Source organism: Dermochelys coriacea, chromosome 5 (assembly GCF_009764565.3).
Source record: "Dermochelys coriacea isolate rDerCor1 chromosome 5, rDerCor1.pri.v4, whole genome shotgun sequence".
Lineage (NCBI taxonomy): Eukaryota > Metazoa > Chordata > Testudines > Dermochelyidae > Dermochelys > Dermochelys coriacea.
In genome coordinates, this window is record NC_050072.1 from 23,998,832 (window position 1) to 24,124,729 (window position 125,898).

The window sequence follows — 125,898 nt, forward strand, 5'->3', positions numbered from 1 at the left end:
CCGGGGATGTCAGTTGGCGGCTCCTTCACGGAGCCGTGAGCACGGGCATGTACTTGGCGCGGTTCACTTCAATCCCAGACACCTGCCCCTTTTGCGGCGTGAGGGATACCCTGGCACATGTCTACCTGGAGTGTGCCAGGCTGCAGCCCCTTTTCCGGCTCCTCACCAATATTTTATTACGTTTTTGGTTGCACTTCTCCCCTCACCTTCTCATTTATGCACTCCCTATCTGTGGCTCCACAAAGTCACGGGATCTCCTGGTCAACCTCCTCCTGGCCCTAGCTAAAATGGCCATCTACAAAACCAGAGTGAGGAGGTTGGCCGATGGAGTCTCCTGTGACTGTAGGGCCTATTTCCGATCCTCGGTCCGTTCACGTATCCGGGCAGAGTTCTTCTGGGTGGCGTCCTCTGACTTCCTTGACGCCTTTGAGGAGCAGTGGGCGCTGTCCGGGGTTCTCTGCTCGGTGTCCCCATCCGGTTCCCTTCTTTTGACCCTTTGACCGCACTCCTGTCCCTGTTATTTTATTAGTTGTCCCCTGGAATTTTTTGGGTATCTAGGTCCTGTGGATCCCCCTTTTAGGCTGGGGGGGATCCTTTAGCAGTGGACGGGCTTCGCCCGCCCACTTCCCGGATCCCAATAAGACTACTTTTCCATAGCCCTCTGGCCTTGCCCCGTCACAGCACCCAGAGTTTCAGAAGGGATCAGCATCCACAATTAGCCTCACATTTTCAAAAGATCTCCATTCTCATTTTTGCACCTAAACAAATGCCCAGATTTTCAAAACAGCTTAGCATACTGGGTGATCTTTGAAAATCTGGCCAAAGTTGTCACAGTGGAAGTGGCTGGGTGTCAAGTTCTTTTGAGCACTTAAAAATCTGACAACGTGCTCTTTTGAAAATCGTATTTAGAGTGGTTGAGTGGAACATAAGTGGTTGCATAGGTCCTGTGCAGACCCTCTGCACAGGGGTAAATTTCACCCAGAAAGCTTAATTGAAATGCAGGTAAAAGTGAACTTCTGATAGATGATTATTTATGATCTGAGTACACACACTGGCAGCAACATCTCCTTCAGGTTTCCCATGCCAGTTCTGACAAAATGACCTTCCCATGACAGTTCTTGTGAAGATATGTCAGCACAGTACCACTGAGGTCACTCTTTTCCTTTGTTGTTCTTCTTTTTGGCCCTCTTTTAAATTAAAAATTGTTTCAGAGCTAACAGGATTTTCAATTATGTAAATAGGGATATTATATTTGCATACATATCAGATGTGCTTGTTTGTTCTATCAAAGGAAGAGCTAGTAATAGCATTTTCACTACATCAAAGTTGAAGCAGAGGAAGCCATTTCAACTAATTAATCACAGTCCAGTCCTACTCGGCACTGTTTATAAAGAAACAGACAATTTATTTGTGTAATTGTTCTAAGGAGTCACAGTTTGCACAGTTAAAATAATCTGACCATTAAAGAAAGCATTGAGAATGGAGGTTTAATACAAGAAAAATAACCAAGAATAAGTTACTAACTTAATTTATCAATGTGAGGGACCTTTCCATATTGATCAGAGGCTTATGGGTGGATTGCACCAGCTTGCTTGAGATACCAAAAACATTCTGTTTGGTAAGTGGTCTGTATTTAATAGCCTGCTTGGTCAGAAGCACTAGTAACCAATCCAAGTTGATCTGTTAATTTATGAACCATACAGAAAACAGCTAATATATACCATGGAAAAACATGAAATTCCAGCTTCCAAGTGATGAATGGCATTTTTTTTAGTCCTGTTTGTACAAGAGATATTAGATATTAAAAGAATCCTGAGTTATACTTTTGTTTTTCCTACCTAATTCTGACCTAGCTTATAATGGCCATTATCCAAGGACCGGTAAGAGCTAGATTCAATTCTGTTACAGAGGTGCTGGTAATGACTACATGCTTGAAGAAGTTGTTTGTTTTTGTTTTCATTTAAAGCAGGGATTACAATAAATCTTTAAAAAGAAAAGGAGTACTTGTGGCACCTTAGAGACTAACAAATTTATTAGAGCATAAGCTTTCGTGAGCTACAGCTCACTTCATCGGATGAAAGCTTATGCTCTAATAAATTTGTTAGTCTCTAAGGTGCCACAAGTACTCCTTTTCTTTTTGCGAATACAGACTAACACGGCTGCTACTCTGAAACCTGTCATTAAATCTTTGTTTCATAAGAAGAATGCAGTGCATCTTTCCCAAATTTACACCTATTCTGTGAATAAACATTGAACTTTGAGGATTTAAGTACATCTGTTCATTTAGTTTGCATTAAAATAAATTAGAAATAGACCTTTCTAAAGAATTTAAGAAATTACATTTGAGTTTCATTTTTGTTTGAGCTCTTCTAGCTAACAAATGCTTTTTATTAACTCTGCAAATTTTCCCTATGAGTGAAAACTCTGCGGCAAGATATGTGAAGAAATCCAGGTTACAATTAAGCAAAGCCATTCACAGGTGGTGTTCATGACCATTATAATTACAGTCAGTATCAGTTCAGCTCAGGTCATTCTTAAATAGTGTGATTGTGACAAAGATAACTCAAAAATTATTGCTCTCTCTCCATTCTATTGATTCACATGAGTCGGTGGCCCCGAGGTGGACTGTGCAAGTGTTAAGTATTCTCATTGGTAGAAGTAAAGCAGGATATTGTATTGGCTCCATACCTCTGTGTCTGAGCCTGTACCAGGCCTCCCCTCACTCCCAAGTGCAGCCATCTCTCAATGTGGTCCCCTCAAGTGGTGTAGGGCATGGATGCTGAGGTATGTCTCCAGCGTCAGTCTTCAGCCCTCAATGGGGCAGGTGGTGGTATCAAGCCTATCCCTATAGGTAGGCAGTGGAGGCATGGCCTCTCCTACACCCTCTTACTGCCTCACTTGTCAACTGGCTGAGCTGACAATACCTCTTGGCAACAAGTGCTGCACTAATGCTTCAAGCCTCTACCATTCAGTCTCCGGCTCTTCCCCCAGACGCTTCCCGCTTCACCCCCTTTTTGTCTTCTTCCTTCCTTCCCCCAGCTCAACCCCTTCCCTCCCACCAGTAGCTCCTAACTCCATTCCCCTCATTCCCTTTCCTGCCCCCAGTCACACTTCCAAGCCACTCCTCCACCCCAGTAATGCCAGTCTCTCCTCAGGAGCCACACACCAGGAATATGAATCCCTCTCTTCACCTGTCTCCCCTTCATCCCCCCCTCAGGGCCCTCCAACTTTCCTGAGAGACCTGCATTCACCTGCTTTTCCCCTCCCCCAGTCTCTTCCCTAAACCCCACCCAGTAGCCCTGACAGTGTCCTGAGCCAGATGAGCCCCTTCACCAAGATGCTGCTATTTGTTGGAGATGGGGGGGCGAGATTCCTGACACCTGTTCACTGTCACAAGGAACAAGATCTTTACAGTGGGTAGCCGTGTTAGTCTGTATCCACAAAAACAACAAGGAGTCCGGTGGCACCTTAAAGACTAACAGATTTATTTGGGCATAAGCTTTTGTGGGTAAAAAGCTCACTTCTTCAGATGCATCTGAGGAAGTGAGGTTTTTACCCACAAAAGATCTTTACAGTTCATTGTAAAGCTATTTGAATTTTTTCATACTCTGTCACTTTAGAATATTAATTATTGGAAAGCCCTCTTAACCAATCTGGTGATGCCTATGGTATACAGCGCAATGTTTTGTTCCTTGCCAAAGCAAAGAAACACCCTGGCAGCTCAGCATTAGTGCTTACAGGAGCAACTCACTTTTCTGAGCTCTGGTATCAGTGCTAATGATCAAACGTTCAGTTCTTGGGTCCATGCGCCAGCACTGTTCCTCTGCACTCAGAAGTCACATCTTCCAGCACTATTATTCACATGCAACCAGCCCTAAAGGGGAGAATCTACCTGGACCAGGACAAAGAAGAAGAAATAAGTTGCCTGCCTGAATCACTTGAGAGGCCAGTTATTTTTCTTATTTGCATTCCAGTCATTCCTAGGAGTCCTAGTCAGGAACTAGGTGCTTTACAAACACAGACCAAAAAGACTGTCCTTCCCCCAAAGAGCCGACAATCTAAGTGTCAGACAAGAGAGGTCAGGTGGGTAAAGTCAGACAGTCGCGAACAAGGAAACAATGAGACTGTATCGGTCACCATGATGGGCAGTGGCGTGAGCACACTAGCAGCCTGGCTGTTATCAAGTCTGCTGTGACCTGCACTCGTAGCATAGCTTCCGGGTCTTTTACCCAGCCAGCCTGCCCTTGTAGAGCCTACTGAGAATAAGAAGTTAAGTCCAGAGTGGAATTCCTGTGTTTATGTGAGAGGAATTTATTGAAAGAAAGTTTTGCTGCCATACCTTCCTGTTTTCAGAAATTATCCAGCTTTTAGCTTCCTAATCAAAAGAAACATGGCAGCGTGCCACGGAAATTAGACTTCGCTTCCAGCATATAGCCCCAACTCATGTTCAAAACCTGTTTTGTCTCTAGAGGTGCATTTTTCACAAGGGAAAATAACTTTGAAAATAGGGCTGAACAGGAATTTAAAATATATATAATTAGAGATATCCCTGGCACTGTTCTTCAGAATGCTGTGGGTGAAATCTTGGTTCCATTAAAATCAATGACAAAACTCCCAGGGGGCCAGGAATGTCACACTTTGTGTTCAATAAATGGGTGCATTCACATGGAGGGAATATTTCACAAAATTCTACTTTACTATAGACATGTATTTAAATCAACATAGGAATACATGTGTGTGTGTATATAGCATACTGTTTTTAATTCAGCAAAATACCAGAGGCAGTACCAGAGATTAAATGAAAGGGAGTCCCCTTCCTCTTCAGCTGGGGGAGTGAGCACTCACCCTCCTCTTTTATTTTAGATAAGGCCAATGAGAAGTAAAGGCAAGTTACCTGGTTCATTGGAAAGCAGGCTGCCTGGCTTTTCTTCCTGAGAGAGAACAATATTCTTTTTTGTTCTTAGATAGTGTATTAGTTTTTTGCTTATTAAACTAAATTAATAGAAGGCACAATGTCTTTTCAAAGTCCTAAGAATGTTTTTCAGAAACACAGAAGAAGAAAGAGTACTATATATCATATGCTTTATCAAAGCCGGACTTCTGTTTATAACCCGTGGAAATAACCTGTTATAACCTGTTTATAACCCGTTCAAGAGCTCATGAACAGATCTTCCTTGATCTAAGAAGATATTTTAAAATTTAAAGACAAAACTCTAGCTAAATGTCACAACTACTAAAAATATAGGCTTTCATAATGGACCCTATTATTATAATTAACGTGTTAATCAGATTGGCCTTGGTTGTGCTGAACATCAGATTAGATGATCACAATGATTCTGACCTTAAAATCTATGAATCTATTACACAGTGACTCAATATTTTATTATAATTAAAGGTTAAATTGGTGTGTATTTGACTTAATCTTGGGGAGCATTTCTAGACAGTAGAGGATTACAAATGCATCCTGGTTTCAGATATATGTGAACTTCAGCCCACACTTTTGAAAGTTCAGGGCAGATGAGATTATCTGTACAGCTCAAACTGGCAAACTCTCCATCCCTCTCTGTTTCTCTCTCCCATATGAAGCCTCTGGAGCCGCTTTGTGAATACATCTATGGTAAACTGAGCTTGAACCCTCAAGCAAATTTTCAGATTTCCATCCCTGGTACCCAGCTACAGGATTCACTTCACAAACCCCTTAATAAACCGCCCTCATTTGTTCATATGCATATTGTGACAAAGCTCTTTGTCCCACATTTCCTGGTGGATTTCACTAGCCTCAGAGGCTCACTGTGATCCTGCACGTAACCCTTCTCTCTCTAGAGGCAAGGGTCACAGTCTACTGAGCCATTTTCATCATAAGCCAGCAAGGGAGGTGAGGAGAAGTTATCCTTCCTTGCACAGTCTCTGTTGTCTCCCAGTCTCAGTGATTAATCAGGGGGCAAAGGTGGTGGGAGGGAAGAGTCCAGGCCCACCCTCTACTCCAGGCTCCAGCCCAGGGACCCTAATAGTATCAGCTGTGGTAGCTGACCTTTTACAAACATGATATGTACAATTCATAGATACTAAGGTCAGAAGGGACCATTCTGATCATCTAGTCCGACCTCCTGCACAGCGCAGGCCACAGAATCTCACCCACCCACTCCTACGAAAAACCTCACCTATGTCTGAGCTATTGAAGTCCTCAAATCATGGTTTAAAGACTTCAAGGAGCAGAGAAGCCTCCCTCAAGTCACCCATGCCCCATGCTACAGAGAAAGGTGAAAAACCTCCAGGGCCTCTCCAATCTGCCCTGGAGGAAAATTCCTTCCCAACCCCAAATATGGCGATCAGCTAAACCCTGAGCATATGGGCAAGATTCACCAGCCAGATACTACAGAAAATTCTTTCCTGGGTAACTCAGATCCCATCCATCTAATATCCCATCTCAGGGGATTAATCCTATTTACCCTGAATATTTAAAGATCAATTACTTACCAAAATCCCATTATCCCATCTCCTCCATAAACTTATCAAGTAGAATCTTAAAACCAGATAGATCTTTTGCCCCCACTGCTTCCCTTGGAAGGCTATTCCAAAACTTCACTCCTATGATGGTTAAAAACCTTCGTCTGATTTCAAGTCTAAACTTCCTGGTGGCCAGTTTATGCCCATTTGTTCTTGTCTCCACATTGGTGCTGAGCTTAAATAATTCCTCTCCCTCTCCAGTATTTATCCCTCTGATATATTTATAGAGAGCAATCATATCTCCCCTCAACCTTCATTTAGTTAGGCTAAACAAGCCAAGCTCCTTAAGTCTCCTTTCATAAGACAAGTTTTCCATTCCTCGGATCATCCTAGTAGCCCTTCTCTATACCTGCTCCAGTTTGAATTCATCCTTTTTAAACATGGGAGACCAGAACTGCACACAGTATTCTAGATGAGGTCTCACCAGTGCCTTGTATAATGGTACTAAAACCTCCTTATCCCTACTGGAAATGCCTCTCCTGATGCATCCCAAAACCGCATTAGCTTTTTTCACAGCCATATCACATTGGCAGCTCATAGTCATCCTATGATCAACCAATACTCCAAGGTCCTTCTCCTCTTCTGTTACTTCTAATTGATGCGTCCCCAACTTATAACTAAAATTCTTGTTATTAATCTCTAAATGCATAACCTTACACTTCACTATTAAATTTCTTCCTATTACTATTACTCCAGTTTACAAGGTCATCCAGATCCTCCTGTATAATATCCTGATCCTTCTCTGAATTGGCAATACCTCCCAGCTTTGTATCATCTGCAAACTTTATTAGCACACTCCCACTTTTTGTGTCAAGGTCAGTAATAAAAAGATTAAATAAGATTGGTCCCAAAACCGATCCCTGAGGAACTCCACTGGTAACCTCCCTCCAACCTGACAGTTCGCCTTTCAGTAGGACCCGCTGCAGTCTCCCCTTTAACCAATTCCTTATCCACCTTTTGATGTTCATATTGATCCCCATCTTCTCCAATTTAACTAATAATTCCCCATGTGGCACAGTATCAAATGCCTAACTGAAATCTAGGTAAAGTAGATCCACTGCATTTCCTTTATCTAAAAAAATGTTACTTTTTCAAAAAAGGAGATTAGGTTGGTTTGGCACGATCTACCTTTTGTAAAACCATGTTGTATTTTGTCCCATTTACCATTGACTTCAATGTCCTTAACTAATTTTTCCATCAAAATTTTTTCCAGGACCGTGCATACTATAGATGTCAAACTAACTGGCCTGTAGTTACCCGGATCACTTTTTTTTTCCTTTCTTAAAAATAGGAACTATATTAGCAATTCTCCAATCATTCGGTACTACTCCTGAGTTTACAGATTCATTAAAAATTCTTGCTAATGGGCTTGCAATTTCAGGTGCCAATTCCTTTAATATTCTTGGATGAAGATTATCTGGGCCCCCCCGATTTAGTCCCATTAAGCTGTTTCAGTTTTGCTTCTACCTCAGATATGGTAATATCTACCTCCATATCCTCATTCCCATTTGTCATGCTACCATTATCCCTAAGATCCTCTTTAGCCTTATTAAAGACTGAGGCAAAGTATTTGTTTAGATATTGGGCCATGTCTAGATTATCTTTAACCTCCACTCCATCCTCAGTGTTTAGCGGCCCCACTTCTTCTTTCTTAGTTTTCTTCTTATTTATATGGCTATAGAACCTTTTACTATTGGTTTTAATTCCCTTTGCAAGGTCCAACTCTACTCGACTTTTAGCCTGTCTCACTTTATCCCTACATGTTCTGACCTCAATTAGGTAGCTTTCCTTGCTGATCCCTCCCATCTTCCATTCCCTGTATGCTTTCTGCTTCTTCTTAATCATCTCTCTAAGATGCTTGCTCATCCAGCTTGGTCTACAACTCCTTCCTATGAATTTTTTCCCCTTTCGTGGGATACAGGCTTCCGCTAGCCTGTATCCCAAGGGCTACAATTCCCAGGGCTACTTCCCCCACAGCAGCCCTCACTTCCTCAAACTCCACTTCGCCCTTACCTCAGGGCCTCCTTCCTTGTGCTTGATATGGTGTGTACTACTCAACCTCACCAATAGCGCAACTTCCTCCAACAGCTCCTGACATGCACACCCACCTGACTGACTGGGAGGCTTTTAACTAGTTTCAGCCAGCCCCTGATTGGCTTCAGGTATCCTAATCAACCTAGCCTTCTCCCTGCCTTCTAGAAAGTTCTCAATTGGTCTCAGGTGTCTTAATTGACCTGGAGCAGCTTCCATTTCGCTTAACCTGGTATCAGGGATTTGTTTAGCCTGGAGCTAATATATCTATCTCCCACTATTTTTCGATAGCCAGCTGGCCTTGCCCCGTCACAATATTGAAAGTGAAGGAAATATTAGAATCACATAAATCAGGGGTGGGCAAACTTTTTGGCCCAAGGGCCACATCGGGGTTGCAAAACTATGGAAGGGTAGGGAAGGCTGTGTCTCCCCAAACAGCCTGGCCCTCCTCCCCATCAGCCCCCCTCCCACTTCCCACACCCTGACTGCCCCCCTCAGAACTCCCAACCCATCCAACCCTCCCTGCTCCTTGTCCCCTGACCACCCCCTCCGGGACTCCCGCCCCTAACAGCCCCCAGAGACCGCACCCCCATCCAACCCCCCCGCCACTCCCTGTCCCCTGACTGCCCCAACCCCCTAACAGCCCCCCTGGAACTCCCACTATCCAGCCCCCCATTCCCTGACAGCGCCCCCCCCCAGAACCTCCGCCCCATCCAACTGCCCCCTGCTTCTTCTCCCCTGACTGCCTCCCGGAACCCCCTGCTTCCCACCCCCTTATCATGCCAGAGTCAGCCACGCTGCCCATGCTTCCAGGAGTTCAGGGGCCGAGCAGGACAATCCCGTGGGCCGGATGTGGCCTGCGGGCCATAGTTTGCCCACCTCTGATATAAATGTAAGATTGGAAGGGACCTTGAGAGGTCATCTAGGCCAGCGATTCTCAACCAGGGGTCCAGGGTCCCCTGGGGGGCTGTAAGCAGGTTTCAAGGGGTCTGCCAAGCAGGGTCAGCGTTAGACTCTCTGGGGCCCAGGGCAGAAAGCCGAAGCCCCATCGTGCAGGGCTGAAGCCCAGGGGCCCTGAACCCAGCCACCCAGAGCTCAAGCCAAAGCCCGGGCAGTTTAGTTTCATATGGCCCCTGTGGTGTGGGGCCCTGGGCAATTGCTATGCTTGCAACCCCCTAATGCTGGCCCTGGTTTTTAAATGCAGAAAAAAACATTGTTGTGGCACTGGTGGGCTGTGGAGTTTTACAGCATGCTCCGGGGGGGGGCCTTGGAAAGAAAAAGGTTGAGAACTCCTGATCTAGGCTATACCCCACATGCCTCCCCCCTCCACATACTTCCCCCCCCCTTGCTGAAGCAGGACCAACTATACCTATACAATCCCTGTCAGGTGTCTTAACCTGTTCTTAAAAGCCGTCAATTTCATAACTTCTCTTAGAAGCCTATTCCAGAGTTTAACTATCCTGATAATTAGAATGTTTTTCCTACTATCTAACCTAAATCTCCCTTGTGGCACATTAAGCCTATTAATTCTTGTCCTATCTTCAGTGGACAAGGAGAACAATTGATCACTGTTCTCTTTATAACAGCCCTTAATATATTGGAAGACTTATCAGATTTCCTTCCCACCTTCCCCCCCTTGCCCCCAGTCTTCTTTTTCTCAAGACTAAGCATGTCCAATATTTTTAAACTTGTCTTACAGGTCAAGTTTTCTAAACCTTATTATTTTGTTGCTGTTCTCTGGACACTCTCTCCAGTTTGTCCACATCTTTCTTAAAGTGGTGTCAGAACTGGACATAATACTCCATCTGAGGCTCTACCATCATTGAGCACAGCAGGGAATTTACCTTCCATATCTTACATAAGACAGTCCTGGTAATACACTGCAGATTATTATCCTGTTTTCCACCTATATCACATTGCTGACTCGTATTCAGTTTGTGAGTTACTATGACCCCCAGATCTTCTTCAGCAGTACTACTACCTAGCCTGTTATTTCCCACAGTATAGTTGTGAATTTGATTTTTCCTTATGTCTAGTACTTGTTTTCGCTGAATTTCATTTTGTTGATTTCAGACCAATAGTCCAATTTGTCATTTTGAATTCTCATGCTCTTCCAAAGCATTATCCAAGTCACTAATGAAAACATTGAATAGTTCTGGACCCAGGACAAAATCCTTCAACACCGCCTCCCCCCATTAGGTACATCTCCCAGTTTGACAGTGAACCATTAATCATTATTCTTTGACTACAGTTTTTCAGCCAGTTAAACACTCCCCAGTTTTTCAGCCTGTTATACACTTCTAGAGCACATTTCTCTAGTTTCCTTATGAGAATGTCAAAAGCCTTGCTGAAAATCAAGATATATCACATCTACAGCCAGTGCTGGGGTTAGTCCATTGGGAGGCCCTCAACAGGAATATTTTTGAGCCTCCCCCCATTCCACACACTACGCATACTAATGATTAATAGTGGCCACCTTGAGCTGCTGGGGGCCCTAAGCTATTGCTTAGTCTGCTTATGCCTAGCACTGGCACTGTCTACAGCTCCCTCCATCCACTAGGCCAGTAACTATCAAAGAACCAAACCTGTAGGTTGGTTTAGTTCTTGACAGATCCATGCTGGTTATTTACAATCCTACTATCCCCTAGGTTCACATGACGCCCTGTGACCCAAAACTGCCCAGTTTTTCCCAGTCTAATGTTAGGTATTGCACTTTTTTCAAGACTAGGAGTATTAACCTTGGAGTCCTGGCCACATCTGAATTTGGACATGACCTACCAACATTTTTCTTTAAGCTGTCAGTTGGACATAGTCAATTTTTCACTTCCTGTCTTAAACAGTAGTGTAATATTATAGTGCACTGCTAGCTGTCTCTCACATTTCAACCTAAATGTGGCTGTACTTCATTGATGAGGGACATGATTTCTGTATATTGTCACCCATCTGCCAAGCAATGGCAAATGTCCAGGTTGCTAGATGGTTTCCTGTTGCAGGAGAAATCAGTGATGAGGAATCTGGGTATGTTCTTAGTGTAACTTCTTGTATTTACACATATGCAACAGTCCTTGACCAGGCATGTAGGCCCTTCTCTTTCAGGGATCTTAGCCCAAACACCAATGTTCCCGGGGAGAAACTCTGACCCAACCTGTTCATGCATTAAAATGAAATGAACATACTTGTAAGACTATGTGTAAAGACACCATCTGATGATCCCTTCCCTAATGATGTTAAGGTCTATGTGGTAAAGTGGTCATCAAGAGGTTAATTGGGTTACTTAGATTATTGCATTGGAGGAATACGCCTCCCCTCGTTACTTCCTGTTCAGTTAGTGAGAGTCTCTGCAGCACCGCGCTTGTGCATGCACACACTCTGTGATGCAGTTAAATAAAACCACAAGTTCCCAGCCTGCAGTTCTGAGAGTAGATTTTTTGTTGCACTAAGCAGTCCCTTTACAAAAGCCTATATCCTGCCCTGTGGTTCACCAATACACCTGGGGATAAAAGCAAGAAGCTGCTTCTCTCCTACAAGTGACAGGGATACATCTCCCCTCAGCATTCAAGAGTACTAGCAGGGTGTACTAAATCCTGCATTGTACTGAGCCCAGGGCCACAAAGAGATGGGGATGCAGCAGATGAGAGCTTTTCTGGATATCTGATGATTGTGCAGGATGCAGTCATTGGCATGTGCTATCCAGGGTTGCACAGTGGTCCTTGTCAAAGTAGCAGTAAAGTTCATTCTATTCCACCATGGAATGCCCCAGTCCACCCCTTGCAGTCCAGCTCTGGTCAACGGGATTCCTATAGCTAAACCAGTACCTGCCAGGATCTCTCTTCCACCTAGCAATGTTGTCCAGAGAAGGATTGGGCCACAATTTGTGAAGAGCTTCATGATTAAATATGCTATTTAATGTGAGATATTTCTGTGATCTGACATGTAAGGCACTATTTGATTACTGAAAACTGAGGTTTTGTAACAAATCTCCTTAAGGTTAGTTAATCATTAGTTACGGATTTAGGGATTGGTTTTCAAAAACTGAGAACCCAGGAATGTTTGTTTCAAGTTACTGTCGTGAATACAGACTGGCATCTACACTTACGAATACGTGGTCCTCAATTTTCAAAAGTAACTATTGATTTTGGGTGCCCTACTTGAGCATTTTAAAGAGACCCGATTTTCAGAAAGTCTCCTCTTGACACATTTAAGGTGCCTCCAGTTGGGCACCCAAAATTGAAGTACCCAAAGTCACTAATAATTTATGAAACTTTAGTCCTTAATTTGTGTAACCAATTTTGATAATTGTATAAAAATTAGCTAAACAATTTTACATACATCTCATGAGATCTTAGGGTTTTCTAATTTTTTTTATTCAAATGTAAACAGACACTTGCAAATATGCAGATTTGGTGGTAAATTCCCAGATTTTGCAAGTGAGGGGTTATATTTGCAGAACAGGACACCATCTGGATAATATCCCATAATTCACTGTCTGAGGAGAGGGATTTGGATTTTCTGCAGGTTTAAACTTGACTCACTGCTAGTCCAGGGTTGATTTATACCAGCACTACCACACACAGGCAGGTTTGCCTAATCCCCACAGAATGTAATTTAAATCCTGATGAATGAGTATGCAAAAGATTTAAGAAATAACCAAACATAAAAGGCCAGCCACCTAAACTGTGTCTGGATGATCTGCATGCACACAGAGTGGGCATGAAAATCCCATATTTTGTGCAAAGCTCTTCCTGAAGAAGACCTCAGTGTAGCTTGAAAGCTGGTCTCTCTCACCAACAGAAGTTGTTCCAATAAAAGGTATTGGAACTCACCCACCAGGTCTCTCGTGCATAGAAATAGGCAGTTGTGTGTGGTAATGTCCATTGGGAGAAACAAAGGTGGGAATTTGCATGTGCAAAAGAGATATGTGCTAATTTTGTAGGCAAAATATAAATATCATCCTCTGATATACTTCTTGATATCCTACTTCAAAAACAGACTCCAACGAGAGACTGCTGAATTGGAATTAATTTGCAAACTGGATACAATTAACTTAAGCTTGAATAGAGACTGGGAATGGATGAGTCATTACACAAAGTAAAACTATTTCCCCATGTTATTTCTCCCCCCCACCCCACCCCCCACTGTTCCTCTGATATTCTTGTTAACTGCTGGAATTAGCCTACCTTGCTTGGTTTCAGAGTAGCAGCCGTGTTAGTCTGTATTCACAAAAAGAAAAGGAGTACTTGTGGCATCTTAGAAATTTGTTAGTCTCTAAGGTGCCACAAGTACTCCTTTTCTTCTTCCTACCTTGCTTGTCACCGTGAATGGTTTTCCTCCTCCCCTCTCCCCCGCTGCTGGTGATGGCTCATCTTAAGTGATCACTCTCCTTACAGTGTGTATGATAAAACCCATAGTTTCATGTTCTCTGTGTGTGTATATAAATCTGCCCACTGTATTTTCCACCAAATACATCCGATGAAGTGAGCTGTAGCTCACGAAAGCTTATGCTCTAATAAATTTGTTAGTCTCTAAGGTGCCACAAGTACTCCTTTTCTTTTTTAGTAATACTTTCAACCTCTATAATGCTACAGCAGAGGTGGGCAAACTACAGCCGGGGGCCACATACGGCCTGCAGGACTGTCCTGCCTGGCCCCTGAGCTCCCGGCCGGGGAGGTAGTCCCCGGTTCTCCCCTGCTGTTCCCCCTTCCCCGCAGCCTCAGCATGCTGCGTCAGGAGCACTCTGGCCCACTGCTCCTGCCGGGCTGCACAGGCAGCATGGCTGGCTCCGGCATGGTAAGGGGGTGGAAAGCTGGGCTCCCAGGGGGCAGTCAGGGGATAGGGAGCAGGGGGCAGTTGGATGGGGGTGGAGGTTCTAGGGGGGGCAATCAGGGAAGGGGGGCTGGATAGGCGTGGGCGTCCTGGGGGGCCTGTTAGGAGGTAAGGGGGTGGATAGGGGTTGGGGCAGTCAGGGAACAGGGAGCAGTGGGGGGTTGGATAGGGGGTGGGGTCCCCAGGGGTGGTTAGGAGCGGGGGTCCCGGGAGGAGGCGGTCAGGGGACAAGGAGCAGGGAGGGTTGGATGGGTTGGAGGTTCTGAGGGGGGCAGTCAGGGGTGGGAAGTGGGAGGGGGCAGATGGGGGTGGGGGCCAGGCTGTTTGGGAAGACACAGCCTTCCCTACCCGGTCTCCATATAGTTTTGCAACACCGATGTGGCCCTTGGGCCAAAAAGTTTGCCCACGCCTGCACTACAGGAATAAGTCCTTTGTATAATTGCTAGCACTTCAGTTTGATTAAGGGTAGGGCAGTCAGGGTCAACTTGCTGTTGCTTGATCTTGTTCTCCTGAAAATCCTTTTCCTTCTACTCACACATAAGTAAGAGGTATTTTCTCCCCGTAAAATATGTGGGAATGAAGTGCCTCCAAAATTCCTCCTGGGAGGGCTACACAAGGCCTATTATTGTTTTAAAAAAATGCAGCTCAAACCTGTCACAGGTGGCGCCTCTCCCATATGCCTCCTTATGGCCTTTCCACTTCCCTCAGGTTCTTTAAGTTACCGGACCTCGGTTGGCTCAAGAACATGCACGTCTGTAGTGGGAGCTGATTTTATTAAGTTTTATACAAAGGTTGATTTGTTTTTTTAGTTGCCAAGTCATCCTGCTCCAAGTCCCTAAAAGAGGCCTGGTCAGCTCTTTGTCCCAGTTCGGTAGGAACACACATACCTCTGGCCCCTCAGAGATGGTGTTGTGCTTCAAACAGTCACTCTGTCGCTAGCCCCAGCCCTCCTCCTTGGGGCCAGGTTATAATTTAGCCACTGTAGTGCCTTAGCCAGCTTCTCCCTCAGCTGGCCCCTTTTCCTCAGCTTAGGTTAGGACAGTGGTTTTCAACCTTTTTTTCATTTGCAAAAATTTCAAATGGAGGTGGAAATCTTTAGGCATAGACTACTGGCACCAGGTTGCAAACCACTGTGTTAGGAGGGTTCAGGAGGTGGCCTTCAGCTGGCATCTTCTCCCTGCTAACTCAGGGATCTGCAGGAGCCTTCTTATTCCCGGCAGTATCAACTACTGCCCTACTGTGAGGGAAGAGGAGCATTTATGCTGGTCTCCTTCTCCCAGCTCATTCCCAGTTGATTGCAGGGAGACCAGCCCCCTCTGCAAGTCTCCTGGCTGCAAGCCCTTGAAGATGCAGTGTCAGGATTTGCTCCCAAGTACCATTCATTCCCAGGATTGCTTCCTGTCTCTCCACATCCCCCTTAGGTCCTTATATTGGAGATTTCAAACTCTTAATCAGCCATGCCACCTGGTGGGGTGGACTGACCACAGGCATGTCATAAACATACAGTTAAGGGTAGCATAAAATCCCTTCTTTACCTGTAAAGGGTTAAGAAGCTCAAATAACCTGGTTGGCACCTAACCAAAAGGACCAATAAGGGAAGAAGATCCTTTCAAATCTGTGGGGGGAGGTTTTGTTTGTGCTTTCTTTGTTGTTCTCTCTCAGTCAGAGAGGGATCAGGACAGGGAAAAAAATCTCCTAAAACCCTACCTGAAATAAGCATCTAAGATTACAAAAATTTTAAGTAGTAGCAAGGAAATGCATTAGATTATCTTTTGTTTTAGCTTGTGAATTGTCCCTGTGCTAAGAGGGAGGTTTATTCCTGCTTTTTGTAACTTTGAAGTTGAGCCTCTTTGCTTTAAATCTTATTACCCTGTAAAATTATGTTCCATCCTGATTTTACAGAGGTGCTTCTTTTACCTTTTTCTTTATAATAAAGTTCTTCTTTTAAGAACTTGATTGGTTTTAGTGTCCTAAATACGCAAGGGTCTGATCTGTGCTTACTTGGTTAACCTATTGGTTGGTATATTATTCTCAAGCCTCCTCAGGAAAGAGGGTGAACAGGTTTGGGGGGATATTTTGGGGAAATAGGAACTTCCAGTGGTCCTTTTCCTGAATCTTTGTCTAAATCACTTGGTGGTGGCAGCAATACCATCCAATGACAAGGAAAGGATTTGTGCCTTGGGGAAGTTTTTAACGTAAACTGGTAGAAATAAGCTTAGGGGGCCTTTCATGCGTGTCCCCACATCTGTACCCCAGAGTTCAGAGTGGGGAAGGAACCCTGACAAGGCGCTACTAACGGGGCAGACTATTCCATCACATTCCCAATGTCTGCACATTCTTGTGATAGACCTTTAAACAGCCTTAGTACAGGTACCCTTATCTGATACATTCCAGTGTTCTGGAGACATCTTTTAGTAATCAGGATTATATCCTTAGCACCTGTGGGAGTATCCTGGCATCGATCCACTTGTGGAACACCAGTAGGTGTTCTGCACAAAAATTGATGCTGAGAGATGTCAGCATGGCTACATGGCAAGGCGTAAGCGGTTATTGTAACCAAACAGATACCGTTCAAACAATGGAATGCGGAACAAGAGAAATCTTCTAGCACTTACTTCCCCAGTTATTAGTGAATGTGATTTCCAGAACTGTGCAGAACCCATAGTAGGGGGGAAGCCTTGGGGAAGAGTGGCTGTTCCTAGTTGTGGGGAGCTTGGGGAAGGGAGCACTGGTAGGCTGGCAACCCTACTGGGAGAGAGCAAGGGTCATGGGTGGTTGTCTGTGTTGTACAGTGGTGGTTGAAGTGATGAGGTGCACATCTCTGCGTGCAGGAGTAAAAGGTGTGTTGTGTTAATTGCCATCACTTTTCATTTCCTTGCTTTTGTGTAATGTATAGAGCAACCTTAACTTACACACAGTGTTGCAGTGTTATTTTGTACTAATGAAATTCCGAAGGCCAGATCCTTGGCTCTGTTACAGCCCCTTTGTATTTGGCCCGGTATTGCAGTTGGCTTAATCAGCCTTCTTAGGCTATGCCAATGTCTGGGAATCCCTGGGTGGCACAAAGGAAAAACTTTTGACACAATCATAATGAATCTGTGGGTTCAAAAAGGGGACTTGATGTTTCTATGGGTAATGCAACAATCCACAGTTAAGTAGGACAGGATTACAAAATGCATGGAGAGTACAAACCCTCTTGCTTCAGGGCAGAAGCCGACCACTAATTGATGGGGATATAGGAATAAACTTCCCTTATGGGTGGGGTATTCTATAATTGTCCAGTATAGATGTTTTTACAGCTTCCCCTGAAATATGTAGCCATTGTGGAACGCAGGATTGTGGGTTAGGTGCACCGTTGGTCTTATTCAGTATGACAATTCCTGTATTCCTAATACGTTTCATGAGCAAAAGTCACAGCAAACAAACTATTCTTCTCTCAGTTTATTGCCTTCTTGATGAGTACATATATTTCTGATTTGACATAATGGAAGCAATACAGCCTTCAATAGCAGAACACACCCTTCTTTGGAATAAGATTCATTGCTAACTAGTCATAGAAAGACTTGCACAACTTCTTTATCCCAGGAGATTAGAGAGAAAAAGGAGTGATTATTTACATGTCGCTTTCAGAAATGTTTTACCTCAACTGCAGCAATTACTGAATTCACCTATTGGTAGAACCAACCACCCATACATAAGATGAACTCACAGTGGATCTTGTCTCGCATCACCAGTGTAACCCCCTGACTTTAATGAAGTTACTCTTGCTTTACACTGTTTTAAGAGACAGGATAAATCAGGCCCCTCAGATATTTATTTAGGTATTTCTTTGACATAGAAGATCAGTGGTCAGACACATCGGTTAGCAGGTTTTCCTCATGATTTTTAAAAATCAAGAGCCAATTAATTTTTAAAGAATTTTAAAAAATCTTTAAAATATCTCCTCAAACTAACCTGTAAAATCAGGTTGCCTCACATGGGAGAGAAAAAAACAAATTAACAAGGGTCCCCCCGTCAGAATGTGCTTTTCCAACAAAGAACATCCACTAGATACCGAAAAAAGCAACAGTCCAGGAGTGCTGCAGAAAACTGAAGGAACAAAATGTTGTGGATCAGATTATGATGTCCATGTCAGTGGTATAAATGCTAAGAAATTGTTGATATTCAGTGGTTTCATGAGTTCTTGTCTCTTCCTGAAGTATCAAGTCCCTTTTGCATTTAGGCCCCATCCAGCAAATATTTTAAGCATGTGCTTATCCCTAATTTTGACTTCATTGGGATTATTCATGTGTTTAAAGTGCTTTGCTGGCATGGTGTCACAGATTTGTGATTGTTAAATCCCTTTATTGTTCTTAGATAGGAGGTGATAAATAAATAAAAATAACGAGCCTGATTATGAGCGCATGCCACCTTTACCGCTGCATGACTCCATTAACTTCATGGACTTACTCCTGATTTACTTCTGGATAAGTGAGCTCAGTATCCAGTTCAGAATTTGTTTTAAAAAAAACTCCACCCTGGAGATCAAATTTAAATGTATTCCTGTGTAAATAGCAATTTGATGGCTTGTGTGAGTTCTTTCTTTGTTTTGTTTACTCTTCTATCTTCTTGAGTATCAAAAGTACCAAATGCTTTGCAAATGCTGTATAGTAGGTTAGCTTTTTTATATCCATTCAGACTTTAAAAAAATCTCCTTGGGAAGCCTTGAAGCTAACTGAGAATGATAGGAAATCATTTATCACAATTACAACATATTCTGGCTTCTGTGTGGTTTAACTGCATCTGGGTTTCATGAGTTCATGCTTGTGTTCTCCTAAGAGTCCTATGGAAAAAACATATTTGGATATAGTTTTCCCCTGGCAGTATAGCTCTTACCACAGGATGATACAATGTGATTGTTTTTTCAAAGCTCAGAAAGGGTGCTTCTACCTTTCTACTCTTGAACTTGCTCGTTTCACTGTGAGCCAGGGGCATTTCTTAGCCTGTAGAGTAGAGGACATCAGAAAAGTTCCCTTTTAAACAAATTGTCGTCAAGAATTCTGCATGAAGATAATTTCCTATGCTATTTAGAAATAATTTTGCTCGAAAACATTTATCAGTTCTTTTTTTCAAACACTCAAGGAGCACTTAACCCAAACTAATATTAACAGATGGTTAACGTAATATTTTTCACAGGTTTCAGAGTAGCAGCCGTGTAGCTCACGAAAGCTTATGCTCAAGTCCACTGAATGCATCCGATGAAGTGAGCTGTAGCTCATGAAAGCTTATGCTCAAATAAATTTGTTAGTCTCTAAGGTGCCACAAGTACTCCTTTTCTTTTTGCATAATATTTTTGGTTCAACTCTAATCAGTTATTACAAAGAGAGGGAAGCAATGTAATTTTAATTGCCGGTCACAATTGCCCAGCATCATATCATGTATTGATAAAACAATGTAATCACACCCTCTATTCTACACACATTTGCACACCATGACAATGGAAGTGGTGTAAGAACCGGAACAGAATAGAAGGAAGATAGTTTACAAAAGCCCTTTAAAATGGTGACATGAAAACAGTATCAAAAGCCTGATTTAACAAAGTACTGTTTGAATTATTTAGGGCCCAATCTTGAAAGGCCTAAATTTCATGCTTAGTCCCATTGGACCAATTTTTCAGGGATGCTAGAGCTCTGATCCGTGTACCTGAAGAGCATATGTGTGTGTGTGTGTGTGTGCAATCATGTTATTAAGACACCTTAATCTTTCCTAATCCTGAGGCTGACTGGGAGGGGACCATCTGCATCCCTTGTGTGATTAGAGCACCTCACAGTTGTTCCAAAAGACTCTAAACTATCACAGACCTCAGGGGTCATTTCTCAGTCTGGGATTGCCAGAGCATGGAAAGGCTTTGGCTGCCTTCCCATGACCCTGATACGTTCCTTAGGCCAGGGCTACAAGCACAGTTTCTGCAAACTTGGAACTAGCTTTATCATTTACCTCCTCATTGTAACTATATCTACAACATTCTTGGATTTTCCAGGAGGCTAATGTTGTGGTGAAAAGCATGGTATGAAGGATGAAATCATTTTCAGTATGCTTCTGATATTCAGAGCGTGGAAGATGTTTCAACAAAGTATTGGCTGTGATTTTAATAACAGAAAGAAAAGATTACTAAGGATGGAGAGAGAAAGAAAGTGAAGGTGAAAGAGAGAAAGGGCTGTAAGGGCAGAATTGGAGCATTGAAGGGGGAGGGATAAAGTTAGTTACATAGCAATCTAGCCCCAAGTAACCCATCCGGGCAAAGAGGCTGTGAAATCACCAAAGGTTTAATGTTTATTTTAACCTGAGACAAAATCTGAAGTTATATACTGAGCTAGGAGATATACATTTTATTATATTGTGGATTCCTATGTAATTTCCTATTAAATAAAATAAGTATTGTTTTCAGAAAAATGGAAACTTTTTTAGACATTTAGGAGTACTTTAATGTGGAAAACAGATAAAGATCTTGCATCCTTAGTTATCAATTATCTCAGTCACTTAAACTGAATTATCTCAGTCACTTAAACCATCCACAGCCTCAGAAACAACTCTGACATCATAATCAAAAAGGTTGACAAAGGAGGTGCTGTCGTCATCATGAATAGGTCGGAATATGAACAAAAGACTGCTAGGCAGCTCCCTAACAATACATTCAACAAGCCATTACCCTCTGATCCCACTGAGGGTTACCAAAAGAAACTACACCATCTGCTCAAGAAACTCCCTGAAAAAGAACAAGAACAAATCCACACAGACACATCTGTAGAACCCCGAACAGGGGTATTCAATCTGCTACCCAAGATCCATAAACCTGGGAATCCTGGACATCCCATCATCTCAGGCATTGGCACCCTGACAGTAGGATTGTCTGGCTATGTAGACTCCCTCCTCAGGCCCTACGCTACCAGCACTCCCAGCTATCTTCGAGACACCACCGACTTCCTGAGGAAACTACAGTCCCTCGGTAATCTTCCTGAAAACACTATCCTAGTGACTATGGATGTAGAAGCCCTCTACACCAACATTTCACACAAAGATGGACTACAAGTCGTCAGGAACAGTATCCCTGATAAAGTTGCGGCAAACCTGGTGGCTGAACTTTGTGACTTTGTCCTCACCCATAACTATTTCACATTTGGGGACAATGTATACCTTCAAGTCAGCGGCACTGCTATGGGTACCAGCATGGCCCCACAGTATGCCAACATTTTTATGGCTGACTTAGAACAACGCTTCCTCAGCTCTTGTCCCCTAATGCCCTTACTCTACTTGCACTACATTGATGACATCTTCATCATCTGGACCCATGGAAAAGAAGCCCTTGAGGAATTCCACCATGATTTCAACAATTTCCGTCCTACCCTCAACTTCAGCCTGGCCAGTCCACACAAGAGATCCATTTCCTGGACACTACGGTGGTCATAAGCAATGGTCACATAAACACCACCCTATAACGGAAACCTACTGACCACTGTGTCTACCCACATGCCTCCAGCTTTCATCCAGACCACACCACACGATCCATTGTCTACAGCCAAGCTCTACGATTCAACCACATTTGCTCCAACCCCTCAGACAGAGACAAACACCTTCAAGATCTCTATCAAGCGTTCTTACAATACCTAACTACAATACCCACCTGCTGAAGTGAAGAAACAGATTGACAGATCCAGAAGAGTACCCAGAAGTCACCTACTACAGGACAGGCCCAACAAAGAAAACAACAAAACGCCACTAGCCATCACCTTAGGTCCCCAACTAAAACCTCTCCAACGCATGATCAAGGATCTACAACCTATCCTGAAGGACGACCCATCACTCTCACAGATCTTGGGAGACAGGCCAGTCCTTGCTTACAGACAGCCCCACAACCTGAAGTAAATACTCACCAGCAACCACACACCACACAACAAAAACACCAACCCAGGAACCTATCCTTGCAACAAAGCCCTTGTGTCCACATATCTATTCAGGGGACACCATCATAGGGCCTAATCACATCAGCCATGCCATCAGAGACTTGTTCACCTGCACCTCTACCAATGTGTTATATGCCACCATGTGCCAGCAATGCCCCTCTGCCATGTACATTGGCCAAACTGGACAGTCTCTACATAAAAGAATAAATGGACACAAATCAGATGTCAAGAATTATAACATTCAAAAATCAGTCGGAGAACACTTCAATCTGTTTGGTCACTAGATTACAGACCTTAAAGTGGTAATTCTTCAACAAAAAAACTTCAGAAACAGACTCCAATGAGAGACTGCTGAATTGGAATTAACTTGCAAACTGGACACAATTAACTTAGGCTTGAATAAAGACTGGGAGTGAATGTGTCATTACACAAAGTAAAACTATTTCCCCATGTTAATCCCCCCCACCCCGGCCACTGTTCCTCACATGTTCTTGTCAACTGCTGGAAATGGCCCACCTTGATTATCACTACAAAAGATCCCCCCCCCCCGCTGGTAATAGCTGGTCTTACCTGATCACTCTCGTTATAGTGTGTATGGTAACACCGATTGTTTCATAATTCTCTATGTATATAAAATCTCCCCACTGTATTTTCCACTGAATGCATCCGATGAAGTGAGCTGTAGCTCATGAAAACTTATGCTCAAATAAATTTGTTAGTCTCTAAGGTGCCACATGTACTCCTTTTCTTTAAACTGCTGACACAAGCTTCTGTGCTACAGAGTGAAAAGTATGTTAAGCAACAAATCTGAGAAAAGAACCTACAGTGTCAAATACTCAGTGGTTTTCTGTGTCTCATTTCTCACGTCAGCTAAGAACACAAAAGTCATGGGAATTCCTCATAGAACCCTGAATGAACATTTTTAATATAACAAAGTAGCTAAAATGGTATCACTCTGAATTTATGAAACTGTGGGAAAAAAAGGATGTAGTTTAAAACACCACCCTTTAAAGAACGTTAGCACAAATCTGCTCTCGTAAGTAAATAAATTAGAACATGGAACTTAGCTGAAAAATTCCTCATGGATTTACAAGTTGCTGTAAATCCCTGGGGAGATGGATTTTGATCTGTAAACCTGTCCTAGGTACATAGATCTGCATAGTATAGTGAACATTTGGGAACTGACATCTTTTCACAACAAAGATACCTCTGATTCTAAAACCCAGACCTATCTGGCTTTTTTTATCCCCTGTGTTAAATCACACTTAGTGTAAACTTAAATACACATTAATAGTTACTGACTTTAGGAAGAGAGAGATTTTAGCATTCAGTGTGAATGTAAAAATTAAATGGAGTAATTCTGAATTAAAGAAACTTGTGACAATTTTCTTTTGTGTCCCTTTTACTGTGCACATTCCTGGACAAATGATTTAATGTTCATTGTTTAGAATGTATTTTGCAAAAATGTTTATTCTCTTGTCTTTATCCTCTGCTTGCTTCAGTGCCAAAGGAAAGAAATTACTCCAGTCTATAATACCATTCAGTATTGTTATTGTGCAATGTATCCAGATCAGCTGATATGAATTTCTGTCAGAGCGTGGTACAATTTAAAAGCAGGGCCTGAATCTGCTGCCATTCCTTACATTGAGAAGTGACATAGGGCTTGATCAAAAGGCCACTGAACTCCATGGGAATCTTCCATTGACTTTGCATGAGGACCGTGTTATGCAAATAATCTCACTGGTTTCAATAGGACTACGGTGGAGTAAATTACTATTCTTCATAAAGTAGGCAGAATTGGGCCCTTAGATATTAGACATTCCCTTTTGAGTTTACCAGGGAAGTAAAATTTACGGCTTAATTTTTCTGCCTTTTCAGTGTCTGCTTGTTGAAGGCAGTACTGTATAGTACACCTAGGTTGTCTTAATTTCCTCATTAGAATTGCATAATTAAAAGTAGAGCAGGTCAGAAAATAAGGGTTTTTCCCTAGGGAAAATGTTGACTTTTCTGAGAAATATTTCAGCAGAAAACTGAAATATTTCAATTCAAAATGGAGCTATGGTGCCTCATGGAAGTTGTAGTTCTAGTATGCTATGCTCCCATTCTCTTTCACTGACTGGATTCTCTGGAAGGACGACCCATCACTTCACAGATCTTGGGAGACAGGCCAGTCTTTGCTTACAGACAGCCCCCCAGTCTGAAGCAAATACTCACCAGCAACCACACACCACACAACAGAACCACTAACCCAGGAACCTATCCTTGCAACAAAGCACGTTGCCAACTCTGTCCACATATCTATTCAGGGGACACCATCATAGGGCCTAATCATATCAGCCACACTATCAGAGGCTCGTTCACCTGCGCATCTACCAATGTGATATATGCCATCATGTGCCAGCAATGCCGCTCTGCCATGTACATTGGTCAAACTGGACAGTCTCTACGTAAAAGAATAAATGGACACAAATCAGACGTCAAGAATTATAACATTCAAAAACCAGTTGGAGAACACTTCAATCTCTCCGGTCACTCTATTACAGACCTGAGAGTGGCTATTCTTCAACAAAAAAACTTCAAAAACAGACTCCAACGAGAGACTGCTCAATTGGAATTAATTTGCAAACTGGATACAATTAACTTAGGCTTGAATAGAGACTGGGAATGGATGAGTCATTACACAAAGTAAAACTATTTCCCCATGTTATTTCTCCCCCCCCACCCCACCCCACCCCACCCCCCACTGTTCCTCAGATATTCTTGTTAACTGCTGGAAATAGCCTACCTTGCTTGTCACCATGAAAGTTTTTCCTTCTTTCCCCCCCTGCTGCTGGTGATAGCTTATCTTAAGTGATCACTCTCCTTACAGTTTTCAGAGTAGCAGCTGTGTTAGTCTGTATTCGCAAAAAGAAAAGCAGTACTTGTGGCACCTTAGAGACTATCACGAAAGCTTATGCTCTAATACATTTGTTAGTCTCTAAGGTGCCACAAGTACTGCTTTTCTTTCTCCTTACAGTGTGTATGATAAACCCATTGTTTCATGTTCTCTGTGTGTGTATATCAATCTCCCCTCTGTTTTTTTCCACCAAATGCATCCGATGAAGTGAGCTGTAGCTCACGAAAGCTTATGCTCAAATAAATTTGTTAGTCTCTAAGGTGCCACAAGTACTCCTTTTCTTTCTGGCCAGACTGGATTTCCCATGATGCACTATTTTTCCCATCTTGGCAAAGGGTGAATCATAGGAGTCCCTGGCTGTGGTGCATAACTGGAGATGTCCTACTGTTATGCTATACAAAACACACAGGATCTTTTATAAGAGAGAAGGCAAATACGCCATATTTATTGAAAATACAATAGTTAGCATACGCGTTTCAGTCACACACACATACACATCATGCATACAGTCCTCCCAATTGATGTTTTATAGTTACCAGTCCAGAGTCTGGATCAATCTAGTGGCCAGCCAGACTGGTCGCAGAAGGGGCGCTGGGCTCAGTTGGTCGCGATCCGATGCTCCTGGAGTAGTGGCAAGACTGAACCCAAAATCCCAGGGCAAAGCACCCTATTCTTGTAGTTCCTTTCCTCTGTTGAAGTCTATGGATTTTGCTGTGTCAGTTTGTGACAGGTTATTTCTTAATTGGTGTTAGCTTCTGATGTAAACATTCTAATATGCCTCCGAGAGGGTTATCCTGTCCTGGTTCCAATTTAATCAATTGTCCTGTCTTTAGGGGTGCCAGCCTTCACCTCAGGGTCACCAACTTGCCCTTCCTCAATCATGGATGCTCATTGATGGTTCTCTGGCAAGGATAAGTCTCCTTAGGCGTCTTTGCCCCTCCTTTCTTGATCATCTGGTCGTCACACCTTATCTTTTCCTCATGCATGCATTCCTCATTCACACAGTCTTTCACAGAAACCTTCAAAGGTAGCAGAATACATTGTAAATTAAGCCTTCCTAAATCTTATAACTAAAAAGATTTACATTGGCTTCAAGCCCTCAACATTTCTCTTATCTATTTATCATAGACACAATACAAAATCCTGTCTTTTACTAACTAAACTTTGTAACAGGTCCTAATTGTAATGCACATGGGAAACAGAATCCCAGTCTCAGACAGTTATTCCTTTCTGTTATTCAAAAAGGGTGGCTGGCAGAATTAATTAAAAGTTTACATCCATTTTTAGAGTACAATTATAAAATCCTGTCCTTACACTACAGGCAGAGACCTACGGTTACCACCTTTGAAATTCAAAACTCTCACACACCGGGAAAGCCCATCACAACCCACCACAAGGCAACTCTACACTCTCCCTTCTTTCAACAGCCACTTATAGTACCTAGAGAGAGCGCACATATAGTGATTGATAACATCACACGTCTCCTCACTCTTGCGTGACTCAAACCCTCCCCCCTACACACTCTTGCATATTGGTGGGAAGACAGCTGCTGTATTTTCAGCAGTTTTGATCTGTTATCACTTAAACTGCAGAAGTGGGAGCACTGGAGCATCTTTAGCCAGACACAGAAACTTTTAACATTAGATATCTCAGTGTGATGATAATGCAAATCTTTAGACCCACGTAAAAAAAAACTTGACATTAAATTATTTTTCTGGCAACTGGCAAGTCCATAAAAAAACCTGGCCAGGCCATTCAAATACTATCCCAGGTGGTAACCCTACAGGGAGCCCAGAGCCTGGAGGAAATGTGAATATGAGGCAAGTGAACTACAACTCCCATAAGGCACTGTGGTGTTAAATTTAAATATTTTGGTTTTCAGCTGAAATAGTTCTGTTTTTCATTTTTTGGTGAAATATCAAAATTTTCCTTGGAAGGCAGCCACTTTTTGTGAAAAATGTAGATTAGTTGAAAACCCAATTTTTGTCAAAAGTAATTTTGATGAAAAATGTTCAACTAGCTCTACATATAGATTTTTCTTTTGTGGTTACCCAATTGGGAAAAAAAGGAGAACCTGATAGACATCCAGATCCTTCAAAACATGGAATATATACTCTAAAAGATATGGGTTTTTTGGGTTTTTTTTTGCCAAATTCTGTATTCTTAAAGTTACAAAAAATGGGGTTTTGGTTTTGATAGTATTACATGACTCTTCTATAACAGTTTATGAGAAATCCCATATGTATGTGTTTTATCTTATGGACCAGATTCACAGCTGGTGTAAGTAGCTGTAACCCCACTGAAGAGCACGTTTGGAACCATTTATGAAGTTCAGACCCTATTTAAAATTATATTTTTGCTGTTTCTGAGTATTAGACTTGATAAAAACAAACAAACAAACAAAGGAACAAAATTTCCATGATAAATGTTGTTTTTCAAGTATTCCTCCAAACAGTGGAAACTGTGCAAATCAGTAAGTCCAGAAAGGGGACACACTTCCAATAGCATTGGATAATATTTTATACCCAGAAGCAGGGTGTAATAATGAAGCACAACTAGGGCATAACAAAGCACTGTGTCCAGCATATAGTTAACATGTAACATTGACATTTGTTCTATGTTGGTCCTTGTATCACACTCATCACCACAGTGTCTGAGCGCCTTCAAGTAGTGCATTAAGCAAAGTGACTCACAGCCAGAGGTGAAAGTAAGCTGGTATGTCTCGGTACAGCATACTGGCAAGAGCCGGTGACCGTACTGGGGCAGCCTGGCTTCCCCAGGGGACAATTTAAAGGGCCTGGGGCTCCCAGCTGTGGCTGGAGCCCCAGTCCCTTGAAATTGCCTCCAGAGCCCTGTTGCTGGAGCCCTGGGGTAGCGGCTGTGGGGCTTTGACGGCTATTTAAAGGGCTCGGGGCTCCCTGCTTCTACCGCCCCAGCCCTTTAAATAGTCGCCGGAGCCCCTCCCGCCACTACTCCAGGGCTCCGGGGGCTATTTAAAGGACCAAGGCGGTAGAAGCAGGGGAGTCGCAGGCCCTTTAAATAGCCCCCAGAGCCCTGGAGTAGCGGGGGCTCTGGGGGCTATTTAAAGGGCCAGGGCTCCAGCTGCCTCTGCTGACCCAGTCCTTTAAATAGCTTTCCCAGGGCTCTGGCTGCTAATTAAAGGACTGGAGCAGTAGAAGCAGAGGAGCCCCGGGCCCTTTAAATAGCCTCCGGAGCCCTGGGCTGCTGCTGCTACCCCGGTGGAGGAGGGGAGGAAGGAGGAGGAGGAGAAGGAGGGGGGGGGCACTTACCTTACAAGATGGGCTGGGGCTGGCTCTGACTCCCTCAGCCCTGCCCCTTCTACCCTAGGCCTTGCCCCTTCCGGGGGCCAGAGCTGGCCCCAGCATACTGGTAAATATTCAACTTACTTTCACCCCTGCTAACATCTGTCATGTACTGTTTGTCCTCTCATCTTCTCCCCAGGGGGAGAAGAGTGTGCAGTGGAGTGTCTTGTTTTGGTATGGTTTTAGATTTGTGCGGGTTATTTATGTATACTTGTGGTGCATTTTTATGTTAGAGAAGGCAAGGTGAAAGGAATGTATGTGCCTTGCACTTTGCGCAGAAAATAGTGGGGTTTGTGATGGTCCTTTAATTCCTGGGGGAGTTCATTCCAGAGTATGGGACTGCCCCTGATACATTTCTGTCTTTTGCACATATTTATTGTAGAGAGTTCCACTGTGCCGTAAGAATGGAATTGTCAGCTTTAGCTCTAGCTGGTCTTTTAGATATCCTGGGCCAAGGCCATGGATTGTCTTGAAGGTAAGGACCAAGACCTTGAATTGGATTCAAAATTCTATGGGAAGCCAGTGTTGGATGGAAGACAGGTGTGATGTGCTCACCTTAGCTGTGTTGCTGAGGAGATGCACTGCAATGTTCTGTACTAGTTGGAGTTTCTGTGCATGGAAGGCTTTGTTCCCAGGACTATTGCATAGCTGTAATCTAGCCGAGAGGTGATGAAAGAGTGAAAAATGAGACCAAGTAATCCTCTGCCAGATATGGAGGGAGTCTCTTAGCAACTGCAGACATAGATGCTGGCACTAGGGATGCTGGGGGTGCTGCCGCACTTCATGGCATGAAGTGGTTTCCATTATATACAGGGTTTACAGTTTGGTTCAATGGCTTTCAGCACTCCCACTATACAAATTGTTCCAGCGCCTGTGATGGGAGTTGATAGAGACTGTTACTCACAGATGCTACTATGCAATAGCATAGCATTAATGAGGAGCCCATGTGTGTTCCTAAACTATGGACTATATTTATTTATTTAGTGTTTGCATATTCGTCAAGCCAAGCAATAGCATTCTTAGTTGCTAAGTGGAGCTCTTGGAGCCCACCACTGGATTTGGCTAGCGGGCACTCCTCGACAATGTGTATCATTGTTTGATCTGTGCCACAGCTGCAGCCTGGATTGTCTCAAAGACCCCTACAGTGCAGGTTGGCTGCACAGAGGCCTTGCCCAGTCCAAAATCGGTTGAGAAGAGTCCACTGACGACATGGCAGATTGAAGCCGGTAGGGTGAGCAGTAGGGTCTGTGATGAGGAACTGGTTGGTGTTAAGCACCAGTTTTCCCAGGACTTTGCTGTCACAGCCTGGCATGGCAGCCTTGACCACAGTGGGTATCTTGATGTAAGACGTGTAGCTGGTGGGCTAAAAAGGTCGTTGAACAAGGGCAAGCTTGGTTTGGCATGTACCTTCTCAAGCAGCTTGCCAACTGCAATCTCTTTCCTGGTGTAAGGGGGAGCAATGTGGTTCAGAACTGGAAGCCATGGAAAATGAGTCGGTTGGAGAGTTCCTGTGATCATGCACATTGTTGAGATGAGTTGCAAGTCAACAAGGTTGATGTCTGACAACTGACTGCATAAAGTACTCTGCTACTGAGTATGAGATGGCAAGGGCTGAGCTCCTTAGAGTTGGAGCACCTGCTCCCCATAAAGAACCTGCCAGTTTTCTGAGAAGGTCATTGCATGTCTTGACCTTCTCTACTATCTTGCTCCCATGACTTTTGTATGTCAGTGTTCAGTCGAGGGTCATGCCTAAGTAAACTGGGTATGCTTCAGTGGCAATGGATCAGCATTTTCATGAACCACCTGTCAGTATCTGGCACAGTCCAGGGAAGGTAATGATCCTCCTACAAAACCGAATTCTGCAAGTTCATACTTGAAGAATCCCAATATTGCCACTTCTGATAACCAGAAAACAATGCAATCACATGGTTTTCATACCATCAGGCCCTCACTCCAAGTCTTACAACTCAATGTTGAGGGTTTATCAACAGCCAAGCAATGTTTAATCAGTGCTCTTGCTCATCAACATGCTATTGATGTGAGCTGCATGGACTATATTGATCAATTGTTGGTTTCCTTTTGCTTTTTTGGTTTAACTCTAGTAAAACTGGATTTGTTTTTTTAAATTATGCATTCAGCTGGCATGACATTGCCTTCTTGGTATAGACATTGTAACTAGAGATGCGGGGAGCTCATCAGCAAGGTCAGATGAACTGGTCCTCAAAACTTACTCGCTTTCCACCATCCTTCTGGGAAGCTTTTCCTTATCAGCAAGCCTGATTCCATCCAGTAAGGTTTGCTAGGAGGAGTGAGGCTGAACAAGGTGTGAAAACTAGAGCCCCAGAGTCAGTGTAAAAATTAAAGATTTTGCATGTGTAGCATCTTACCCACTCTAGCCACAGAATTGAGATGTGATGTTCTGACAGAGCATTGCATTAGGAGCTCTTTCTGAATGTGAGTTCAAGACAGATTATCATGTTGCATTTGTGATGTCCACAAAAGGGTTAATGGGCTTTTGGAAGTTAGTAGGTAACAATATTGGTGCAACAACAGGGTAGGGAGAATAAATTAGTCACTGTTAGCTTATTAACAAAGGGGAGTATGAGGTTTATATGTTACTATTTACTTGAGTTAAAAATCATTTTCTGCTTTTCTTTTCTTTTCTTTTTTTTTAAAAAAGGAGTACTTGTGGCACCTTAGGGACTAACAAATTTATTTGAGCATAAGCTTTCGTGAGCTACAGAGCTGTAGCTCACGAAAGCTTATGCTCAAATAAATTTGTTAATCCCTAAGATGCCACAAGTACTCCTTTTCTTTTTGCGAATACAGACTAACAAGGCTGCTACTCTGAAACCTTTGTTTTTTTTTAAGTTTTACACACAGCTACTTTACTATGGTTCATGCCTCCCAATATGTCACTTTTATGGAAATAGTCTGAGTTAATGAAACTACCAGAGAGAGAGGAGACAAAGATCAAGTTCCTCAAAAGTGAATAGTGATTTTTGGATGCCTGAATCTGAGGCACTTGAGGAACCTGATTTTCAAAGGGTGGGTGCTCAGCCCCTTTTGAAAATCAGGTGCTTTTTAGGTGTGCCAAATTGGGCAATCAGAAACAGAGCCATCCAATGTACATGTAAAAAGTGCACAAACTTTAGCTCATTACTGTTCAAAATCTCCACCAAAGCACCTGAAGATATTTCAGATCAACAAGGGTACTCTGATGTGTGGAAATAGTGGGCCCCACTTCCATCACTTATAGTGATTCAACCTGAATATTTAACTAAATCAAGAATAGAAAAAGAAAGGGCTTTGTCAAATACCTGAACTATCATGGGACATATCTAATTACATTGAGTTTCAGTCAAAGAACTTACTCTGTAAGAAAAATGTAGCTGCCATTCAGTGAGAATGTTGTAACATTCTCTGAGAGGTGGTGCTGTTCATTGTCACTGCAGTGATGTGTGGGTTAGTTAATGTTTTGTGCATCCCATTTTACATTTACAAAGAGGGAACCTTTACCATGCTTTTACAGTTTTTGTCTGCCATGAACCTTTCCTTGTTGGTTGTGCATAGAGGTGCAGTTCTAAAGATAATAAAAGAACATACAGCATATGATTTCACATTTTACAGCCATATGGTAATAAGAAGAATTGCACAGATGTCATGAGAAATGTGAAGGCATGTCTTGGCCTCCTCCCTCTACTGTGTTGTTGATAGTGTAAGGTTGCTAAGTTAGGCACAATATGTTCTAGCTGGACATGAACTCATAACAGCATATGTTTGACAATAAATTTTATTTAAGGTCAAGTTGTAAATGGGTGGGCCTGGGCATGGCTGAAGGTTGCAAAATTGCAGTGTAGAGTTTCATTTTTCCTCACGGGTCGAAGGGACAGAGTTCAGAGAGAAGGCAGCAACGTCTGGAAAAAAAGGTTCAGAATACCCAAATGAGGTTTATTTTACCTTCCTAGTAAGAGTACATGAAAATAATCCATATCATAAGATATTATAGCAGATCACAGATTGAATATGAGTCAACAATGTGATGCGGTTGCAAAAAAAGGCTAATATCATTCTGGGATGTGTTAACAGAAGTGTTGCATGCAAGACATGGGAGGTAACTGTTCCACTCTACTCGGCACTGGGGAGACCTTAGTTGGAATACTGTGTCCAGTTTTAGGTGCCACACATTAAGAAAGATGTGAACAAATTGGAAAGTCCAGATGATAGCAACAAAAATGAAAAAAGGTTTAGAAAACCTGACATAGGAGGACAGGTTAAAAAAAACTGGGCATATTTAATTTTGAGAAAAGAAGATTGAGTGGAGACCTAGTAAGTTTTCAAATAGGTTAAGGGCTGTTATAAAGAGGACAGTGATCAATTGTTCTCCGTGTCTACTAAAGGTAGGACAAGAACAAATGGGCTTAACATGCAGCAAAGGCAATTTGTTTAGATATAAGGGAAAACTTTCTAACTGTAAGGATAGTTAAGCTCTGGAACAGGTTTCGAAGAGAGGTTGTGGAATCCCCATCATAGGAGGTTTTTAAAAATAGGTTGGACAAACACCTGCAGGGTGGTCTAGCTTTCCTTGATCCTGCCTGTGGGGGAGGGAGACGATGGACTAGATGACATCTCAAAGTCTCATCCATCCAGAGTAAAGCTAAGATACTCTATCATCAAAAAGGATTGAAGACAATTTGTAGTTATTTATATTGCAGCAGTATCCTGAAGCCGCATTTTAGAAAGATATAGTGTAAGACATCCTCTACCCCCAAATAGCTTGCAATCACAATAGACAAGACAGATAGAGGGAGGAGAAACACAGAGGTGGAGAGAAACATACAGCATGTCAGCGACAGAACCATGAACAGAATCCAGGTTTCCTGACTCCCACTCCAGTGAATCCAAACAGAGAAGAGTCCATTAGAGCCTGTGTTTTGGTTGTCTTTGGTTGCAGGTACTGTGAGAACATTTTTCTGGGTTCTACAGCACCCAGATTGACCCTTTTGAAAATCGGAAATACCTTGAAGAAAGAGAAAGAGCTGAGGAAAATTAGTAGGAAGGGAGCGGGAGACGGACGGAGAGAACCATGGGAGGACCACAGAAGAGGAGAGGGAAAAATAGAGAATGATCTGAAGGTGAAAATGAGTGATGAATAATAAAAAGAGAGTGTGATGGAAATCCAGTTCTTCCTCTTGCTCACACATAGACTTTCAAGGTTGGTAAATATTATTTATCCTTCATTTATTTCCTTGGCCCAGAAAGGGAAACTTTAGGAGAGGGAAACTCAATGTTAGCTGGTGCTGGTGAAATCTGTTGGTCCAGCTGCAGTTAGGGACAGGGGAAGGAATTTTCAGGCCAATCATGGCCCAGGTGATGAGAACTTATAGCAGCACATTGAGCCCTGGAAGTGTCAATAGCTCCTAATGCCTTTACTCTCCAGGATCTGACAAAAGAGGGAATTGTTAATGAGGCCTTTAAGATATTTGCTATTGCCTAGTGGCACACCCCTATAAATATTCAAGGAATGATGGGTTTCTGGGCTGAGATTTGTGAACCAATCCTCCTGAACTTGAACCTCAACTCCCTTCCCAAATGGAAGTGGAAACTTTTAAACGGTGTGTGGCTTGCTTTAGTTAAATTAGACCCCTCTCTTCCCTCTGTCTCCCTTTTCCAGTGTGCTTCCCCCAGATCACTCTGTCTGTCAGTATCCAGGCTGCCTTCAACTCCAGCACTAATTTGGAGCTTTCCTCTGAATGTATCCTGGCCCATAAATAATGGGAAATCAGAGATGTAATGATAACCAATCAGATCATCTTGCCTTCCCACCTGCAGCTGCAGGATTTTTCCCTACTGCATACTCTCAAAGAGTTTTGCTTTAAATACCTGTAGCAACAAAAATTCTACACACCAACTTTGGGAGATTAGTAGATTCTACTGTTCTGCAATTTTTTCCTGATACCAGCCTACATTTTCCTCTGTTCAATGTCATGATTCCATTGTTCCTATTTATAACTGGTGTTGGGTGAATCTCAAAGGGTTCAGAGGCTTATTTCAGTCCAGCTAGGCATCCAAAAATGCATCTGCTTATCTGAATTCTCTAAATCTTGTGGGAGTCTCACAGCCAGGCCTAGTTTCCACTCTCCCCATGTTGCCCATCTCCCTGCAATAGGCCCTGCTCCTCGTGTTTATCGTGTTAAGGTAGTTGGGTACTGGCCAGTTTTGAATCCCTGACTCACCAGTATATAACCATAAAATGTCATTACTAGCTCTTCAAAGAGCTCCAGTATAGAATCGTGTAAAAACAACTTGATTTTTTGCATTTTTGTTGACAATTTCAGACTTTACGCACCTTGAGAATGGGACCATCTTTCAATGTGTGTGTTCAGTATCTAGCTGATAGCACTGCTTGTTTTGCTGAGCAGCTGTCCTACTATCCCACCCCACTGCTCCATGACACTTCCCTTCTGGTTCAGTTTTCACAAGATGTCATCCCATTTAGCATTGAACATGTATAGCTTAGCTACATGATGACTATGAAAACCTTCAGTAAGATTTGGATATATACATCAGTTGGTTAGGATTGTCTGAGCAATTATAAATAGAAATGTAAACAGACTTGTTTAAAGTAGTATTACACCCAAAACACCATCCCTCAAAATGATCCCAAACCTACATCCTTCAGTGAGACTTGCTGATCTGATCACTTTGTAGACACTTTCTTATTCATCGCACCTCAAAGTGTGGGGTGGAAGAGTCAGAAAAGAACATGCTGAACTTCTCACTCATTCCCTTCCTGTGAGGTTAGCACCCTTCTGGGAAGGGGGAAGGCTGCTGCCTTTAAACTACCCCTAGTACAATCTGGGACATGAATTGTAGAAAAGCCCTAAAGGACCTTTAAATGTTATTATCATCACAGCACCAGGCCCAGTGAAAAGGGTATAGTGAGCCCCGGGATCCTGGTAAGTATGGCAAGAGTGAACCACTTGGCAGCCCCCTGAAATTGACAGGTCACTAGATTGGGGGAATTAGGCTAATAACTAGAAAATGGCACATCATAGACTGAGTTGAGCAGGAATTCACTTGAAGAGATTTACCAGAGCAGGGGAACAATGCATTCCCATTTTTCTCCTGGGATAGTTTTTTCTTAGAAAACAGCCTAAAAAATTGCTATGCAGCCCCTGGGAATTTTTATGACACATTTCAGACTTGAATGGGATCAAAACATAAAATCTGGAAAAATGTGCATTTTTTTTTTTTAAAAAAGGTGGGCATGTGGGTGGGTGGAATATATAGGTTAAGCAACTTTCCCAGCGCTACACTTTCTGTTTCTTAGGATTTACTCATCTCTATAAATTAATTTAATAATATGTATCAACGTCACATGTGTGCTGAAAGAATTAATGTTAGTGCCCTCCATGGATAAAAGACACTACTTAGTGCAAAGTGTTCAGTTGTTGGACCTCGTTAGGCCTATATTTTTTTGCTTTCATTTACCCTTTTCTTGTTTGCCTGTAGACTTGCACTTCTATGGTTATGCTTAGGGTCACAACTAGTCATTATACTGCCTGGAGAGAGCATGCCTATTTGCACTCCCTACTGCTTTTTCCTTATTTTTCCACGCCCGCAGCTTTGCGCCCTGGGTGGCTGCCCTGGTCGCCCCACCCTGGTTATGGCCTTAGTAACTCTGTTGGCTGTTACATATCTAAAGCTTCTCTCCTGTGAATTCTCAAGATCTTTATTTTGATGTGAACATGAATTTGATATTGACTCCTCATATTTGTTTTCAAGTTGTTTTAGGTTATCAAAGTTTGGTATGGTTTTAAGAACTGGTCTTAAATTTGGATTGCACCCTAACATTGATGCAACATACAAATGTATATTTATAAGAAGGCTGTAGACCAGGAGTGACGGGATGTCCTGATGACTGTATTTTAAAATCCCAGAAATAGGTCAGAGTAATACAGTCACTAATGTAAGAGATTTGGTACTATCCTGCAATCCAGTCTTGGGAAAAATTCTTCAATGCAAGTTTTGCCTGACTGCAAGAATTTGCACATAGAGGTTTAATAGCCAATTGATTTAAATAATCGTGTCTCTATTTTGTAACTCATTGGAGAAGCCAGGAAAATGTATCAAACATTTTAAATTTATTTTATTTATTAATCAAAGCCTTTTTTTGGCTTTGAAACAATTGTGGTATCTTTCTTCTGAAACAATTAAAATGATGCCCAGTGTAATCAATTATTGGATTTATTTAATACTTCACCTTTGATAGGCCCTAGTCATTATTAAAATCAAGGTTTCATTAGATGTGTTAAAAGCAAAACCAGAATAATTATTTTATTATTAACACAGTGTACTCTGATGGCTCCAAACATTAGAGACCAACAATAAAATCAACAGGTGATGAGAACAGAGCAGGAAAATGTATACTATCAGATTTCTGTTTCTTTAATAGGAACATTTTGTTATAATCTGGATATGTGACATTCTTGCCTCCTTGACATGTTTACAAGAAAATGTACACAATTAAAATCAGTGGGCACTGATGAATGTAGACATTTTAGATGACAAACTTGTAAAAGAAAGAAATACATTACACAAATAAAACAGAGGTTATATCCACAGTGATGAATACACATTCTCCTTTATCCCAAAACAATAATAAATAAAATCACATTATATGCATATAGTTCTACTTACATCAGTACAATATACTGTGCAGCTTTCCATTCATTTTCTACTAGACTGATACAACATTTCTGTGTTGTCCAGTATTTTTACATTGATAATGAACAGTATCACCCAAAAAAAGGGGACAAAGTTAACTTCCACAGTCTCTATCCTGAGTCCTCTTGGTTTCATGATAATTACATACTAGGCACAAGGAACAAAGCAAATCCATCCCATCACCTTCCTCTCAGCATTCTGCCCCAATGCATGGGGCTCCCTATATTTTTAGACATGCTCAATAAATAAACACCCTTATTTAGGTAAGCACTTCGTTTTAGAGGTGAGATTCATCCCTGGGCAGAGGGTCAGTCCGAGTCCTATGTGCCACTTAAATTCAATTTAAGCCATATTTTGATGTCTTAAATGGGATTTAATTGGTGAATAGGCCTTGGGCTGGTCCTCTGAGCTTAAGTATAAAATAATATAGACCGCATCCTGTGCAGAAAGCAAGAGCTTGATCCTGCTCTCATTAAAGTCAGTAGCACATTAATGGGCGTACAATCAGTCCCTGAGTTTCTCTCTCCTTTCTCCCTCAACTCAACTGCGCAAGTATTCATTCTCTATTCCCAAAAGACTTTTCCACCCCTTGAATTCTTTGCTACAATAAAAGCCATTAAACAGTCAACACTTGCCAATCATTATCCCACAATTGCCCCAGATATATACTAAATACAAAGAAAAGCTTTAATGATCTCATATACCACTGTGTGGTAACTGTTACATTCGCTTTTTTAATGGTGCCTCCTACACTATATGGAGAAACACCCAAGTATGTGATTCATAGGGGATAAAGTGTCAAAGAAATGAACCAGATCCTCAGCTGGTATATATCAGTGCAACTCTACTGAAGTCAACGTAGCTGTGCCAATAAATGTCAGTTGATGATCTGGCCTAATATTTGTAAAACCCATGGTCACAGACTTTGGTGTGAGAGAATTGTGAAGTTATTCCTTGTGCATATCATTTTAGATTAAGAAATTAACAATTAAAACAAGATATTTTTAAATCCCCTATTAGGTACATTTCTTCTGCTTGCGCAAGTGTCTGGTAGGAACATTCACACAACAGAAACACCAAGCAACAGTTTACAGAGAGTCAGGATTTTTAACCTTCTGAAGTTTCAGCACCTAATGAATCCATGAAAGATATCTGATGTGCTGTAGCTTAACATATAAACTTTAACAGTGTCAGATTCTTCAGAGTATTTTGCCATGGATGCAGAATATTAACATTAGTGGTTAATGAGAAATTTTGAATGAACTCTAGTCCAGCACCTTTTAAGTCATTTTTGTAGGGTCTAAATGTGGTGTACACCAGTCAGAGACATTTTGAAATGTGCATTCTGGAAGAAGCAATTCTAGATTAAAAAAAAATCTATGCAGTTATTTCATAATTAAACACTAATCCAAGAAAGTCTCCAAGTCATGGCAGTATTATTTTCCTGGTGAAAAGCCAGCAATATCCTTGTAAAACACCAAAGCTTCCCCTTTAACCCAGATGGGTAAAATATAAAGGGATGGTCTCCATTTTACATACATGCTAGATTTAAGACTGAATTAAGGCCAAAAAGAAGTGCATATGTTTCTTGTGATTCCCAAGAGGAGAGAACACCATCAGAGCCCATTGCACTACTTGTTAACCCCTTCAGGTGGTCCAGTCCTGAAATCTTTCACTGGCAACATTTCTATTGACTTCAACAAAAATTTGGCCTGCATGTGGTCTACAGGATTATTCTCATTCTGTATTCGAAGATGTCTAAAAATAAGACCACACACCATTTAAACTCCTTTCTGCCTAATATTTCTATGAACAGAGATGTGCACAGTGCAAATACTTCAACTTTCTCATGTGAAATGTGTCATTTAAACAAAAGCTCCTGTACTCATAAACTCTGCTTGCAGATATTCAGACAGTCAATGGGCGTTAGGCATATATCTGAAGAGAGCACTTTCCTGAACATCATTAACTACTACCAAAAAAAAAAAAATTATGTACGAGTCCTCTATTAACTATATCACTTTAACACTTATGGATGTGCTTAACTTTGAAGTTTGTGTGCTAAAGAGCTCAGCTCATTTGTGGCCTTTATATGTTGATTTGTTGTTATGTGAATGTGTGTGAAATATGGATAGCCACAAACATAGGTTTTGGTTAAACAAGCTTCTGTGAAATCCACATTTTACAATACATTTTATTTACTTTTATAGCCCCTTAGAGCCAAAGAATTCTTTAAAAAGTTCTTTGAAAATCAATGTATTTTGTCTGAACTTAAACATTCCCCTGCAGTATTAAAAGCCTAAGCACTGAGCTACTGCAGAAGAATCAGAGAGGGAGACTGACTAGTCTGTTTTTCTTGTCCTAATTAAAGAAAAAGGTAAAAAGTAAACAAACATCAATGGTAAAAAGTAAATTCATGTTAAAACATTGTTCAATTTTAATAATCTAAGGTGTTATTACTAACACAGGACAGAGATTTTAAAAAATAGATAAACAGGCTCCATGCATTCCTCCAACAGCAGTCTGCTATGCTCCCAACGTTATGGTGCCTCCTCTGAAAGTGAATGAAGTGGGCTCTGGTGCTTTAAACTGTGGCCCATCTCCACAGGAGCCCCAGCTGGTGAGACTTCCTGGGCAATGCTATCAAGGGTTATGATTAAAAGCATGCCAGTAATCCAGGGCCGCATGATTTTTTTTCAGCCTCACAGTGACTCTCTAATGACCCTTTTCTGTTTTCTCCTCAATTCCATTTAGCTGAAACAAGCTCATATGATCAAAAATTGTCCTGTTCATTATCCCAGATCCTCTACTTTGACTTAACTGTGCTTGGCACAGGCCCAGGTGATGAGGACAAATGCATCTTGAGCCCACCTTTGTGTTCCTGATCTGTGGGGAAGCTCGGGAGGCCAGACCAGCCTCCCATGTAAGCCACAGCAAACAAAATTTTTGTTTTGTGAAAAATTTGTATTTTAAAATGTCCTTGGTTTACAACAAAAACATTTTGGTTTTTATTTTTTGCTTTTTTCCTTCCCTCATTTTTCTTTCCCTTTTTTTAGTAGCAAAACAGAAAAAGAGAGAAAAGGAGGAAAAAAACAAATTTGAATATTTCCCAAAGTGAAAAATAAATCAAAATGATTTTGAAACCAGTAAAATTTTTCCCTAACGTTTTAGTTGAAACAGATTTTGAAAATATTTTAGAAATTTTCCAAAAAATTGATCAACTTTTTTTAGCCAGCTCTACAGCAATGTGAATTCTGCTCTAACCTATGCCAGATGCAGTGGTTCATGGCTTGAGGGGGGCCACTCTAGTGGCCAAAGTTCACTGGGCTGTAGTGGTGCATTGGCCACATCACTTTTTCAACAGACACACGCTGCAGATCTGGACTGGGAAATGGGTGACGTTAGAGCGTCTATCCTTACTCTGTGCTACCCAATGAGAGGGAATCTTTAAGGTCTCATATCCACCCAGTTTTCAGCTGCTTTGATCTACTCTGGAGCAGCTCCAAGAATCGGCCCTGCCTCGATGCCTGAGAAATCAGACAAACTTCACAAATGCAGGCAGTAAACCGTATGCCCAGATACAACATGTTTTAGAAAAAAGTAGTATGATGAAACACACCAGCAAAATCTGTCCACTCACTGAAAAAAAACAGAAAGCTGTAATAAAACAAATAGGGCCAAACTCTGCTCTCAGTTTACTGTAAGCTACTTCGCTGCACTTTCTCTGGATTTACACTAGTGTAAATGAAGGCAGAATCTGGCCCTTAGAGCAGTGGTCTCCAAACTTTTCCTCTCGCACCGTCCCCGTTACCAGTAATAGAATGTGTCTGAGCCTGCCTCGGGAGGGGAGTCGTGGCCGGGCTGGGGGCCGCAGCTGGGGCCAGGAGTGGGGTCCAGCCGCCGAGAATGGGGGCAGGAGTGGCACTAAGGCGTCAGCTATTGCCAGGAGCTGGGGCTGGAGTGGAGCTGGGGGCAGAGTGGGGCTGGATGGAGCTCCCGCCCCGCTCACTGGTAGGAGCTGGCCTGGGCCCTGCTGTGCCACCCACAGATGTTCCTCCACACCCCCTCCCTGGGGGGCTACATGCCCCACAGTTTAGGGACCACTGTCTTAGGGACTAGTTTTCTTAATATGAAAAATTGCCTGGATAAACCAAAGGATTCACAAACTCAGTAATTTTTCTCTCAGGCAATACTCTTCGAGCTGTTATTCTCCAAATCAGGCATTCTAAATAATACCTACATTTCCTGACTAGAAAGTGTTAAGAACTTTTCTATATACAGTATAAAATAACCTGCTTTTAACAGCTAATTCACCACAGAGCCGCTCCTGCTCCAACTGAAGTCCATTAATTAATGAGATAATTACCAGAGAAGTCAATGGCAGCAGGATCTGGATCAGGCTCCACAGCAGCATCTTAAAGCCCCAATCCTGCAGCCGCTTTACTTTACCCATGTAAGTAGTCAGTCTCATTGACCTGAATGTATGTAAAGTTAAGTGTCTGCAGGATTAGGCCCTAAATTTGAAATCGGAATAATTTTTGGCAATTTTACAACTAATTAATCAATTGCATTTTACTTTAGCTAATTAATTATTTGCATTCTGCACATGCCTGGGGAAGAGGGAGGAAGAAAAATCTGGTTAATATTCATAAACCAAAATAACTTTTATTTACATCAATGACTTCCTGTGCACATTATTCATTCTTGTAAAAATATTTCTTCAAACCTTCTCACCTTGACTTTTAATCTCACCAAAGCAAAAATAGACATTTTCTAATAGAAAAATACAAGATAAAAATACCTAAAAATAAAATGCTAGCATGGAATGTCATTTTTATTAAAAAAAACACCTCTTTTGAATTACCGTTACTGTACAAACACTCCCCTATCATTAATATTTACAGAGTCTGGATCGTACCCTCCTCTCACTGAAATCAGGAGGACTTCTGCGATTGACTTCAATGGGAGCAGAAGCTGGCCCTTTAGGTACTGCACTAGCCTTTCTAAGGGGTGGTGATGGTGGAGAGAGAGAAGGATGATGACTCTTCTGGGATGTTTTGTTATAATATAAAAGCATATGTCAGGCTGAAGAAAAAGCCAATCCACTCTAGGGTTCTGATTCTCCCTTTGCTTATGTCTCATACCAATGAAACTCCACTGACTACAATGGAGCTACTCTTGACTTACACCTAGTATAAGCGAGAAGAGATGCAGTCTCTGTATTGCTGTCTTGATTTTGATACTGTACATGCAATGAAAAAATGACTTGAGTGTTTCCACCCTCTTTACTTTCTCAATAATTATTTATATCTCAAGTGCCAACTCCTGAGATTAAACTCTAAGGGTCTAATCCTGCACCCACTGAGGTCCATGGCAAAGTGGCCCATTGGTTTCAATAATGCAGGAAGCCCAAAATGAAGACATTTTTATTTTAATGGCAAAGCAGCATTGAAACCACATTTTGATATCCTTGCTTGTGATGCAGCTAAGAAAGGAGCAGTAGGAGTTAAAAAGAAGGGGTCAGGAAGAAGCATAACCCAGCACTAAGCACAAAACTGCTGTCAATAAATGTCTTAGAAAATACCCTCTCAAAACACTAAGAATGTCCTACAATGTGAAACTATCTTTTTTTTTTTCCACGAGATGAAAGACCATGTGGCATAATGTGATTAGTAAATCATTCCTGAGTTTCTGAAAGAAATTAAGACAAAATGACTCTACTGCTTAAAGAATGAGTTCTTCAAGAGCCTCTTCTTTTACACTGACGTCTTTGGTTTTGTCCATTTCCCTAAAGTTTTTTTCAGGAAGAATGGTATTTTTTTACTTCTTTATGCGGCAGAAAAATGAGATCTAATGGAGTCTTCACGTAACTGCCGATGCTTGCCCACATTATACTCTTCCTGTTGACTTCGTCTCTCAATAGTTATTCTGTATTTCTTTCTGCATGAAAGGAGAGGAACAGAGTAAGAAATCCTTCCTCAATAACAAGATAATAGGACTTCTCTTTCAAAGAATGCCTATAGGGGACAACTGGGTTTCTGTTGAGAAATGAGAAGTGACAGAATGTGAAACCCTGGTAAAAGATTAAAGTCGTTTGCCTTGAAGCATTTTGCCCTAGCCCAAGAATTCTGTGTAAAAGTTAACAGGCATTCTCAAAGCACGCAGACACAAACATTTTCTTCTTTGACAATTTGTGAACTAAACCATTAGGACATTTTTGTATAGTCGCATGGGAACTATGCCAGATTACTCTTTTTGCATTGATCAGAGCCAAATTACTTTCTTATACCAGACTTGGGGGCCACTTTCTGTGGGATCTGCACAATGGATCTGGCTCTTTATGCAGTCAAAACTCCCATTGAAGCCAGATACTATCTAATTAACCCCTCACAACATCTACATGAGATAGATTAGTGTGTTTATGATGTCACTGGAAGTACTAGCTGTGTAATTAACACTGGATCCAGCCCTAAGGATATCTAAGGGGTATATTAAATTGCTTGTGCATCAGCCATGGTTTTCCATGTGTGCCCACCTTAAGCTCCTTATCAAGAGTTTCTTTATGTTATTCATACATCAAAGTAAGGTACTAAACCCACTTCCTCCCATAAACCTCCAAAATGAAATTTTAGAAACTCTGAGTCTAATATTTTTAACATTACACCAATGAACCCACTGGGTTTCAGGGCTGATTATTCAAAACGGCCTCAAACCAGCCCCGTTGTACATGCAAGTTTTTGCACAATATTGCTTTTGCACACAAATGACATAATGTTCACATACAAAGGAAATTTGCGTTCAATTTTCATGAACAAGTGGGATTTAAATCCAGGATTTCCAAAGTTAGGCTTCTGAAGATGCAGATAGGCACCTAACCTGCTAACACCCTTTTGAAAATGCTAACAAGTACCAAACTCCCATGGAAATCAATGGGAGTTAGGCACCTTGCTGCTTTTGAAAATCCCAGTAGGCATCTATCTGAATCTTTAGGTACCTAAATTCCTTAAAAAAACAGACTCTTACTGTATATATATTCTATTATTTCTTTGTGTATGGAAGTTGTTGAGGCACAAAACCAAGCCATTTTTGGAAATACAGCCTTTCAATTCCTTTTGAGACAATATATCAGAAGAACTATGGTTCAGATTTTTCAACACAGTGCAGTTGTACCCTCAAAGATATGCAAGAAGTTGTATGTCTAATTGTGGTAATTACACATGCAGATGACCAAACAGTTGTATAACTATATTTGCATGTACATTAGTGTAACTGCTGCATAACTATGGATGTGTACACAAATAATTTTTGTGAACACAATCCCATATGCACTTTTCTTAAAATCTGGCCCTGTATGTCCAGTGAATATATGCCAGGTGTGATATCTAATTCTTGCCACTCATTCTAATGGATGAATTAAGGCCCTAATCCTCCTCCCCCTAGCATCAGTGGGTGCAGAATCAGTCCCCAAATGTCAAAGTCAGAAGCACTTGGGGCAAGTCCTCTGCTGGTGCATACTGTCAGTTTACAACACCTACGGATCTGCCCCCCGGTGTGTGTAAAGTTTAAAAAAAACACCACCTTTACATTTTGTAGTTTCAAATTGGGAGGGTTGTAAAAGATGCAAGGGTCTGGCTGGGACAATGCCCAAAGTACATTATAAAGGCACATTTGTACCATTTTTTTTTGTCTTTTTCAAAACATAAATGGGGTCTTTAATTAATCCTGTCATTTGATAAATGGATGATTTGTTTGAGACCCACAAGATGTACTGAACATGCACTGATGCAGGCAACAGTAAGTTTTCCTTATGGACATATATCATAGAATCATAGAAGTGTAGGACCTGCAGAGATCTAGTCCAGTCCCCTGCACTCAAGGGAGGACTAAGTATTATAGACCATCCCTGATAGGTGTTTGTCTAACCTGCTCTTAAAAATCTCCAATAACAGAGATTCCACAACCTCCTTTGGCAATTTATTCCAGTGCTTAACTACCCTGACAGTTAAGAAGTTTTTCCTAATGTCCAACCTAAATCGCCCTTGCTGCAATTTAAGCCCAGTGCTCCTTGTCCTATCTTCAGAGGCTAAAGAGAAGAATTTTTCACCCTCCTCCTTGTAACAAATTTTTATGTACTTGAAAACTGTTATCCTGTCCCCCTCAGTCTTTTCTTCTCCAGACTAAACAAACTCAATTTTTTCAATCTTCCCTCATAGGTCATGTTTTCTAGACCTTTAATCGTTTTTGTTGCTCTTCTCTGGACTTTCTCCAATTTGTCCACATCTTTCCTAAAATGAAGCACCCAGAACTGGACACAATACTCCAGCTGAAGCCTAACCAGCGTGGAGTAGAGCAGAAGAATTACTTCTAGTGTCTTGCTTACAATACTCCTGCTAATACATCCCAGAATGATGTTCGCCTTTTTTGCAATAGTGTTACACTGTTGACTCATATTTAGATTGTGATCCACTATGACCCCCAGATCCCTTTTCGCAGTACTCCTTCCTAGGTGGTCATTTCCAATTTTGTATGTGTGCAACTGATTGTTCCTTCCTAAGTGGAGTACTTGGCATTTGTCCATATTGAATTTCATCCTATTTACTTCAGACCATTTCTCCAATTTGTCCAGATCATTTTGAAAATTAATCTCATCTTCCAAAATACTTGCAACCCCTCCCAGCTTGGTATCATCTACAAACTTTATAAATGTACTCTCTATGCCACTACTAACACAAGGAAAATTACCCACAAGCATAAGGGATTGAAGGATCAGGGCCTAACACAATAAAGCTGATTTAAGCATTCAAAACAGCTATTGAGACAGTAAAAGTGAATGCACTGGCTTCAGTGGGAGTTTTGCCCCAGAGAAGTAGGCCCTTATTTTAGCACCTGACTGTCTCCTCTCCTCATACCAGAGAAAGGCTTGCAAGGTGTGGAGAGGTTTGAGCTCTGTAGGTAGCTAAGGGACTTTTAGTAACTGGGACTAACCTGAAAAAGTAGAAAGCCATTAGTAATCCTGCTCCAAGTAAGGCGCCCACTACGATCCCTGTAACTGCTGACTCTCCTAGGCCACCTGCTTGAAAAAGCAAACAGAAATAAATGATCAGCATTCCTACCTTATCTTAAGTGATCACTCTCCTTACAGTGTGTATGGTAAACCCATTGTTTCATGTTCTCTGTGTGTGTATATCAATCTCCCCTCTGTTTTTTCCACCAAATGCATCCGATGAAGTGAGCTGTAGCTCACGAAAGCTTATGCTCTAATAAATTTGTTAGTCTCTAAGGTGCCACAAGTACTCCTTTTCTTTTTGCGAATACAGACTAACACGGCTGCTACTCTGAAACCTACCGAGAACTGTTCATGTTCACATTCTGGAAAATATGTGTTAAAGAAATGATCAATGCAAAAAAATAACGAGAGCTGTTCAGAACGCAGTTCAGAAAGGGCTTGAACCTCTCCTTTGGTTCAAACTCATGTGACTTTATTTTCGTCACTGCTTTACTCTGAGTGTTGGGGGTCAACCCTCCCACCACCACCAAATCAAAGGAACACTCAGTCACATTTATTATAAAGGTGTGATATAGAGAAATGCTGGTAAGAGATGGGTGTGTATGGTCTACCCCTCATGATAGGGACTAGGATTACAATAGATCACATGGCAGGGGGCAGGTCTAATGACTGCAGCAGCTACTATGACAGAAACGACCGAGTTTCACCTGGGTTAGCATCAAAATCGTACACCAGCCCAGATTAACTCAAGGATGGGCTTGTCTTCACTCAGTAGCCTCAAAGCCTCAGCAAACCTTTTGATGACTCTGGGTTGAGTTTCAAGTTAAATTCATGTGATGTTAGTTCTGTGCTGAAAGTTTTGCACATGAAGTTACAGTCAACGAATGACTATGTGAACATAATCATAAATCAATAGTCAGCTGAATGGTGAAAACATAGCACTTTGCCACAGAGTTGAGTAGGGGGCAGAGCAGAGATGCAATGACCCAGGGGGAGCTCAGGGAAGAAAGCCTCTCTAAGGAGCAAAAAAGGAACATGCTAGCTGCATCAGTCTTTAGGATGGCATAGCCTGCTTCTCTTGCCATCCGTGGCCCACTCCATGGGCTGGTACTGAGAGAGGGGGAAGCGAAGGACCTGCCTCTGAGTGTTGGGGGCCAACCCTCCCATCACCACCAAATCAAAGGAACACTCAGTCACAGTTATTATAAAGGTGTGATATAGAGAAATGCTGGTAAGAGATGGGTGTGTATGGTCTACCCCTCATGATAGGGACTAGGATTACAATAGATCACATGGCAGGGGGCAGGGTCTAATGACTGCAGCAGCTACTATGACAGAAACGACCGAGTTTCACCTGGGTTAGCATCAAAATCGTACACCAGCCCAGATTAACTCAAGGATGGGCTTGTCTTCACTCATAGCCTCAAAGCCTCAGCAAACCTTTTGATGACTCTGGGTTGAGTTTCAAGTTAAATTCATGTGATGTTAGTTCTGTGCTGAAAGTTTTGCACATGAAGTTACAGTCAACGAATGACTATGTGAACATAATCATAAATCAATAGTCAGCTGAACGGTGAAAACATAGCACTTTGCCACAGAGTTGAGTAGGGGGCAGAGCAGAGATGCAATGACCCAGGGGGAGCTCAGGGAAGAAAGCCTCTCTAAGGAGCAAAAAAGGAACATGCTAGCTGCATCAGTCTTTAGGATGGCATAGCCTGCTTCTCTTGCCATCCGTGGCCCACTCCATGGGCTGGTACTGAGGGAGGGGGAAGCGAAGGACCTGCCTCCTCTTCACTCTTCCTTGACCCTTTGAAGGGCGTTGCTGTTCCCCACCCCAGGGACTCATGGAGATAATAAGGGGTCTCAAATACACTGTCTCCCTCTGCACTAGTCGGGGACAGACCGGGCCAGAATGAATGTATACAGTAAAGTATGGAGTACAGCTAGTGTTTTAAATCTGAATGGAAAAGAGGGAAATAATATTGTCAAATTGGATGTATCTACTGGCTCCAGAGCTAGCAATACATTTCCTGCAAAACCCTCCTTATAAAAGGGGAGCTAAGACCATCCTTTTGAGGGAAATGTCCACAGCAGAGAGAAACTTGCCACAGAAATATTGCAAATATCTTTTTCCAGTCACCTTTCCTCATTGTCCCCTCTGTGAGGCATGGTCTGTGAACACAGGGAACTGGAAAGAGATGGGGCCGCTCAGGTTGAGAATCCCTGGAGGACACCATCCCTAACCCCGTGGAGAGTTAATGCTGTTCTGATCAGCATCTGTCAAAGGGGTGTGATTACGCCTTGTCTCAGGGGACAAGCTTGCATATTCCAGCTACTCACTATGTTTGCTCCCTTCTGGCCTGCGGAGAGCTACCCGTTTATTTTCCTGGAAGGGGACTTCCATGGGCTTAGGGCCAACCCAGAGGTCTCTGTAGCATAATGGCCATGCACCACCTTAATGATGGGAGTCTGACAAGAAGTTGCATATCTGCTTTAGCTTTTTGTTCCCAGTAGCAGCATGCAATGTCTGGGAATAAAGATATGTCCCGGCCGTGAAAAACAGAACTGCTTCAATACAGCACAGCTGTCAAGGTCCTGTTAGCATTTTCAGGCCCAGCAACCTTGACAGTGTTCCATTAAAGAACGTGAGTGTAAACAAGGGGATGCTGTATTACAGCATGAGCTGCTTCCTCTCTCTCTTACAGCTTGGAAGGAAACATTAAGTCACTAAACTTACATGATTTACAAGGCGTATTGTTCGTGTGCTCTAAAACTCTGTTTTCATCTATTCTCAGCTTGCCAGGACCCCAAGGATACTTCACGTTTGATCGAATTTCAAAACGCCCTTGCTTTCCATAGTAGTCCCCAATCACCTGTGTAAAAACAAGAAATGACAATGCTTTTCTAATGAATTTAGTCGCAGAGAAAAGAAACAAACTGGAGAGCTGCATGTGCTTGGAGCCTTCTGGCACATCCTGAATATCCACAGGACTTGAATGAGTTGTCCTGTCAGAATCCCACTGATGAGATCATTAATTAGCAGCATTTACGGCGATGGACAAAATTTTAGATTATAAATCTAGGGCTTTCCATATCCTGCTCCACTTTAGTCACTGAAATCAATTTTACCAGCTTTCTGCCCCAAACAATAAATGGCCAGAGTTCAGAGAAAATTTGGAGCCAGCTTGTTTAAAACTTTGTGATGGTTCTTGAAATGGTTCCTGTGATGTACCAAGCCTTTTGTGGCCCACAATCCTACTACACCTCGTCCCAGGAAAGGAGCAGCAAAAGTGGGCCCTCCAGACCTGCCTAGAGCGGCTGCACAGATGCAGCCAATCAGAGCCCAGAAGGCTTAGATAAAAAGGAGCTGAGGGCCTTAGCAGGTCAGTTCTTGGGATCAAGGAATGAGGAATGGTGCTCCTCTCTGGACAAAGGAGCTTGAGGGACAACCAGAGTTTGGTTCTGACTACAGTAGTTTAAGCAGGGAGAGAGAGGACCTGAGAACTTTAACCTAAGGTAAGGGGGTGAAGATAAAGGGGTCAGGTAAGAAGAGGTCTAGGGAAACAGCAACAATGAACTGAAGTGAGCGGTATGTGGCTGCTGTGTGTGTGGCTGCTGCTCAGCTGGAACCCGGAGTAGTAGGCAGGTCCAGGCTCCCCTACCAGCCACTGGCAAAGTGGTGTAAACCCTGAGAAGGGGACAAGGCTTGTTTGGGAACCTCAGCCAAGGGCTGAATTTAAAGGGCCCAGAGCCAGGACTGAAGGCCCTAGTAAGGACTATTGTTACCCCGGAAGGGGTTCATTTTGACTGTGACCAAGCTGGAGGACCGAGCCACTGGAGGGCTACCATGTAAGGTCAACAACCTATAAGGGGTGCATTTATTCATATTCCAACAATTGCTCAGTTATGGGACTGCAGGTGCAGCAAATTGGAGAGGGTGCAGAAAAGAGCCACAAACATTATTTAAGGGCTGGAGAAAACGCTTTACAGTGAGAGACCTGAAAAGCTCAATTTTGTTAGCATATCAAAAACAAGCTTGAGAGGCAACTTGGTTACAATGTATAGTTCCCAGTATTTTCCCACCCCCCATTAAGGTACTTAAAGGGCTCTTTAACTGAGCAGAGAAAGGCATTACAAGAATGAATGCTTGGAACCTGAAGCCAGACAAATTCACATTAGAAATAGGGCACACATTTTTAACAGTGTGGCTGATTAACCACTGGGACAAACTACTAAGGAAAGTGATGGATTCTCTATCTCTTCATGTCTTTCTGGAAGATACATTTTAGTCAAACACCAATTATTGGGGTCAATAAAGGGGTAACTGGCTGTAATATACAGGAGGTCAGACTAGATGATCTAATGGTTCCTTCTGATCTTAGAGTCTATGTATGAAGCTGTGAGCAGGGTTCTGGCCAATGCATGCACTCATCTGGCTCAATTCCATTGAGGAACTAAAGTTTTCATGACCAGATGGAAGGAACCAGTGAAATAAATAAAAAAAAACAATGGCATCAAAGAAAGAGGCCAGGTTATAAATCAGCACAGGGACAGCGGAAAAACCTGAGCAAAACAGACACAATTAACAACTAATAGATTACAAGAATGAAAGGAAGAAATTAACATGAGACATACTTTTGAAGAGAAACAGAAATGCAACATCAAAGGGGGAAAAGAGAGGTTCAATTGGAAATGAAAGGCAAGCAGAAGTAAAGCAAGGGAGAATGAAATGACTAAAAAAATATTAATACAAATAGGGGCTGATCACACTCAATCTTTCCCCCATAATCAGTCCTACTGACTTCCAGTAGCTATGATTACTCATATAAGTATATGCAGGTTAGGTTCATAGTTTTCAGTCATTTGTATCTATAGAAATGTATTAGTGACCCAGTCCAGCCCTGTAAATCATTACTTACATGACTAGACCTTACTCACTGGGACATTCAAATGAGGTCATTGGAACTCCCTGAGTTACTACGAGCTTGTCTGCACTGCACTGTTAGCTTGAGGTATAACTTGAGTGTTACCCTAAACCTAACTCCTATGCACATACAAAAATATCTAGCTTGAATTAAGATATTAATTTAAACTTTAAACTTTAGCTTTAAACTTTAGCTAGTAGGACTCTGTGGTGAATCAGCCACAGACAGTGGCTTAGCGCTGACCTCACCTAGTTTACTTCATGGTAAAACTAAAGTGCCTTATCTTCATTAAAAAGAAAAGGAGTACTTGTGGCACCTTAGAGACTAACAAATTTATTAGAGCATAAGCTTTCGTGAGCTACAGCTCACTTCATCGGATGCATTTGGTGGAAAAAACAGAGGAGAGATTTATATACACACACACAGAGAACATGAAACAATGGGTTTATCATACACACTGTAAGGAGAGTGATCACTTAAGATAAGCCATCACCAACAGCAGGGGGGGGAAGGAGGAAAACCTTTCATGGTGACAAGCAGGTAGGCTAATTCCAGCAGTTAACAAGAATATCAGAGGAACAGTGGGGGGTGGGGTGGGAGGGAGAAATACCATGGGGAAATAGTTTTACTTTGTGTAATGACTCATCCATTCCCAGTCTCTATTCAAGCCTAAGTTAATTGTATCCAGTTTGCAAATTAATTCCAATTCAGCAGTCTCTCGTTGGAGTCTGTTTTTGAAGCTTTTTTGTTGAAGTATAGCCACTCTTAGGTCTGTGATCGAGTGACCAGAGAGATTGAAGTGTTCTCCAACTGGTTTTTGAATGTTATAATTCTTGACGTCTGATTTGTGTCCATTCATTCTTTTACGTAGAGACTGTCCAGTTTGGCCAATGTACATGGCAGAGGGGCATTGCTGGCACATGATGGCATATATCACATTGGGAGATGCGCAGGTGAACGAGCCTCTGATAGTGTGGCTGATGTGATTAGGCCCTATGATGGTATCCCCTGAATAGATATGTGGACAGAGTTGGCAACGGGCTTTGTTGCAAGGATAGGTTCCTGGGTTAGTGGTTCTGTTGTGTGGTGTGTGGTTGCTGGTGAGTATTTGCTTCAGATTGGGGGGCTGTCTGTAAGCAAGGACTGGTCTGTCTCCCAAGATCTGAGAGAGCGATGGCTCGTCCTTCAGGATAGGTTGTAGATCCTTTATGATGCGTTGGAGGGGTTTTAGTTGGGGGCTGAAGGTGATGGCTAGTGGCGTTCTGTTGTTTTCTTTGTTGGGCCTGTCCTGTAGTAGGTGACTTCTGGGTACTCTTCTGGCTCTGTCAATCTGTTTCTTCACTTCAGCAGGTGGGTACTGTAGTTGTAGGAATGCATGATAGAGATCTTGTAGGTGTTTGTCTCTGTCTGAGGGGTTGGAGCAAATGCGGTTATATCGTAGCGCTTGGCTGTAGACAATGGATCGAGTGGTATGATCTGGATGAAAGCTAGAGGCATGTAGGTAGGAATAGCGGTCAGTAGGTTTCCGATATAGGGTGGTGTTTATGTGACCATCGCTTATTAGCACCGTAGTGTCCAGGAAGTGGATCTCTTGTGTGGACTGGTCCAGGCTGAGGTTGATGGTGGGATGGAAATTGTTGAAATCATGGTGGAATTCCTCAAGAGCTTCTTTTCCATGGGTCCAGATGATGAAGATGTCATCAATGTAGCGCAAGTAGAGTAGGGGCATTAGGGAACGAGAGCTGAGGAAGCGTTGTTCTAAGTCAGCCATAAAAATGTTGGCATACTGTGGGGCCATGCGGGTACCCATCGCAGTGCCGCTGATTTGAAGGTATACATTGTCACCAAATGTGAAATAGTTATGGGTCAGGACAAAGTCACAAAGTTCAGCCACCAGGTTAGCCGTGACAGTATCGGGGATACTGTTCCTGACGGCTTGTAGTCCATCTTTGTGTGGAATGTTGGGGTAGAGGGCTTCTACATCCATAGTGGCTAGGATGGTGTTTTTAGGAAGATCACCAATGGACTGTAGTTTCCTCAGGAAATCGGTGGTGTCTCGAAGATAGCTGGGAGTGCTGGTAACGAAGGGCCTGAGGAGGGAGTCTACATAGCCAGACAATCCTGCTGTCAGGGTGCCAATGCCTGAGATGATGGGGCGTCCAGGATTTCCAGGTTTATGGATCTTGGGTAGCAGATAGAATACCCCAGGTCGGGGCTCCAGGGGTGTGTCTGTGCGGATTTGTTCTTGTGCTTTTTCAGGGAGTTTCTTGAGCAAATGCTGTAGTTTCTTTTGGTAACTCTCAGTGGGATCAGAGGGTAATGGCTTGTAGAAAGTGGTGTTGGAGAGCTGCCTAGTAGCCTCTTGTTCATACTCTGACCTATTCATGATGACGACAGCACCTCCTTTGTCAGCCTTTTTGATTATGATGTCAGAGTTGTTTCTGAGGCTGTGGATGGCACTGTATTCTGCATGGCTGAGGTTATGGGGTAAGCGATGCTGCTTTTCCACAATTTCAGCTCGTGCACGTCGGCGGAAGCAGTCTATGTAGAAATCCAGGCTGCTGTTTCGACCTTCAGGAGGAGTCCACCTAGAATCCTTCTTTTTGTAGTGTTGGCAGGAAGGTCTCTGTGGGTTAATATGTTGGTCAGAGGTGTGTTGGAAATATTCCTTGAGTCTGAGATGTCGAAAATAGGATTCTAGGTCACCACAGAACTGTATCATGTTCGTGGGGGTGGAGGGGCAAAAGGAGAGGCCCCGAGATAGGACAGATTCTTCCGCTGGGCTAAGAGTATAGTTGGATAGATTAACAATATTGCTGGGTGGGTTACGGGAACCATTGTTGTGGCCCCTTGTGGCATATAGTAGTTTAGATAGCTTAGTGTGTGCAACCACACACCACACAACAGAACCACTAACCCAGGAACCTATCCTTGCAACAAAGCCCGTTGCCAACTCTGTCCACATATCTATTCAGGGAACACCATCATAGGGCCTAATCACATCAGCCACACTATCAGAGGCTCGTTCACCTGCGCATCTCCCAATGTGATATATGCCATCATGTGCCAGCAATGCCCCTCTGCCATGTACATTGGCCAAACTGGACAGTCTCTACGTAAAAGAATGAATGGACACAAATCAGACGTCAAGAATTATAACATTCAAAAACCAGTTGGAGAACACTTCAATCTCTCTGGTCACTCGATCACAGACCTAAGAGTGGCTATACTTCAACAAAAAAGCTTCAAAAACAGACTCCAACGAGAGACTGCTGAATTGGAATTAATTTGCAAACTGGATACAATTAACTTAGGCTTGAATAGAGACTGGGAATGGATGAGTCATTACACAAAGTAAAACTATTTCCCCATGGTATTTCTCCCTCCCACCCCACCCCCCACTGTTCCTCTGATATTCTTGTTAACTGCTGGAATTAGCCTACCTGCTTGTCACCATGAAAGGTTTTCCTCCTTCCCCCCCCTGCTGTTGGTGATGGCTTATCTTAAGTGATCACTCTCCTTACAGTGTGTATGATAAACCCATTGTTTCATGTTCTCTGTGTGTGTGTATATAAATCTCTCCTCTGTTTTTTCCACCAAATGCATCCGATGAAGTGAGCTGTAGCTCACGAAAGCTTATGCTCTAATAAATTTGTTAGTCTCTAAGGTGCCACAAGTACTCCTTTACTTTTTGCGAATACAGACTAACACGGCTGCTACTCTGAAACTTATCTTCATTGTGTCTTTACCTTGGGATAGCTCATGTGTTTTAGCTTCCTGAGGTAAAAACTTATCTTTTCTTACCAGTGAAGATGGGAACTTAGTCATTTTACTCTGCAACTTCTCTTTTTCAAACTATATCTCAGGACCAATTAAGATATAGAGCAAGGGTGGCCACATCGCGGTTTGCAAACCGCATGCAGCTCCTTTTCAGTTAGAGTGGCTCATGGAGCCACACGCCCCATCCCCATTCTCTGCTTACCAGACGGAGAGTAGGGAGTTTGGGGCCTCAGCCCTGCGGTGGGGATGTGGGGCTTGGGGCTTCTGCCCAGCAGGGAGTGGGGTGCCTGCTGGGGCTTGGGGCTTCAACCCCTAGACCCAGCAGGTGTTCCTCTTCACCTTGCAGGGCTGAAGCTTCTAGACCCGGCAGGTACTCCCCCCAGCCCCACAGGGCAGAAGCCCCTAGTCCTAGCAGTCACGCCCAGCTCTCAAACTTCTGAAGATTATCGTATGCAGCGCAGAACGTCAGTAAGTTTGGCCACCCCGATATAGAGCCTAGTCGTGTAAACTCTTACACCCAAGTAATCCTTTGAGTGAAAATGGATTTGTAGAACTGAGTTTTATGATTTAAGATTACTTTTACAAGCAGGATTTGCATTTAGGGTTTGTAGGATTATGTTATGACAGTTTAATACACATAGTTAAAAAATTAGCTGTCTACTGAGTAAGCAGACAATATGATGGTACATTATACTGACACTAGCTGGGACAGCTCATCAGTAGGCATTTGCAATTATGTTTATTTTCTTACCTCCTGTGTGCCTGCTTCTGGGTTGGTCATTGCAATCACTGAGAAATCCCCATATCGGTCTCCATTGGCATCGATGGATACCTGCCCTGCAATGCCTAGAGAATGGCATGTAAGGAATTAGAAAATTAATTAATTAAAATGTTGGACTCTTCCAAGGAAAACAAAACTATGAGTGGACAGATTTTTACCGACTGATACTTGACAGGAAATCTCATCAGTCTCACAGCACTTTTATTGGCTTCCAGAAGAAATTGTAATTTCATCTCAGCGTCTGCATTCCGAAATGCTTAACATTTCTCCTTTTGAAATATAAAATATGTGAGCCTGTTTGGGGAATATGTGCAAAAAATGTAATCCAGAAACTCAGAGCACTGGAATAAAAATAAAAATGCATTTCATGCAAATTAATTTACATAAGGCCTTGTACTGAAATAGATAACAAAGCCCAAGTAAAACCACACATGCTTATGTGAAGCTGAGAACTAATGAAACGGAGACCAAGGCCAGAGTCAACAGCTCCGACATGTGGTACATGTGTGGAGCTGGTTTATTGCTGCTTTCACTGGATATGATGTGGGGGGATAATGGATATAGCTGCTTTACTGTGGGCTGAATCCTGCCCTTACTTAGATTCCATCGTCTTTGCTGGGGCTGAAAAATTTGATCCTGAAAGGGCAGGTTTACTCTGACAGGCTCCAGTTCAGTAAAGTACTTAATGCATATACCTCAGTCTCACTGTCAAGCTTAAACGTATGTTTAAGTGCTTTGCAGAATTGGGGCCATATTTCCTTTCTTCTGTGTTACACATAGAGTTCAAGGGCATTATTAAACATTCACTGAAGTCAATGAGACTCTTCCCATGGAAGTCAATGGCACTGAATTATGCACCCCCCACCCAAGAATATACTGTGTGGGTTTGATAGACCCACTGCTCATATAGACTTAAATAAAAATTTTGGGTAATCAGCCCTTCTTAAGTTCAAGGCTCTGTACAAATTCTCTACATGAAATTGGGTTCAATTCCTATTTATTTCAATATTTCTGGTTACAATTTTGAAAAAGACTCATAAAAAACTTGTTGTCAGTTTCTCAAGTCTTCACCATGGCACCTGCCCTCAGTGACTAATCTCCAGTGAAATGTAGGGTCTGTTCATCCATTGGTGTAAATTGATGTAGCTCTACTGAAGACCATGGTTCTATTCCAGTTTACACCCCTGGGGCTCTGGCTCAGAATGCATACAGTAACAGCCACACATATTTCTGTCAAAGATACTGTAGAACTTTGCGAATACACACTCATGACTGGGAAACTGTGTGCCAAATCCTGAAATTCTTAATGAGTTTTTAATTCTGGTTTAACTCTGGGAACAACTCCACTAAAGGCACTGAGCCTGATTCTTCTCTGACCCCAGTGTTACAGCAATTTGCCTTCACTGATTTCAGTGGAGTTACTCCTGAGTTATAGCGGTATAAGCAAGAGCAGATCAGGCCCACTCGGACTTTTCCCTGACTGAGCAAAAAAGTGAGCAAGGGTGTCATGACTTGACCCTGGTGAATGACTGAATTTAGCAACTTTGGCAGAATTAGGCCCTTACTGAGTAGTCCTACTGAAATCAGGGGACCTTCTTGTGGACTAAGGTGCTATTCACCATGAATAAAGCTGGCAGAATCAGGCTGACAGTCAACAAACCCAATAATAAAACAGGATAATGCAACACATAGTGCACTGTGATCATTTATTTTGTCAGCTTTCCTGTAGTTTAATGATTATGGATAATATGTCCCAGTATACTAGTACATGTAACGTGGCAGAGTTTGTGAAAACAATGGAATCATAAGAACACAAGACCTCTCTCCAGTGCCAATTCTTTGCCAAGGGGTGGGCAGAGAACAGGGCAAGAACAAAGCAAAGGGCACAGTTAGCAAGGTTCTAGTGTAGCTCTTCTTCAGTCCGGGGATGAAGACCATGGGCCTGATTCTCTGCTGCACTGTGCAAAGTGAATGCACATCAGAATGTTAGCCTTTACACCCATGCCACAGAGATGATTAGGCAAACTGCAGGGTAGTGGAGAATCAGGTCCCAAGGTGCAATTACAAACCAGGAGAGAGACTTCAGTTACCCAGTACCAGAAGGTACATTTTTCTCAACAAACCTAATCTTCCCAAATGCTCAATGAGCTAAAATGCCTCACCTCATCTGGGAAGAAGGATAAAGGAGTTCTGGGAAGAAGGATAAAGGAGTTGGAGGCGCAAGTGGTGTTCTCGTCCATCCTCCCCGTGGAAGGAAAAGGCCTGGGTAGGGACCGTCGAATCGTGGAGGTCAACGAATGGCTACGCAGGTGGTGTCGGAGAGAAGGCTTTGGATTCTTTGACCATGGGATGGTGTTCCATGAAGGAGGAGTGCTGGGCAGAGACGGGCTCCATCTTACGAAGAGAGGGAAGAACATCTTTGCCAGCAGGCTGGCTAACCTAGTGAGGAGGGCTTTAAACTAGGTTCACCGGGGGAAGGAGACCAAAGCCCTGAGGTAAGTGGGAAAGCGGGATACCGGGAGGAAGCACAGGCAGGAAGGTCTGTGAGGGGAGGGCTCCTGCCTCATACTGGGAATGAGGGGCGATCAACAGGTTATCTCAAGTGCTTATATACAAATGCACAAAGCCTTGGAAACAAGCAGGGAGAACTGGAGGTCCTGGTGATGTCAAGGAATTATGACGTGATTGGAATAACAGAGACTTGGTGGGATAACTCACATGACTGGAGTACAGTCATGGATGGTTATAAACTGTTCAGGAAGGACAGGCAGGGCAGAAAAGGTGGGGGAGTAGCACTGTATGTAAGGGAGCAGTATGACTGCTCAGAGCTCCGGTACGAAACTGTGGAAAAACCTGAGTGTCTCTGGATTAAGTTTAGAAGTGTGTGCAACAAGAGTGATGTCATGGTGGGAGTCTGCTATAGACCACCGGACCAGGGGGATGAGGTGGATGAGGCTTTCTTCCGGCAACTCACGGAAGCTACTAGATCGCATGCCCTGATTCTCATGGGTGACTTTAATTTTCCTGATATCTGCTGGGAGAGCAATACAGCGGTGCATAGACAATCCAGGAAGTTTTTGGAAAGCGTAGGGGACAATTTCCTGGTGCAAGTGCTAGGGGAGCCAACTAGGGGGAGCGCTTTTCTTGACCTGCTGCTCACAAACCGGGTAGAATTAGTGGGGGAAGCAAAAGTGGATGGGAATCTGGGAGGCAGTGACCATGAGTTGGTTGAGTTCAGGATCCTGACGCAGGGAAGAAAGGTAAGCAGCAGGATACGGACCCTGGACTTCAGGAAAGCAGACTTTGACTCCCTCAGGGAACAGATGGCCAGGATCCCCTGGGGGACTAACATGAAAGGGAAGGGAGTCCAGGAGAGCTGGCTGTATTTCAAGGAATCCCTGTTGAGGTTACAGGGACAAACCATCCCGATGAGTCGAAAGAATAGTAAATATGGCAGGCGACCAGCTTGGCTTAATGGTGAAATCCTAGCGGATCTTAAACATAAAAAAGAAGCTTACAAGAAGTGGAAGGTTGGACATATGACCAGGGAAGAGTATAAAAATATTGCTCGGGCATGTAGGAAAGATATCAGGAGGGCCAAATCGCACCTGGAGCTGCAGCTAGCAAGAGATGTCAAGAGTAACAAGAAGGGTTTCTTCAGGTATGTTGGCAACAAGAAGAAAGCCAAGGAAAGTGTGGGCCCCTTACTGAATGAGGGAGGCAAGCTAGTGACAGAGGATGTGGAAAAAGCTAATGTACTCAATGCTTTTTTTGCCTCTGTTTTCACTAACAAGGTCAGCTCCCAGACTGCTGTGCTGGGCAACACAAAACGGGGAAGAGATGGCCAGCCCTCTGTAGAGATAGAGGTGGTTAGGGACTATTTAGAAAAGCTGGACGTGCACAAGTCCATGGGGCCGGACGAATTGCATCCGAGAGTGCTGAAGGAATTGGCGGTTGTGATTGCAGAGCCCTTGGCCATTATCTTTGAAAACTCGTGGCGAACGGGGGAAGTCCCGGATGACTGGAAAAAGGCTAATGTAGTGCCCATCTTTAAAAAAGGGAAGAAGGCGGATCCTGGGAACTACAGGCCGGTCAGCCTCACCTCAGTCCCTGGAAAAATCATGGAGCAGGTCCTCAAAGAATCAATCCTGAAGCACTTAGAGGAGAGGAAAGTGATCAGGAACAGTCAGCATGGATTCACCAAGGGAAGGTCATGCCTGACTAATCTAATCGCCTTTTATGATGAGATTACTGGTTCTGTGGATGAAGGGAAAGCAGTGGATGTATTGTTTCTTGACTTTAGCAAAGCTTTTGACACGGTCTCCCACAGCATTCTTGTCAGCAAGTTAAGGAAGTATGGGCTGGATGAATGCACTATAAGGTGGGTAGAAAGCTGGCTAGATTGTCGGGCTCAATGGGTAGTGATCAATGGCTCCATGTCTAGTTGGCAGCCGGTGTCAAGTGGAGTGCCCCAGGGGTCGGTCCTGGGGCCCGTTTTGTTCAATATCTTCATAAATGACCTGGAGGATGGTGTGGATTGCACTCTCAGCAAATTTGCGGATGATACTAAACTGGGAGGAGTGGTAGATACGCTGGAGGGGAGGGATAGGATACAGAAGGACCTAGACAAATTGGAGGATTGGGCCAAAAGAAATCTAATGAGGTTCAATAAGGATAAATGCAGGGTCCTGCACTTAGGATGGAAGAATCCAATGCACCGCTACAGACTAGGGACCGAATGGCTCGGCAGCAGTTCTGCGGAAAAGGACCTAGGGGTGACAGTGGACGAGAAGCTGGATATGAGTCAGCAGTGTGCCCTTGTTGCCAAGAAGGCCAATGGCATTTTGGGATGTATAAGTAGGGGCATAGCGAGCAGATCGAGGGACGTGATCGTTCCCCTCTATTCGACACTGGTGAGGCCTCATCTGGAGTACTGTGTCCAGTTTTGGGCCCCACACTACAGGAAGGATGTGGATAAATTGGAAAGAGTACAGCGAAGGGCAACAAAAATGATTAGGGGTCTAGAGCACATGACTTATGAGGAGAGGCTGAGGGAGCTGGGATTGTTTAGTCTGCAGAAGAGAAGAATGAGGGGGGATTTGATAGCTGCTTTCAACTACCTGAAAGGGGGTTTCAAAGAGGATGGCTCTAGACTGTTCTCAATGGTAGCAGATGACAGAACGAGGAGTAATGGTCTCAAGTTGCAATGGGGGAGGTTTAGATTGGATATTAGGAAAAACTTTTTCACTAAGAGGGTGGTGAAACACTGGAATGCGTTACCTAGGGAGGTGGTAGAATCTCCTTCCTTAGAGGTTTTTAAGGTCAGGCTTGACAAAGCCCTGGCTGGGATGATTTAACTGGGACTTGGTCCTGCTTTGAGCAGGGGGTTGGACTAGATGACCTTCTGGGGTCCCTTCCAACCCTGATATTCTATGATTCTATGATTCTATGATTCTACCTTTGCTCTTTTCCTATTAAAATGGAATGACCTCAGGAAAGATTAATGCGAGTTTAATCTTAGGCCTACTGAGTATTAACCAAACTGTTTACAACCAAATGACTGCCTGTAGATGTAATGGTACAGTAGCCAAATAATCACAAATTTGTGTTACTATCCTGGACTGAAGGATTAAGGAGTGAGCACAACCAAATGGCAATAGCAACACTCAGAGGCCACTACCAACTTGTCTGGCACAGCAAGGCTGGCTCCCAGAACTGAAAGGAAGTGTTTACTGGAACAGAAAGCTTACTGACTCAGTAAGCCAAGACCATCTGGCCTGAAGTCATTAATAGAGCTAGTCAAAACTTGGAAAATCTGAAATTTTCTTTCATCCTGACTTGTAATGAAAAGTTGAAAATTTCCTGCAGAACAAATTTTTTTGAAATTTTGATCTGGAAATATTGAAGCACTTTGTTTTGACTTGATAAAACTATCAAAACATTAATATAATTTTATTGATTTTTTTTTTAAATTAGCGTTTCTAATGGAAAACTGTTTCACTGGAGAATTTTTGACCAGTTCTAGTCCATATCCCTCTCCTGAAGCATACTATTGACTGGCTCTCCCCTGCCCCAACCTATGCAGAGGGGAGGATGTGAATGAATGTTTCGTTAGCAGCTATTAATAGCCAATTGGATTCCTGACTGGACACCTATTTGATGTGGACCAGAATGTACCGTGGAGAAAAGGTGCCAGGCAATTAGAAATCTAAATGGCAGCAACTATGTTTTCAATGATCTGTGTGCAAAATTTCAGGTGCAATATAAGGCCACATCCTGCAATGGACTCTGCATGGATGTTTCCCGATAGAGCCCCACTGACCATGGTAGGGCTCCCCATAAGGACAGGAGCCTGCTTGCACAGTTCTCCTTGTAGGATTGGCTCCTAAGAGGCCAGGTTGAAGACCACTTTCAACATCAGGCCCATAATGAATACATATTTGTCCAGCGAAGTATTGGGATGGTGAGGAGTCGGGGCGGGGGGGGATCTTCACCTTTCAGTCTTATGCTCCTGACAGCTCATCGTTAAGCCTGAATTTTCAAAATACCTATGATAAGAGAGAGGTTGCTCAGCAACAAAGAACTGTTTTTTACCAGTGAGGAAAGAACATTCTTTTCTCTTGGCTGATTTTATGAGTAAAGCAGCTCAGGACGCTATTGTGTAGCCTGGCAGTCCCACTGGTTGGAGCACATATCTCTATAAGAAACTTGCAAGGACGCACCATAGCTTGGCATGTTCTTGGAGGACTCTAGCATAAAATTATGGGACATAAGATGGACATTTTGGGCTGGATTCTCTGTTCAGAGAGGCTGCTGTAAAAGGAATCTCATGACAGAGGGGAATTCCCTGGGTGTAGAGTGCTGTAAGGTGCTATGATTTGGAGGGGATGGAGCAGGTTATACAGCGCTGTACCTGATCCTCACCTAGTGCAGTGGTGCCTGTGTGGCTGCTTCAGCTGCATAATTCAGAGTAGTTACCAGTCTGCTTTAAATTGCACTGGGCATCATATTGGCCTTTGGTCAACCCAGGATTAGGGGAACAGAAAGGTGGCTTAGAGCCACCTGCCCCTTCACTTCTCCTCAGCTCTGCCTGGTGTATACTCATTGCAGCTGAGCATCTGGCCCATTATGTCTTTCATAGCTGTTATATTGCTGAGTTAATTGTTGGTTTCTTATGTAAGGGAAATATTTTCTTTCTCAAGTACTTCCACTGGAAATCTTGGTAATCTAACACTGAAAGATTACTGTAAGAAATGATGTGTGGGTCTTGTGATGTCACACTGCTTGGTTTCTTTACTGAGGCCCATACTCTGCAAAAACTTAAGCACATGCATAACTACATCAAGGGAGGGACTACTCACATGTTTAAAGTTACGCATCTGCTGAAGTCTCTGTAGACTCAGGGCGTAAGGGATTAGGCCCAGAAAGCCACAGTCCTCTTTGGTTACTGTATCTGAGATAACAAACAAAGCTCTTAAAAGGAAGGGAAGAAAAACCTTCCAATGCTCAAAACAGCATCGACGACAAAGGAAAAATTGGCACCAGTGTGCTTTTATCGAATCCAGCTTGTTAAGATAAAAACGCTAAATGGAAAAAATGAAGCAAGCTCAAGAGCTAGTAGATGCACATTAAGTAAGACAAGCTGCTGTAATCTTTTCAAAAACAAAGGAGCCTGAGAAAGTTATTGGCATTTCTTTACAACCCTAATGAGGGTCATTAAATTATTAGGAGTTCCTTTGGGCAGAATAATACCTAAAGGGATGTTATGAAAAATATTCAAAGTGGTGAATTATTTGATCTTTAAAAATGCAGTGTGTATATTTGAAGAGCATATAGTCTGACTGTTTTTTAACCTCTTGTGTCCTGGTCCTGAAGCGGAACACACAGTAATAGCCTGAGTTGTAATGATACTGATACAATCCAGTATTCCAACTAGCAGACACCTACCTTCATATGTCCTGTTCCGTGTCTGATGAACAATTTTATCCCCATCCTTCTTGCTAAAGCCATATTTTAGGACTTCACGCAAAGCCAGAGCATAGAGAAGAATGGCATCATGGAATCCTTCCACAAACATGTTAACCTAAGAAAAAGACGACAACATTCATCTTTAAGCCATCTATGAAAAAATATTTATCTTTACAAAGGTTCAAACCCTGGATCAGGGAGACCAGGCTTGGCCCAAATTGATTAATATTAGGGAACTTCTACAGAATAATCGAAAGAACCCATTTTCTGGTTCTGAAACTTTGTTTCAAATTAAAACAGAGAATTTTGCAACTTGTAATATTTAATGGAAAACCACTAACTGGTTTTTTGGGTGTGGTTTTTTTTTACTCTCAGCAAATCTGGCATTCAAATGGTGCTTCATTATCACATCTAAACAATGTTACAGAGGGGAAACTCACTGTACCACAGTTCATGTGCCAATCTGCATATAAACTGTGCAGCTGATCCTTTGAGATGCTGAGTACCTTCTATAAGGTGCTGAGCATCCTCATTAGCCTGAGGGCCCTCATCATCTTGCAAGACTGTTCTCTTACATCATCTTCTGTATTCAGGCCAGATTCTGCAGCCCTTGGCTGGGTAGCATTTACACCCCTAGTTCATAGGCTTACTAGACTAGTAGAACTGGATCAATAGTTTAATGCAGACATGCGCCTGTTCCAAAACCCCAGGAGAGCACATCTGGTTAATTGTCTGTTTTACACAGCACACTTCATTGGATATGAAAATATCCTCTCCCCATTATGTTTATGGAGAGAGGAAGTTTTTCTGACTTTGCTGACAGATTTGTTTGTTTAATGATTACTCCCCTCCATTTCTGCTGATTCTGGATCTTGCTCAATAGACCATCTCTCCGCTAGCAAATGAACAACAGAGCAAGCTGTTTACCCTGTACTATGTAACATTCTCTGGAGTTGCCAGAAAACTAGTTTCCCATCTTTTACATCTGTTTCAGTAAATGGCATGAGCTAAATGAAATGTCATTTTCCAGTACAAATACAAAAGTAAATACTGGTTTCAGAGTAGCAGCGTGTAAATACTGTATTGTAAACCAGCACTGTCCTTCAATGAGAGCAAATTTGATTTCACATTAGAGCTATACTTACACTGATCTCCCACTGATCTCCACAACACTTATGAACAGAGCAGTGCAAAAAACTGGTAGGTTTGGTTCATAGTAGGGTGGCAAATTTAAAATAAGTCTTTTTGGGTGCTAGATCTGAAATCTTATTTTTTTCTCAAATTTTGGGTTCAAACTGAAAATTCAAACTCGGTTGATGCCAGCTAAGTTTGCCTGATGTGAGATCAAAACCTAGACAGGAGAGTGGGTGGCAAAGATCAGTGCTGGATCCAAACTTCCTCAAAATTCAGGGAGGCTTGGAGCTGGGGATTTTGGTTCAATGCCTGGTAGGGAGAGGGACCACACATGAATTCACATTTGGGTTCATTTTCCCCCAAAATCTGGGGTGTTCAGTTCTGAGGTTTTGGCTCAGGTCTATTTAAAGTTGAAACAATGTGAAACACCCAGTTTTCATATGGATTCTAAAGCATGAATTCCTACCTGGCATCTGTGGAGAAGGAAGGGGTTTGCTGAAAAACTCCCCCCCCTCAAACTGGAAAAAGTTCACCCAAGATTGACCCTCAACTAACATTTCTGCCAAACCCACTGAACCTGAAATGATTTGGGCCTGATCCTGGCTCCCACTGAAGTCAGTGAGAGTGTTGCCATTGACTTCAATGAGATCAGGCTCCAAAATATCAACTAAACCCAAACTTCAGTCAATTTTGCTTGCTTTCCTGGAAGTGATATGCAATACTTGGAAGTTACTTTATGCACCTGATTAAGAAGTGATAAAAAAGACAAGACTGTGGGGTATCATTGGAACAATTTTTATAGTGGGGGTGTTGAAAGCCATTGAACAAAACTGTAAACCCTGTATATGATGGAAACCACTTCAAGCCAGAGGGTGTGGGAGCATCCCTAGTTCCAGCACCCCTGAGAGTGTGTCTGTATACTGGTTTCAGAGTGGTAGCCGTGTTAATCTGTATCAGCAAAAACAATGAGGAGTCCTTGTGGCACCTTAGAGACTAACAAATTTATTTGGACATAAGCTTTCGTGGGCTAAAACCTACTTCATCAGATGCATGGAGTGGAAAATACAATAAGCAGTATATATATTACAGCAGATGAAAAGATGGGAGTTGCCTTACCAAGAGGGGGGTCAGTGCTAACTAGGCCATTTCAATTAAGATGGAAGTGGCCTATTCTCAACAGTTGACAAAAAGGGGTAAATATTAACAGAGGGAAAATTACCTTTTAGTGTTAACGAGGCCAATGCAATCAAGGTGGACGTCGCCCATTCCCAACAGTTGACAAGAAGGCATGAGAATCAGCAGAGGGAAAATTACTTTTTGTAGTGACTCATCCACTCCCAGTCTTTATTCAGGCCTAATTTGATGATGTCCAGTTTGCAAATTAATTTCAGTTCTGCAGTATACTGTACACATACTGTATATACAGTTCTGTACACTGTATATGCAGTATGCCAATCATGCCCACTAGAGCATCGGCACAACTCACACTGACTTCCATGGGAGTTTCACGTATATAGCGGAGCTCAGCGCAAGGCTCAGTTCACGTCAGTGAGCGATGCTTCTTTTCTTCCACCCTTTAACTGTCTTATTTGTTTAGCTGCTAAGTTCTTCAGGGCCTCGACTGACTCCTACTATCTCTGTGTACATAGAGTGACAATACGATGGGGCCTCTGGGTACTACAGCCCTACAAATCAATAATATTAGCAAATTCAGTGCTGAAGTGAAGCTCCTGCAAACTCAGCTGAGCCCCATGCAGAAACTGTTGCAGCACTTTTCCTACATAGAAAGGGCTCAATTTTATCATTAAGTCAATGTCATGGAGCAGAAGTGCTGTGCCCAGCAGCCACACCAACAAGAGTTTGACTTCTAATATGTGCCATAGCATCCTTGTGTGCAGGGTTCATGTGCTCATTGCACTACCCCTTTTAGAAGAGGACCATGTGTGCACCCCTGTGTCTCACTTGCTCTGCTGGCCAGCATGAGCAATGTAGCCATAGCTGTACCTCTTGACAGCTCCCTGCACAAGAGAGTACTGGGGCTACAATTGGGGCTAGCCTCTGCATGGGTATAGCATGCTGGAGGATACAAGGAGACCCCCATGTGCACTCATGCCAGGACCAATTCAAATTCAATCTACAATCTGGCCCCCAATTTTTGTGCTCAATATAAATAAAAAAAATGTAACAATGGAAAGAAACAGCTAGTGAAAGGAAGATGACTTTGAGCTCAGTGGGACCACTTGTGTGAGTCAGTGCTCACCAATGTGAATAAAGTTTTCACTATGTAGCCCTACTCTCACCTGTATCTCTCAGTATATCTTATCTTATAGGTGCCTGAATCTTAGATTGTAGGGACTGCCTTTATGTTTCTGTTCTTCCAAAAGCAACAGTGCTTAGCAAATGACTACATAATAATAAATAATACCACCACCAGCTGAGGTAGTGAATTACTTTAGGAGCCTGGATTCAAATATGGATCCCATTGTAAAGCAATACGGCTTAAACTGTACATGTGTTCCTCTCCTGTAAGCAATTGCTCACATCTCAAAACCACAACACATCCTGGCTTGTTGCACAATAATTCACAGTGAATTATCTTTTCAGCCACAAGGAGGGTGGTCCCATTCACTCACAGTTTAGTTATATTGGAAAAGTGCCTGCCTGGGCTGCAATTAGCCAATGAGCAAGCAAAGATTTTACTCCATTATGGGTCTCTTCTTGACATTTTTGGTGCTCCCCTGTTCCCCCCCCCCCCAATATACTACTGTTTAGAAACAATATTTAGTTTACCATTAATTTCATTGCTTTTGAACAGCTCAAAATCCGGATAAATAAAGTTCTGTTAAACCTCTCGTAGTTGTAGCTGGACATATACAATGCCAAAAGATAACAACATGTAGCCAGTTAAGTAAATAGCTGTTACATAGATAATAAAGAATTACATAGTCGATTGGCTGTGTTAAGATAATCAAGCTCCTTGTTATGTAACTACACAGAAGATATTCTTTCGTTCTTAAGCCAGCTATCTGCAATAAGCATAGTTCATTCATCCTGACTCTGAATCTCATAGAATCAAAGTTAAAATTTCTCCGACATCTTAACTGGGGCTGCAGATGTTTCTAATTCTCACCTGTGCTTCATTTAAAAAGATTCGCCAAATGTTTAGAAAAAGGAGCCAGTGCCACCAAAGGAGCAAACAGTTCATGTGAATGAACCTCAGAAAAATGAAATGCAAAGGTTAAAAGGAAGCCACAACCTAAAGATCAGGAAGACAAAATTGTTTCTACCTTGAGAGACAGTAGACTCTCTCCAGCAGCTGTTTGCATGGAACTGTAGGATCTGTGTGTGGAAAAAGTCACGCAATGACAGTCCCACATTATATGGATATTGGAGGGCTTAGTTTTTCATGTCTTTTTTTTTTAAACAAACAAAAGAGATTGTTGGGCAACTCAATAAATCCTGGCCCCACTGAAGTCAATAGGAGTTTTGCCATTGACTTCAATGATGCCAGGATTTCTCAACTGGAAATTTTGGACCATGGTTTCTAGTTTCATTAGGCTCCTGCCCTAACTTCTTACACACCAGCTGTTTGATGGTTCCCATCTTTTCTTAGTGCTCTCCCCATTTCTATTCTACCAGCTGGTTTTAGCATGAGACCTGTCTTATTTTACAACATGCTCTTTTACTGTGGCAGATTCTGATGCAAGTGTTCTCTTGTATGTGACACAAACACAACTGGCTTTTCATTCCCAGTGCCCACTAAGAACACTTATAGGGTACCTTTTCATCACACTGGGCTTAATCAAAACAGCCAGAGTTCCTGAAAGCAGTCAGTCTTAAGGGACTGACGATTAATAGTTTTAGTAATGTCTGCTTTAGGCCTGGCAAACCTAACACTGGAAATTCTGCTGGTTTCATGTTTTCCAGTTTAAAAAAATTATTACCCCCATTTATTACCCCCATTTCTAGTGGAAGAGGCACTCCAAACTATGTAGTGCCTTGTGCATTGGTTAGCCCTCACATTAGTCACATAGCACTTTCAAGCACAAATCCTTAAAAGGGATATGGGATGTTATAAAGCGCTTACAATCTACCTGCCTATCCTCCTGCTGCACCATCTGGAAATCCCTATTGCTGTGATATATTTTTTTCTTTTTCACAGTAAGGGTGTCATGGGGATGTGTAAAGAAGAGGCCTCTTAGGCTGTTTCTCTCTAATGGTTGCAGCTGAAAGGTATACGCAAAGGAGAGGACATAGGGATAAGATGAACATTAATTCATTATTTTGCTATTTAATGACTTTGAGATAATTTCACAGATTGTCCTGAAGGAACTCTGTTCCTGTTATTGGGTACCACTCCATTTGTCTTTGATAACACTCATCCAGTTTCACTTTGTAGCTCTACAGCTGTAACCAGAACTGGCTTTTTGGGATTTTTTTTTTGGGGGGGGACCCTGTAAATACAAAATAATTTTAATATACCATCTGTCATACTAGGCACACTAGTTATGGCTAAGAAGGCACTTTCTTACATACCCCCATTTTCAAACACATAACTTTTCGAAGCAAAGACCATCTGATCCAAAATATCTCATGTTAGTTCTTAGCCCAGACATGAATTGCTTTGGAAAGTCTGATATCATTCTCTTTGGCAATGTTTGAGGCATCTGTACATGCATGCACATATATAATATATATATATATATATATATATATATAAAAAGACTAGTGATTTTTGGGAGCCCAACTTTAAATACTTTAAAGTGGCCTCATTTTCAGATAGCGGGTCCTAATCAGTTTAAGCCCCTTTATGGTGTCTCAAATTGTGCATCCGAAACTTGAGGCACTCCAAAATCACTAATCTCTTTTGAAAATCTTGATCACTGGTATATTAAAAATGGCCATTTAGAATTATATTAAATTTTCCAGAGCAATGTGTGATTTTCTTGTGTTTATTCAGATGTTAGACCATCCAATAGTAAAAGCAAAATTCACTAGCAAAAAATAACACACCCTCCCCTCTCCGTAAAAAGAAAATACATCACTGTGGAAAGGGATAGAAAGTGATGGAATAAATGGACATTCAATGAAATCTATCCAGTGGGGAGTACTATACTTCTGATGAGTTCTTTGTAGGATGCTTAAAGGCAAAATCTGGGTCTCCATAGTAACTAATTGTGCAGTTCAGCAATAGACAGTAATCAAGGAAGAGCCCCATATTTGATAAAAGCTTTTATAAGATCCTCTAATCTTGTAGGTAATAAATAATTCTGTTAGCTAAGATTTAAAAGTGAGAAGCATTAAAGAATGTTGTGCACACTATTTTCTGCTAATTTTTAAAATAAGTGAAAGAGAGAAGTTCCAAACACTGTACATATGCAGGCAAGATAGGTCTATCTTAATCTTGGATCTCCAGTTCTCTCTGTGCCCCACCAATATGTGGCTTGGATGACCTGAGTGACCGGCAGACAAGACTGCCAGATTTGCTGCCCCCTTTGGTGACTGTCATAAAGGGAGGTGGAGAACCTTCCTGCTTAGACTTCTTTACCACCAATATCAGATTACACACCCATTGTAGGGTGCAGTGCATCCTATGTGTAAGATCCAAGAGTGTGCAAAATATGGTCTAGGTGCATAGCCAAAAGTCGTAGTCAAATAAATGCACATTCTTCCTTTCATTTTTTCCATCCTTCCCCTCTATTCCCCATCTTTTTGCCCTTTGTAGTCATGTTTCCTTATAAAAAATAATCCTCCAAGGAAATTAAATGCAAAAGCTACATCAGTGCTATAGTATGGTCGTGATTTTTACATGCTCAAAAGTCAGGCAATTCAAAGTTATGGATCCCCCAAACAGCTATAGTGTGACCACACTGTACATATATACTAAGGCATTAACAGCATGTAGAGCAATACAAAATGTTATTTATGTGGAAGACTGCCAAGTTACAGCTACTGGGGACCCATAACTCTCCATATCCTGATTGCTCTATGAATAGCAAAGTGTTTTGCATTTAGAATTGCCCAATACTGAGCTTCCCTATTATATATTAAAGCCATGGAGCATTTTAGTGATGGGGAAGGATCTAGGCATCAGCCTCACTCAAGCTATGTGAAATGGCTAACATTTTCAAATTCGAGTGCCTAATATATGGGCAAAGACTATGAACTAGCTAATCAATTCAATGCATACAGGAGTTAACAGGGAGCGTCCACTAAAAGAGAGCTGAGCTCCAGTTTCAGATCTGGATGTCAAGCCTCCTCAAAGATTAAGTGCGTTCAGAAAAAAGCACTGGGATTTAGTCATAAAGCTGTCACTAATATTTTGTGTCTTGGTACTGTCTAAGTTGGCAGGAACACGGCCAGTTGCCTAAGCTTGCACGTTCACTGGGATACTGGAAAATCAAAAGATCGTGAAGGCAACACAGCAGCTGGAATGGGAGGAACAAGCAGTTAATGTGAGTTGTATGTTTAAATCCACACATGCTGAAAATATACCCCATTCTCTCAGGCAACAAGACTGCTTCCCTAATTGAGTTGGAGCTTAGTGGTTCAAAGAAACAGGAAGAAAAGCAGTCCCTGCTAAGGGAAAGAGGAAAAAATAATAATAGAAAAACATGCCTAGCGCAGAAAAGGTCATTTCCTTAATATTCAGTTTACCTTTGAAAAAGAACATAGTGCATGGCATCATGGATGTAACTAAGGGCAGCATTTAGCCCACTGTGTGTTGAAAGAATGAAATACAGAAATAAACTGGTTAAAGCACTCACTTGTTGACTAGATCAGAACTAGACAATGGCTTTCTAAAGGATAAACAGCATTCCAAGCCTCACTAGATGTTATGGTATTTTGTTATGTAGTGACGTAGGGCTGCATCCTGCAACCTTCACTTAGATGAGTTGTACCCACGGAAGTCACTAGGGCTGCTCATCTGAGTAAGCTTGCAAGATGATGTCCTTAGGGGCTTTATGTAACAGTGAAAGATAGTACAGTGTTATTTAAACATTCATTCATGCACAGGCCCGGCGACAGCAATTCCTGTCTGCAGGGACGTCCCTAGCAGGAGGTGCGGGGCCCAGGGCAAACGTGATGAATCCGTCACTTCCGGCACCGACCCCGTCACTTCTGGCAGTGACTGCACTGGGCTGGCCAATCGCGCCTGCCCGTGGGGCCCCCCAAAGTGCAGGGCCTGGAGCATTCGCCACATCACACGTGCCTAGGAGCCCTGTGGCCTGCCCAGGCTATTTAAAAGGGCCAAGGGTTCCCGGGCCCTTTTAAATCATCCAGGCCCCTGGGCAATTACCCCCTTTGGCTCCCCCTGTCGGCGGGCCTGTTCATGCAGAGTTGTATGTTTTTCAACATTGATGAAACATCCACTTTATATTTCACACTGAGCAACGGTGTATCTGTTAATGATAATAAAAGGCATCCTATATTGTGTGTGTATCTTGATTAGTCCTCCCCAGGATTAGATTAAATTAGATTAAAACAAACATAGATTAAAACATTTATTGTAACATGTCAGACTTCTCAGAGAAACAAAGCCCAGGTTATTAACACAACAAACTCTTAAGGTGCAGCATTCTTTTACCCCTCAGAGGGATGGCTTATTGTCTGCCATGGAGGTAGGAAGGAGAAGAAATCCCCTCTTCTCTCTCCCTCCCTTTACTACTATTTGTATTGTAGTAACACTTAGAAACCCCAGGGGTGGATCAGGGTACCACTGTGTAAGGCACTGTTCACATATATAGTGAAAAGCTGATCAAAAAGTTTACAATCTAAGTGCAAGTCAAGAGAGAAAAGGTGGATATAAGAACCAGAAGGGGGAGCTCATGGCAACAGTGAGACAACTAAGATGTAGTAAGCAGAGGTCACGGCAAAGCAGCTACCTAGGCATTGTGGCAGAGATGAGTTTTAAAAAAAGATCCCTGCTCTTAGTGCCACTCCAATATTTACCATAGGTCTGATCCATTCAGCGACTCCCTCACAACAACAGAAAAGAAAAGAATCTGCCTTTTGGTATTTGCCTTTTCATACCTTCTCCCTGGAGGAGGTGGAGTCAAATGGAAGGGAAGGATGGCTCAGTATTTATACCACTAATCTGGGAGGCCCAGGGTCAATCATTTGCTCTGCCACAGACTTCCTGTCTGACCTTGGGCATCTTAATCTCTCGGTGCCTCAGTTTTCTGTCTGCAAAATGAGGCTAAGAGCATGTCCTTACCTCACAGGAGTGCTGTGAGAATAAATATATTAAAGATTGTAAAGTGCTCCAATACTACGTTAATTGGGGATGTACAAATATCATTGAGGAGTGCTTGTAGTTCCACTTTGGACATCTTTCTATATAAATGGAATTTCAAACAGCACCTCTCCCAGAAAGGGAAGGCTACCCACAATTTCCATTCCTGGGCACATGACATGCCCAATGCTCTCCAGGCATAGTTGGAACAAAACATTTTAATCACTGTAACCAAAAGTGATTTCTACTCCACCATATATGGCTGAGCAGGGTCCCAGTACTGAATAGCACTCCAAACACACTATACGATTAATAGTCAATATTCTGACTGGACTGCACTCCATGACATTTACATTTCCTGCAATAAGAGCAATACATATGTAAAGGAAAATGTAACAGCCATGACTGAGTCCCGGGATTTGCTGGCTTCCGCTGATGTACCTCAGCTGCAAAAAGTTAGTTGCAGTGGGGGATTGCAATGGCAAAAGGCTCTAGCAATCCCTGCTGTTCAGGGGGGTGGGGGGGAATTGGACCCCCCAAAAGTTGGCAGTGCTGGCCAGGAAGCCCAAGATGATGAACTGATTTAGCCTCTACTAACTGCTTTTCTATAACTTGGACACAGTTTTAAGATACTCTCCCCCTGGCTAAGCACCTCCTTCCCGAGGGAGGAGATGATGAATATGCTGCCTGCCATCCCCTCCACTAATGTAGCTGCTCTGCTGGCATTAGGACAGGGGTTACCATTTACTCCAGTGGGATGAGGTAAGCCTAGTGATTTGTTATTACTGTTCTTCCTAGACCAAAGGATCATTAATACCAAGTAGCAAGCATATTATCTATAACAAATAGATGTTCTACCTGGAACTTGGAATCAATGAGAGTTCTGTATGTGGATTTAGGGAAGTATTTAACCCACTATAACTAACTCTTTATATGTTTTAATACCACACTTGGGTCAGAACCTGACTAATTGTTCAATAAAAATTATACTAAAACAAAATTAAAAAACAACACTTGGTAGTGAGCTATAACAAAATTACACAAATTCCAGAGAATTTAGGGATTCTATCTGGGTAGGTTATTGTCATTTAATAGAGAAAAAATATAAGCACAACATCCCTCTTTATTTATCCCTTCCTCATAATTCAGACTTCATTAAACTCAGAGAGATGGAAGGTGGGTTGCATAGGAAGAAAATCTAAGGGAAAAAGGAGTTCAGGAGAGCTGGCAATTTCTCAAAGCACAATACTAAAGATACAATAGCAAACTATAACAATACAAAGTAAAGACAGGCATAGTAGTAAGAAGCAGATATGGCTCCATCAGTTCTTTAATGATCTGAAAATCAAAATGGAATCCTACAAAAAGTGGAAAATTAAACAAATTGTTAAGGATGAGTACAAAAGAATAGCATAAGCATGCAGGGTAAAAATCAGAAAGGCTAAGGAACAAAATGAGTGAGAACTAGCAAGGGACATAAAAAGCAATAAGAGAAGGTTCTATAACTACATTAGGAGCAAGAGAAAGATGAAGGAAAATATAGGTCCACTACTTAGCAGGAGGGAGACTGCTAATAATGAATGACACCAAGCAGGATGAGGTATTTAATGCCTATTTTGCTTCAGTCTTCACTAAAAAGGTTAATTGTGAACAGATGCTGAACACAATTAATATTAACAACAAGAGAGGAGGAACACAAGGCAGAATAAAGAAAGAACATATTAAAGAATAATTAGATAAGTCAGATGCATTCAAGTTGATAGGGCCTGATGAAATTAACCCTAGGATACGTAAGGAATTTGCTGAAGTAGAATCTCAGAACCATTAGCAAGGGAAAACTCATAGTGGACAGCTAAGGTCCCAGAACACAGGAGAAGGGGAAGCTCAATACCTATTTTTAAAAAGGGGAACAAAGAGGACCCAGGGAATTATACACCAGTCTGCCTAACTTTGATACATGGAAAGATACTGGAACAATTATTAAACAATCAATTTGTAAATAACTAGAGGCTAAGAGGTAATAAAGAAAAACCCAATGTGGATTTGTCAAGAACAAATCATGCCAAACCAACCTAAGTTTTCTTTTTTGACAGGGTTACTTGCCTAAGTGATGGACAGAAGCAGTAGACATGATATATCTTGATTTTTAGTAAGGCTTTTGACATGGTCCCATGTGACATTCTCATAAGCAAAGTAGGGAAATGCGGCCTAGATGAAAGTGTCAGGAGTCAGGGCCTGCAGCAGAGTTAGTCTACTCAGCACTTGTCAGGCCTCAGCTGAAGTACTGTGTCCTGTTTTGGACCCCACACTTTAAGAAAGATGAAGACAAACCGAAGAGAGTCCAGAGCAGAACTACAAAAATGATAAAAGGCTTAGAAAACCTGAGCTATTAGGACAAGTTTTAAAAAATGGGCATGTTTACTCTTGAGACTAGAAGACTGAGTGGAGACCTGATAAATCTTCAGGTATGTTAAGGCTGTTATCAAGGGGACTCTGAATTTTTCTCCATGCCCCATTGAAGGTAGGACAAGAAGTAATCTACTTTATCTTCAGCAAGGAAGATTTAGGTTAGATATTAGGAAATACTTTCAAACTATAAGGTTAACTACTTGAATAAGCTTCCAGAGGAGGTTGTGGAATCCCCATCACTAGAGATTTTTTAAGAACAGGTTAGATAATCACCTGTCAGGGACTGGTTTAGGTTTTCTTGGTCCCACCTCAGTGTAGGGGGCTGATGACCTCTTGAGGTCCCTTCCAGCCCTACATTTCTATCACTATTTCTTCCTCATTTTTCATTTGTAATCATTAAGTGATTAATTTATTTATCATCATCTAGCTGGCACAGACACAAGTTGCTCATTTGTCACAATTGTGAATTAAAGTATAAGCCCATTTTTGTGCTAAGCTGCAGGATAGCAACACAGTAAAATGCAGAACAGAGTATAGCAGAATGGAAAATGACATACAAGTACGGGGAAGAATCCCTCCAGAACAATGATTATAATGGTTCCCCACTGTTTTATTTATTTATTGCTTACTCTACCTTTTACTAGGGCATTACTTTGGTCTCATTATCTATAAAATAGCCGTAAATTTCTACTAACTGCCTGCTGCCAACATACCACACAGCAGGCATCAAAAATATGATCTAAAACTATTCCTTGAGTTAAGATTAATAAATGAATAAGGGCAATAAGACTCCCTTCAGCAGATTTGGGGCCTGATCCCAAGCCTCCTGAAGTCAATGGGAGTCTTTACCATTGACTTCAGTGTGCTCCACACCGAGCCCTTAAGGAAGGAGGTAAATCCCTTGGCTACACATCAGCAGTTATCAACCAGGGGTGTGAGGCCCCCTGGGTAGTCGCAAGCAGGGTTCAGGGGGTCTGCCAAGCAGGGCCAGCATTAGACTCACTGGGGCACAGGGAAGAAAGCCAAAGCCCCACCAGCCCGATCCCTGCCAACTGGGCCTCAAGCTGAAGCCTGAGTAGTTTAGCTTCGTGGGGGTCCTGGAGCGTGGGGCCTTGAGCAGCTGCCTTGCTTGCTACCCCCTAATACCAGCCTGGCTTTTACATGCAGAAAAACAGTTGTGGCACATGTGGGCCATGGAGTTTTTATAGCATGTTAGGGGGGGCCGCAGAAAGAAAAAGGTTGAAAACCCCTGCTACATATCACAGGTCTCATTATCCTCCAGAACGTCAAGAACGTCAGTCAGAGCAGGGGGCTGGGAATCAGGGGAGAAATCCTGGCCCCACTGAAATCAATGGGAATTTTGCCATTAACTTTGATGGGACCAGGATTTTACCCACAATTCCTAGCTTTTCTATTCCCAGTTCTCTCTAGCTCTCTTACTGACATATGATATAATCATGTGCAGGTTACTTTATCTTTCTGTGGCTTAGTTATTGTAATATTATAGTATAGTGTTTACTTACCTCAGAGGTGTTGTCAGGCTTAACTAACCAGTAGCACTGTTTGACACTGGAAATAAATTATTAATTGAATAAATTATTAGATTAGATTAATTTTGCCTTTATTAATCAAAGTATTCATTAATATAATTAAAATAGATATAGAGCTGGCCAAATACTTGAAAATATTATAGGTCAAATAACGTTTTCCTGTTAATATGGTGAAATTCACCGAACAATATATTCAGTCAATAATATTTGATCAACTCTATAAATTAGTATCAAAAACAGTTTTTTAGATCCGAGGTGCAAAGTGTAACATTACTGTCAAATGACTATTGAAAGGATTCATAACTAGAAAAAGTGTGTTTGTGACTTAAAGCATGAAGCATTCTTCATATCTTCAAATGTTCAGCTCTTCCTTTAACAAAATCTTTACTGACTCTTGTAATGAAGACACTGAGCACAAGCCTATATTTAGATGTTATATTTCTACCCACATGGGCAAAGTCCTAAGGGAAAAGATCAAGAGGAATATTCTTTTCAGCGGAGTGCCAATCCAGCTGAAGAAATTCTTTTGTTTCAAACACATTAGTCTAATCACCTTATTGACAGTCTATGAAGGCAGCATATAACACCTGCTCTGTGAATGTCTACATTTTAATGGTAAGAGGTTTGAATGGCTTATAATGTGACCATTTGTGCATTTTGGCTATAGATGAAAAGTAAGATAAGCTAGTAACTCACAGAATAGCGCTTTTATTAGATCCTAAGTAAAAATTCAAAACTGCAGGAGCAGGCCAGTTCTTTAGAATAATAATTAATCTGAAAATCTAAAAGACTCAGTTACAATTGTTAAGATATGTTAACTGGTTCAAATCAATGCAGGATAGGACAAATAGGGAGGGCACTTTTTGTTAAATGTTTGCCATTCGAACCTTGTACGCAACATGTAACACATGTTGGGGTCCCGGACTGCTGATTTTATCACAAAACCAGTTCACTTCATTTGAAATGCTTTATTTTTACATATCTTTTGGGTTGTTTCTAAGTGCTTCTCATGCCAGAATGAGTAAAACCTCCAAATTTGGAGAAAGATCACCATTGGGGAGATGTAGGAATGTTCATACTGAAGTCAACTCTATTAAGCTAAGCCTTTAAATAAATACAGGACATTTGTTCCGTACAGGCTGACGACATCTGAAAGTGGCTAGGCAAAACCTGACACATGAAGGGAAGACTAGAACCAATTTACAACAACGTGTAAAGACCATAGCTTAAGAAAGGCTACCCAGAAGAGAACTTGTTTTCAGTGCAGTCTAAGCCTTCCTGTTATTGATTTCTATAGGTTGTTTTAAAATATTTTACAGATAGGGTACCATTCTCTATGATGGTAATGAAAAAATAAAGTTAGCTTCATATTATGCTCTGTAAATTTAGTCATTTGGAAGGTTTCATTGTACTGAGGTTTGTCCTGGTTATGGCCATTCTCACCATTTCAGAAGGAGGGGTGGGGGGGAACCTAACAAGCCTTGGGTCTGGTTATTTAAAATACTACAGCATGTGTTCAAGTCTCATTGCTATTCTCAGACGCTCTAGATATATTGGTATGTGTGTTGCTTTAAGAATTCTCTCTGCATCTGAAGAGCTCACCTAAGGCAGGGGTTGCCATGGTGCATGATTTTTATTAAATACCAGAGTAAATGCGCATACTTACTTGCAAAACCTGATGGCAGGTAGCTAATGCAAACCCTCAGACTGCTGTTATTTATGTCTCCATTTTCAAATACTTTTAAATTATTTTTTTAATTCCTGGATATCAGTTAATAAGTTTTATTTGGCTGATTTTTTAACTATAGAAGTCATCGACTCATAAATTGAGGGGTTTCATGACCACTAGATCAGTTCTCTTTGGCCCTATTTATACTAAGCAAAAAAGCACTGAAAGAAATCATTGCGTACAATGAGTTAAACTTGCACCACTTGTATCCCACTCATCGCAGGCATTTTGCAAGGTTTGGTTGAAAAACACGAAAGGTCTGGCTAAACTGGTGCAAGTCTAGGACAACTCCCCACACCCCCAAGGAGGAATGCAAGCCAGAAGCATTGCACTTCTTCAGCAGGCCCTCCCAATCCCATCTCTAAAAACAGTGCCACCTAGTTTGGAAAAGCTCCCAGAAACCCAAAAAATCTCTTCAAAAAATCTACTGTGCAAAATAGGGTAGATAGTTGGCAATCCCATTGAATGTCTTGGTGCATATAAGGGAGGTTGGGGGAGGGAGGGCTACAAATACAAACAATGCAACAAACGGTTCTATGCACTCCATGTCCCTGCAATGGCATCTCATTGTAATATGGACAGGACTCTTTGAATGTAGCAATCCTTGTTTCACACTTTCCCACATATGTAAAATGTTGCAAAACTTGTTGATAATTTAGGAACATAGGAAGTCCTATGCAGTATCAGACTGATCGTTCAATATCTTCTCTCTAACAATGAACAGTATCAGCTGCCTCATAGGATGGGGCAAGAAACATTGCCATAGGCAGATATGGATAACATGCCCACAAGGAAAATTTCTTCTCAATCCCCATTAGCTAGAGGTTGGTTTATGCCCTGAAGCTTGAGGGTTCACATCACTTCCAAAATTCTTGGATTTTTTTTTTTTTACATTTTACTATGATAACTCTGGATAGTCTTATCAGTATATTAAGATGACGCATAACTGTTGATAGTGGAGGGGAGAGGGTGTCACAATTTAAAGATGCTGGTGGTATGTTCAGAGCAGGGCATATAAACTCTGGCAGAAATCTGGAGTGCTACGAGACCCTGCATGCCCTCACCATGCATTGTTTCTGTCAGTATAAATGCCCAGTCCTCTCTGGAATTCTGCTAAATTCTTGCCTCAATGGTATCTTGTGGCAATGAGCGCCATTGGCTAATTGGATAATTGAAAGTTTGGTGAAAGAAATAATTCCTTTTATCAGTTTTGAATGTTCAGCCTATTACTTCCATTGACCGTCCCCTTGCTCTGGTATTGTGCTGAATAGAAATGTCTGAGCCATCTCATAGTTTTGGACATCCTTCTCTTGCCCCATTTTATTCATCTCCTCTCTGAGGCAAACAATCCCAGTCTTTCCAATCAATCTCTCTTCGTTTGTTAGGTTTTCCTCTTGGAATGAACTGAGCCTTTTGTTTCACTTTTGAACTCCTCCTCCAAGGTTATTAGTACTCTAATTCTGTTCCAGGAGGAGATCCTCTACTGGGATTCCTAGACTTCCCTCCATTCTTCATATGCATGAGAGCTCTCATCCTCTTTATTTACACAGGTTTCAGAGTAGCAGCCCTGTTAGTCTGTATCCACAAAAAGAAAAGGCGTACTTGTGGCACCTTAGAGACTAACAAATTTATTTGAGCATAAGCTTTCGTAAGCTACAGCTCACTTCATCGGATGCATCCGATGAATTAAGCTGTAGCTCACGAAAGCTTATGCTCAAATGAATTTGTTAGTCTCAAAGGTATCACAAGTACTCCTTTTCTTTTATTCACACAATCCATCTTAAAAATATATTGTTTCTACCAAGCTAACCATGTTAACCCACCTAAGTCAGTAGGCTTGTTACCTGTCTATTTAAAAAAAACAACAACAAAGCCTGCATCCTTCTATGTTAATCTTCTTCGCCCAGGGCTGGCTATGTTTATATTATTCCACTTGCCCACTTAGGTCCCAATTCTACATGTCAGTAACTTTATGCCTGTGAATCGTTCTATTGAATTAAACAGGACTATTTATGTAGGTGTTAGAAGAATCGGGACTTACATTATAAACTCTGAGACAGAGCCTGGACCTTTTTCTGTGATTTGTACAACTGCACTGAGCACCCAGGCAGCGCTTGGTAAATAAAAATGTTCATGTGGCATAACATCACAAACACAGCATAGGACCAATATTCTTAGAGCACCCCTGTGACAGACAGCTTGCCCCCTAAATGCTGTAGAGCTTAGGGATAGCCACCCTGGACTACAGAAGAGGCACCCCTGGATTGGATCCGGTAATTCCCTACAAAGGACAGCAGGTTGCTACAGTGAAGGTGGAAGTTCAGGACATTGTAGGAAGTAAGAAATGCTTCAGCAGGGAAGACCCTGACTGGGGATACTATATGGTTTTCCCAGACATTGGCCTCTTTTTTGAGCTCCTTTCTCTGTCTGGGGGGATTTTTCAAACAACAGGAAATGTCCCAGGTGTTTGCAGAGCAGATAAGCTGCAGCTCTGAAGGAGCCCTGCTTGGGCCCCTTCTCAGTTGGTCCCTCCCCTGCAAGCCACAGCTGGTGGATCCTGCCCACCCAGGCCCAGCCCTGGGAAGGGTTCCACAGGGAGTTGCTGACTGATGGCTGTCGCTGTGTCCCAGGCTTGTGCCAGCCTCCCTGCCACCGTGACAGGGAGTGATACTGCCCCCGAACTCCAGTGAGTACAACTCCAGTGAGTATATCTGCTACAAGTACCTCTCAACTGTACCTGCCTCTCCATCTCCTTCTCCCCCTCCAGCAGTGTCCTCTTTTTGGGAACCGGAAATATGACTTCCCTACTGATAGCAAGGGGCTTGGAGAGGTAAGTCAAAGCCAGAAACCTGAGGCTCCAACCACGCAGGGCCTGGGAGTGGCCTGCCCAAGCAGGAAATGCCCCAGGCAGGAAGGCCTGGGGAGTCAGGTGGGCTGGAGTCTGCTGGGAGTGAGCAGGCTCTAGAAGAAAGACCTGTGGCTGGGAGTTTCGCTGCTGAGATTATGGGCAGGAAAAGCCTGGGAGTGACCTGATGAGAGGGTAACAGGGATGGGCTGTGTTTTGGAACTTTTTCAGAGTTTTATTGTAGAACTTTATTTATGTGAATAAACTCAGACCCCCAAAAAAGGGTGGTAAATGGATGAGAAAAGCCTGTGTGGAGTTTAAGAAGTCCCTTGAGGGAGAAACTGAGGCAGGCTGCCTGCAATATGACCCCCTGTCAGGAGGGGGTACATGGGAGGTGGCTGCAGCCTCCCCTCCCCTTTCTGTCAAGCAGTCAGATCATCAACTGGTATAATTTAGACTAGCTTCACTGAAATCAGTGGACACTGATTTTTTACTAGCTGAGGATCTAGCCCAGAGTGCCTACAGGCTCAGTACAGGTAGCCTCTTGTCTCTATTTGGGCCTCATCATGGGTGTTCAGGTCACATGGACAGATTTGAAGGTCAGGGCCATAATTTGCAACTGAACATTTTCTGTTGCATCTCTTAAAAAAACAAACAAACAAACAAAATAACAACCTCAAACTATTTGACTCCAGTAAAATCTCTCATGCTGAAATCTTAGTCCAACATAGCTGACTGCAGCTCTGCTCATAAAAGCAATCCTCTCCAGTAGCTGGAATGTGAGCCCCCAGGGCTCCAACGTCTCTGAATACCCATTAAGACAAGCACATCTCTCCTGGGGGAAAAAGGGATCAAATGGCCACCTTGTGCTTCTTTTTTTGGCACTGGATTGCTATTTGCTACCATATTTCCTGCTGCTGAGGTCTTTATCACCTAAATCCCTGAAGACTTTTTGTTCAAATGACCTCATCTTTGCTGGGCTTAGATTTTTGTGCAGTTAAATAAAGAACTTCCAGTTGAATGTTATTTTTCATAAGTTACTTTGGGACTATGAGATGTAATGGATGTACTTACTGGCTTCTAGAAAAGTGAGTTTTAGTGAATACTCTGGGTTTTTTAAAATGATAGTTTGTGCAAAATGAGCTATACATGCTTAATCTTCTCTAGTTGAAAGAGAACAGGCCCAATCCTGTGCTCCTTTGAAATCAATGGCAATATTCCTGTGAATTTAAATGGGACCAGGATCTGGCCCAATATTAGCTTTCGTTAATGAAATAAGCATAAAGACCTTTAAAAAAGTTTCAACATCTTAACTCTTTGTTAGTTGAATATAATATATACATATGGTGAGTATTTTAAAGAAAGAGTATCCTGCCTACATTCTAATATTTCATAGAGGTAAATGCAAATGTCAGTTTACTAAAATGAAATATGACTATCTGTGAAACCAAAGTAAAAAGACTGAAGACATATGGGAAATATACAAGTATATAAGACTAACAATGCTAAACATGTGCATTCCAGTGAGTCCAATGTTCTTATTATAAGCCATAACTAAAATTTTGTACTAACTGGTTCAGTTTAACAACTTTAAATATCCTGAGATACTCTCTGCTCTCCCCGCTCCCGGAGAAAAACTAAACAGACATCAACAGTAAAAGGGAAGACTAATTCATTTATTTTTTTATATTTTATGGCATTCATCAACTTACCAATATTCAGTATTTTTTGTTTAAGAACCAAATATACTCAAGAGATTAGTCTTTCCCATCATTAGGGAAGCAGTAAAGGCAATATCTTTAATTAAAAAAAAATAAAAATGGAGAGGCTACTAAACCCAGAAAACTTAGCAATCAGAAGTCCAACTTTGTTCCTATTAAAATCAATGAGAAAACTCCCATTGACTTCAATGGATGTAGAATTGGGCTCCAAATTCCTAATTATGTTTCGCTGATAGAATTACTCTTCTTATTAATAAGATGGCATGTGAACTCATTTTTTTTCTTGCTACTAAAAGAAACATGAGGTTTGCTTTTATTCTTTCAAACACAATTAGCAAAGCACTCTAAGCACTGAATAAACCTATTCATTTGAACAAATTATTCCCTGGCAGAGGCATAACCCCCCTCCCTCTAAACCCTTTCCTATTCTGATGCAGTCAAAAGAGACACAAAAGCCTGCCTGTGCATTTATCGTGCCTGGCTGGGTCCGAGAAAGACAAATGGGACATACGCTATTGAATATATTATATTTTTCCTGTCTCTCTCAGTGACTTTACTGAATTGCTTACTTCCTCTCTCCCCCCCATCTTTGTGAGTGTACAATCCCAATTAAAGGATGATGTAAGGCAATACACATGGGGGAAGAGTCTGGCACGGATGTTATGGATGAAGTGATAAACTTTATGACTACTGCTACCTCCCACATAGCTTTTGTAGATAATTGGTGAAGCCCTAAAAGTTGCTTTAGATGCTTCCCGTCTGGGCCATTTCTCATTTGGAAGACTCAAACCCTTAAAAATAACAAATCGTCACTTTTTAAAAGGTAGTGTCTAGCTGATCTAAATAACGTATTTAGCTTTGACTTTGTATCTTTGGGTGAGATAGCTTTGCAGGCAAATTGATCTTCAGTTTCCTTTTCCTGGTGCTCATTGTGAGTGTTGGGAAGAAGACAGTAGATAAGAAAAAAACTCCACACATCTTTCCCAACAAACAATGCTGTTGTGCCGTTAACACAGTGGGAATGTTTATTTAATTAGCTAATTTTTCAGCTTTTAAATATGAAGAAAAAACAAGCCATGGGTGGCCTGCTAACCTCAAAAGAGCAAATATCCAAGGTTATAAAATCATCCCAGCTCAGAATACTGGGTTAGATATAAAAACAGCATTTACTGAATTCTACTCCCAAGCCAGGAACAGAGGTAGTATTAATAAGTTTCAAACTGAAGCTTTAAGCCAATGCATTAAGTGCTTAGTGTTATTTAATAAAAATAGACTGTGCATATACTTTAACTGAAACACTGTTTCTTGTTAAAAGAAAAGGAGTACTTGTGGCACCTTAGAGACTAACAAATTTATTTGAGCATAAAAAGCTTATGCTCAAATAAATTTGTTAGTCTCTAAGGTGCCACAAGTACTCCTTTTCTTTTTGCGAATACAGACTAACACGGCTGCTACTCTGAAAACTGTTTCTTGTTAAACTTTTTCTGTCTGGAATTATTCTCACCCCAATACAGAGGCAGTTGCAAATACTGATCTCAGATAAATGCAAACCACTCCCATTGCTGTCTCTGGCACATTTATCTTAGAGCTCTTATGTTATGCCTTTAATCCAAGCTTCCCAAATCACTCTACAAGCGTTCAGAGCATGTTGTGAGTAGCTGACTGATACCTTGTTTAAATCCCAGAGGATGACACAGGCAATATTTTAGCCAGTAATGTTAGGTTGTTTTACAGTCCCTAATTCTGACTATCCATTCCAAATGTATTATTGAGAAGTTTCAACTACTAAGGGCCTGATTCCATAGCCCATATCAAGCAAGTCCAGACAGATTTCTACAGGAGTTAAGCCTGCTCTACGGGCTAATCTTACACCTACTGAAGTCAACTGGAGTTTGGCAATGGGTAGCAGGATTGAGGTTGAAGATCAGATTATCAGACGAGCTCAGCTCCCATTTAGACACCAAAATAAGTGGCCATATTTTCTAAAAGCAGCATGTTGGATGCTGGGCTTTTGGGGAAGAATCTCAGTTATTTAGGTAGATAAATAGAAGCTGGGCACCTCTGCACCAGGTCCCAACACCGGAATGGGGAGCGAGGCCCAGCCCCATGGGACAGGAACCTTTGCTAAAGGATGAGTGCAGGGTGGGCTCACTCTCCAACAGCCTCCTCTCGGTGCCAGGCTGGAATTAGGATGGTATTGCTGGGGTTTTGGTAAAATAAAACAAAAGACACAATGCAGCTGGTGGATTACTTTATTAAAAAGTTTGGGAACCAATTGTCTAGTGCCTTCATAAAAACCTCTCTCTACCGGTTGCTTCTCTGACTGTCTGTCACCAGTAATCAGTTAAAGACTGCTTAAAGAAATTTGTCCACGACAAGGATTCTCAAACCTTTTGGACTTCATCCTAACAGCGATATTGTCTCCTGGACACCTCCGCACATTCTTGATTATAGGGCTGTTACTTAACAATGACAGCAGCTGCTTACATGGAAAAGCAACATCAGGAATGTTTCATGTATTTTTAGCTTCTTTCTGTGCAATGTACCAGCTGGAAACAAGGAGGGCCAGTGCCCTGTGAGCTGCTAGCTCTCGACAGGTCACAAACATGTCCACCAATCTGAGAACTGCTATGTTAGTGCTTTGCCCCTCCTGTTTTTCCATCCTTTGTTTTGGGCTGTTATGTTTTCTCCATTTTTATTATGCTCTTTCTGTGTAGCATAATAATGCCCTTGGAGTTTACAATGGCAAAGTTCAGGACAAGATGCTGTATTAACAAATCTCTTTTTTTTTTGTCAGTGTCACTGTCAGATAAATTAAGCCACACATTTAGAGCTTCATTCTCCCATATGCTGGAAAACCTAGCACGGAGAAGTGGATTCTCTGTTTTACAATTCAGAGTTTCCCTGTATATTTACATTGGGACACATGGTTTGCACATGCAGAAGAAGCTGAGAATTGCATTCAAACAGCCATTGATTACCCCTGTAATCCACTGCAGGCAAGATTCTACCTGAAGTAACATGCCCACCTTCACCAATAGGTTTCATGTGTAGAAGAATCCAGTAGAGTGGAGACATCCCCACCTCCTCCCAGTCCACAGAGCCTGAATGCTGGGAAGCCTCCACAGAGGGAAACTCTCCTGGAGTAGCAAGGGCCAGCATATAGTGAAGCTGGCATCCCCTTTCCCTTCCATGCAGATAGGAAGAGGCCTGGGTGATGAGGCCCTTAATCAGGTCATTCATTTTTGTTTTGCTTTTTCTTCTTTCACAATTTTACAGAATGTAACTTTTCTTAATTGACATTTTAAAAAATTGCTTGGTTTGTAACAGTGTCTGCAACTGATTGCAGCGTCTGCAACCCAGTCGTTGCTGTTGTGTGCTGGTGCATGAGAATCAGATAGGGGAAACTGACTAGTCTGTTTTCATTGCCCAAGCTGAGTGACTGTAAAAAACAAAGGGTATCACAAATGGTCGTAAATTAGATTATTAAAATCTGTTCATTTTTGAATGCTCTCAGGTATTAGTGACACAATGATAGCCTGGTAGCATCACTTTAAAATTGTTTATTTTTTCAAAAATCATGAGGATAAATTGACATGGGAAGGTTTTTGACTAGATCTGTATAGCACAGTAAGTAATAGTACAATTTCAGTACATATTGAACTTGTGTTTGAAGCTAACCCCCTTTTCCCTGTAGCTCTGAGCCCCTGCTCTGAGCAAAATACAAGAGAGCTTTAGGGTCACCTGACTGTACTATGGAGAGCAATGAATGTTATCGGCACTGAGATCTGACTGCTCAAGCAGCTAAGGTCTGATAAAAGTGAACAAAGAACTGTTGGCAACATGGATGTATTTGCAGGGAATCTCCTATTTGGAGAATAAGAAAGTTAGCCAACAAAAAACTCTTCTGTTTGCCAGCATGAGGGAGCTTGCTGATCTCTCACACACATTGTGCTAATTCTGCGCATTATAATGAGACTCAGATTTTGCTGGCAATGTGCGTTTAAACACAAAGCTGAATTGATATATGCATGGTCCTCCAAACGTAACTTCGAAGCAGGCTCCATGTCCTACAGAACCACAGAGTGCCTCTCCTTCTTACTCCAAACTGTCCTCCTTAATCCACGCACCTCAGCCTGTGAGCTGGGTAGATAACATTCATGCTCCTGGCTTCACTGACTCTCCTAGCCATTTGGCTGCTCTTGCCTTTTGAACATTAGCCTTGCTGCTCTTGCCTGGTGGGGCTACCAGGCCAAGTCTTCAGTTCCAGTTGGTGGGAATCAGGGTTTGTCACTCTCCTTAACAGATCTCAAAGTTCCTTGGAAGGCATCATTATCCCCATGACCTCTGGGAGTTGTGCTGTCTTACAACTTCATCTGCAAAAAGATGTGCAAATCTGAATGGGCCTCCTGTGCCTCTCGTTGGAGCCCTATTTGAACTCAGTCATGCTTTCCGTTTCATTGCAGCAGTAAGGTGTGAACTTAGCTTTCCAGGATTCCATCTGGATTTGCATGTTTTCAGGAGACTGGAATTATGACCCAAACTGTGACTGTAAACCCTCCTGGGTAACTATATCAAAAAGGCTTTTCATTCTAAATAACCCTCCCCAGTACCTAAAACCACAAATAGGTGATAGATTTTCAAATAGAGCTGTTCTGTGGTTGGTTGAGTGCAGATTTTCTGAAGACAACTGATATTGTAGGAAAGACCTTGCAGGAAAGACTTCCTGTTTGTTAACTCAGCATGCACATTAGCAAAGCTTTTGTTTTAGACCTTGTGTTTCTACTCATAATCTCAGTTTTCAAGCAATATATATTGACTGTTGCTGCTTTCCTTTATTTTATAGACGTCAATTAATGCCAATCCTTAAATCAATATAAAAACAACATAAAATAGTGTATGAATGTATCCAACAAGTCACTTTTCCTGACTTTACCAATTTCACTGGTCTCCTGTGTAAGTGTGGTAATCTTAGTTCCAGTTGTAGTGATGGTGGGAAAGTTCTTGCACAACACTGTCGCTGCAATGGATTGACATCCTCACCCTGTTCCCCTGGAGCTGTATGAGCTTTAGCTCTCATGTGGCCACATTTTCTTCTTACCACATCAGGGGGGTTTTAGTGGCCCCTTTCACAGGGAACAAAGTACCTGCACCAGCATGCAGGCAACTGTGTGTGCGTGTGTGTATATTGTGCTGTGAGCTCTTCCTATCTTCATCTCAAAGATGACCCATCTAGGAATGATCTTAGAGAACTATCCTTTCAGTGTTTCTGATACTCTGTGCTAATTCCCAGAAGTATCCTCCTCCTAGAGGTGAATGGTAACAAGAAATATAGTATTTTATCTCCCTCTTTGGAGCACTGTGATACTTCCAGGTTTAAAATACTTGACAGGATTTGTGGAATACCTCCATTAGGTATTTGGATGGTTAAAACCACACAGACAATTTTAGCATGGTAAGATGGGAATTAGGCCACAACTCCCCTTAAGGATAAGAAAAGTTCAATTTACCAGATACAACAGGATAGCACAACCTGCTGAGATGCCATTTCCCTAAAGTGAAAAAGCATGAGGAAAAGCTGGAGTGAGACAGAGAACACAGAAATCAAGAACGAAAAAAATATTTTACCAATAAAAGGAGTGTGATGAACGATGGAAGTGCTAGAGACGTGTAGAGCCCTTGTTTCTCCTGCCCCTCCCACTGTGTACTCCCTGATGACTGTGGACAAACATAAAGAGCAATTTTCTTTAGCCAGGGAGAAAAACATCTTACCAGAGAGAGTTCACAAAGGTAACAGTGAGTTTCACAACTGAGCCCAGGAGTTTTTGATGGATTCAGAATAGAACACTTTGTCACCTTTGATTTAATCAGGATCTTGTTTTTGAGGATGCTAAAAGCTCTAGGCTCATAATCAAGTACTTACGTAATCATCCTCGTTCAGACCTTGTTTCTGAACGGAACTTTTCACTTCCATGGAAAACCTCTCAAACTCAGGTTTCACTGTCCTCAGTAGAGTGACTGTTTGGAGGGATGAGTAGGCTTGCTTTGCTTCAAGGTCGTGTTTGTCTCCTCTCTTCCACGAGCCATTTCCTAAGGGAGAAATAAAAATATTTACAATTCCAAGCTAGTTTGCATAATGGGCTCGCTCTCCCTTTCTGCTTAAATATCCTCTATACGTTGCTTGGGGGTAGACAGCAATGTACAAAGTATTGTCACATTTGTGCAATATGTGCTGTGAGGCTAATGTAACGGAATTCAACATGCCTCTTGATGCTAGGGGAACAATATAGGAAGGGGGACTGACATAATGCCCTTGAAATAATTATACAGATTATGATCCTTAGTCAGAAGCCCAGCCTAGCAGAACGGTCAGCCATAAGATTTTCTTCCCATATTTGCTTGATTATTTTTAACATCTGAAGTCAAGTCTAGATATTAGCAAATAACATTCTCAAACACGGAGAAGCAGGTTGTCTAGGGGCTAGAACAGGTGAGGAGACAAAACTGGATTCAGTTCCCAGTCAATTTGCCACTGACTCCCTTTTAAACTTCGAGCAAAGTCAGGTCTAAGTAGAGTAGGAAGAGTAAAGTAATTACTTGGAATGTCATCACACAGGGCCTGATCTTGTAGCCAGTTGTCGCCCACCTCTCCCACTGAAATCAATCGGAATGCCATGTGCACACTGGCTGCACGATAGGCCCAGTTTCTCTTAGCAGAAAACAAAACACCCAACTACCAATGTGCCATTGCACACATTGTACTTGCATTTGCCCAATGACACAGCAGGTGGGAGACTGGACTTGGTAAACTAATACAGTAATTAGAGATTTTTAAATTCAATTACAGCTTATTTGTTTAAATGCCTTTGCCTACCTAGCCCTGATCCTGTCCTGTCCTGAGTACTTCTTGTGCATTGGTTGAGGCCAAAGGACCTGATTCAAAGCCCACTGAGGTCAGTGGAAAGACTCCTATTGCCTGGAATCAGGTGCTAGGGCTGTTCTATGGAACTGATAAATAATGAGGCCTTGGGAGAATGAGAGTGTCCTTAAACAACTTGATTTAAATATTTAAAAATAATTAAAAAGCCAGACAGTCATTTTTATTTTTGGAACTAAAAGCCATTTGTGGCTAAAATTATAAAGACTAAACCTGCAGAACACGAGTAGCTGCTGAGGTTTGGAATCTGGAGACACGCAGGACCCTTAGATGAGGGAGGATGTGGTCATTCAGCCTGGTTAAAGGAATTTGTTGATTTATAGACACGCAGACAGCAGGTTAGCTGAGACCAAGGGAAGGAATGGAGATGGAGTGAATGCCAGAGTATCAAACATTCTATCTGCCTTGACTTGGGACTATGTGCTTGCTCAGGGATGGATGATGGATAAAGGTCTTCCAGCCACGAGTGGGTTACACGGACCCTAGATCCAGGCATGCAGGTGGGTGAAAAGTGGGATAAGCCTGCTTTTCACTTCCTCTGTGTGTTGTGATGGCAGCCGAGCCACTGGGGAGATGTCATAATTTGCTGCAAGTACAGGCCAACAGCAAGTTACTCACCTCCTCCTGACAGAGCGTGAGGGAACCAATGAAGGAACAGGGTCTCTGAGAAGCACATTTCTTTCAGTGTGCTGCTCCTGGGATACTGCAGCTGCTTGCCACTTCATACACAGGACTTGTGGCAAAGCCACAGTCTAGCCCTCAGTGAGATCCAAGTCAAATGGTAGCTCCTTTCCATTCTCTCTCCTTTGCCGGAGAAAGACCTCTATCCTTCGGATTCTGTTGCTTGTTTACCAAAGCACAATGCTGTGAAGGTGCTGCATCTCTATAGCCCTTGTGGATTATGATTTTAGCAAAATTCATAATTGACCTTTTTAATTCTTTAATTTTTATTAACCATCTATCTTCTCTTTTTCAATCAGTTCTTTGTCTCATCTCCTTGAGAGGTTCTCAGCTACAGTTACAACCAGCTATCACGATTCTAGATTGTAACCCAATCTAGCACAAAAGCTTTGTTCTATCATGAGGTCCACACAGAAGATCTCTGAAAAGTGAATGACAACAGATGACAGCCACAAAACGTTATAAAGCCATGCTCTAAGCAGCATAGTTCCCCCATCCCACATATATGCCACATTTGGGATCTTGACTTTCCCAGAGAAAGCTGGATTTCAGGTAATATTGGGTCCTAAATGTGAACAAGCTTCTGTACCTCAGTCTGACCTCAACATGTTCACTTGAAAAGCTGTTGTAACTGGAAACAGAGAAGCTCCCTTTACTTAACAGAGATTCTAAAGTAATTTTACACACTTTCAAATCCTTTCAAAGATGGCTTTGGGCATGGAGTCTGTGAGCAACACTTAAAATGACTTTCTGATGAAGCAGAGCAACTGTTGCAGCCTCAACAATTAATGTGCCTTTTTTGAAAATTAAAATAAACTTTAAGGACAACAAAAAAGAAGTGTGGTTGTGTGACCTTATAGAAACAATAGCTACTTGTAAATCATATTCTGTCTTACAGTTCTGTACCTTTTTAGAATTCCAATAACACAAAATTTACTAGATCTGTAAGAGGAGGTCTGGAAATTCTGTGTTCAGTTTTTGTTTACTTTATGCATTTGACAACAATTTGTGTACAGTCAGTTTCATAGATTTCTCTTCAGAGTTAGTTTGTCCTGTCTTAAAAAAAGAGCAGAAGATCCTTCTAATGTTTCCCCCCCTAGGAATTATTTACAAAAAATACTCTAGAAATGCTATTTAAACAATGCTGCATCAGAAGTTAGCATTTAAAACAAAAACAACAAAACACAAAAACACCCCAAAAAACTGGTCAGTCACCAAGAAACCGGATAGACAGTGCTCTCTTAACTCTGGGGTTGTGATGCTGAGTCCTTTGTGAAATATTTGCCTTAACTCCTAAGGATACCTTTTCGTATATGGCTGTGTGGGGCACAGAAATCTGAACCAATTAAAAAATATAAGCACATCACATGTATGTGACTACATTCTACTGGGGTGAACATGACTGTTCTTCTGTACACCAGGTGATACTACAAGGCTAAATATAGCAGCATGTCTCTGCAGGAATTATGTGCCATCAAAAACTGGAGCATATATTAGATCAAGTGTTTCCAGCCACTGGCAGGTGTACAAATCTGCAAAACTCCTATTGATTTCAGTGTGACTAGGATTTCACCCTAGGGCATCAAGATTTACTGGCTGGTGAACTAGGCAACCCCTCACGACCTTAACAATGACTCTCTGGGCTGAGATTCACTGCGTCACCGCTGCCTACCTCCCAGTCAGTCATTTGCTCTCATATTCCAGGCCCGAGACTTGCAATGGGATTTGTAGCAACCTACTGTGAATTAGAACACACACAATAGAATAGAAGGTAGTGAGAACGGGCTGGTATAACAAAGGTCTTTGTTGGAAGCAGTTTTTCCCCCAACGTAAGGAAATTTCTATATTAGATCTTCCATTTAGTCACATTGCTTCTTCACACAGATCAGTCCAGAAGTAGTTAAATCCAGAATTTCTGGTTTCCCTCTTGCTAATATCATAATTCAAAAAGTGGCCAGGGAGATAATGGTGTATTTTAAGGACTAATAGTGGTATATTTTAAGACTAAATCTAAAAATGTCATCATGTTTACAGAAAGTTTTGCAACATACTGGGGGGAGGAGAGGATAACATTACCATATGACGAGCTGTTGAAGAGTTCAATATTGAAGAAAGCATAGTCCCCATTGGTCATTCCTTGTCGATGAGCAGCTAGCATGATGTTCCTTATTGTGTCACTGCTGGCACACATTATTACAACTGGTGGAGAAAAATGGAAAACAGAGATAAGAAGCTGTTCTTGAAACCTCTGGGAACAGATTGTGAAGCTTGTCCATTGCCAGAGACAGTGACCTGAACTGTCCTCCCAACATTTTAAAAATCATGGGAACAGGGCTAACAATTAAATCTGGGATTTCCAAAGGAGCCTACATGTGACAGGGTCCAGTTCACATTAAGACTCCATACCAATACCAAAGGCCAATCGTTTACCCACTGAAGTCAATGCCAGAAATCCTATTGACTTCAATGGGAAAAGAATTATTCTTATTCTTGATTCTTATTCTTGATTCATGTAATGTGGTGAGGTTTTTGTTTGTTTTGTGCATTTAATTTTTATTACAACAACAATACCTAGCTTTATATAGCACTTTTCATCAACAGATCTTAAAGCACTGTACAAAGGAGTATCATTATCTCAGTTTTATGGATTGGAAAATTGAGACACAGCTGGAGAAGTAACTTGCCCAAGGTCATCCACAGGCCAGTGGCAGAGCCAGGAAAAGAACCCAGGTCTCCTGACTTCCAGTTCAGTGCTCTAACCACCACCTGGTTATTGCAAGTGAATATGTAATTATTCCAAGATTAAGGCATAAAATGATAAAATTACCATTCAGAATTTCATTTTGAATACCTTGAAGAAGTTACAGTCTTAAGACTCAAGGTCTCATTTATCAATGATCCAAAAGCCAGATAAAAGTTTGGATCCTAAAATGTGATCTACTGTTATTCAGCGGTACTCCATCCAAGTGCAAGTGTCCATGTTAGAGGATTAGAAGATCGGAGCTATGCTATCATCTAGGAGGTAATATCAAGGCAACATTTACATTACTTCAAAATTCTAAATACGGGGATGCAGCTGGGCACTTGGCATTCTGGTTTGTACTGTATGCTGGAGAGGAGGGGGTTACAGTGGAAATCTACCGTTGTTACCATATGTCAGAATTGGTGCCAGTGATTTGCAGAAGGACAAGCTACTTACTGGAAGGTTCAATAAGCTTGAGAGAGAAGTCTGGTCAAAAACTTCCAGGGCATGTTAATAGTCCGTTTTGTGCATGTGGTGAAATTCACCCCTTCCCACTCAATACTTGAGTAAAGAGACTTTGTGCAGGGAGCTAAGTGGAAACTGCAGAGATAGAATCTACTCCCCAACCTGCCAAATAGGTTGCAGCTGCTATTCCAGCCTATAGAAACATAGTTGCTATTCCATCATGCTGCCTTTTTTTCTAGACACTTGATCTGTGTAAGTATGGATCTAATCCCGGTTTTTCCCTCTGTACTAGCTTAATGATGCTGGCACATATGTCAGTTCCCCAGCATACAAGGCATGGAAGGCGACATCACCTGTTTTCCCCCTCCCCCTTCATCAAGAGATGTACTTCTCTCCTAGTAAACAGTCTATATCACAGACTGCTATATAACTTCACAACGCACATGAAACTAGCTAAACTATTAAATATTTGCAGATCTGTGTCCAGGCAGAGCATTCTGTTCCCATCCCTAGGATGACACATGCAGCAAGCACAGAAGGTGGTCAGGTGTGATACAAGTATGCTTGTTTAATGGCCTGGTCCGTGAGATTTGATCAAAAAAATCAAAATAAAAGTTGTTAGTGCGCTGACTAAAAAGAAACATAACATATATTCGCAAGAAGTAAAGTTACAACAATGGAAGAAGCTATTTTCATCCAAACAATAAAGCTCAATCAAAATCATAGTCAGTTTTTCTTGTCAAGTGCTTGTGCTCACATAAAATAAAGTTGCAAGCAAGCCAAATCTTTACTCACACAATCCATCTTCTTCCCTCTCTTTTCTAGGTTTATTCCATTATAGGCATAATGATCCAAATTCATCCCTGGGATAACCCAACACTTCAGAGAAGTTCCACCAGGGACGGGTCTGTCTGACTATAGTTGATTAGTATAATAATTTCCAGAGCAAACTATAACTTATGAGTATTGTGAGTCGCTTACACGAAAAGGGCAGAAAAAAAGAGCTCACGTTTGATATAAACTTTGGCATGAAATTACTGAATCATTATCAGCAAATACAACCTATGGGATCAAATTCTTTCTGGATTTACACCAGGAATGAATTTGGCACACTGTTCCTAATGGGAAAGGTGAGCTGTTTTTCTTTTAAACACTTTCTAATTGCCCTCCCAATCGTCTCTTGACTTTTGCCGTCATAATTCACATCTACCAAAAAATCCCCATCCGGTAAGTGAAATTGAAGTTATTCCCCCTGCACCAGTTAATGATCTTGACTAACAGGAATGAAAAGTGGAAAAATTTCTGCTTTAAAATGTGTTGACAGGTCATAGTTTGAGAGCTGATAAAGGAATGTGAGGGGGCAAATGTTAACTATTTGGATGTGGTTTTAGCACAGCAGAAATATATCAAAGATTACATTTTTTTGGTATGTACAGGAAATACACCCATAAAATCCAAAGATAAGTTTTGTGTGTGTCATTTTTTGCAAGCTTTTAAAAATGCAACTATGTATATTTGATCTGTATTTGTAAATTACTAGAACATATAACTAAATTCTTATATTTTCTTCAGATTAAAATATACATATCAAAGTAATTCCAGTATTAGTATTTTGATCCTGCAAGCACTTATACAGTGCTTAACTCTATGGACACGCAAAAAGAAAAGGAGGACTTGTGGCACCTTAGCGACTAATAAATTTATTTGAACATAAGCTTTCGTGAGCTACAGCTCTCATCATCGGATGCTCAAAAAAATTTGTTAGTCTATAAGGTGCCATAAGTCCTCCTTTTCTTTTTGCAGATACAGACTAACATGGCTGCTACTTTGAGAAAACATCCTATGCCCCTACTCTACTTGCGCTACACCATGGAGGGGGTACATGTGGTCTTCCAATGTAGCTACTTGCGCTACATTGATGACATCTTCATCATCTGGACCCATGGAAAAGAAGCCCTTGAGGAATTCCACCATGACTTCAACAATTTCCATCCCACCATCAACCTCAGCCTGGACCAGTCCACACAGGAAATCCACTTCCTGGACACTATGGTGCTAATAAGCGATGGTCACATAAACACCACCCTATATCGGAAATCTACTGACCGCTATTCCTACCTATATGCTTCTAGCTTTCATCCAGATCACACCACACAATCCATTGTCTACAGCCAAGCTCTACGATACAACTGCATTTGCTCCAACCCCTCAGACAGAGACAAACACCTACAAGATCTCTATCATGCATTCTTACAACTACAATACCCATCTGCTGAAGTGAAGAAACAGATAGACAGAGCCAGAAGAGTACCAGAAGTCATCTACTACAGGACAGGCCCAACAAAGAAAACAACAGAACGCCACTAGCCATCACCTTCAGCCCCCAACTAAAACCTCTCCAACGCATCATCAAGGATCTACAACCTATCCTGAAGGACGACCCATCACTCTCACAGATCTTGGGAGACAGGCCAGTCCTTGCTTACAGACAGCCCCCTAACCTGAAGCAAATACTCACCAGCAACCACACACCACACAAGAGAACCACTAACCCAGGAACCTATCCTTGCAACAAAGCCCGTTGCCAAATCTGTCTGCATATCTATTCAGGGGACACCATCATAGGGCCTAATCACATCAGCCACACTATTAGAGGCTCGTTCACCTGCGCATCTACCAATGTGATATATGCCATCATGTGCCAGCAATGCCCCTCTGCCATGTACATTGGTCAAACTGGACAGTCTCTATGTAAAAGAATAAATGGACACAAATCAGACGTTAAGAATTGTAACATTCAGAAACACCCACACCCTCTAGGAGTGTGCAAAGACTGTTATGGATGTGTGATCCAGGAGGCTGTAGGAACTGGAATTTTGGTTTCCAAACTACATTTTCAAAATGTTACCTTAGTGTGAAAATAGTGTGTTCTGAAAACTAAAATTCTTTAACTCTTTAGTGCAGGCATTTATGAATGACCACATAAGCAGGTTCTTATCTTAAAACATGTGCATACACTCCATTGAAGTAAATCCCTTCCCCATTGCTATGAAAGTGAGTGGGACTATCTGCATGAGTAAAATTAGTAGAATTTGAATCAATATCAAGATTTCAGTTACTGTCACTCTCATTCTAATAAAAACATCAAAATATATGAAAAATTAAGCAACAATCAATTGCAAGTATAATACTCTGAGAAATTATGGAAATTCCCCTTGTAAACAGGGATGAAACTGAAGATGAATGACTTGAACGAAGGGAACGCCACTCCCTTTGTTAATATAAAATGTGGCTGTATATATATAAAATGCAATTAGGAAGAGATTAGAAAAGAAATCAAGTTCCATTTGCTACAGGTTAACACTTTTCTTATTGAAATAGAATTATTTTGCTTTTAAGCATCAAGAAAACAAAGCAGAGATATAAACCTCATGTTAATTAAAAATGCTTTTCTCTCCTTGGCTGTTTCGTCTAGCTGTCATTTGTTGCATCTTATTTGTTCAGGAAAGCTCTTAAACTAGTGCTTAAATTCCTCTCTGTTCAACTTTAGCACTTGCTTAAGTGCTCTCCCAAATGAGATATTAAAAACCCATCAGTTGGTACCAATTATCTCATAGGACCTGAGTGTTCAGGAAATTCACACCAGTGTAACTATATCACCAGTGCAAAGTCCTAAAGTATATACACATCATCACATGCATATACACATGCATCAACACAAAGATACCGTGTGGTGACTGCATCCGAGTTATATGGAGTGTGATTTGTATCTGTTGGGGGGGGGAAATCACTCACTCAATAGGATTCTATTTAACTGGGGGTTAAAAAAATAGTTTTAAGTGCATATTTTAATATTTAAATCTCCAGTCAGTTTTAGGGAGGGAATTTCTTTAACATGATCCACTATCAATTAGTGCATAATGCATGGTTAGAATATTTTGACAGGTTTCAACAAGCAATTTTAAAAACAATTTCCAAGGTTAGCATTGCCTGTAGCAGGAAAATGTTATTTAATATGCTTGTGTACCAAATGCGTAAATTAATAAGTAATTAATTCAGGTTTGCAATTAATCCAATGTATTCTAAATATATGGTTGTTCTATTATGTTTTGTGCTTTTTGCTATTATATGATATATAATCAATTCATCCAACCTAAGGGTGATTTTTTTTTCAAGATGTTTTACAAGCCACTTATCTCCCTGTTGTTTTGCTAACAATCGGTGGCAAAATTACTGCACACATGCAAGAGTTAAGAATTCACATGTTCCCCTGCTAGCTGCTTCCACAAAATGTTTTTGTTATTTATGCAATACTCAATGGGGCTTCTAAATGGAAAGAGGGGGGAGGAAATCTCCAGGATAAGACTCAGCAGGATAAAAGGAAAACTTCTTTGCTCAACCTTTGAACATATGCAGAGTCACTAAAACAAAAATTTGCAGCATAAGCAACAGGTCTGCTGTCCAATCCAAAAATCTGCGGTTTGGCAGATACATGTGTTTTCTCTCTTATTAGCAATGCAGTTTGTTGAAATAAATCAGATTTCTACTATAAATAAAGAGCATCAAAATACAAAAGAGTGAAATCTTAGCCCTGCTGAAGTAAATGGTAAAATTCAAATTGATTTCACTAGAGCCAGGATTTCACCCAAAGGCACTGGTCCTGCTCTCATCTAAGTCAGTGGGTTCACTGGGAATAGAATCATGCCTAAACTTTTCAACATGTGACAGTCAGCTAGGAAAAATATTACCTTTCAAGTGCCCTCCCTCTCCCAATACCACCAGGGTATTAACTACCCTTATCTGCATTAATCCCTGCTAATGAGGATGATCAGCCAAAATACCATACAGCTCAGATGCTGGACCAAATTCAGCCTGGTATAAGGAGGTGCAAGACTCAATATAAAGTATAACCTTAAAGGAACTTTTTTCAGAGTAGCAGCTGTGTTAATCTGTATTCGCAAAAAGAAAAAGGAGTACTTGTGGCACCTTAGAGACTAACAAATTTATTTGAGCATAAGCTTTCGTGAGCTACAGAATGCATCCGATGAAGTGAGCTGTAGCTCAGGAAAGCTTTTTATGCTCAAATAAATTTGTTAGTCTCTAAGGTGCCACAAGTACTCCTTTTCTTAAAGGAACTATATGTCCACATTAATTATTTCCGGGAGAGTTCCCTACAAGTTCTAAGCAGGTTACTCAGAAACCACAGGTAATTTTCATACTCAAACACATCATACAAGCATTCCATGTTTCTTTTACTCTTGCATTCAGAGAGAGAGAGAGAGAGAGAGAGAGATCCATAATCAGAATTAGTCAGCGAGTCTAAGTGCCCCAGACCAACAGTGAAATCTGCCCTTTGAGATGTCTCTGCATAACGGATGACATACATATGCAATGAGTAACACAGCAGAGCCAGTGTGAAGCTTCTGCAGTTTATATCCCACCCCCACCACTTGCATAACTGGCTCCTTTGATAGCTACCGCAGTGCTGAACTAAAAGCCATCAGTGACCTGAACGGAGAAAACTTCCAGATCTGAATAAAAACAGGAAACGACACAAAAGCTCTACCCTGCCGATACTGAGTGGCCACGTGAAAGCACAGAGCATGAAATACTTGCAGCACAGTATACACAACAAAATAGCTTAGAAAATCTCTCTTACTTATCTCTATGCGCAACTAAGGAACACATTTTTAATGTCAGGTTTCAGAGTAGCAGCCGTATTAGTCTGTATTCGCAAAAAGAAAAGGAGGACTTGTGGCACCTTAGCGACTAACAAATCTATTAGAGCATAAGCTTTGGTGAGCTACAGCTCACTTCATCGGATGCATTTGTGTCACGTTTTAGGGGAAGAGATAGAAAAAAGAATCTGGCATGTTTGCTATTATATACCTGCGGAAACATAACTAATACCCTCTCGAAAACAGAAAATGCACGCAGCATGCAAAGAGCTAGCTAAATAAAAGATACTCGAGCATTTAGCTTCAACAGGCGATAAACAGCTAACCAATGCCTGAAGGGTTAAATCGTTCTGGACCAAAGGTTTTTTTTATCTCATCCTGTGCATTTTCACAGTCATGTTTATTTATCATTTCTCCCGCATACCGCTGTGGATTTCAGATTACTCTGCTTCCGAGCCTTGAAAGGTTCTGCTTTATCAACGCACATGCATTTCACCATGTTACTTCCGAGATGAATTTGCTTTACTTTCAGACAGATGATCAATGTCGCCCCAGCTGAATGCAGCTACAATTAATGACTATTTTTCACTAGCTGCATTACTGACCAGACAAGCTGCCGGCCGCGTCTGGCAACCCATTGCACCTACGCCCTCCATTTGTCTTCTCCAGTTCAGGTGCATAGCACTAGAAGGAATGCATGGGGGGAAACACCCCGATTCCCAGCTAAAGAAGCTGGCGAGCACTCGGGAGCACAGCGTCTAGGGGAGGCGGCGTTACTCAATGGGGCTGTGAATGCGTTCAACAAACCACTGGCTGGAGGGACTGAATTCTGAGCGTCATGTTTTGCACGCTAGGAGTCCCCTTAATGTGTCCCATTTACATGCAGTCAGCGTGGGAGTAAACCGCTGTGGCATCAGGGCATAGTAAGCCTACTGCAATGACTTTCCACAAAGGGGATTTGAAGACCCTCCCCAGTCCCCGCACACAGCCAGGGCTTTATCAGACGTTCACCAGCTTTGAAAACAACGTTGTGTCTTTGCTTTAAAGGGGGAGGTTTATGGTCCCATGTCTGTAGATCGTTACGGGAATGACTGACCGCCCGTGGAAATCTGCTCCACTAGACACGGTGAGATTGACTCTTTGTCACCTTGCGCAGCCATCTGCACCAGTGCGCGGTGCTGCTCTGCAGACCCTGACCTGCCAGCGTCTCCCACCCGCTCGGCACTGGTGGGGCTGGCTGCAGGGCGGCTGAGCCTCAGCTCCTCCGCATGGCCACAGGAGGGGGCTTTGCACTACGTCTCTCCACCCACGAGGCGCTGCCGGTGAGACTGGCCCCGGGCTTTGGGCAGGGAGCGCCCGGGCCAGATTTTTACGGCGGGTGCATCGTTGGAGTGGAGGGGGATTGCAGCGATTTAACTAAACTCCACCAGTGGGCGACGATTTGGCCAAGGCTCCTTCAGCGGAGACGGGGGTGGGGGCGCTGGTCTGGACAAAGCTCCTCCCGGAGGCACTGGAGGGAGATGATGGACGCAGAGGGCAACAGCGGAGCTACAGCCCTGGCTGGGGTGGGATGTTCGGGGCGAAGCTGCTCCAGCCAGGGGGAAGGGGAGGTTCGGGCGGGTGTCCGGCTCCAGTGGGGTTGGCGGGGTGAGATCGGGGCCAGGAGGCGGGGGTGCCCGTGCTGCCGCCGGCTCACTCACCTCGCTCCCCAGCCTGGATGGCGCGCACGATCTCATCCAGGTCCAAGTACCGGCCGCTCTCGTCGAAGCTGTGCACGGCCATGGGGAACGCCTCCTCCTGGAAGACCACATGCACCCCCTCCATGGTGAAGTAGCAGTTGCGCTCCTGGTTGTTGTCGCTGTAGAGCAGGGTGGCCCGGCTCCACTTGTGGTGCCGGAACAGGGCCAGGAACATCTCGCCCATCTTGGAGTAGGCGGGCGAGACCCGGGTCAGGTGCGAGAACTCGCCCGTCCGGGTGCTGAAGCCGGTGGCCAGCGCCCCAGCCGAGATCATGGGCAGGTTCCAGTGGGAGGCCAGCCGGGCCACCGGGGCAGCCGCGTACTCGCAGACGGGCCCCAGCAGCAGGTCCGGTTTCTGCTGCTTCAGGGCCACCAGGTCCACCAGGCTGAAGAGCGCCCGGTTGCCGCACTCGGAGTCCTCGTAGATGAGCTCGAAGCGGTAGCCCGGCAGGCAGGTCCCGTTCTCCTGCAGGCTCCGCACGGCGTACTCGATGGCGGGCGTGACCCTGGCCAGGGAGAACAGGTAAGAGTTGTCCTTGGGCAGCAGCACCAGGACCGTGACCAGCTTCTCCTCGTCGGGGCTGCTGCTGCCGCTGCTTGCCAGCAGCATCCAAGCCACCAGGATGCAGGGGACGCTAAGTAAGAAGAAGGATGGCATTGTTTCAATAGCAGTGAGCTCCCTCCCCCCTCTCGCCGCTGTCTCCGAGTCCCCCTGGGTGCCCTGCACAGAACAAGAAAGTGCTACCAACCTCCTCCCCCTGCACACTTTAATACAGAGATCAGTAGCCCGTGGGGTTAGAAGGAGCTGCTGGTTTTCTCTCGGTTGTTGGGTGGCTGATTTTTTAGGGTGTTTGGCAGGTTAACTAACTGTCCCAGCAACTTATTATTGGTGGGGCATCTTCCTCCCCCACGCTCTGCCTCCTGGCTGATCTTATGGATCCTCGCCGGTCTATAGCCCTCTGTTTAAATAGTGTGGGAGCCAACGCGCCTGTTGCCACACATGGCGCTGCGAGGCCGGGTTTGTGTTTGGGGAGGAGTCGTTCATTAACATTCCTGCAGGACTGATCCGCCCCTTTCCCCCCCCAAACAAAATCCCGGACCCCCCACCCCACCGCCCCTCTTCCTGTAACCAACCCACGTCTCGCCCAGGGGCGCTCTGATGAGCAATGGCTGCAAAGGGCGCTGCAAACCTGGAGCAAGGGGAGAGGTGGGTAGGAACTAAGAAGAGCCCGCTCGGCTGCTGCTTGCCTGGGAAGTCGCGCTCACCCTTGCAATCCGGACTTTGAAAATCCCCTCGATGCGATTGTTTCTTTTCCCACCGTGCACGTGTCCCAACAGGGCGTGCAAAAGAGCCGTTTAAAATCAGGACCTGGAGATGCAGCGAGCTGACTCTTATTGCTGTAACTCTAGATGCAGAGCAGTGCACGAGACCCAGCGTGTCCCGGAGCTAAAGCGCCGTGTTTTAAAAGCCCTGCTTGCAGGATTGGGAGCCGCCCTCCGAATGAATGAATTCCCCCCCCCCCCCCCAGCCCTACTTGAAATGGCCCTTTCATTGCAACAGCGGGTGAGGTGCCCCTTTGATGCTGCTGCCCCTGCTGAAAGGGGAGCGTTGCTAGCTGCCCTCTGGGTAAAAGCCCCGCGCCGCTATTCTACAGCAGTGGAAGGTAGCGCGCAAGCTAGTGTCCGCCTAGGAACTGGAAGGGAGAGGACACAGGAGCTCCCCCCCCCAGGCAGAATCCCAGACAGTCCAGCAATATTCTCCTTGGCAGGTTGTTACCGCGCCAGGTGTGCCACATGGACTCCGGCTGAGTGGTACCTTAGTGCCGGAGCATGCCCGTTGGCATGAATGGAACAACGCCTGGTGTAATGTACAACTCAGTCTGAATGGGTGATGGACTCAAAGCATAAGCCCCGGATTCTTACTAGGCTGAGGAGTACCTTACTCCTCAGGCAGGCTCATGGAAAGCAGTGGACTTCCAGTGTGGGTAAAGCTAGCAGAATCTGTGCCCCTGCCTGGGGGCAGGAGGGGGGGGGATAAGAAACTCTTCTAGTTTGCACAGCCTCTATGGGGAGGGGTATAACTAGCACTCAGTGATGCCCAGAGGGTACTTTCAGGGATTAGGTAGGACTTTGGCTATGCCCCACATAAACTGTCCAGCAGACCTGATTGGCAGCATGTGAGAATCATGGTGCCTCCTTTAAAGGTATGTATTGTAGTATATTAAATGCTCCCAATCCCCCCATGCAACTGGGGAGCTCTGGGAGACATTGTGCCACTCTGGTGTGGCCCCTAGAACAGAGCAATTCCGCACTTCCCCTCATTACAGGCTGGGCTTAACAGGCACAATTTAATTCTGCAGAAGACTTTGTGTGCCCCAGTAAATAAAGTGTGTAATAAAAGCAAAACAAAAAAAAACTCATTTTTCAGTTATATTATTTCATTTGAAAGACCTTGTATTCAGAGAATTGTGTTTGTTTAACACTGTTTTGGTGTGAAAAATTCACTTGTTAAGTAGTCTGGGCACCACTCTCTGACTAATTTACTTAGCCATTGCCCATGGTAAGAAAAAAAAACCCACTTGTTTTTATATGTATTGCTAACAAAGCAACTATAACTTCTGAATTTTTGGAAATGTCACTTGAAAATGGATGATCATTTTCTGAATAAGAAACTATACTCAACATTACATATTGAAAAGAGTTAGAAATGATAGAGTGAAGGAGGATACAAGTAGAATGCAGAGGGGGACTAACTGCATTCATTACTTGCAACTGTGAAATCTCTGTGGATTCTGCATGTTCCATAATGGCCAATGGTCCACATCTGCACACACAGAGTAATCCTGCACAGTTTGACATTTTATGCTTATAATGAGAGGCCCAAGGTTGAACTGGTAGGGTGAGTGAACTGCTTCTCACCTTACAGAAGGGGTCTGTTTAACTCAGGGTTGAGGTCACTGTCAGGGCAATGTATATAAATAAATTGTTGCTGCCTTTACTGTACAGAGTGTAAATTGGAGACTTTGGTTCCAAGTGGAACCCAGCTGTTCATCTTTAAGAGCACATGAAGTCTGAATTAAACACAAGAGGAAACTGCACATGTTTTTAATGCAATTAAACTAAGCAATAGAATTTAAAAGGCCCAATAACACTATTTTCTTTCTAATCAAAACTAATTAACTAATCAAAAATTCACCAGAATATTTTCGTGGAATATTTATCTAATGGCAATCGTCAAAAATAAGATGTAGAAATTCAAAGACAAGTAACTTGCCTGAAAAATGTGCATTTAAAGTAATATTATTTGATTACTTAATTTGGTTTCAGAATGATTTTAAAGTTTACATATACATCCACCCTACTGAAAATCATTTTGTATGTTGCCTTTCCAGCCACTGCTTTCCATTGACCCTATATGTCTGTTTATGACACTGCAACCTGGCAACATCTCTTCGATTTTGTTTTTCAAAATATCTTCAAAAGAAAGTATCTTTCTTTTTCATTTGTGTGTGCTGCATTTTGTCTGAGAGCCATCTTATTTCAAATAGCATGAATTGTATCAATAAGGAAGAGATAAGCAAACAAATCACAAGTCTGCCACCCTTATTCATTTTGACTACTCCTCAGGGAATAAGGTACTACTCAGCATACAGGACAGGACAAAAGTGATGAAAAAAGAAGACTGGAAAATATGAGGTTTGAAGGCCAGTTTTCATACATAGATACAGACTTGGATTTAGGCCCCATCCTGCAACCCTTATGCACATTAACACGGCCATTCAAACTAGTGGGAGTCTGCCTTTAGTAAACATTTCTGGATCAGGCCCTTAGAGCACCAGGATTTTTGGAGTCAAAAGCTTATGTGTTACAATTTATTGTTGATCCAAATTACATCTATCACTTAATCTACCTTGTCATGAGTACAAATACAGTACGGCTGCAGACATTTTCCAGGGCTGTAAATCTAAAATTGTTTTCCAGTGACCTGACATTAGTTCTTTCAGCTACATACATGTTTTTTAATAGGACCAACTCCTACAGTCCTGAATCTTTTGTCAGGCAAAATGTCCATTGGCTACAATAAGAGTGAGGATTTCGGAATCTGGCCCTTTAGGATTAAGGTCATTATTTAAACCATGATTTGGGGACTTCAATAGCTCGGACATGGGTGAGGTTTTTCATAGGAGTGGGTGGGTGAGATTCTGTGGCCTGCACTGTGCAGGAGGTCAGACTAGATGATCAGAATGGTCCCTTCTGACCTTAGTATCTATGAATCTATGAATCTATGGAAACAGTATTTTCCTCCCTGAATAGCATGCATACAAATCAAGATTTAGAATCACTGCTCCAACTCAAAGTATTACAGTGAATTGTGCTTTTGATTCTGGAAGGCTTTATTCCTAAATTAAGGTCCAGCTAACATTAAGAACTGTTTGTGAAGCCTGCTCTAGATTAAGAAAATTCTTATTGGGGGAGGGTTTGCTGAAAACATAGTTCCCCCTAGAGGTTGAAAAGATGAAAGAACTTAATATTGTCTGCAGTGCAAATAAATTCCTATTTTTTGGATTTTTAAATTCGTTCCCTGTTTTCCTATACAGTTTTTATTTTATTTTATTTTTATATTGTCCCTTATGGGAGGTGTTGTTGGTTCATTATATATCTTGGTATATCTTTTCATATTTTTGTATATTTATGTTAAGTAAAATGCAACAAAGATTTTAAATGAAGATACTGCAACATAAAATCTCAGGGACAAAACTCATACCAGAAAATTAAATGAAACAAATTAATATAAGATCTTCTTGCATGTTTTTTTCTTTTGTTATTGAAATAAAGGATGGAAATTCACCAACAGTGAATGGTGTACGTGAGTGCCAAAGAGGATATATTAGAAAATGTAGATGTATAATAATAATAATTAATAATACTTTGTGGTTCTACGGGGACTTTTATCTGCATATCTCCAAGTGCCTGACAGATTAACAAATTAAGTCTCACAACACAACAACCCTGTTAGAAAGGTAAATAAATATAATTATTTCCATTTTACAGATGGGGAAACAGAGGCACAGAAAGGTTAAGTGGCTTGACCGTGGTCACACAAAGGCCTGGGATAGAACATGGGAAAGAACTTTGATCTTCTTCCTCCCAGTGCTGTGCCTTAACCTCAAGATTACCCTTCCTCTCCTATGTAACTTTCCTCCTCTGTGTCCTTTTAAGTTATGAGTTCTCAGCTGGGAGGTCAGAAACAGGTGTCGGGGTTACTCCCTTATTTGCTAAATGGGGGTGGGGTAGTCCCAGCTACATGGGAGAGGGCTTCCAGGGGTGTGTAAAATGGCATCCTTTTACAATATGGAGAAGGTTGAGAGAACCACTGAACAAGTCTATTTGGTATTTTCGGAGCTTCTATTTTAGCAGTTTCTTAAGTGTCAAGAGCAAACATTTTGTCCCTGGCATTCTCCTCTGGAGCAAGTTAAATATGTATAATGCTTTAAATATCTGTGTGTATATCAAACCCCAGATGCACTCTTTTCTACAGAAATACAAGGTAATATTGACAAAGTGAGCGAAGGTGGGGAAAAAATAAACTAGCAAATCTCTCTAGAGGATTGGAAGAATATAAGGCTAACTACTCTGAACAGTACAAGTTCCCCTTTGTGGAGAGAATAACAGTGAGAAATTATTATTAGATATTTTTGCACAAGTGTTGTAAAACAAGAGATATAGCTGGAGCAGATGCCATGGTGTAGGGAATCATCTTTAGATCTTCCAGGACTGTGCCAAATTGAAAGGCATCTGGTCTCATGTTAGAAAACTGATACATGACTCATTTCTAATATATCTGGTGTTAGGAAAATGTATTGATTTCCTGAAATTAAACAAAGTTGGGTAGTTGATTAGAGTTCTAAGACCTGGGATAATATAATTGGGATGAAATTTAGCAGTGCAAAGTGCAAGATAGTGCATTTAGGGACTAACAATAAGAATTTTTGCTATAAGCTGGGGACATATCAGTTGGAATCAACAGAGGAGGAGAAAGACCAGGGTACAGTGGTTGATCACAGGATTACTATGAGCTGCCAGTGAAAATGATGAGACCATTAAAATGCAATCCTAGGATGCATCAGGCGAGATGTTTCCAGGAGAGATAGGGAATTGTTAGTACCATTATATAAGTCACTGTTGAGACCTCATCTGGAATACTGTGTGCAGTTCTGGTCTCCCATGTTTAAGAAAGATGAATTCAAACTAGAACAGGTGCAGAGAAGGACTCCTAGGATGATCAGAGGACTGGAGAACCTACCTTACGAGAGGAGACTTAAGCAGCTTGGCTAGTTTAGCCTAACCAAACGAAGGCTGGGCAGGGAGGAGATATGATTGTTCTCTATAAAAATATTGCTTGAACATGCAGGGGTGTAATCATGAAGGCCAAAGCACAACTGGAGTTGCAGCTAGCACGGGATGTGAAGGGTAACAAGAAGGGTTTCTACAGGTATGTTAGCAACAAGAAGAAGGTTAGGGAAAGTGTGGGACCCTTACTGAATGGGGGAGGCAACCTAGTGACAGACAATATGGAAAAAGCTGAAGTACTCAATGCTTTTTTTTGCCTCAGTCTTCACAGACAAGGTCAGCTCCCAGACTACTGCACTGGGCAGCACAGTATGGGGAGGAGGTGAGCAGCCCTCAGTCATGAAAGAACAGGTTAAGGACTATTTAGAAAAGCTTGACATGCACAAGCCCATGGGGCCGGAATTAATGCATTTGAGGGTGGTAAGAGAATTGGCTGATGTGATTGCGGAGCCATTGGCCATTATCTTTGAAAACTCATGGCAATAGGGGAGGTCCCGGACGATTGGAAAAAGGCAAATATAGTGCCCATCTTTAAAAAAAAGGAAGGAGAATCTGTGGAACTACAGACTGGTCAGTCTCACCTTAGTCCCTGGAAAAATCATAGAGCAGGTCCTCAAGCAATCCATTTTGAAGCACTTGGAGTAGAGGAAGGTGATCAGGAACAGTCAGCATGGATTCACCAAGGGAAAGTCATGCCTGACAAACTTGATTGCCTTCTATGATGACATAACTGGCTCTGTGAATATGGGGAAAGTGGTGGACATGCTATATCTTGACTTTAGCAAAGCTTTTGATACGGTCTCCCACAGTATTCTTGCCAGCAAGTTAAAGAAGTATGGATTGTATGAATGGACTATAGGATGGATAGAAAGCTGGCTAGATCGTCGGGCTCAACGGGTAGTGATCAACGGCTTGATGTCTAGTTGTCAGCTGGTATCAAGCGGAGTGCCCCATGGATCGGTCCTGGGGCCATTTTTTTCAACATCTTTATTAATGATCTGGATGATGGGATAGATTGCACCCTCAGCAAGTTCGCGGATGACATTAAGCTGCAGGGAGAGTTAGATATGCTGAAGGGTAGGGATAGGGTCCAGAGTTACCTAGACAAATTGGAGGATTCAGCCAAAAAAAATTTGATGAGGTTCAAAAAGGACATATGCGGAGTCCTGTACTTAGAATGGAAGAATCCCATGCACTGCTACAGGCTGGGGACTGACTGTCTAAGCAGCAGTTCTGCAGAAAAGGACCTGGGGATTACAGTGGACAAGAAGCTGGATATGAGTCAACAGTGTGCCCTTGTTGCCAACAAGGCTAATGGCATATTGAGCTGCATTAGTAGGAGCATTGCCAGCAGATCGAGGGAAGTGATTATTCCCCTATATTTGGCACCGGTGAGGCTACATCTGGAGTATTGCATGCAGTTTTGGGCCCTCCACTACAGAAAGGATGAGGACAAAGTGGAGAGAGTCCAGCGAAGGGCAACAAAAATGATTAGGGGGCTCGGGCACATGACTTATGTGGAGAGGCTGAGGGAATTGGGCTTATTTAGTCTGCAGAAGAGAAGAGTGAGGGGGGATTTGATAGAAGATTTCAACTACCTGACGGGGAGGTCAAAGAGGATGGAACTAGGCTGTTCTCAGTGGTGCAGATAACAGAACAAGGAGCAATGGTCTCAAGTTGCAGTTGAGGAGATTTAGGTTGGATATGAGGAAAAACTAATTCACTAGGAGGGTGGTGAAGCACTGGAATGGGTTACCTAGGGAGGTGGTGGAATCTCCATCCTTCAAGGTTTTTAAAGCCCGGCTTGACAAAGCCCTGGCTGGGATGATTTAGTTGGTGTTGGTCCTGCTTTGAGCAGGAGGTTGAACTAGATGACCTCCTGAGGTCTCCTCCAACCCTAATCTTGTATGATTCTATAAATACATCAGAAGGATAAACACTAGGGAGGGAGAAGACTTATTTAAGTTAAGGCCTAATGTTGGCACAAGGACAAATGGATTCAAACAGGCTATCAATAAGTTTAGACTGAAATTAGACGAAGGTTCCTAACAACCAGAGAAGTGAAGTTCTGGAACAGCCTTCCAAGAGGAGTAGTGGGGGGGCAAAAAAACCTAACTTTTTTTTAAGACTGAGCTTCTAGCAACTAGACCAGCCAGCCAGCTTCCAGCAACTAGATCATGGTGGTCCCTTCTGGCCTTTAAGTCTATGAGACCTGCTGCTATTGAAGTAAATGACAAAACTCCCTTTGACTTCAGTTCCAGACTGTCAGTTAGGGGATGTGGCTGGGGAAAGGAGCCATTAACTGGTGCACTTGTTTCTGACTGTTCCAGGCAGCCAGTACAGCTTAAAGAAGCATGAAGACTTGCTCTACTGTAAATTGGAGCAATGTTTCTTTAAGCAACCTGTGCACGCCCCCTCCTTTGTTATGTGCCCTCTGCATTTGTAGCTAGGGATTTGGATCCATATCTTTATTTCCATCAGGGAATACCTATAGCATGCCTGGCTCCTTTTCACTGTCTGCTGGAAGCAAAAGTAACCAGTCCTGGAACTAGGGATTCCTCATTAGCCTTTCCTCGATAGGGTAGCAGAGGCCTTTTCTCTCCTTCCCTTTTTACTCAATGGAATTATGGCAGGGATAAGTCTGGCCCAGTATATCTTATTAGAGAATCCTGAAAATATGCTATCGATCATTTGTGGTTGCTGAAGTTTTGAGAATAACGTTATTGTGCAGTAGTATTCCATCAGGACCATATGTCTGAATTATATTTCTTGGTCCTTTTCCAATTTATACTGTATCCTGCATGAACGTTAAACTCTATCTACCTTACTCAAATGTCCCTGGGAAAACATGGAGGAATAGTTTTTCATTTTTATGATGATACTAAAATTGTCAAATTTTGTTTATAGCATTTTCAGTTTCTAGTCATTTATCACCAGCTTCAGGAACACTAAGACTTATTAACTGCCTGAAGGAAGACTGTAAATCCTAACAGGGATGAGCCAAAGCATCTTTTTTAATGATTCAAAGTAGGAAAAAGTGTACATATAATTATTTTTCCATTTGAAGTTCATTCCTCTTTAGTAGTACCACCTCTTCCAAGTGGAAATAATCACCTAGAGGAATATTACAAAGCATGTCAAGGATTTTTGCATATGTTGCTATCCCTTCCGATGGCTAATATTCATAAGAAAAATTATCACCTGTATTTCTGTAGTCAAGGCATGTCTTCAGCTGCTACTGTGCCTTTGCCATGTCTTTGCCTTTCATTTCCAACACATGGAGGTTAAAGAAGATACTAGTTTTCTCTACAGACTATAGTCCTGACTTCAGTAGATACTGCAGTGATGATCATTCGATATCTGAGGTATTATAGGTGGCTTGGTAGCACTGCCTATTATTAAGGTTGCCGATACGTCTTGTTATAAGACCCAGTATTCAGTTGCCTATAATTTAGCTAAATTTTAACCATTTGGGCTGAAATTTTCCTTGCCTGGTGGCTACCTTAGGCTGAATTATTTTGAAATTTTCAACCAGAATGATTCAGCCATGTCCAAGAGTGAGACTAGGGAAAAATATGTTGTTTTCCCATGTTAAAAAATTCCGTCACCCTTTTCTTTGAACAGCTTTAGTGCCCCCAAGTTTTGGAGCAGGGACTCCAGGACTACAGAGGTAAAACCAGACTTTCCCTGTAATGGCTGCTCCCAACTCTTCCAGGCCAGGCACTATGATGACCCCCCACTGCTGGCAACCGGGCAGTATGGAGGAGGAAGCTGTCTGAGTCAAATGCAGAGGGGACAAAGACTGGACCAGGGAGAGGGAAAGTAGTAGAATGAGACAAGAAGTCTAGTGAAATTGGGACTGGAGGAAGGGAGAGAAGCTGGGACTGATTGGGCAGGGAGGCTGGCACTAGCAGATGGGATAGGCTGAAACTGGGCACGCATACTGGGAGTTGGTGATCCTCCCCCTAATTAGAATGAAACAGGCTGGTGCTGTCAGACTGGAGGACTTTCCTCCAAGCTTTCTCGACAATCTTGACGACACCCACTCAGCTGAAGCCACTGTACGGAAGCTCTGACAGGGCCTGGCTACCATACACCATTTGGTTTTGATGGCTTGCAGTTGATGTGAAATGGAATGAGGTGGACCTGCTTTATCAGTTTCAGTGGGCTCCAGAAAGAGATCAAAGATGAACTGGCCTGAATAGAGATCCCTACAAGCTTGGATGCCTTCATTGACTTAGTTATTTGTATTGACAACGGGTTGCGTGACCGAAAAGAGGAGATAAAGGGGGTGTTGCAGTTGTCCTACCCACACCCCACACTGTCATCCACAGACCCCAGAGCCCATGCAGGTCGATCTAGCTTGTTGGCAATTGACCACCCAGGACAGGGAGCAACACTGGCGTAATAACCTATGTTTTTATTGCTCTGAGCCAGGTCACGCTCTTGCTGCCTGCCCTTTGAGAACACCAGCCCAGAGAGATCAGGAAAACGACCAATCTCAGGTCTGGTAGAGGGGCCTGGCATGGGTGTGACCAAGGGGTTATAGCCTGGGACAGCCCACCTCCCTGATCTTGATTGGGATGCATCCTGGGCCACATGGGTCCTCACCACACTTTCAAGTATGATACAATTACGCATTCCGGACGAGAACCTTCAAATACCTGTGCTATGGGCCCTTAATGATTCCAGTGCTGCTGATAACTTTATCAATATCAGCCTGGTTCAGACCTGCAAATCCCTGCACAGCCAAAACCTACCCAAGATTTTGTGGATAGGATAGGTGGGTCCTTCCTGTCCTCAGGTCCAGTGGTAGAAGAGACTGAACTCCTGGAAATCACCATCTAAGGACACAGAGAGACACTGCCAGTTGGTTCAATCCATTACGTGCATTTCCCCCTGATTCTCAGTGTCTCACGGCTGGCTCTCCACAACCCCCATATCTTTTGTTAGGAACAAAAAATCAGCTTCCCTCCAAATTCTGCTGGCACGCCTGCTTGTACAAGGCTAAAAATGGTTCTTCAGATCCAGGTAGATCCTTCCACTATAAGGCAATGTCAACGTCAAGGGTACTCTGGGCTCTCGTGGTGGGTCAGATGGGGCTGCCTTCAGGATTATCCCCCTACTTCCCTGTCAAATACCAAGAGTACATGGCCATTTTTGAGAAAAAGAATGCAGACATCCTACCCCAAATCGGGGCTACAACTGCCCTATAGACTTGCAACCTGGTGCAATAGCCCCTTATGGGTGAATCTATTCGATGTCTGAACCAGAGTTATCTGCTCTGCATAGTACCCTCAGTCTACAATGCTTCTTAGGCTTTACCGTTTTCTATCAGTATTTTATTTCAGATTTTTCAGGGCAAATAGTGTCCATGACTACACTCCTCTGCAAAAATGCAGGGTTCATTTGGTCCCACAAAGCCCAAAATATGCTTGAATGACTCAAGCTCACCTTCGCCACTGCCCCCATCTTGGTATACCTGGACCCAATGCTGACCTTTATTGTTGAAACTGATGCGTCCAACAGGCAATAGGAGCAGTGATCTCTCAGCGACATGGTCCGGAATCATTATTACACCCATGTGTCTACTACTCCGGAAACTCACCCACACAGAACAAAATTTTGAGATCTTGGATAAGGAACTCCTTGCAACCAAAGCCGCTTATGAAGAATGGTGTCATTACCCTGAAGCAGCCCAGTATCGGGTACAGGTCTGTACAGACCACAAAAACCTTGAATATCTACACAAGGCCAAAGTACAGAACCAGAGGCAAGTCAGGTGGGCAGTGTTTTTCTCTCTCTTTGACTATATCATCACTTACGGGCTGGAGGCCCGGAATGAGAAGGCAAACTCACTATCTAGAAAGGTGGAATATTACTTAGGCCAAGAAATGCCTAGCAGGGAGCTGTCCTGCATCCTCAAGCCCTGTAACTTTCTTAACAATGCCATCCCCTAAGATCTAATCATTTTCAGCCTCAGGGGTTGGACTAGATGACCTCCTGAGGTCCCTTCCAACCCTGATATTCTATGATTCTCCAGACTAAACAAACCCAGTTTTTTCAATCTTTCCTCAGAGGTCATGTTTTCCAGATCTTTAATCATTTTTGTTGCTCTTCTCTGGACTTTCTCCAATTTGTCCACATTGTAGCGAGGTGATTGGCTCCCCGCCACCCTGGAGAGTGTCGAGCTCCTCCAGACACCAGAGTGTGCAGAGCCAGGAAGCTCTGAGCCCGCCCCTCAGAGGGACAGGCGGCAACCCAGAAGTAGAAGGGCGCGAGCCGAAAGTATAAAGGCGGGCCCTCAGAGCTTACTAGAGGACCAGCCGCCGGGGAGGCCAGATGTAGCCAGCCTCGCCCGCAACTGGAAAAACCCTGCGGCCCCAGGTCCACACCAAGACTGACCTGACCTGACCTGCGCCAGCTATCCAGGGGAGTTACTGGACCTGCCCTGTGCCAGCTACCCAGAGGAGGTACCAGGTGGCCGCTTGTCCACTACCCCAAGGAACCCATGGTGCTGGACCCCCCGGAGAACACCGCCGTGATCCAGGTACCAGAAGGAGGGGAGTTAGGAAGTAGCCCGGGGACAGCCGACTCTAGTCTGGCTGTAACTCTGCCAGAACCCATGTCAGTGTGTTGTGGTCAGGATCCCCACAGACCCAGCAGCGGGTCGTTTGCTGCTGCCAGGGCCCCGGGCTGGGACGCAGTGGAGTGGGAGGGCTTGCGTCCCCCCCTGCCATCCAACTCATGGGTGGCAGTCTCCCCCTCTTCGAGGTCCTTGGAGGCCTGGGCTAATTCACACATGCTGTGTTGCTCAGCCCCTGCCTGAGGGTCTGAGCTATTAACTGTTTGTTGCCCTGCCCTGACCCAGGGCCTGCCTAATCTTGAACTGTTTGCTCAGCCCCTGCCTGCGGGCCTGAGCTACTGACTATTTGGTGCCCCGCCCTGACTCAGGGCCCGGGCCTACGGTGCTCATTCCAGTTACCACAAGGGCTGCCAAAGGAGACTCTGGTGGCCGGACAAATTCCCCAAAGTCAACTGTGTGTAGCGAGCTGGTGTGGCTCCCTGCCGCCCCAGAGAGGGTCGAGCCCTGGCCTAGCCCCTTTACACGCATCTTTACTGAAATGTGGCACCCAGAACTGGACACAATACTTTAGTTGAGGCCTAATCAGCACGGAGTAGAGTGGAAGAATTACTTCTCATATCTTCCTTACAACTCTCCTGCTAAAACATCCCAGAATGTTTGCTTTTTTTGCAACAGTATTACGCTGACTCATATTTAGCTTATGATCCACTATGACCCTCAGATCCCTTTTTGCAATACTCCTTCCTAGGCAGTCATTCCCCATATCTGTAGGTTTACAACTTACTGCTCCTTCCTAAATGGAGTACTTGTCATTTATCATTATTGAATTTCATCTTATTTGCTTCAGACCATTTCTCCAGTTTGTCTAGATCATTTTGAATTTTAATCCCATCCTCCAAAGCACTTGCAACCCCTCCCATCTTGGTATCATCCACAAATGTTATAAGTGTACTCTCTATGCCATTATCTAAATCACTGATGAAGATATTGAACAGAACCGGACCCAGAACTGATCCCTGTGGGACACTACTCAATATGCCCTTCCAGTTTGACTGCGAACCACTGATAACTATGGTATTCTCTGGGAATAGTTTTCACCCAGTTATGCACCCACCTTATAATAGCTCCATCTAGGTTGTATTTCTCTAGTTTGTTTATGAGAAAGTCATGCTAGACATTACCAAAAGCCTTACTAAAGTCAAGATACACCACATCTACTGCTTCCCCCAGCCACAAAGCTTGTTACCCTATCAAAGAAAGCCATTAGGTTGGTTTGACCTGACTTGTTCTTGACAAATCCATATTTATCACCTTCTTATCTTCTAGGTGTTTTCAAATTGATTAATTATTTGCATCATTATCTTTTTGGGTACTGATGTTAAGCAGTGGTATGTAATTCCCCTGGTTGTCCTTTATTTTAATTGTTTATTTGTTTGTTTATTTATTTTAATATAGATTGGCACTATATTCCCTTTTCCAGCCCTCAGGAATCTCTCCTGTCTTCCAGGATTTTTTAAAGATAGTTGCTAGTGGTACAGATATTGACTCAGTCAGCAACTTGAGTATTCTAGGATATATTTCATCTTTTAATAATAAAAGAAGAGAGATTAAATCTCATGCTTCAGCGCTTATAACTAATTTCTGACTGTTAGAGATCAGGATAAAACCTAATGTGGGGAGCAGACGATCCATTATCTGTCTACTGTAGTGTTCTTATATCTTCTTCTGAAGCATCTGGTGCTGGCCGCTATTAGAGACAGGATTCCAAGTAGCTGGACTCCGATCTGATCCAGTATGCCAGTTCTTATGTGCCAGCAACCTCTTCCCCATGGGGCATTCCATATGCTCCACAGGGGAAAAAAAAAATCCTTGCCAGCAGGAACTACTACCTACTTTTTAATATGCAGCCTGGAAAACAACAGGCTGGCTCTTGCCAACATGAAAATGTGACCTCGTTTGTTAACATGGCCTTATAACTGAAACTCAGCTGGTTCTTTTAATAAAGATCAATTTTAAAGGTAATTAGAGGCTGTGATAAAAGCCAACTATACCGTACAAATGTGACTCGCCATTCATTCTAAACAACCTAACAGAAAATGTGGCATATGAATCATGTGCTTCCATAATGCAGTAAGGTAAAGATTTTACAGACTATTGAATCGGTGCCAAAGAGCCAGTTAGACAGTGTTGACAAATATTTAGAAATTGTTCAATGCTTTTAAGCTTCATAGAAAGACAAGGACATTGACTGACCATAACCCAGCTCACAAGCAGAAATGGAATGATAGAGATTCAAGGGTAATGGAGTTTTGTATTTCTCAGGTATTCACAAAACAAAAAGTGCACTTACTATATAGCCCAGTTGCTGATACAATGCAGATATAATTTCCGTACCAAATATAAACAAAGGTCAGCGTTCTTTTGGTTTATTATGAATTTAAGTAAAACAGCACTCTACTGTGAAAATGGTTTTACATTTGCAGTGAAAATAGTTAACATGGGCTGCAAAACTGGGATCCCAGTTATGAACCCATCCCAAACTTTGGTTGTTTGGATCTGGGATTGTGTTTGATTCATTGTAAAGATAGGTTTCAGAGTAGCAGCCGTGTTAGTCTGTATTCGCAAAAAGAAAAGGAGTACTTGTGGCACCTTAGAGACTAACAAATTTATTTGAGCATAAGCTTTCGTGAGCTACAGCTCACTTCATCGGATGCATTTGGTGGAAAATACAGAGGGGAGATTGATATATACACACACACACAGAACATGAAACAATGGGTTTTATAATACACATTGTAAGGAGAGTGATCACTTAAGAGGAGCCATCACCAGCAGCAGGGGGGGAGGGAGGAAAACCTTTCATGGTGACAAGCAAGGTAGGCTATTTCCAGCAGTTAACAAGAACTTCTAAGGAACAGTGAGGGGTGGGGTGGGTGGGGATAAATAACATGGGGAAATAGTTTTACTTTGTGTAATGACTCATCCATTCCCAGTCTCTATTCAAGCCTAAGTTAATTGTATCCAGTTTGCAAATTAATTCCAATTCTGCAGTCTCTCGTTGGAGTCTGTTTTTGAAGTTTTTTTGTTGAAGAATAGCCACCCTCAGGTCTGTAATCGAGTGACCAGAGAGATTGAAGTGTTCGCCAACTGTTTTTTGAATGTTATAATTCTTGACGTCTGATTTGTGTCCATTTATTCTTTTACATAGAGACTGTCCAGTTTGACCAATGTACATGGCAGAGGGGCATTGCTTGGACATGATGGCATATATCACATTGGTAGATGCGCAGGTGAACAAGCCTCTGATAGTGTGGCTGATGTGATTAGGCCCTGTGATAGTGTTCCCTGAATAGATATGTGGACAGAGTTGGCAACGGGCTTTGTTGCAAGGATAGGTTCCTGGGTTAGTGGTTCTCTTGTGTGGTGTGTGGTTGCTGGTGAGTATTTGCTTCAGATTGGGGGGCTGTCTGTAAGCAAGGACTGGCCTGTCTCCCAAGATCTGTGAGAGTGATGGGTCGTCCTTCAGGATGGGTTGTAGATCCTTGATACTCACCAGCAACCATGCACCACACAACAGAACCACTCGTTCACCTGCGCATTACCAATGTGATATATATAATGCCCCTCTGCCAGGTACACTGGTCAAACTGGACAGTCTCTATGTAAAAGAATAAATGGACACAAATCAGACGTCAAGAATTATAACATTCAAAAACCAATTGGAGAACACTTCAATCTCTCTGGTCACTCGATTACAGACCTGAGGGTGGCTATTCTTCAACAAAAAAACTTCAAAAACAGACTCCAACGAGAGACTGCAGAATTGGAATTAATTTGCAAACTGGATACAATTAACTTAGGCTTGAATAGAGACTGGGAATGGATGAGTCATTACACAAAGTAAAATTATTTCCCCATGTTATTTCTCCCCCCCCCACCCCACCCCCCACTGTTCCTTAGAAGTTCTTGTTAACTGCTGGAAATAGCCTACCTTGCTTGTCACCATGAAAGGTTTTCCTCCCTCCCCCCCCCCCCCCCCCCGCTGCTGGTGATGGCTCCTCTTAAGTGATCACTCTCCTTACAGTGTGTATGATAAAACCCATTGTTTCATGTTCTCTGTGTGTGTGTATATATCAATCTCCCCTCTGTATTTTCCACCCAATGCATCCGATGAAGTGAGCTGTAGCTCATGAAAGCTTATGCTCAAATAAATTTGTTAGTCTCTAAGGTGCCACAAGTACTCCTTTTCTTATTGTAAAGATAAGGGCTGTTTGCAAAACAACTTTCAATCACCAAAGTTCAGGTGGGTTGGGATCCTGGATGTTGGTTTCATCTCTTGAAAATATTTAAATTAATTGTACCATTGCCATTGAAAAGAGATGTAGTGTCTGCCACCATGTGTAACTTATCAATTTGACTATAAGGACCAGGTAGAATGTTTTCCAAAGAGAGCAATACAAGAAATTCTACTGTATATATGGGGGTGAAAACAGTGTTTGCCTGCTTTGGATACTGAAACACTGAAAAATGTGGAGATATCCCTTCTAAAATCTAGGAACTCGACAAATGCTCTACATTGGAAACTCTTTGGGAAAGGGGCTGTTTTTTAATTATACGTGTGTAAAATGTGGATCGCTAACTTGGGCCTCTAGGAGCAATAATACAGAATAATAATAATAATTAATGACCATCTGACCCTTAGGACAAAATCCTGCCTTAATTAGCACGGCTAAGAGAAGCAAGGATTTGTCAGGTATGTCTTTTGATCTAAGAGTCCTGCCACCCTGCAAGTGAACTGTACAGGCAAGTGCACCGTGTAATGGGATACACATTGTTGTGCTAGCCTGCTGGAGAACCAGAGATGCATCAAGCCAGAAAACTGCCTCCTTGGAAATAAAATTGCCAACTGACACAAATCTGCATAGCTCCACTGACTTCTTTTGAGTTATGCTGATTTACCCCTCCTGAGGATCTGGCCCATGCAATGCAGGAACTATCATCCTCTAGTAGCATTCTCAAGCACTAGAGTGAAATCCCATATGGAGTGGGAGGAATAGCAGCTTCTTACCCTCTTCGGCCACCAGGACAACATACAGCATGGCACAAGATCCAGTCTTTAACATAAACAAGACTAGCTATCATTCATATTATTATTGAACAGGATACATGTGGTTAGCCTGCATCAGAGACTAGCACACATAAATTAACAGTAGAATGTCACAGACACATTGTTTTTGAGTTAATATATTACTAAACATTTTTCCTATTTTACAAAAAGTACTCCCATGCTTCTTTCTTATTTATTTTCCAAGTATTTGCTGCCATCAGAGAAATATTTAGAAAACAAGCTTATTTTAATTACCTAAAAAATGTAACAGTATGCAATACCATTTTCCCCATGGTATCTCCTCCCAGCATACTTCTCCTTTGCATGACAGTCAGTGGAGTCAAAGCCAAACTGTAAAAGATCCAGCAGCAAGAGCTAACTTGTTTGGAAGCACAGACAACTGTGCTGGCTGTGTTGTCTCTGAGATTACCTCATAAGGAGCCAGCTAATGATCAATATTTTCACTCTTTAAATAGCCAAAGTTTTATGCACCGTGGATCAAATTTGGAAACAAAGGAGCTCGTTTTCTATTATCAGTGCTGAATTGGGTTAGGAGGAGGGATCACCTCTGTTAGAGTCATGTGGCCATATTTCATGTTATCGATTGTTTGAGATTGTGGACAAGAAGCTGGATCTGAGCCAACAGTGTGCCCTTGTTGCCAAGAAGGCTAACGGCATTTTGGGCTGTATAAGTAGGGGCATTGCCAGCAGATCGAGGGATGTGATCATTCCCCTCTATTTGACATTGGTGAGGCCTCATCTGGAGTACTGTGTCCAGTTTTGGGCCCCACACTATAAGAAGGATGTGGAAAAATGTGAAAGCATCCAGTGGAGGGCAATAAAAATGATTAGGGGGCTGGAGCACATGACTTATGAGGAGAGGCTGAGGGAACTGGGATTATTTAGTCTGCAGAAGAGAAGAATGAGGGGGGATTTGATAGCTGCTTTCAACTACCTGAAAGGGGGTTCCAAAGAGGAGGCTCTAGACTGTTCTCAGTGGTACCAGATGTCAGAACAAGGAGTAATGGTCTCAAGTTGCAGTGGGGGAGGTTTAGATTGGATATTAGGAAAAACTTTTTCACTTGGAGGGTGGTGAAGCACTGGAATGGGCTCACTAGGGAGGTGGTGGAATCTCCTTCCTTAGAGGTTTTCAAGGTCAGGCATTCTATGCATTTGACTGCATCACAAAACTGCTCTATACTTTGGCATAAGCAGCTATTTCCCTGAAGGAGACGCAGTGTCATGACCCTCATGTCTTAAACCTAGGGCTGCCGGCTTTATAGACATAGCTATACACCAACCTTCCATCTGGTAGCTTGCTGATTCTTGCTTACCTGGGACTCATGAAGTCCAGCCTTATTTTGGATGCCACTTCTGCAGTCCTATTGATGGAGTCCTGGAGCAGCTGATTGGCCTCTTGGCTTGACTTAAGCCAGCAGCAGGAACAGGAAGTTACCTGAACAACTGGGTTCTACTCTGTTCTGGACTGTTCGCCTTATGCTTCCTGCTCCCCTGGCTTGATTTCCTGACATCTGGTTTGTAGTTCTAACCTCCAGTTTGTCTCCTGAGTCTGACCCCTTGGCATCCTGACTCTGGTTCCTGACTTGTGGTTTTGATCTCCAGTTTGTGTCCTGTATCTGACCTCCTGGTGGCCTGATCCAGCTGGCTCCTGTCTTGTGACTGTGGGCTCTGGCTATGATTACTAGCTCTGGCCACTCATGACTTGGCTGTGATGCCCAATATTGAAATATAAACCTCTACTGTGCCTGTCCCACTATTACAATCATTATAAACAGATGACTGATAGTGTCAGATACACATGTAATTATGGTGTCCTAGCTGGATCAACATTCAATGGCCCTGTCTAGGATTGCCAAGAGTCCCTTCTTACAGGGGATTTCCTTTATTTTTTTTTCTCTGTACAAGATTGGGAGTTGCTAAGTGCTGTGAAAAGCAGCAAGAAATACTGCTAGTGATGTAGGTGAGTACCACTTGATGATGATGATGATAATATTGAGAGGAGGGGTGGGGCAGGAGTGCTAGGAAAACAGTCCTTTACTTTTTGAAAAACAAGGTTTGCAACCCTAGCTATAACAGGTGGCTTGCCCCATGAGCTGGAGAGCCTGGAGCTAAGCCAATGCTGATTACAAGATGGGCCTCACCTGAGAAGAATTGGGTGATACCTGTATGGAAAAAGCCAGGTTTAAATACTGAGAGGGTCCAGCTAGGGAAAGGCTGGAGGGAAGAGACTGAAGGGAGCTAGATGGATCCTACTGGCCCCTGAATGAGCAGGGAGGCCTGGGAGAGACCCTGAATAACTGGGGGAGAGAGAGTGGCTAAAGAAGAGTTTGAGAGAGTGGAAGTTCTTCTGTCAAAGACAGTTTTTTGAACTTTTAGTTTGGACAATGACAGGTTTCAGAGTAGCAGTCGTTAGTCTGTATCCGCAAAACAAACAAGAGGACTTGTGGCACCTTAGAGACTAACAAATTTATTTGAGCATAAGCTTTCATGGGCTACAGCCCACTTCATCAGATGCATAGAATGGAACATATAGTAAGAAGATAGATATACAGAGAACATAAAAAGGTGGAAGTAGCCATACCAACTGTAAGAGGCTAATTAATTAAGATGAGCTATTATCAGCAGGAGGAAAAAAAAACTTTTGTAGTGATAATCCAGATGGCCCATTTAGACAGTTGACAAGAAGGTGTGAGGATACTTAACATGGGGGAATAGATTCAATATGCAGAATGACCCAGCCACTCCCAGTCTCTATTCAAATCCAAGTTAAGGGTATCTAGATTGCATATTAATTCAAGCTCAGCAGTTTCTCATTGGAGTCTGTTTTTGAAGCTTTTCTGTTGCAAAATTGCCACCTTTAAGTCTGTTACTGAGTAACCAGAGAGGTTGAAGTGTTCTCCTACCATTTTTTGAATGTTCTGATTCCCGATGTCAGATTTGTGTCCATTTATTCTTTTGCATAGAGACTGTCCGGTTTGGCCAATGTACATGGCAGAGGAATATTCCTGGCACATATCACATTGGTAGATGTGTAGGTGAACAAGCCCCCAATGGTGGTTCCAAAAGGGGTGGGCTAAAAGACTGAAACCTGGGTGGGGGGGTCAAGTTACCTGACACAAAGAAAACCATAGTGGTGAGTGGACTCTGTTACAGGCCTCAAAGTAGGTACCTGTACTCTGCAGAAGTAAAGTTATAGGTACCCCTCTACACTGTGCAGTAGAAGTAACAGCAGAGGGCACTGTTCTCACAACTGCCAATTTTCTCTCCTTTTCGATTCCAAGGCCAAAAAGGACATTGTGATCATCTAGTCTGACTTGTATAACACAGGGCCCAGAACTTCCCCAGGATAATTTCAAGAGCATAGCTCTTTACCAAAACCCTTGGTAAATTGTTCCAATGGTTAATTACTCTCACCATTAAAAAGCTATGCCTTATTTTCAGTCTGAATTTGTCTAGCTTAAATCTCCAGCCATTGGCTTATGTTACACCATTCTCTACTAGAATGAAGAGCCCCTTATTAAATATTTGTTCCCCATGTGGATACCTATGGACAATAATCAAATCATCCCTTAACTTTCTCTTTGTTAAGCTAAAGAGAGACTGAAGGAGCTCAATCACTATAAGGCATGTGTTCTAATCCTTGAATCATTCTTGTGGCTTTTCTCTGAACCCTCTCCAGCTTATCAACATCCTTTTTGAATTGTGGGCACCAGAAATGGACACAGTATTCCTGCAGCTGTTGCACCATTGCCAAATATAGAGGCAAAATAACCTCTTCTACACAAGATTCCCCTGTTTATGTGTCCCAGGAATGCATTAGGCCTTTTGGCCACAGTGTTGCACTGGGAGCTCAAGTTCAGTTGATTATTCACCATGACCCCCAAATCTCTTTCGGTGTCACTGCTTCCCAAGATAGAGTCCCCCACCTGTAAGTATGGCCTACATTCTTTTGTTCTTTCAGTGGGGAGATACGATTTTACTTCCTCCATCACTGTTAATGGACATTGGGGAACTCACAGGAGGCAGTCAAACATTGAACTGGGTCTGTAAAGGTGATGTGTAAAGGATTTTTTTTAGAAGTTAGGATTGTGTCCCCACCCCTTTTTTTTTCTTTTCTCCTTTATGATATATAAAGAGGATCTGAAAGGGTTTGGTATGTGATAGGGGTTTGTGGGGGGGGGGGTTTGGAGGAGGGGAGGAGAGGTTCATTGCTACTCTGAAAACTATCAGGAATGTCAATTCTATTTCCTGTTGTTGATAGAGGCCTTCTTAGGGCTCGGCAGGGAAAAGGTATTGAGTCTTAGGCAACCTTTTGCCAAGAGCTTAATTAGCCAGTAAAGCTGAATAGATATTAACAAATTAAAAACAAAGGGTTTTTAAACATTCTGACTAAACATCTTATTTCAGTTACTCAGCTTTCACTTTTTTTGGCTCTTGTGATGTCAACATTTTGCTAGTTCTCTGGTCATTAGAATCTTCCCAATGTAAAAAAGAGAACTATCTTTAAAACAACTTCTTAAAGGCTGCCATTGTACTTCATAAAGAAGCAAAAAAAAAAAAAGTGCAAGTCCATTTTTTCCCTTTACACTGAAACATACCAAATTAATTGCTAACTAAATAAAACATATGATTTATTTTAGATACAAATCCAGGTACAGAAATGGATATCTTTTCATGTACTTAATTTATGGTGGTTGGATTGTTTTGTTTTTTCTTAATCTGTAAACACAAATAGGTATATTGAAACTGAGACTAAAGAAGTTCATGGTAAACAGAACCTCCCTGAACCTACCCCATGTTTGGCACCATGCCTTTCTGAAATGTTCAGATTTTAGTTTGTAGCTAGGCCTAGAGCTGGAAGAGCTGAGGTTCTGCAGAAAAAGTTGCTATGTTATTTCCAACTATGATGTAAGTGAAAATCTCAGCCTAGTCTCTCAAGACTTCCAATTTAAGGTCCTGATCCTACAAATACGCAGTAGAGTGAAGCAGGATCAAAGCCCAATTTGGCATATATATATGAGACTTGGATTATTTCCATAGGTGCATCCAGTTTTTTTAGCCAAAGCAAACCTAATTCAGAAACATTTGAAGTATATCTATCCTTACCTGTATGCTGAAATTGAAACAAAATAGCGTACGGTGTAGGAAGACAGGTTTTACTCCAAAACAGCAAGTGCTTACTCAAATAATTCAATTAAATACAATTGTGTACTTTAGGAGTTCTGCCATTTGTAGTTTATTAAAGTGCTAATTTAATAGAAACCATATGTTCCCTTTCCAGGGCACTTCTCACTAATCTAACTCCAATTTAACTTAAGCAAACCACTAATTCAACATTGAAAGCTATAGTTTAGCCTCAGATTTTTCTCATGGAAAATGTTCATTATAAGCTTGTACATCATAAAGACAATGGAAAATGTTAATTTGCTGAGTTTGACTAAATTCTGTAAAAATATCCATAGTCTAAAGGATTTTGTAGATGAGCTTTCATCTTCCTTCATCACTAACTCACATTAGATCTATACAAAACTAACTCTTTATTTTTAGGGAGAGTTAGTCTAAGGGAATGGCCATGAGTCCCAGCTCACTCTAGTGTCCAGAGTCTGTACTGGAAATCAATCATTTTCAGAAATTTTATTGAGATGACTTTTAGTGTAGGGCTCTTCAGGCCACTGTTGAGCCTCCTTTGGTTCAGAAGTGGAGCTTGGTTGCTTGTGCAAGGGTCATAACATAGGAGGAGCATAATGAACAAAATCAGAGAAATTGGGAATGAAAAAGACCTATTAGGCCTGCCGACTAGCTCTTTTTGGGATACTTTTTAGTATTCAGTCTAGTTTTGAAAGCCCTTAGCAGTGGGGCTTCTGCCACTTCATTTGGGAGAAAAGACCAGAGTCTAATATACACACCTCCCACTCTGAAAAGTTTTCTTCCGCCTGAATTTTATTTTTTTATTAATTCCATCCCATTACTTCTAGTTATACCACTTTGTACAACTCTAAAATAACTCCCCTCCCTTCTTGATGTTCACATCTCTGGTGTAATTTAAAGCTATCATATATCCTTAGCTAAACTACACCTATTTAGGTCTTGTGATCTAGCCTCATAGGCTAATCCCTTTATTTACTATGCTGCTCCCTGTATTCAATTGTCTCTCCCCAGTTGTGCCTTCTCTTTCCCTTCCTGCACCAGAGGTCCATGCTGCCCCCTTACTCTCCTCACTGGGAGGTCTTCCATGCTTCCTTTTACTCTCTCATC

The 125,898-nt window shown here is 42.4% G+C and overlaps 1 protein-coding gene across 4 annotated transcripts; it reads right to left on the minus strand.

The window, feature by feature from the left end:
- Window positions 1-43,073: 43,073 nt before the first annotated feature.
- NPR3 (natriuretic peptide receptor 3) lies at window positions 43,074-103,036 on the minus strand. 4 transcript variants are annotated; one of them, XM_038403866.2, is made up of 9 exons: window positions 102,845-103,036; window positions 101,540-102,213; window positions 93,030-93,152; window positions 89,259-89,425; window positions 63,691-63,826; window positions 55,714-55,808; window positions 48,995-49,130; window positions 46,236-46,323; window positions 43,074-43,190 (listed from the first exon to the last, which is right to left on the minus strand). In XM_038403866.2, exons 2-9 carry the CDS (start codon window positions 102,186-102,188, stop codon window positions 43,079-43,081), a joined length of 1,506 nt encoding a protein of 501 aa, XP_038259794.1. In that variant the 5' UTR covers window positions 102,189-102,213; window positions 102,845-103,036; the 3' UTR covers window positions 43,074-43,078. The 4 variants fall into 4 exon arrangements, with proteins under 4 accessions (XP_038259794.1, XP_038259795.1, XP_038259793.1 ...); XM_038403867.2 differs by lacking the exon at window positions 102,845-103,036 and adding an exon at window positions 102,328-102,562; XM_038403865.2 differs by lacking the exon at window positions 102,845-103,036 and having other exon boundaries at window positions 46,236-46,320; window positions 101,540-102,564.
- Window positions 103,037-125,898: the final 22,862 nt, after the last annotated feature.

What these genes read in the sequence shown, in the direction of transcription:
- NPR3 (XM_038403864.2), bottom strand. Translation starts at nt 102,236, where the DNA reads ATGCCATCCTTCTTCTTACTTAGCGTCCCCTGCATCCTGGTGGCTTGG. An exon ending in GTCTGAACGAGGATGATTAC is followed by an intron (nt 63,827 to 89,258) that starts GTAAGTACTTGA and finishes TCTTTTTCTTAG; the next exon opens with GTTAACATGTTTGTGGAAGG. An exon ending in CAATACGCCTTGTAAATCAT is followed by an intron (nt 46,324 to 48,994) that starts GTAAGTTTAGTG and finishes TGCTTTTTCAAG; the next exon opens with CAGGTGGCCTAGGAGAGTCA.